This window comes from Henckelia pumila, chromosome 1, assembly GCF_033568475.1.
Source record: "Henckelia pumila isolate YLH828 chromosome 1, ASM3356847v2, whole genome shotgun sequence".
Lineage (NCBI taxonomy): Eukaryota > Viridiplantae > Streptophyta > Magnoliopsida > Lamiales > Gesneriaceae > Henckelia > Henckelia pumila.
In genome coordinates, this window is record NC_133120.1 from 64693598 (window position 1) to 64837776 (window position 144179).

At 35.7% G+C, this 144179-nt stretch overlaps 5 protein-coding genes and 1 long non-coding RNA gene across 9 annotated transcripts; 2 read left to right on the plus strand and 4 right to left on the minus strand.

The window, feature by feature from the left end:
- Positions 1-14936: 14936 nt before the first annotated feature.
- On the minus strand, positions 14937-15839 carry LOC140863822 (uncharacterized). The gene has a single exon (XM_073267539.1). It carries the CDS (start codon positions 15837-15839, stop codon positions 14937-14939), a length of 903 nt encoding a protein of 300 aa, XP_073123640.1.
- A 23450-nt stretch (positions 15840-39289) lies between these two features.
- On the minus strand, positions 39290-43551 carry LOC140881773 (auxin response factor 6-like). The gene is made up of 12 exons (XM_073287344.1): positions 43399-43551; positions 41945-42578; positions 41573-41685; positions 41135-41233; positions 40989-41045; positions 40725-40883; positions 40534-40618; positions 40351-40441; positions 40028-40192; positions 39788-39910; positions 39583-39658; positions 39290-39417 (listed from the first exon to the last, which is right to left on the minus strand). Exons 2-12 carry the CDS (start codon positions 41985-41987, stop codon positions 39364-39366), a joined length of 1065 nt encoding a protein of 354 aa, XP_073143445.1. The 5' UTR covers positions 41988-42578; positions 43399-43551; the 3' UTR covers positions 39290-39363.
- A 6347-nt stretch (positions 43552-49898) lies between these two features.
- LOC140876113 (uncharacterized) lies at positions 49899-53673 on the plus strand. Of its 3 annotated transcripts, XR_012148676.1 has the most exons (11): positions 49899-50074; positions 50353-50432; positions 50976-51069; positions 51129-51236; positions 51319-51565; positions 51687-51887; positions 51987-52094; positions 52177-52246; positions 52316-52423; positions 52536-52622; positions 53454-53673. It is a non-coding gene; the product is annotated as an uncharacterized lncRNA (long non-coding RNA). The 3 variants fall into 3 exon arrangements; XR_012148675.1 differs by having other exon boundaries at positions 50976-51236; XR_012148677.1 differs by lacking the exon at positions 52177-52246 and having other exon boundaries at positions 50976-51236.
- A 7330-nt stretch (positions 53674-61003) lies between these two features.
- On the minus strand, positions 61004-71893 carry LOC140863828 (novel plant SNARE 12-like). The gene is made up of 7 exons (XM_073267553.1): positions 71741-71893; positions 71327-71381; positions 69620-69699; positions 69495-69551; positions 69321-69409; positions 68925-69015; positions 61004-61063 (listed from the first exon to the last, which is right to left on the minus strand). The coding sequence occupies exons 1-7, from the start codon at positions 71891-71893 to the stop codon at positions 61004-61006; spliced, it is 585 nt and encodes a 194-aa protein (XP_073123654.1).
- Positions 71894-73166: 1273 nt separating this feature from the next.
- On the plus strand, positions 73167-76569 carry LOC140863842 (uncharacterized). The gene is made up of 7 exons (XM_073267577.1): positions 73167-73238; positions 73376-73512; positions 73620-73869; positions 73937-74004; positions 75741-75874; positions 76146-76324; positions 76423-76569. Exons 1-7 carry the CDS (start codon positions 73167-73169, stop codon positions 76567-76569), a joined length of 987 nt encoding a protein of 328 aa, XP_073123678.1.
- Positions 76570-78681: 2112 nt separating this feature from the next.
- Positions 78682-119416, minus strand: LOC140891712 (cellulose synthase-like protein G2). 2 transcript variants are annotated; one of them, XM_073300326.1, is made up of 8 exons: positions 118732-119416; positions 116502-116588; positions 92831-92959; positions 82220-82429; positions 81501-81603; positions 81209-81390; positions 80592-80942; positions 78682-79380 (listed from the first exon to the last, which is right to left on the minus strand). In XM_073300326.1, the coding sequence occupies exons 1-8, from the start codon at positions 119407-119409 to the stop codon at positions 78808-78810; spliced, it is 2313 nt and encodes a 770-aa protein (XP_073156427.1). In that variant the 5' UTR covers positions 119410-119416; the 3' UTR covers positions 78682-78807. The 2 variants fall into 2 exon arrangements, with proteins under 2 accessions (XP_073156427.1, XP_073156436.1); XM_073300335.1 differs by lacking the exon at positions 92831-92959.
- Positions 119417-144179: the final 24763 nt, after the last annotated feature.

Below are 144179 nucleotides of genomic sequence, written 5' to 3' on the forward strand. Positions count from 1 at the left end.
TCTGGTCTAATCTTAAACAAAAAATTATGTTTTTTGAATCGATATCAAATTTTCAGTCCAGTTTTTTTATTATTAATTTAATTTTCGGAATTAAAAATATATATATATAACTCGAAATTTGAATTTTCGAATTAGGGTTTCAGGGCCGCCGGATTAAGGCCAATCGATCAATCTTCAGGCCGTCTCCGGTGGCGTATGATGAGGCATTTTGTTGTCCATGACCAGACGCCTCACACAGTATATTTTATTGGTCGGGTTTTGTCACATATCCACCGGATTTCAAGCCAAAGTATCGACCGTCATGGTCGCGAGCTTCGGAAATTTTGGGGGCTCTTTTCTGGCCGATCAAGGGATAATCGGGACCGGTGATGGTGCAGTTGTGGTCGCCACCCTGTGGTCTGTCATCGGTCAGTGGTGATTGACCGAAGGAAGGGCGGCGACGACAATAAGGATGAGAAAGATGATGGGTTAGGTTTTTTTTATTTTTGTCAATTTTCGAAAATTCAAAAATTTATGAAAAAAAAATCAGATTTTGGTAAATTTTTCTTACCCATCACATATTTTTTGGATAAGTTTAATTTGGTTATAAACCCAATATTTTTATTTTGGGTTTAAATTTTAAATATTCAATTTATTCAAATAATAAATATTATATTTTATATATTTTAAAGTGAATTAATTGAAACATCATGTCGCCAAAATGACATCTCTTGTGGATGTTAATTTATGTTAAAATATAAAATTTTCGTATATGTAATTTTATGAGTATTAATCGTCCCAAAGAAAGATTAATATTTAATATAATTACTTATGTATTTTAGAAGCGTAAAAAGTGATAGTTATTATATTTTCATGTGAATAATAATCGACCGAAAGAAAGATTATTACTTGACATGTTATTTACTATCAGTGTGCGGTATCCCTTATGAGATTTGCATTATTTGAATTAATTGATTATTTTATATGGATTAAGTTTATCGGGTCAATATACATGGGTCAATTAATTTTGAATAAACCGGCATTCAACCCGAAAAGATCACCCATGACCAGTTAATTTCCTGATTTGCCCACCAGACATCATTGACCGTACGGTCAATGGTTAAATAATTGAATTGATCAAAATACTTAAAATATCTTTTTTAAGAAAAAGGTCAATTTTTTTTTATATTAAATTTGAATAAAGGAATAGTTAAGGTATATATATTTTGGAATAAATGGATTGAAGCAACATATCACTAAAGTGACCTCTCTTGTGGAGATCAATTTGTTTTGAAATATAAAAGGTTTTGTACATGTAACTTATGTGAATAATTAATCGACACAAAAGAAGATTGTTATTTAACAGAAATATGTGTGCAATTGTGGTAATAAATATGTGATTATTATTCGGGTTTACATATGAATAATAAATCGGTCCAAAGGAAGATTTATTATTTGATATTTTGTTATGATCTGTATTTGATTACTACACCAAGATATCATTTACAATTTAATATTTTGTCCAAAGATGGAATATTAATGGAGTGTCCGGTATCTTGAGTTGGGGATTACCTTTATTTTAATTTATTATTGATTATTTGGATTCTATTTTTGTGAGCATATTTAATTTATTGATAATTTTATGTTCAGTTATTATTTGAATATTTCTGTTAGTTTTACTGTCCATATGAACAATTTATTCTTACTTTCAAAGATGGTCGTTATTTCAAGTTATGGAAAATTTAACATCTTGTTAGTTTTTGGAATAATGATCAAAGATATTGCAATAAAGATTGATTCAAGTACACCTTTATGGACTAGAGTACCTCTTCTGCAAGGAGGGAGATGAAAAGATAGGAGAAATTAAATTGCATATCTGATGATCATTAAGATAAGTCATTCAAGAATCCATAGGGCAATATGTCGAAAATACATAACTATAGTTAAGAGTCACATGAGAATATTTTGAAACTGAGGTTTGTCAAGAATGAAAGGGTAAATTTTGTATGTTCTTGACAACTTCACTTTCAATGAGTTGTAAAGATAAAATATTATAAATAAAGTACGCTGAAGATATTGCACTTCAAAAGGAACAACAAAAGAAACCGAGTAAATCGAAAAGTAATAGTTGTTTCTTATGTGGAGCTAAATGACTCATGAAAATAAAGTTACTAAATTTGGTTTGTTTAAGGTTAATTTATCTTTGATGTCTAGACACATGTGGTGGATAGATCTTGGTGCTACCATCAGTGTGTCAATGCGGAGATATTATTATTGCTAAAGTTCAAATGATGATGAAAGATTCATCGGTGTACAGTGACAAAACAGTTAAAGTTGAAATAATTAAAAATTTTAGATTATTTTTAAGGCCTGAGTTTTATTTGAATCTGAATGAAACATTTATTATACCGACTTTTAGGCGGAATAATTTTTATTTCTATTTTGGGCAAATTCGGTTTCTTTTGGTCATTTGAAAATAAAAATTTAGGTTGTTTCATGATTCAAAATTGGTTGGCTCTGGATCTTCATCTCGTTACAATAATATTTCTTTAGTTGATACAATTGTTTCATTTAATGAGTCCCTACAATTAAGTTTACAAGACCAAAAGATAAAATTCAAGTAAATAAGAATTCAGTCGTCGTGACATAATATATTATGTTATATCTCCGGATGAGGGATAAATAAACTTATGTACGACTTTAACATATTTGATATATGTGTTAATTGTATAAAGGGAAAACAAACAAATTAAAACAGATTTGAAGTCAACAAGAATTTGGATGTTTATGAACTTATAAATATGGATATTTGCAGGTCTTTCATATGGTTTTTTGGAATGATCAACAATAATTTATATTGTTCATAGATGATTATTTTAAATATGATTTCTTATATCTCATTTATGAAAAAAAGTAATGACTGCAGCATATATCCTTCACAAAATTTGATTAAAGTGATTCTTAAAGATATAAGGGATAAAATTTTTATGGTCCCACAATTTGATTCTCAGTCAGAAAAATGCTTGATTTTTGAGGATGTCGAGTTTGTGGGGGGAAAGATAAAATCATGAAATTTGTCTTTAAGGAAGAATATTTTAATATTCTCACAGGTGTTATTGGCATTGATCAAAATTCTATTTTTGACTTTGTTCAAAACCCAATACGGCAAGACAATTTAGAAAGTAAGTATCTTGTTTTATGATTTCTGTTTTTTTTTTTCTTTTTTGTTGTTGTTACTTTTACTTTAGCTACTATTTCTGATACGAACTTCATTGAAATATGAGAAAAAACCCAAAATATGCAAAGATTACTTCAATAAAAATTCAAATATGACGAGTTAAATGATTAATCAAAACGTTACAATTTAAGGACTAAATCGTAATGTTAACTCAAATAAGATTTTTATTCATTCGTGCTTTACTGGACATCGAACTTAAATTTTGTATTTCAAACTATTTAACTCAATTACTAAAGTGGCATTCACGAGGACCCTCATCACAGATCAATTAAACAATTAATAAACAAATCTAAGCTACTTTGTCATAATTTTCCATCATTAAAGTCCAATGAAATGGTCTCATTGGCACGGGCGGAGGCAGTTGGCCCGGGTGGCCCAATTTTTTTAATTTTTTTTTATGTAGTTTAATTATTTTTTAAAACAAATTAAGTAGTATTTTGGGTTAGTGTTATATTAGCCCGGGTGATCCAATTAAAAAAATCAAATAACCCACATTTTACTTTTCAAAATCAGTCCAAAAACAAAACAAAAAAAAAACAAAAATTGCATATATATTGATAAATATTTAATTCTTTGTGTTTAATTTTGATGACAATTTTTTTGGGGGGGATTTTTAAGCAAATTTTAAAGTTTTTTTCTGCAAAAATATGAGTTTTAGCTTCTATAGTTTTCGAGTTTTTTGAAAAATGTTTTTAGCCCGGACGGAGTTGAAATCCTGGCTCCGCCATTGCCCATTGTGTTCAATTATTGCAAGAGTCCCCATTAATTTAACGTTTAGTAATGGCCTATTTGTGGGAAAAATGCATTTTTAGTTTTTATACTTAAATATCAAAACATTTTTGGTCCCTAAACATTTCAACACAACACTTTTAGTCCTTAAACTTTAAACATTGTAACAAAATTAGTCCTTGCCATTTATTTTATAGTTAAATATATTTGTGAGGACTAATTTATGATATTATTAAATTTCAGGAACTAAAACTGAATAAAATTAATAATAAAATGTTGTGAAAAGATAAAACATAAAAATAGTAAATGAAACTCTATTTTTTTAAAAATATTTTATGTTTTATCTTTTATTTCAAATTTAAAAAAAATTAAAAACTAAAATTAAAATTAGAGTTTCAAGATTACTTTTTATACCATATGTATTTTTTATTTTTTTTAATTTATTATTGATGTTTAATATTTACAAACATAATTATATATATTAAATATTTATATTTGATATTTTAAGAAAATTAAAATTTATCTAGTTTTTATCTTATTATTAAATAAAAATAAATAATTAATCAGATTTAATATCAAATCAATTATTTAGTATCAAAGATATTATATAAATTTTATTTTAAAAAATTATTAGAAAACACATTAAGAAATATGCTTATTAAAATATTTATAAGATATTTTAATTTTAAAAACATATTCGATTATTTTTATGAAAAAACTACATATTCTAAAGTAGATATTTTATGCTTATATAATATAATCATAATAAATTTTATTTACATATAATAACATCATAAAAAATAATAAATATGTTAATCAAAATAATGTTTGTGTTGTAGATATATTATTGTTAGGATCGGTTGAAAGTTTACAGGGGGGGGGTGAATATACTTTCAAGCAGTTTCGTAAGAATGTTTGAACTCGATCGGTTTAGTGACTAAGTTCGAGGCTTATCTTAATGTCAGATGTAATTTGGCAAACAAAATATGTGCGGAAATATGCCAAATTACAGATTTGAAACACTGAGTGAGTATCAGTTTAGGTTGGGTGGTGATGGTGAGTAAACTGAAATAACACAAGCAATTTTTTATGGATGTTCGGAGATTTCAAACACTCCTACGTCACCCTTTCTTGCACCTCGGAATGATATTACTAGAAGACTTTTAATTTTACAAGCAATTTGCAAAACCTCGATCCAGTTTAGGACTTAGACACTGTCTAAAAAAGAACTCCTAGTACAACACATTAGTTTCAGTCCTAGACTGATGATAGAACAGAGTGAATACAACTCGAAATCTTTAGCCCAAAAATTGATCCTACAGTGATTAGAATAACACTTCGGCGTTTGTGCTTCGAGTTCCTTGATCAAATCTTGAGCTTGTAAAGCTTTGAGTATTCTCGTAAAATAGCAGAGCGTTTTTCGCGTGAGTTGCATACTTTGATCGATCAAGATCTCTATTTATATATTTTGGATTGCCAACAGTCATAAATTCAAATTATTCTTCAGATAGGGTTTAAATTATTCCTGTTGGATTTGTCACTATCACCAACGAATTCTGGAGCTGACATTTCCCTTGGTATTGCGGCACTTCCTTCTGCAGAGTGTGTCAGAGTACGGATGATCTTATCCAAAAATGGCAAGGTAGTAGACTGATGCGGATAAACTGATGCAGTCAGTTTAGCGAGGGTAAACTGATGGAGTCAGTTTAGCATCTCTTGGCCAGTTGAGCGCGGTCGTTTAGTGCTTCTTAGTTGCTCAATTAGTGTGACTTTCTTCTAAACTTTGTAAATACCAAAACTAAATTTTTCAACAATTTCTCCCTTTTTGGTGCTTATCAAAACTTTGAGATTTTTCGTGATAAACTGATATTCAATATAAACTGATCTTTGGAAAAGATATTCAGTTTCAAGTTCTTGTAAATCTTTCCCCTTTTTGATAAACTAATAATAAAGATCCGAAAGTGGAGATACAAGTAGTGTAGATAACATAATAATCTTGAAACAATACAAAGTAGATTATCTTCAATCGGAACAAGATATGTGCAATGATGAACTGCGATATTGGTTGATGAGCTACTGAAGTATGACGATTTGGGGCTTGAGCTTCATGTTGAGTGCACAAAATATTCTGAGATAAGCTTGCCAAGGTATTGAGTTGCCAAGAAAGTGCTTGAAAATTTGATTGTACTGATGTGTGAAAGGATTGAACAAATCCATTCAAGTGGTCAACTTTTGTCTCCAAAGACTGATGAAAATTTTTCAGTTGAGACAATGAGCTTATCAGCTGACTTGCATCCAATAGGAATTTGTCCAATAGTGCAAGTTTTTCTTGAAGTTTAACTAGGTCTGCACTCATTGACTGTTTCAAAAAAGAGATGTTGCTGTTGGTTGCTTGTTGATTTTCCTTGAGACCAGTGACAGTCTTAGATATAGCATAGACTGAAGTTTCAATCTGAGAGATCAACTGATAATCATCATCCTAAGTTGATGTGGGAGATGGAACTCATTTACCACTGGATGAAAGATTTTCCTTGATAAAGCCTGTCTTTTGTCCTTTAGGAGGAGATGAAGGTGTAGTTAATATCATCTCAATTTTTTCTTTTCCTTTGTTCTGATGAGACGATGATCCAGGGGCCGAATTAACAACCATGGTTAGATTTTGAGACAAAGTCTCACTCTCAATAGCTTTATCATCAATAGATGAATTTTTGGTGATTTGTACATGCGTTGGTGATTCATGTACTGATTCTTGTAGCTTGTCATCAGTGATAAGAGATGGTGTGACTGATGGATCATCAGTTGGATTGGATGACTGAGGTACTTCTCCTCTAAGATAATTTGATGGAGCAGGAATGTCATCAATTTGAGATGGAGTCTCCAAAGTTACTGAGACTTCCCTTGATTCTTTCAGAGCTTGTTCAGTAGGAGTTGGAGAAAGTAACTCATCTATTTGAGAAGTTTGCTGTTCTGTAGATTCCATATGAGACAAAAGTTAATGTCTCATCTTCATTGTCAATAGTTGGAGAAGGTGGTGCTTCCATAGTAATTGGTTGAGGTTCTTCAGGTTCTTCTTGAAGAGTGAGTGAAGTCACAACTGCTCCTATAGATGTGTCTGTTACGAGAGGAAGTTGTTGATTATCATCTTCAATATGAGAAATTACTTCATCAATGTGCATTAATTGCAATTCAGGCAGTGTGGTTTCTGCGCCTAAAATGTGAATTTGCTGCTCCATAGATGTATCTATTGTATTGTGAGCAACTGAAGTTTCTTTTTGAAGTTCTTCAAACACCTGATCAATTGAATGATTGGAATATTCAGTAGTAGAGTGACACTTTTTGCTTTTTTTGTGTTTGGATCGAGACTTAGAATGAGATTTTTGTTTCTTCCAAACAAAGGGTTCTGGAATTTCCAAAGATTGATCAGTCTCCCAAAACTTTACTTCCATTTGTATATTGATGAGATCAGTTTGAAGTTGAGTGAAAATGGATCGACCTTCATAAGAGGTTCTGGCACGTGGATCATAGTTCCTTTGAAAGTCATCAACAAATTCACTCAGTTTCTTGATCCTCAAAAGATCATAGAAGTATTTTCTTCTTGACAAGGCTTCTTGAATGTTGGCAGTCTTGACTATCCTCAGCACAATTTCTTCAATTTTGACAAATTTAGACATCTCATTCTTTTTGGTAAGATGTCTGGCCAATGTAGTGGACCTGTATGTATGCCAAGTATCAACAATTTCAGCAGTGCGCTTCTCAGCATATTCAAGTACCTCATCCATGGTCAAGTCAATTTGAAGTTGAATGACATTGGATGGCCTGTCAGGATTTGAGGAAGATGCAATTTGAGAGCTTCTTGTTGCCAAGTCCAGGCCTGAATGAGTGTATTCAACAAGTTGTTTTGAAGATAAACCACCGATTGGTATAACTTGAGGCAAAATTATTATCGGTGAGATAAATTGCAAAGGAGCCTTCTGAGTTTTATCAAATGTTTCCAATTCTTCATTTTATGGAGTTTCTTGAGAAGGTTGGAGACTCTGAATTAGTTCAATCATCATGTGTTGTTTTCTCTTGAAATCAGTTTTGGCTTTTAGCTCTTTAACTGTTTCATCAAGGGAATGTGTGTCTTCAGTTGAGGCCACATCCATCAGTTTAGGAATCACAGAGATGATCAGTTTAGATGGAGATGAGATAGCCTTTGTTTGTAAAGTTCTTGTCCGCTTGGTTTGGGGCTTCTTCACAACTTCTTCACTATCAGTTTCCTCACTGTCATATATAACAAGATTTCTCTTCTTTTTGGTTGATTTCTTGACTGGTGTTTTGTGTACTTTTGCAATGACTAAATCAGTTGATTCCCTGGAGTGAAAGTTGGTCAGATATTCAACTTTTAGGACTCGAAGCTTGTGAAGTTGAGAAGATTCTTGAAGAGTAACTCCTAGAGTTTCAAGGAGTTGACTGGCTTGCAATATATATCCAGGGGATTGCTTCGTAGGAGTCATCATTTGAACAAAGATATTGAATAGAATGTTACTCCAGTTGATATTTACACCTTTCATGATAGCAGTCATCACTTTGAATTTGCCGACAGTTAATTTGGCAAAGAACCCTCCTTTTGCCAAAATACTCTTAGCAACAATATCAACTAGCATTTGATATTCAGGATTCAAGTTTCTTTTTAATCCAGACAGATATATCGGTTGAATTGGGCAAGAAATTGTACTTTGCATTTCAGTGATATAAGTAGTTAATATAGCATTGAAGTCAGTAGTACTTGAAGTAGGTAAAATAAAAGTGTTGGCAAAGAATTATTCACTGATTTGGATAGTATGTCCTCTGAGAGAAAGTAAGAGTATGCCATCATCTTTGAGCGTACAGTTGTGATATAACAACACCAAGTCCGTTTGATAGATATTCAGAGTTTTGATATCCAAAAAGGATCGAAGCCCAGATTGTTCAAGAGCTGTGCAGATCTCGATTATGCCTGGTTTATTCATCCCATGTAGAGATTCAAAGTCGACGGCGAGAGCAGTGAGAATGTAAACTGCAGATGAAGTAGACATTGAAGTCGTCCCTGTGGATCAATAGAGAAATTCAAATGAAATTAGTATAGGCTTAGGGTTTACGATAAACTGAAATGGTGTATAATATGTGACTTGGTCAATACGACAAGTGAGTGACGTGACACACATAAAAGTTCGAATTTCAAAATGAATAGTACATTAAAACGGGAGATAGTACACATATTTCCCTCTAAAAATACTACTAATTTCGATTATAAATAATGAGCTACAGTATGATAACCAATTCCATAATTTAGTTGTGCAAAAAAAAAAAAAAGAGTAACAACACTCCCTTATTCGGCTTTGGTCAAAGTCCATATGTGGCATGCGAAGCATGCCGAGAGAGTGACTTTGAGGCTGAAAAGAAGAAGATATAGGAGAGGGTGTATGAAAAAGTGATGAAGGTTTGTTTGAAGATAGAAGAACTCCACATGTATCATCATGCTCAGTTTCCTCCAAGGATATTTGAAGATGCGAAGGAGATAGCTCAGAGGAAAATGTTCTACATAATAGTACTAGACACATTTGAACCCAGAGACATTTTTAAGCATAAAAATGTTCTCTATATGATGATCAGCAAAGAGTACATCACACTGGTTTGCCTTGCGTCAGATGAGCTTATGGATCCTTCAGTTGCTCCTCTACGAGCATGGGTGATGAACTGGAGTTTTGAGATTTTTCTCAAGATGAGGGAAATTAGGCGTGTGTGATTGTTGCTCTTAATTTTCTATAATCAATAGAAGAAGGTTTTATAAAACTAATTTTGATCATAAACTGTTTACCTAAACTGTTTCAGTCCAACTGCTTAGTTTATAAAGGGAAACTACAATACATAATAATAAGCGTGAATAACGAAGTTATCAGATAATTATTACATGCAATCTATTTTCAAAGATTTTTTGTCATAAACAGTGCCTTATTTCGTGAAAGTATACGTAAGTGACTCTACATATTCTTAATAAATTGAATAAAATAAATGTGTGAGACTCTTCGATGTCTGAACTTAAAGACTATAAAAAGAGTTAGGGCATTCATTCAGTTATCAAATAATCAAGACAAGCATAAAAGGATATGGATAATTAAAGAATCGCCCATGAAAAACTCGTGCGGATGCAGTTCAGAGGGTTGGATGCCCTTAGTCCTAACGAGGGTCGACGCCTCGAGAAGTATAAAAAAGTTCTCGGTATCAACAACTCTGCTTATGTCCTCTGCCGAGAGGGCATAAAGCTGCTACTCCTGAAGAAGGAGTTGAGGGTGGTGACTCTTCTCCATGGCTTGGAGGAGCTGGTGGATGGTCCACTGGAGGAGCATCTGTTCCTCTGGAAACTAGCTGTGGAGTGTGAAATAGATATTGTAAAGGGCGTTTATAATTATTAAAATATGCTTCTTTTGTTTTATATTGTGTTATATGATATCAGTAATGCGTCTTAGAGGTAAAATGCAAAAAAAAAAAAACAATATTCCTCCTTAATATATGCTTAAACTGAATTTAAACATATAAAGAATGTTTAAATCAACGTGGATATATATAATGAAATATCTCGGATGAAATAAAAAATAACAGTTTAATGGTTTGAGAAAAAATAAGTTTAGGTCAAGCTAAACTGTTAGAAAATTTGCAAAGAATAAACTGATCGATGTAAATTTAAGTCAATTCAATTAGCCCTAAAATATTTCGAAAGTAAGAAAACTTAGACTCTGGGAGTGGTTTGGTGAAGATGTCAGCAGTTTGTTGCTCCGTTGATATATGCTCCAGTCGAATATTCTTCTTGAGTGCATGATCACGGATAAAATGATGCCTAACTTCGATATGCTTTGTTCTTGAATGAAGAATGGGGTTGTAAGTGATTGCAATGGTACTGGTGTTATCACAATATATAGGTGATTCATGTTTTTCAATTCCATAATCCCTTAATTGTTGTTGAATCCAGAGCAGTTGAGCACAACAACTACCTGCAGCTAGGTACTCAGCTTCAGTTGTAGAAGTAACAATGGATGTTTGTTTCTTGCTAAACCATGAGATCAGTCTATCCCCAAGGAATTGACATGATCCACTTGTACTTTTTCTATCCAGCTTACATCCAGCATAGTCATCATCTGAGTATCCAACTAGATTGAAGGAGTTATGCTTAGCATACCATAGACCAACATTCTGAGTTCCTTTAAGATACTTTAGTATCCTCTTGGCAGCTATGAAGTGAGATTGCTTTGGATTAGACTGAAATCTAGTACATAAGCAAACTGCAAAAACAATGTCAGGTCTACCTGGCTGTTAAATAAAACAATGACCCTATTAGACCTCGATACATTATTGCATCAACTGATTTTCCCCTTCATCTTTGTCAAGCTTAATTGATGCACCCATGTGAGTTGTTGCAACTGTGCAGTTTTTCATTCCAAACTTTTTGATTAGTTCTTTGGTGTACTTAGTTTGGCTTATGAATGTCCCATTTTCCATTTGTCGAACTTGCAACCCAAGAAAGAAATTCAGTTCACCCATCATGCTCATCTTGAATTTTTCCTGCATTAGCTTAGAAAATCTTGTGCACAGTTTGGGGTTAGTTGACCCAAAGATAATATCATCAACATATATTTGAACTAATAATGTGTGATCACCTTTTGTGAATTTAAATAAAGTCTTATCAACTGTGCCTATTGTAAACTCATGTTCAAGAAGAAATTTGGTTAAGGTGTCATACCAAGCTCTAGGAGCCTGTTTCAGTCCATATAGATCTTTGTTTAGATGGTATACATGGTCTGGAAACTGATGATTTGTGAATCAAGGTGGTTGTTCAACAAATACCTCCTCTTGAAGTTTGTCATTTAAGAAAGCACTTTTGACGTCCATTTGATAAACTTTGAAGTCTTTAAAGGATGCATACGCAAGGAATATTCTTATGGATTCCAGTCTAGCTAATGGTGCATAAGTCTCATCATAGTCAATTTCTTCCTCTTGCCTATATCCTTGAGCTACTAGTCTTGCTTTATTTATGACTACAGTTCCTTCTTCATTGAGTTTGTTTCTAAAGACCCATCGAGTGCCTTTAACTGATCGATGTGATGGACTTGGAACAAGATCCCAGACCGAGTTTCTAGTAAAATGATTTAATTATTCTTGCATAGCCTCTATCCAACAGCTCTCAGCTAGTGCATCACAATTTTCTTTGGCTCTTCTTGGGATATAAAGGCTGCATGAAGAAATTCTTTAATCATTTTTCCTCGAGTCCTTAGTGGTGCTATAGGATTATCTATCACCGAACTTAGTGGATGCTTCTTGAATCATTTGAGTCTAGAATTAGGTTGATTCTCATTGTTCACATGTGCCTCTAGATCTTGATTAGTCATGTTATCTTGGTCAAGCTCTGTGCCTTCAATGTGTGTGTGATGTTCTTGAGTCTCACGTTGATGTTCTTCATTATTCACAACTGGGTGAGTTTGGTGAATATCAACTGATTGATTAATGTTATGACCTTCGACTGCTAGTTCAGGTTCAGGAGTTTGAAGTGTTCTGATGGGTGGTGAAAAGTCATCTTCATTTTCATCTTCAATGTCATTGTCCAATTGAATTTCCTGAAATAGATCTGAGATTTGATGAGCATTAGTTGGAACGTCAGTAATTAAATCCTCATCAAATATGATATGAACTGATTCTTTAACATTTAAAGTTCTTTTGTTGAAAACACTATACGCTTTGCTAATTGAAGAGTATCCCAGAAATATACCCTCATCTGACTTTGCATCAAATGCAGTCAGATGACTTTTACCATTGTTGTGGATGTAGCATTTACTCCCAAAAATCTTGAAGAATGATACATTAGGTTGTCTGCCATTCCAGATCTCATATGTAGTTTTAAAAAATTTCTTGCATATCATTGATCTGTTCTGAGTGTAGCAAGCAGTGTTCACAGCTTCTGCCCAAAACCTTTGAGAGACTTTGGAATCGACTAACATGGTTCTCGCAGCTTCTTTAAGAGTACGGTTTATCCTTTCTGCAACACCATTTTGCTGTGGCATTCTAGATGCTGAGAATTCATGTTTGATTCCATAATGCGCTAAAAATGAAGACAAAGTTTGATTGACAAATTTAGTTCCCCTGTCATTCCTGATTTTGTCAATCTTACTGGATTTTTCGTTAAAGAGTCTTTTAAAAATCTTGATCAGTTGAGAAGCAGTTTGGTCTTTTGATTTTAAGAAAATGACTCAGGTAAAACGTGAGAAATCATCAATGATGACAAGAGTATACCTCATTCCCCCTAAAATTGTTACTGGTATTGGACCAAATAAATCCATGTGCAATAGTTTCAAGTATCGGGAAGATCAGTTATAACCCTTGTTTTTAAAAGATGACCTAACTTGCTTTCCAAATTGACAAGCTGAGCATACTTTGTCTTTGGAAAATTCAATTTTAGGCAGTCTTGTTACTAGCTCGAGCTTACTCAGACTGGCAATTGACTTGAAGTTAAGGTGATTCAGTAGCTTGTGCCAAATCCAGTTGCGCTTAGAGTTGGAAGCTACGAGACAAACTGGTTTGCTAGACTGAATGTTCCAGCATACTTTATATGTGTTTCCACTTCTGTTTCCTGTCAAAATAGTGTTACCAGAGGCATTTTTAACAAGCCAAGTTAGCTTTTGAAATTCAACAGAGTACCCATAGTCACACATTTGACTAATGTTGATTAGGTTATATTTCAAAGTCTCAACTAGTAAAACATCTTGAATGATTATGTTGTCGTGGATAATCTTACCCTTACCCACGGTCTTAACCTGTGAGTTTTCACCAAATGTGATAGTTGGACCATGGCATTTAATGAGTTCACACAATAGTTTATCATTTCCAGTCATGTGTCTTGAACATCCACTGTCTAAATACCATGATTCATCCATTCTTTCTTTAGTAACTGTTACGTGCATTCATAAAGTTGAATAAATTTTGGTACCCACATCTATTTGGGTCAACGAGAGATTAATCCTTTAGGAACCCAAACCTGAAATACTTTAACTAGTTTACCAGTTTCAGTGTTCCTATAAGTGCATACTAAATTATGTGCCCTAGATTGTGGAGTGTGATGTGCTTGTGATACCATATGCTGTTTTCCTTTTCCAGTATCCTTGAAATTCCTATATCGCTTTTGAACTGGACGTTGATTGTGATATTGACCTCGATTTCCTCTCATAGGATTAGGTTGATATGCGTTAGTCCGTTTAGGACTTTTATTAGTTTCTACCTTAGTTTCCTGAGGAATGAAGCCAATACCAAATCTCTTTCCATTCATCTGCTTTATTTGCTGCCAAGTCATTAGGATAGGTTTATCATTTTCATTTTCCCTAACTACTCGTACAAAATTTATATACTTGCCTTTGCACATATTCAGTTTGGGTAGAGTGCTTGATTCACCAGTTTTAACCGTTTTATCATACCCTAGACCAGTTTTATCATTCAGAGGTTTTTGTAAATCATGCATTTCTGTCAGCGTGCTCGAGGATCTATTCCATGAACTTACTAGATCATCTATCCTTTGTTTTTCTATCGTAATATTCATGATATTGATCTTGAGTTTCTCATTCTCAGTTTTAAGCTTAGCAATATCTGTCTCAAGACAATTTTCCTCAACTGATTGTTCCCATTGGGATTCAGTTGAGATATTTTGCAGGTCCTCTTGCTTTGCTTTAACTTCATCAAATGCGAGGGACAGTTTTTGATACTCATTTGCCATGTCATGAAGTGCTGTGATTAGTTCCTCTCTAGTGAACTCTTCAGAACTAAAGTCGAATACCTGTTCACTGGTGGAAGCTTGCTCATGGTCATTTGCCATTAGACATTTGACCTCTTCTTCATCATCACGGGAACTGGAGGAATAGTTGGATCCTTCTAAATCACTATCTGTTTCCGCCCATTTGGCTTTGCTATCTTTTGCAACTAGTGCTTCATGTTTCTATCTCGAAGTGTGTCTGTCATCCCTTGAGCTTTTCCTTTTGTCAAAGTTCTTCGGTTTGAGACAGTCAGCTATTAAGTGTCCTGTTTTCCCACAATTGAAGCAACTTCTTGGTTCTTCGACTGCATCTTTATTTTTGAAGTTTTTTTTGTAAGATCCTTCCTGATTTCTTCTGATGAACTTGCCGAACTTCTTCACAAATAAGGACATAGCATCATTGCTTAGTTGTTCTGCTGATTTTTCTGATTGAGCTGGTGATTCTATCTTGACTGCAGTCAAGGCCTTGGTCAGTTGAGAGGTAGAATGATCTTTCTCTCGAGTTTGCAACTCAAATTCATAGGCCTTCAAATCTGCAAACAGATCGTGCAGCTCCAGTTTGTTCAAGTCCTTTGATTCCCTCATAGTCATTGTCTTTACATCCCATTCTTTGGGAAGACCTCGAATAACTTTGAGAATGACTTTCCTGTTGGTATATGTCTTTCCCAATCCATTAAGCTCAATAACAATGCTGCTTACTCTCTCATAAAATTCTGTCATTGATTCACCAGGTTTCATCCTGATGTTTTCAAACTTTTGAGTAGCAACAGACAATTTTTTTTCTTTAGTCTGTTTATTTCCTTCACAGATTTGAATCAGTTTCTCCCAAATTTCTTTCCCAGTTTTGCATGTCTTGTTCTTGCTGAAAGTGTTCTTTTCAAGAGTTTTATACAAGATGTCTTTAGCCACATTATCAAGATTCGCCTTCTTTTTATCTTCATCAGCCCACTCAATTCTTGGTTTCTCAATGTACTGTGGACCACCGCCAGAAAGAGCTATAGAAGTATTAATTTTGGTGATCGCAAGAGATCCATCAGTGATGAAAAACAACATGTCATCATCTAATGCTGATAGATGTGCTTGCATACGAATCTTCCAATCATCAAAATCTTATTTGGAGAACATAGGAATCTTGCTAAATGAGGTCATTTTGATACAGTGTTCAGGAATAAGATAAGAACCTCTCTGATACCACTTATTAGGATCGGTTGAAAGTTTAGAGGGGGGGGGTGAATATACTTTCAAGAAGTTTAGTAAGAATGTTTTAACTCGATCGGTTTAGTGACTGAGCTCGAGGCTTATCTTAATGTCAGATGTAATTTGGCAAACAAAATATGTGAGAAAATATGTCAAATTACAGATTTATAACACTGAGTGAGTATCAGTTTAGGTTGGGTGGTGATGGTGAGTAAACTGAAATAACACAAGAAATTGTTTATGAATGTTCGAAGATTTCAAATACTCCTACGTCACCCCTTCTTCCACCTCGGAAGGATATTACTAGAAGACTTTGAATTTTACAAGAAATTTGCAAAACCCCGATCCAGTTTAGGACTTAGACACTGCCTAAATAAGAACTCCTAGTACAAAACCTTAGTTTCAGTCCTAGACTGATGATAGAACATAGTGAATACAACTCGAAATCTTTAGCGCAAAAATTGATCCTACAGTGATCAGAATAACACTTCGGCGTTTGTGCTTCGAGTTCCTTGATAAAATCTTGAGCTTGTAAAGCTTTTAGTATTCTCATAAAATAGTAGAGCATTTTTCGCGTGAGTTGCATACTTTGATCGATCAAGATCTCTATTTATACCCTTTGGATTGCCAACGCTCATAAATTCAAATTGTTGTTCATATAGGGTTTAAATTATTTCCGTTGGATTTGTCACTATCACCAACGAATTCTGGAGCCAACATTGCCCTTGGTATCACGGCACTTCCTTCTGCAGAGTGTGTCAGAGTACGGATGATCTTATCCAGAAATGGCAAGGTAGTAGACTGATGCGGGTAAACTGATGCAGTTAGTTTAGCGAGGGTAAACTGATGGAGTCAGTTTAGCATCTCTTGGCCAGTTGAGCGCGGTCGTTGATCGTGATGTAGTTTAGTTCCAAATATCAGTTTAGCACTTCTTAGTTGCTCAATTAGTTTGGCTTTCTTCTAAACTTTGTAAATACCAAAACTAAATTTCCCAACAGTTATTATTTATGATCTTTATTTTTCATGTTTTTTTAATTTATTTAGGTTCCTATAATTTAAAAATATAATAAATTAGTCCCCAAAAATATATTTAACAACAAAAAACTATAAGGACTAATTGTTTGGAAATTTGTAAAGTTTAAGGACTAAAAGTATTTTTTTGAAATGTTTAAGGACCAAAAATATTTTGATGTGAAAGAGGACCAAAACTGTACTTTTCCCGCATATTTGTCTATCTACCAAGTACATATTATTTAGTCCTGGTATTTTGAAAATATTAGCAGGTGATGCACAAAAAAATTTCTTAAAATATAAAATTATTATTGATCAATATCAGGATTTGAATCTTTTGGTAAAAAAAAAAATTGATTTGTAATAAGATTCAGATTGCAAAATATACAATATTATTATGCGAAAAGATATTTTTTCATTAATTTTTCTTATTTTGTGTTTTACTTCAATAATTTTTTAACGTTTGGTTTTGGTGTACTAATATGATTTTTTTTTTAAATTTTAGTTCTATTTTTTCAGAGTACAGACGTGATACCAGAAAATACTGACATGAAATCGAAAAATACAGACGTGACTTATCTGATATCACAACAGAAATTTGACCAACATAACTGAGAATTAAAAGTAACTGTACTAAAACCAAACTTTAAAAATTTAGTAGAGTTAGCCAAACCTAAAATTGGATAACTTAATGTATCAACAAAATTATTTTTCATATTTTATAATTTATAAATATATAAATCCTTTTGGACAATTATTATAAAATTTATAATTATTTTTAAAAAATTATGAAAATTTGATTTAAGAATAAGAATGTGTTTTGGCTACTGTTCCAAAAAAATATTTTTTCATTAAAAAATAGTATGCTTTGTTTGGTTCTATAAGTTTTGACGATGTGCTTCAAAATTCATTTACAAAAAACCCGTAGAAAGTCAATCTATGAAAAACATCAGAAGAATATCTTTGTTGTAAATCAACAGATTAGTTAAAAGATAACAAAAAAACAGAAGTAGTAGTCTTAGTCATCTATGCTGATAGTATCAACTTCCAATAGACTAGTATGCGGAAATAAGTAAATATTTCTTCATGGACAACAATGTGCACAAAAATTTCAGCAGAACGCACTTATTCAATCAATATTACTATTTTTAGAAGAAAGACCGTTGTAACCCGAGTTCAATTTTACGTAATTAAATGATAAAGCATTATTAAAGAGTCAATAACTAAGTTAACCAAGTAATTAAGCATTTCATAAAATAAGAATTAGGTATCGGAAACTCCAAAGAGTTCGGAACTTACAATGCACAAATAGAAAGCACCAAACTGAGTAGTAATATGATCATAATCAAATGAAAAGTTCAGACCATCTGAACCCAAGATCGCACGTTCCGAAGAAGAGTTAGGTCATGCAGTTTGTGAGATATCAAGAGTGCACCAACACGTAGAATATTTGAACTTTTAAAAGTGAATGCAGACCTTTCGAACGAAGCTGTTCACCGCGGTGTCAAAACGTTGTTGATACATCACTGCATGTAGGAGTTCGGACCTTCCAAAGTCAGGATGGGACCTTCCAGTAGACTAGTATGCGGAAATAAGTAAATATTTCTTCATGGACAACAATGTGCACAAAAATTTCAGCAGAACGCACTTATCCGATCAATATTACTATTTTTAGAAGAAAGACCGTTGTAACCCGAGTTCAGTTTTACGTAATTAAATGATAAAGCATTATTAAAGAGTCAATAACTAATTTAACCAAGTAATTAAGCATTTCATAAAATAAGAATTAGGTATCGGAAACTCCAAAGAGTTCGGAACTTACAATGCACAAATTGAAAGCACCAAATTAAGTGGTAATATGATCAGAATCAAATGAAAAGTTCAGACCATCTGAACCCAAGATCGCACGTTCCGAAGAAGAGTTAGGTCATGCAGTTTGTGAGATATCAAGAGTGCACCGACACGTGGAATATTTGAACTTTTAAAGGTGAATGCAGACCTTTCGAACGAAGCTGTTCACCACGGTGTCAAAACGCTGTTGATACATCACTGCATGTAGGAGTTCGGACCTTCCAAAGTCAGGATGGGACCTTCCAGTAGATTAGTATGCGGAAATAAGTAAATATTTCTTCATGGACAACAATGTGCACAAAAATTTCAGCAGAACGCACTTATCCGATCAATATTACTATTTTTAGAAGAAAGACCGTTGTAACCCGAGTTCAGTTTTACGTAATTAAATGATAACGCATTATTAAAGAGTCAATAACTAAGTTAACCAAGTAATTAAGCATTTCATAAAATAAGAATTAGGTATCGGAAACTCCAAAGAGTTCGGAACTTACAATGCACAAATTGAAAGCACCAAACTGAGTGGTAATATGATCAGAATCAAATGAAAAGTTCAGACCATCTGAACCCAAGATCACACGTTCTGAAGAAGAGTTAGGTCATGCAGTTTGTGAGATATCAAGAGTGCACCGACACGTGGAATATTTGAACTTTTAAAGGTGAATGCAGACCTTTCGAATGAAGCTGTTCATTGCGGTGTCAAAACGCTGTTGATACATCACTGCATGTAGGAGTTCGGACCTTCCAAAGTTAAGATGGGACCTTCCGGTCGTGCTATATATATAAAGCTCGAATTTCTCATGAATTAGTGTGTGCTTGAGGTGAAAATTATGAGTTAGTGTCTATATTGAGTGTTTCTATTGATATTCTCGAGGGTCAGGCACTATTTGGAGGCTACTGGGCTTGTAGTAGAGATGTGCTCAAGTTGTGGGATCTCGACATCAGCGGCTGACAAAAAACAAGGTATATACTTGGATACCTAGTAGTTATTAGAAGTAGCTATTAGTCTAGTTGTGTCTTTTAGATAAGATGAAGTGATATGACATTCACTTGACTTGTAGGTTTTGACAGTATACACTTGTACTGCTAGACCATTAAGTTGAGGAATGAAAGTATAGACTAAGATAGCAAGCTAAGTATGCATGTTTATGTGCTGCATTATTACTTGTCATATGATGCATTTATACTGTTCATGTTTATATATGCGGCATTGACATAACATGTTGAGCGTGTTATCCTTTTGAGATAGGCAGTTGTTTATAGGGTCGCTCAACATTATTTTTTATTTGCACGATCGGGTAACTTGTGAATCCCACTGGACCAATGGGGTAGCATGTGCTGTTTTTTTAGGACGATGATAGTACAGGATCAGGTTATATATGAGGAATCTACTAAATCTTTAGAGCAGCATGCACATACTGGTAGCACATATTCTCTGAGCATCATATTCCAGAGCTTGATCCCTGCTTACCAGATCATTCATGTTTATGCATTCATATATTTCATAAACCTGTATACTCATATGTACGTACTAGAAGTTAGCACTAATGTCTCTGCTTTTATCTTGGACACTCCATTCGACATGGTAGTTTGCAGGTTGACCAGAAGTTAGATTAGTGTTTGATAGGTGACCAGGGCCTAGGATCAGAGGCTACTGGTGGCTTAATTCAAGTTTGTTTATGGTATTTGTTTATTTTTGATTGGGTTGTATAATTGTTGTTTAAGTTTTCACAGTTTACATTTATTGTGGTTATCTGTTATTTTAATTGCATGCCTATGTATTAAGCTTGTAAGTGATCGGGGACGGGTCATTACATTTATGGTATCAGAGCATGCAATAAAATCTTTGGGACATAGTTGTTGCAATTCGGGTTAATGTTTGTGATTTCTTTTAGATGGCCTGTCGCGACGATAAGAGACATAAAATTGTTGGTTGGTGGTGAGATGAGGATGCCCAGACACATTCCTAAGGACACCACCATCATCGATTTGAGATGCACCGGTTCCCTCAGATGGGACCAAAGATTTTAGTTAGAGGCGAGAATCCTGAGGATGAAGAAATTTGGATTGAGCGGATGGAGAGCTGTTTACATGCCTTTGAAAGTTCTGATGAGCAGAGGATGGAGGCCACTGATATTTTTTCTAGAGGGACGAGCACGGAAATGTTGGAAGTCCATGTCAGCACATTTGTTGCATGAGCACGAACATTATTATTGGGCCTATTTCTGTAAAGATCCTAAGGATTTGCATTTTTTTTTCAGCACTCCATCAGGCTAAAGCAATGGAATTTAAGTTTAAAACAAGGGGACATGTCTATTGATGAGTATCGGAATAAGTTTATATATTTGTTAGAATTTTGTCCCCACATTTATGAAAGTTTGGCATCAAAGTATGATCATTTCCTACAAGGGTTAAATCATGGGATTTTTGACAGAATGTATGTTTTTCATTCTTCCTATATGGTTTAGTGAATTGGAGTAGGCAAGCTGAGATAATTATTTTAAGGAGGAAGGCTTTGCAGGTTGGTAGGACTTCGAGTGTTTTGGCACCGAAAGGATAGTCGTTCAAGAAGTCAGGATCTTCTTCATCTTCTCGTTATGTGGAATTGTATTCAACTGGAAATAAAAGCTTCAGTGTGACCAATTTGAGAGATATAATCGTACAGAGAAGTGTCGTGCTGTTTTTAGAGCTTGTTTCAGTTGTGGCAACGTGGAAAGAGGGATTGTTCCAAGAGAAGTGGACAAGGTAGAAAACAGTCTCGAGTTCATATCGGTCGTATGCATTTCATTGAGATCGACGCAAACTAGGATTATTGAAGAGCTCAGGATGATTTTAGTGCTGATTTTGATGTTTAATCTTGTACTGGTGTAGTAACCCGAACACCGTTTTAAGTCTATTAAATATTAAACATGATTAAGAGATTATTATATAAGTAAATTAAGTGTTTAATAAAGTTTAGAACGAAGAATCAAGGCTTCAGACCCATCGAAGGGTTCGGAAGGTCTTAAATATGGTTCGAAAGCACCAAAGTGTTAGTGTTAAATTTTGGATGAAGAGGTAAATTTCGGAAGGTCCGAACATAGATCTGAAGGTCCGATCAACAATTAGGAAATGCAGATTATGAGGTGTCAACAATACATGAACATATGAAAGATTGGAAGCACCAATCTAGGGTTCAAAAGGTTCGAACTTAGCCATACACTTAGGTGTAAAGACTAAATTGACACGTCAATAAATGCATGCGATCTGAAGATCTAAAGAGTGATATCGGAGCTTTCGATGTCAGCAGCTCAGAACGTGGCATGCATGAATAGTTTGGAGCGTCCGAAATCTTAATATATATAGGCCAACCAATGATCACTTTTGAATTTCCAATTCAATTGTTTCCCCTCCATTTCAGTCAATACTGAGATTTTTTTAGCCGATTCCTCGAGGTCCAGGCTTTAGCGGGGTGCTTACGAATTAGCAACAAAGCAGTGACAAAGATTCAATGGCTTTCGACATCAAAGAGGTGAATATGGATGCATGTATAGTCCGAGATCCCTATCAAATATTGGGACTATCTGTTAGATTAGTTAAGACTTTTAGATCAGTATTAATAATATGTTAATCAGTTGACTGTAGGCTTGGGAGTTTAGACCCTGATAGTACTCGACATGTTTGATAGACGTATATAAGTACTGAATGTGATTCCAGCAAGTATGCATGCTTATATGTGGTATTTTATGTGTCATGATACATGTTTTACTGCTTTATACACATGATGCATGTGTATATTCATTTTGAGCATGTATCTCCTTCGAGATAACCATTCTAGTAGAGTTTCTTAGACCCATGTTCTTATATACAATCTGACAATGGGAGCTACCATGATAACGGAGATTGAGACCACGATGATTTAGAAGAGTGTGTGAGCTACCCAGCGGAGTAGAACCTTGAAGGTACTACTCACTCTTTGGCGCCTAGTCCTGAGCAGGATTTGATATTTGACCAGTCACCTTGTCACATTACTTGCATGCATCATATCAGTTTGTATACTCATAATCTACGTACCTGGGTTAGTCACCCATGTACTTGGTTTTATCTTGGAAAACTCATTCGATGGGGTGGGTCTCAGGTTGGACGAGGCAGGGTTAGGTGCAAGGCCAGTGACCGCTTGGAGTTTTTCTTCTGTTTTCTATTGAGTTCAGATATAGAGGTTTTTTGATATGGTGTATAACTTTATTATGGGTTTTAGTTTCCGTTATATTCCGCCGGTTTGCATTGTACACTTGGTTTATGTTTCCACCTCTTCATTGCTTTGATTAAGTTATCCTTTTAAGTTAATTTTATGTCTAAGAATTACGCGAGTAGGTGATTCGGGTAGGATCACTACAACTAGTGTATTTGGTTTGTTTTTGTCTTGGAATTGTAATAAGATTTATAATGAATTTGGTTCTTCGTTTATTGATTTCAGTGTTTTATTTTTTTAGATTAGTGTTCAACTATTGTTACTCTTGGATTATTTGGGGTAATATGATTCGATGAGTTGTAAGTACTTTCCAAACGAAAAGTTTTAGGTGATTTTCCTAGAGTAGTTGGTTAACTATGCGATCTTGATGATTATTGCCAAGGATGACTAGTTGTATCAGGGACACAGATTTCGACAATATACAAAGTTTTGTGGACTATGATGGCATATGATTTGATGTTTGATGAAGCGTGACCTATGCCAGTGTTTTGTTTTAAAAGCATACCGTGCTTGATAGATTTGTACATAGAAGGATACCTCAGTCTTGACGGTTTACACAGTCATAGAAGGTATAGATATCCATGAACATTTCAACGGTGAATAGGTTCCGTGGTTGATATTTTAGAATTTTCTCAAATGGTGAGATTAAGTTTAGTACTGAGTTTAGTTCCCAGAGTAACACGTGTATCTATCTTCTGAAATAATCAGAGATAAATGATGTGAACATATGGATGCAATATCTTTTTGATGAAGAGTTTCTTAAGAAAGGTAATTCCTTGATGAGCATCATAATTGGGTTTTTTTTTCAGTACAATTTTGTATTGAGATTGGAGTAGAATGGAGTACTATCTAGGGTAGACAAGATCTCACGGGAAATGTCCTTAGTAGCAATCGATATTTTTTGTACTTCAGATCAATGTTGTTTAGTACTACTATTCAAGGATGTTTTTTGATGGGATTCAATTCCAGAAACAAGAAAGATATTATTTTTTTTAATGTATTATCTGAGTTAGTTTTTTGAATGATTCTGAGACTTATAAGTTGGTACGATTAGACAAAAAAGATGATATAGATTGTTTTCGCTATCAGTCTTTGATCCTTGAGTTTATCTGGGCGAGTTTTAGCTCCAGAGGATGATACCTTGAGGTATGTATCGTAGTATTTAGCAGGATTTCAACAAGTAATAGTTGAGCGTCGATGTAACGCCCCATTTTTATCTTAATTGAACTTATTGAGATATTCCGTGATTTCAGAATTAGAGAGCCGAACTTTTACTTATCAAGGACTATTTTGCAATTTTTGGAATTTTCAGGGACTGAAATGCAAAAATTGAGTTTGTAATAATGTCTAAGGATTGACTAAGTCTTTTAATCATTCCTTGTCTTCCTCATCACCCTCTCAACCGTGTTCCTCCATTTTAGGCGATCAAAAAGCTTCCATGCTTTTGTGATTTCGATTCTAGCTCAATCCGTCCGATAGACTTGAATTTTGACTTGATATCTATGATCACAGCTTCGAGTGCTCCGTTTGGATGTAAGTTTATCTTAATTCTGAGAGGTTTGAATTTTTGGATGTTGTTAGAATTAATTTATATTCAGAGACGATGATTATTAGATAGCTTTGACAGTATATCTAAGACGGTTCGAAGATCTAGCGACGATCAGATTTGATATGAATTTTCTTATTATTTTCGAAAATATGAATTTGGAGATGTGTTGGTTTTGTGCTGGAATTGATGTTTGAGGATTGGAATGAGTTTATTGAGTTGTTGTTTTGCTGTCTGCATTTCCGGTTTGATCAGTTATAGCCGTTATGCCATCAGTTTGAGATTGGATATCGGTTTGATGTTTTGAATTTTACCGAGTTTGATATGAGTTTTGTTATCGATTTTGATCACTATGACTTCTTCTGATAGATTGATTTAAAGTCCTGGAAGTTGAGAGCCTTACAACTTTGATCAGTTGGAAGAGTTGAGCCGGTATAGTATCGATGTTATTCTTTATTTATCGATGAATTTGGATAGATTTTGATTGAAGGAACTTTGATTGAGAATTGTTGTTTTTCAGATCGACGACAGAGAACGACACGAAGAAGAGGTATAAGATGAATTTGAAATGGGATAGGACGATTAACTCGAATCCGGATTGATTTGAGTGTCCTAGAAAAAATCACATATTGCATGTTTATGTGCTTATTTGAATATATGTCTGAATTGTTATTTTAATGCACTAGATTCATATGCATTCATATTGAGCCGAATTGATTATTCATTTTGAATTAGACGATCTAGAGATTGTAGTCGAGTGACTTGGTAGGCGATTTACTACTTCGTTGTTTACTTCACTATAATGCTCTGGAGTCTAGAGTATTAAAATATGCCTCATCCACCTCGAGAGGGAAGTCGGTGTGATTGTAGGATGTTTTAACCTCGGGATCCCAAACCGAAGAAAGAAAGAAAGAAAGAAAGAAGAATTCCATTTGATTATCTGAGTCTGATAATCCAAATGTTTTCAAGACATGCATATCATTTTAATTCAGTACTTGAATGGATTAATTGATTATATGAGGAACGAATTCATGTCATGACTTGATATGTTTATTTGATTGCATGTCAGTCTCTTTTACTGGGAATATTATTTTCACCGGATTATCCGGCTGTTGTCTTTGTTTGTATGTGTACTTGGCAACAAATGGGGCAGGATCAAGCCAGAGACATCATGGATAGGTGGATGAGAGAGTAGAAGTGAGGCCCTTGGTTTTAAGAGTTGAATTGAATTCAAAACTCAATATGTATTTTGGTATTGTAAACCTAGAATTGAAGCATGTTCTAGTAGTTTGGATGAATGTATAACTCTAGAACTACTTTGTATGGATTATGCATTTGGAATAAGTTTATGTATATTGTTGGGTTGTGTTTTGATTGAGTTGGGATTTGAAATTTTGAAAGAAAACCAAAATAATTTTCTGGTACAGAGCATCTCGCTCGATCGGTAAGATCTTACCGATCGAGCGAGCACCCCTATACTAAGGCAGAGAACGAGAAATTTTATGGCCGCTCGATCGGTAAGATTTTACCGATCGAGCGGGGGTCCTAAATTCTGGGCAGTGATTGGGTTTATTTTTGGCCTCTCGATCGGTAAGATCTTACCGATCGAGCGATCACCCCTTTTAAAAAAAAAAAATTTCTTGTGCCTTAATCCTTATTGTTTAATTGAGTTAATCAATTCCTTTACCTGAGATTATATGATTAGAATCTAGGCCTCACAGTCGATGACCTGGCGGGTTATCTCATAATCTTTAGATTCCTGATTGGAGCGAAAACATGTTTCAATGGGCTTCGTGATCCATTTTCCTTTGTCTTCAAGATTTTATGATACTATCGGACTTGTAGTAGATCGACTCATCGAGTCAACACTGTTCCTTTAGTGTGATCCGGATTTCCGATATCTTGAGAATTTTTGGGGTTTTAGCATACAATTTGGTTTGTTCGATAGTAATGTTTCACGTATCTTTGCTGAGCTATATGTGACAGATAAGTCTTATATCTGTTCGAAGCACAATTTGATGTTTATTAATTTTCATATGTGGATAGATATATTCGTATCACAAATCGGGAAGTTCAGGTATTAAAGAATAAGATTGCTCTCTTGTTTTAGCCTAGTAACAGAGTTGAGTCATTGAAGATGCTAATTGAGAACTTGAGTCTGTTTGCACTTCAAATTAGCTTGATTTTTGAGTGAAATTCAGTTCGGATGAGATTAACGTGGTTACATTATCAGGTATGACCTAGAGTTGAGTCATTGAAAGAAGCTAATCGAGAGCTTGAGTCTGTTTGCAATTAAAATTGGCTTGAGTTTTGAGCGAACATAATTTCTAATGTGATTAACGTGGTTACATTATTAGGTATGACCTAGAACTAATTTAAAGGACGAAATCTCCTAAAAGTGGGGAAAGTGTAGTAACCCAAGTTCTGTTTTACGTAATTAAATAGTAAAACATGATTAAAAAGTCATTACCTAAGTTACAAAATAATTAAACAGTTCAGAAAATAATAATTAAGCATCGTAACCTACGAAGAGCTCAAACCTTCCGAAGAACATATCAGAAGCACCAAACTGAGTGGTAAATTGATCGGAAGCAGGGAAAGAGCTCGGACCATCCGAACCAAAGATCGGAAGTTCCGAAGAAGATTTAGGCCTTGCTGTTTGTAAGGTGTCAAGAGTGCACCGACACGTGGGAGATCGGAGCTTCCAAACTCATCTTTCCACAAAGGTGTCAAAATGCTATCGAGACATCACTTCATGCAGGAGTTTGGACCTTCTGATCATGCTCCATACATAGTGCTAGAATTTCTCATAATTCAGTGTGTTTATGAGGTGAAAATTGTGAGTTGGTGTATATATTGAGTTTTTATGGCTATATTCTCGAGGTTCGGGCACTAGAAGTAGGCTAGTGGGCTTGTAGCAGAGTTATGCTCTAGTTGTGATCTCTTGACATCAGTGGGCTGATGACGGACGTAGGTTTAGACTTAGATCCCTAGAAGTTTTTAGGAGTAGCTATTAGTGTAGTTAAAGATTTTAGAGTCTAGTTAAAGACTTTAGATAAGTCATAGTGATATGGTATTCAATTGACTTGCATGCTTGGACTGAAGACAGTTGTATTGTTAGACCAGTAAGTTGAGGTACGTAAGTATAGACTGAGATAATCAATTGAGTATGCATGTTTATATGTTGTATTATTACTTTTCATATGATGCATGTTATATTGCTTATGTATGTGTCATTGTCATACCATGATGAGCCTATTATATTTTTGAGATAGTTATTTTTGACTAGGTTCGCTCAACCCTAGTTTTTTCTTGTACGAACGGGTACCGTGTGACACACACTGGGCTGTCGAGGTAGCATGTGTAGTTTATCAACTAAAGTATATGTGGAACCTAATGAATCTTTGAAGCAACGTGCACGTACTGGTGGCACATACGTTATGAGTATGATATTCCAGAGCTTGATCCCTGTTTACGAGATCATTCATGTTTCATGATTGCATGCATTTTATAAACCTGTATACTCATATTTACGTACTGGGCGGTCGGTGACCACGGTCTGGGAGCAGAGGTTACCAGTGGCATAGTTTAATTTTGTTTTCGGTATTTGTTTATTTTTGATTGCGTTGTATAATTGTTTTTTATGTTTCAAAAATTTTACTCTGATTATGGTTATTTGTTATGTTAATTTCATGCTTAAGTATTAAGGTAGTAGGTGATCCAAGGTGGGTCATTATAAAGACCCTCTGTTAGGATCGAAAATATTTGAGAGAGGTGAATAAACACTTTTAAACTTTTTCGGACTGGTGACAATTAAGCCGAGTTACCAACTCATTAATAATTGTTTTTTACTTGACAGATTTCTTTGTGCAATAACTGAACTTATCAGTGCGAAAATTTCTTTCAACAAAAACTGAGTTGATTACTAATAAAAATGAATGTGGTAAAGAATAACATAGAAAGATGTTTATGGAATTTCGAAGTCTAAGCTTCTACTTATTTCCTTTTTCTGTTTCCAAAAGTATGTCCAATAGAAGTTTTTAATTTATACAATCTTTTGTGCAAATCCAATCCAACCATTGTCATAGTGTTGATTGGACTCCTAACAACTCAGTCTAATCAACTTTTCTAATCAGAACAATTTTCTTATAGAATTACGTACAATAATAAAATAATCCTTTATAAAAGCTCTGTTGGGCTAGAGAGAAACATAGTTGATCAGATATCTGTATGATGTGTGCAGTCAGCTTGAAATTTTGAGTTGGATTCTTTCGAAGAGTCATTAATATTTTAGGATGGTTTTTTGCAAAAAATTCTTGATTATCCTATGAAATTCTTAAGCTCCAAGTATTTATATACAAGTATCCAACGTCCATAAAAATATCTGATGCAAGTTTGTCCCAAAATATCCGACATTGAAGCAGATTGTGTCACATGTCTTTGTCTTCTTTCGAAAAAATATTACAATGGCGCGGGGGCTATTTGTACTGTAGTAGAAAATGAAATCCAATGTTTCTTTTAATCTTTTGTACTTAGTGAGAACATCTTCAATTCTTGAGTGTATCAAATAAAAAATCAAACGGATTATTCATCTGTTCTGCTTAGTCTTTTGCAAAAGTTGGTCTGGTCCGGATAGATTTTCTAGTATACTTGTCTTGGTCAGATTAGTTCAATTGTCTAAAAATCAATTTTATTTTTCTCGGATCATTACTTAGCGTTATCTCCCTATTACTTTTAAGATAAGTTCTTATTAAATTAGTTTTTTTTTTTTAGATATCAGTCAAGTTTAACTTATCCCATTGATTTGTCATCACCAAATCTAATATTATTTTTTTTATCAACCGCTTTTATGTGGTTGTTCTGTACAATATTACACTTTATTTATTAGACTGTACTAAACCATTTATTGCTCGTTTGAATAAGTACTAATAAAAAAAATTATATTTATTAAAGTTTTTTTTTTCAAAATAAATTTGTAAAAAAAATTTTAAATTTTTTTAGGAATTAGAATGTGTTTTGAAAAGAATTGTATGAAAATATTTTATCGTTAAAAATTAGTATGTTTTTTTAGGCTCTATAAGTTTGATGATGTGCTGCAAAATTCATTTAGGGAAAACCAATAGAAAGTTGATATATGAGAAATTACAACATAAGAATCTCCTCGTTTTAAATCAGCAAAACCTTATTTAAAAGATAACCGAAAACAAAATGAATAGTCTTAGTGCTCTATGCTGATAGTATCAACTTCCAGAAGAATATTACGCTGCAATATTTTTTAAGTAGACATCAATGTACACAAAAGTTTCAGCAGAACGCACTTATCCGATCAATAGTACTATTTTCAAATAATGTTCCTTATTTATGTGGCCGTTCTGTACAATGCTACTCTTCATTTAGTAGACCGTACTAAACCATTTATTTCATGTCACCATTTTTCTATTTTTTTTTTGTTTTTACAGATACACTTAAGAAAATGAAAGAGCTGTTTTAAATTTGAACGTTGAAACTCATCTATAAAAAGCCTCTTGAGGAATTACGAAAACTCTATCTAAATTTCTGAAAATTAATAATACTGAAATATTATAAACAATATCTAGACAGCTGAAATTCTTAGAAAAACATACACGCTTAAAAGTTTATCATATCCAAACTATCATCTGTGCTGCTGCTCACACACATTCTTTGTACTTCTTATCTAGAAGTGTGAGTGATTGTAATCTATAGAAAGAGCACTCTTTCCTAAAATTCATGTATTTAGATATCATTTGGTACTATGGATGTGATGTACGATAGATGAATAAAAATATGATAAGATGTGGATAAGCAAGACATATATATGAATAATATATTGTTTTGTATGTTTTTTATTTTGTAGGATTATTGTGTTTGTTCTCTTAATTACCATTGTCAATTTCACTTATATGACACTCATCCTCCACTAATACCATGTGTTAAGAGGTATTTGTCATCAAGCCTACATCTAATGTTATGTCGGGCCATAAGATATCATTGAGTTAACAAAAAAATGAGAAAAAACATGAGATGAGTAAAAATTTGTGTCTCATCCCACTTTTATCTCATGTACCAAACGGTACCTTATAGTGTTAAGTTGTGATACTAGGAGTTTCACAGGCGTGAGTAAGACTTTCTGAAGTAGGTTTGTAGAAAATGTTGCATGTACTAATCAAAGTCTTCTAGTAATACTTTCTGGAAATAGAAGTAGGAGAGTTGTAGAAGAGTTTTTCTTTCAAACTTCTAGAAACAAGCCTTTTGTTATTTACCTGCCTAATGCTTTGTGTTTTACTATTAAGTGTTGTAGACTGTTTCCACTTTTTTTAGTAGTCTGCTGCACTTAATAAAAAATGAGATCAGCTTCTGACTGCTCAAAACTGTCAGAAGCATACTTATCAGAAGTATATATAAGAGATAAAAGTTGGTAGTGTTTATTTATCTCATCTAATTACGTACACAACCGATCCTAACATGTTTTGATTTCTATCATTGCACATTTAATTATAAAAACATAAAAACACATCTCAATTATTTTTTGAAAACTATACTTATAGAACAATTTTTATTGATTTTTTAGAAATATAAAAAAAATTTACAAAAATCTTGTCCAAACATATATATTTAATTTTTCACTTATAACTTTCTTAAATATTTGTCCAAGAAGACCCTAATTAATATCATATTTACATTAAATTAGAGAGTAACACTCCTATGAGAGAGGTCAACCATACTCATATTTATAATAATAAGTAATACTTTTGACATAAAATGTAATACTTTTTAATAAAAAAATAACTCATATAAGATACACGTCTCAAAAAATGACATTTAAAACCGTCTTATAGGATTTTTTGTCATAGATAGTTATAACCAATGCACACAAGAGTTTGATGTTTGTTACGATCACATGTTCCTTAGTTTGTAGCTTATAATATGGAAATGGGGCATAAAAATAAAAATTTCAAGCTAATCTAATTAAGAAATTCTTCTTGCAAAATTTAGTCGTGAGACAGTCTCACATGAGTTTTATGTATAGAGAAAATTAAAATTAACTATATAATCATCGTGTAATTAAAATTTGATATACTACATTCAAAAATTTTAAAAATTTAAATTATCACGTGCTTATATGACCTAATTATTTAAATATTATATATCTCTTAAAAAATTTAAAAAAAAACATTAACAGATTGGGAATGTGAGCTTTTTTCAAATGAGATTGTCATGAATAAAAACAGGTACGTACAATTTTTCGAATAGATTTCTTCTCGCTTTTGAGTGGATTCTCTCTAACGTTGATTCTCCTAGTGTTGCACACTACATTTGTTCATCCATCAAACCCTAGCTACGCAATATTCTTACCTTTTGAGAATTAAAAAAAAAAAAAGCAAATTGTAAAAGTTCACATCAACGTTAGAGAGAATCCACTATACTTGTAATTAATGAAATTAATTCGACCACCCATTAACGCCGAAATAATAATTATTGTGTTGCCAATTATTATACTATTAATTTGTGGGGACATGGTTCGAAATTATAATAGTATATGGTTGTGGGGGAATAGTTTCAAACATGACCCACAATTATTTTGGATTTTCCTCTCAAGTCCATGTGGTGTTAATAATTAATTGTTGCCATGCCTTTATCGTGGCGTACATGCTGCTCTCATATCCAATCAAACTTCCTAACTTTGCAAGCTGATCTGTCCATTTTTCAAATTTTATAATAAATTTCACTTGTGATGATATCATAGATCAATATTTTTTAATGTTAGCACTCGAAAAATTTAGGTAGATGTGAAAACTTCTTCCCGATGGATCTTCCCTTTCACCATAGTCTAGATGCAAGCATAGAGAAACGAATTCATGAATGCATGGGTGCTGAAAAAGTTTTCCGACATGGCCACTTCGATGTCTAAGTCAATATAGGACTTATAAGAGAAAAAAAGCTCCATGAGAGTATATGCAGTAAAGTGCAATACTTTATTGTGTGATAAGAATGAACCAAACCTGGGTAGTTATAGGCAAAACTTACGAGAGTGCTACCCGGCTGAGAAGATTTGTTTCTATTTGAATTTAAACTTTCATTCTTATTAAAGATTCTTTTTTATCTTGAGTGATACACAGATCTAGATAATGAAACAAGATCTCTGAATGATATCTCAATACAGACTTAACATTTATTGCCTCGGCCTCGGTGCCGTCGAGCCCAACACACTCCGTTTCCCCTAGGTTAGGTGCCATCCCTGACACCCGGGGGATTCTGATCCCGGGTCCTGGACATTGGGCTCACTGCCCACCTCCTGGTTATTACGCCTTTTTATTCCGGGCCCAACACCATAGAGGGCTCCGGTTCCCCTCCCTGCTTTTTACCAAGATATAATACGGCACTACCGAGTCAACTTAGGCCAACTTCAGCCCAACTCTTTTCGTCACATGACCATGGTCTATGTCCTCTTTCGGACCCTCAACCTGACCCTTAATCCCGTCATTTTCAACTATTACTAGTACTCTTGTCGATACACAGATGGGGTTTTCACCATAGGCTACCGCCCAAACTCCAAATTTATCACATCCCAACCTCCCACAAACATTGGAAGGAATACTATTTCTTCCTTCGCCACCCTACAGCCCCCAACTACCCCATAGCCTGGCTACTGGGTCTATTTCGGCAGCCCGCGTTACCTCTCTTCGACAAACAAACAGGGTTTGATCTTCGGACTCAAGAAGGGCTTGGTGGATGGGAATATGATTCCCCCACACTTCTTCATGAGGAATTCATCCGTAAATATGGGCTGAGTCCCCGGGGTGTTGATCCCACTCCAGAATCTGACGCGTCTGAGGGGTACATGGAGTCTGGGCGGCGAGAGACACCGGGGAATCATCCCGATTTGTACTTGTATTTATGTTCATCATCCATCTCTATCTCGTTCCCGTTAACCCTTCGTGATTTGTATTGTAGGTGAATATATGGAGTTCCGAGCCATCTAGTCTGCCCAAATTTCCAAGGACCAGTGAAAAACTTCTCGTCCTAAGGCTGTGGTTGTGGTGCATCCACCATCCCAACTGAAAAAACTCCCTCAAACATCGTGGACTACGACTCCTACCCCTTCCCTAGGTCTGCGGCCTTGCCCGCAAATTCTGCAGGCCTAGAGCACAGAACCCGGAGCCCAGACAGGGTCCTATTGCTAGGGTTACTGGAAGGGACCGATCCCTCATTCGCACGCCTCCGGCCCCTCCGACCTTCTTTATCCGAACTCACCACCCCCATTTCCCGCAGAGTATACTTGTAGCGACCCAAATCGGAATCACCTACTAAATAATACTTACGCATGTAATTAAATCTTAAATGACAATTATAAGGTAATTTAGCATAAAACAGAATACAATCCAAAATTGGAAATAATAGTCTAAAGTGATGCTTAGGTTACAACCAAATCGAATAATAGTGTTTATCAAACCAAACCAGAATAACAACCACTAAACCAGAAAGACGATAAACTCAACGGCACTATTGCTCGACTCGGGGCTCACTCTTGCCTGCATCATCCAACGTGAGACCTGCCCCATGGAATGAGATGTCCAAAATGAAAACACAGGGGCGTGCGCGCTAACAACTAGTACAAATAAATGCGAGTATACAAACCCATATGTGCATGCAAAGTGATGTGGACCGGGTAACTGGATCAACAAGAAACTCATGCTCAGAATGAAGGTACCAAGGAGTCTAGTGTCACTCGAAAATACACCTATGGACCACTAGCAAAAAAACGGAATATGGATTGGGAAATACCCTGAAAACATCACAGCCCTCTGTGCCCATCGGCCAAGTGACTCATGACGTGCAATTGTCCACAATATAGGGCTGAGCGGCCCAACTAACTATGGCTATCTCAAAAGAGATACGTCTCAACGTGATAAATGATCATGTGGTATATGAAAAGTAAATACATGCATATCATGGCAGATAAAATGCAGCACAAAAGAATGCATACTCAGCTGTATATCTCAGTCAGTAATTACGTACCCTTCTAGGTCAAGTTTAGGTGAACAGCCTAGTATCCAAGCCTATAATTAAATGTATACCCTATCACTTATACCATTCCACAAGCCTTAACTAGACTAATAGCTAATCGTTGAAGATAATCAGACTCTAGCAATATATCTGCGTCCGTAGCTTGCCCTTTGATGAAGATTGCCCTAAACTCTAGGCAGAACACTCCTACGCTCCTGGTAGCGCTTTATCACCGCTTGGTACTCTTCAAACACGACGCTTGAAAACCCTAAAAACTAGCTAGAGACAAGAGGGAAACTTTAGAAATAAGTGAGAAAAATGGCTGCCTCGAGCTCCTATTTATAGACCACGATCGGATCGTCCAATCTCTCATTCGGTGCTCCCGAACCCACTTTAGAACTTCTGATCGTTCTTGAAAACTCCCTTCGTCAAATGCGTGTCTCTGATTGGACAACACATTATTGCCGACACAGTTCTGATCTTCCTATCCTTAGTTCGGAGCTTCCGAACTTAGTCAAGTCTAATCTTCAATCAAAACCCATGCCTTGTATGACTACAAGTAGATTTGGAGCTTCCGATCTACTCTTCGGAGCTTCCGAACTGTCCTAGCACAAGAACCCTTGGAAACATTTTTTATCGTTCTGAATCCGATTTTCAACTTCTTAAACTCATTGAGGATTCCTTAATCATGTATTATCCCTGTAAACATGTTTAGTCCGTCGATTAGCTTTAACCAAAATCGAGTTACTACATTCTCTCACCTAAGAGATTTCGTCCACAAAATCAGGGTAATAGAATAAGAAACATATTTATTGCAGTAGTACAAATTCCAAATGAAACTGAAATGAAATTACAAAGCACGCTTTTTCAACTCAGAATAGTTTAGGTTGTTCAGTTTGCATGCGACTTTCTAGCTCCCATGTGGCTTTCTTGGTGCCTCGGTGCTACCACTGGACTAGAACAACAAGAATAGTCTTGTTGTGAAAAATTTGGATTTTCGGTCTAAAATGCGAATCCCTTTCTCAACATAAGTCATATCCTCACTGAGCCGAAATTCAGATGGGTGCAAGAAGTGAGACTCATCAGCCACATACTGTCTCAACAAGGACATATGAAATACATTGTGTATATAAGACACATATGGCAAAAACGCTAATCTATAAGCCAACTCTCTAATGCTTTCCAGAATCTCAAATGGGCCAATGAATCTAGGAGATAGCTTACCTTTGAGACCAACTCTCAAAATCCGCCGAAACGGGAAAACTTTCAGAAATACCTTTCCCTTGGCTGAAACTGTAAAGTTTTACGCTTGGTGTTAGCGTATCTAGCCTGTCGCTCATGTGCAGTTTTTATTCGCTTCTTGATCTGATTGACAATATCCACAGCCTGCTGGATTAGCTCTGGTCCTTCCACATGTTGTTCTCCATCTTCCTCCCAGAACAACGGTGTATGACATCATCGTCCGTAAATTTCTTCAAAAGGTGCCATACCTATACTTCTGTGATAGCTGTTATTGTACGCAAACTCAACTAGTGGCTAATGACTTTTCCAAGCTGGACCAAAACCCATGGTGCATGCTCTCAACATATCCTCAAGGGTGCGAATGATCTCTCCGACTGACCATCCATCTCCGAGTGATAGGCAGTACTAAGGCTCAGATCAGTGCCTAATGCCTTCTGGGAACTGCCCCAAAACCTAGAAATAATCCAGGGATCTCTATCACAGACAATGCTCGCAGGTACGCCATGCAATTGTACTATCTCTTCGATGTACAATCTCTCCATCGTGATATGCTCCCATTTCCATTCAAGAATCGATAGACTATTAAGCAAACCGCCTGGTTTTTGTTATTCAGCTTTGAATTTCTGACACACCAAACACCTGGACATGAACTAATATACATCGTGCTTCATGCATTTCCACCAAAATCGAGTTCTCATATTCCTGTACATTTTCATGCTTCCCAGGTGGACACTTAGCTTGCTATGGTGAGCCTGGGGTTAAAATCTCATTCCTCAAATCGATGTCTTCTGGTACAACCACTCTTCCTGACAGGCATAGGCTACCATGTTCCTAAAATGCAAATCCTGACATGTTGTTTTCGTTAGCTAGCCTAGCTAACTTCTATACCTTCGGGTTAGAAAACTGAGCTTCTTTGATCTTGGTGTACAACGCTGGTTTGAATAAGAGGATAGAGATCCGAACACTTTTCCTCCCTTTCTTACGACAGAAATGAAATCTCAACGAGCAAAATGGTATTCGCCACTACACTGGTTTGTAGAGCAGAAATACTTACCTTGAGACTAAGAGCATCCGCTGTAAGATTTGCTGATCCCGGATGGTACTTGATTCTCAATCATAGTCTTTCAGCAGATCTATCCATCTCCTTTTGCGCATGTTCAATTCTTCCTGAGTACAGATATATTTCAAGCTCTTGTGAACTGTAAGGATCTCAAATCTCTCTCCGTAGAGATAATGCCGCCAAATCTTTAAGGCAAACACGATTTCTACCAGTTCCAGACCGTGGGCTGGATAATTCTCCTCGTTTTTATTCAAATTTCTATATGCATAAGAAATTACATGACCATTTTACATCATAACACTTCCTAATCCCAGCTTGCATGCATCGGTGTAAACAACATATCCTTCGGATCCTAAAGGTAGAGCTAGCACTGGTGCAAAAGTCATACGCCTACGAAGCTCCAAGAAACTCTCTTCACAGTAAAAATGACCATTCAAATAGTGCATCTTTCTGAGTAATTTTTCTTAAAAGTCTAACCAACTGAAAGAAGTTTGCGATAAATAACCTATAATAACCCATTAGACCAAGGAAACTACGGATTTCAGCCATTGATGATGGGCGTAACAAATTAAATACAACATCTATCTTGCTCGAATCGACAGAAATTCCTTCTATGGATATCATGTGACCAAGGAATACCACTTGATCAATCATGAACTCACACTTATTTAGTTTTGCATAGAGATGGTTCTCCCTCAGAGTTTGTTGGATAATAATCAAGTGTATCGCGTGATCATCCATAATGTTAGAATATCAGGTACCGTCTATAAAGACCGCAACGAATTTATCCAAGAATTCTTGAATCACACGGTTCATCAAATCAATGACTACCACTGGTGCATTAGTCAACCCAAATGACAATATTAGGAACTCATAATGCCCATATCTGGTGCGAAACTCCCGAATTAGGAATGTCTGGTTTCTGAATCCACATCTACACTACAAGAAAAACGGCTAAAGACAACGTTTTTTCCGCGTTGTTAATGTCCCCAAAAAAGCGTTGTCGTAGCCAGTGTTGTAAAAGACCACGCTCAAAGACAACGCGAAAAAAGCATTGTCTTATCTAAAAAAGACAACGCTTAAAAAGCATTGTCGTTTATAAAAAAACGTTGTCGTTTCTGGAAAAGACAACGCTTTTTAAGCGTCGTTGTATCTGGAAAAGACAACGCTTAAAAAAAGTGTTGTATTTGTTCAAATAAAAAACAAAAAAAAATTAATTCACAAATTTTCAATATTATAAATCACTAAAAATTCAAAAATTTGTAAAATAAAATTTAATATAGAGTATTCCAATATTAAAAATCATTCAAATATAAAAATAATCGAATTCTAAATTAATGAACACTAGTAAAAAAATCAAAAAACTATGCATTAATCTCGAAAAACTTTGATTCCTTCCTTCAGCACATGTTAGCGTCCCAAGCTTTCATAAAAACCGCAACAATCTCTTTTCCTTTAATTTGTATCTCCATACTGCAAATTATTAAAAATAAAAACAAACATAAAACAAATATGAATAGATTAAAATGGAAAGTACTAAACTTAAACAATTATTTATCAGTAAAAGAACATGAATTTAAAAAAATTATGTTGTTGGATTGTTCCCAGAAGTGATAAAGAATCTGAAATATGATATCATGTTTATGTACTAAACTTGGAATCAAGTAAAAAAAATCAGAAGAAAGAATACACTGATGAAAATGAACCCGGCAACTGATGATGATGATTGCCTTCTAATATTTCGAGCCTCTTGGTTGGATGATCAACTTCTGGAATGGTTAATCTCCTGTTGCTACCCCTTCCCTGATATTAATCCTTCACGAACATTAATCAGAAGACTCATTGTCCCTGCTACGTGTATGATCGTAGGACGAAAAAAAAAGAGATGGAGAAATATACTAAATTGCATGAACCATGTCCGGGTAAGATTAGTGAACCTTCTTCAACCATATACATGAAATAAAAGAGCACCCTGAAAATGGGAGAATAACTAGCATAATGTGATGTCGAGTTGACAAAAGTATCTACAACATCACAAATATTTTGAATCATATATCATACTAGCAGAGTATCTTTTGACAGATAAACTAGAGGCAATCCAAACATTAGGTTCTTCCGAGGACCCTTTGGTACCACCCATTCCCCTCACAAGTGTCAAAGGTCCCAACAACAATAGCTTTGCGAGACATTACTCAAGATCAGCTAATCAAATGTTCAAACTTTCATGATACAGAAAACTAAGCAAGAAAACTAATTCAACTAAATGGGCCAGTCATTCTTCAATTTACAGATTATCTAGTTTGAAACCACGCTATCCTTGACAAATTCTTTAAAGACAAACATAAATTCAACCGCTGAAAGAGGGGAGCCTTGGTGGCCATGGTCGCTTTAGTCTCAGAGAAAATGGTGATGGATACATTGGGAATGTTGTTAAAGGTTCAATTTCTCACAAAGACACTCTTGGCTGCCTCTCCCCAGCAGTAGATTCGTCCCAGCCAACCTCCATTAAACAAGTTAACATTCAATTTCACGACAAGAATTAAAAATGAATAAATTATGTTCGATATCTTTGGATTCAGACCAACCAAGAAGAACAAAAAAAACACAACACTCTAAACTTTTGTGATATATGAAATCAATGGGCAGGAACATTGTATGTGTTCACCTTAACTGAACGCCAGTGTGAATTTGGCCATCTGGTAGGATCTAAATCACCTATCCCGGTTATTGTGCCCATGTAACTGAATCAAGAAGAGGTCAGAAATCTCACAAAATTATGCAACTTGAACATCTATCAACACCACAGGGAACTCACCATACACAAACAAAGGAGGATGGACAGAAAATAGAATTGAGAAAAATAAACATACCGTCGAACACTAGATTCTTCGGTTTCAAACAGCATCCGGAAAAGCATGCCCACAGACACTCGAGTGTGATAAACAGCTTTTACATATTTGGCCAGAGGTATGACAAATTCGGATGGACTAGCTCTGAAATTTTTTAAGTTAGTATAATCATGAGATATTGCATACTCTCCTAGGTTGGTAGAATCATGCGATAAAGGCAGCACATGCACACCTTGGTAGTGTTGGAAAGAACAAAGTTACTTGGGATTATAAAATATGGTGAAACGGCTAATTGTTGCAGCTGCATAAGCAGCAGCAGCAAGAAGGCCGAGATGCATACTATCACTTGATAAAACTGATGAAGGCATCACAGTTTGTGGTCGATTAGCACGCCTTATACCGAGAGGCAACTGATTCTTCTCATTCCTGATAAATGCCCAAAAAGCATCGCATGGTTCAGTACTGATCAGACGTAGCACTTGAGGAAAAAGAAACTCATCACTTTTTTCAATGTTTGACCAGGCCTATTCAATGAAATTTATTAGGGGACCCGCAACGATATTCCAGTTAAATAAAATGCCTACCATATAAAGAGAACCGAATCACCAGCAATCAGTCTTTTTGCACTCACAAAAACACTCCATCCTGTTGTGAGAAGATGCCTCTTGGGCTGGCCTGATATAAGAACCATATAAATCATATTATGAATCTGTAGAAGTAGTTGTTGCAACTTGATTCCTCAAGTGAAATACATGTCTAAAATAGACCTCTAAAAATATGTCTGAACTTCCACTCATTATTATGCAGATCCCTTGCGACCAATTCTTGAGCAGGAGGTTGTAGGGAAAAGTCCTATAAATTGGGTGGTTCCAACCAAGATGCATTAGAGGCACATAATTGAAAAAAAACAGGCACATTTTTTTACTTGGGTCTTGGAAGCACCTGAAATGACATTTACCAGTGGCGAAAATATTTTTTCTGCCGCACGGTGAGGAACTGAAAATCCACCATGAGTACTGGTGTCACAGGCAGTCAAAGTTTTGCAAAAGTAATTTGTTGGCTGTTTACTGGGGGTTCCTAAATCTGCCGGAAGAAATGAAATCTCTTTCTGCTCTTGCTGCAAAAACAGTAATAAAAGAATAAAAATAAACCAGAAAAAAAAAAAAAGAAAGTCGACTTAGAAAAGAGGAAGAAAAAGTTGATGAAGATTTAGAGAACATACTGGGCTCAGCGGTTGCAAGGTCATTTGGGCGTAAACCTCGTCTGTCTCTAAATCAGCCTACTTGAATAAAACATTAAGATTCTACAAGAGAACTCCAATAACTGCAATAGGAACACAACAAAACTTGAAAGAAAAAAAAAACGTACATGCATTGTCACGTTATGAAGCTGGCAAATGAGTTGCGGAGGCAAGCTAGGGTAATTAGGTATCTGTGCATCAACTTCCTTGTTGGTAGATACAGCAACCTGTGCAGTAGCCAGTATGTATCAAGAAACAATGACATTCAACAGAACTTTTGCGTGTAGAATATATCAATCTCCTCATTACTGAACCAGAGTGCTCGAAGTGAATGATTGAATTCGAATCTCCATACAAAATACCGGGGATTTAACAATTGCAAATCATGAAGAGAGAAATTAAACGCTCTCAAAATTGGATGTGGTAAGATAAGCTGTTTCTTCTTTTGTAGATACAGTCATAAAAACAATATACCTCCCAATTCATTGTCAAAAAATAAGAAAAATAAGAAAAATAGTTTGTTATTTACACAAACTACAATTGAAATACACAAGCAAGAATCAAACCTGTTCACTGTGACCCTGAGGAAAATACACTACATGGCTTCCCATACCAGGCAAAGAAACAAGAGGACCCGCACAGGCATGCCAAAGTTCAGAATTTAGGCAGTTCTTGTCTCCTGCTAATCAAATTTGAACAAAACTATTTAGTTCGTGTTAAAACAGTGCTAAAGACGTGAGAATTAACCTTAATTCCAGTTTCTCAATTGCCAGAATGAGGCCTAACCACTTTTCCAAATCACGAGGTGTATAGTCAAGAATGGCAATATAACATACTCTTTCAAGAAAATGACTTGCTGGCACTTACAAATGGTTAATATTCAACTTATACGCCCAAAAACATACTTAAATTCAAGAAAAGAAATAATGTAAGTTTACCTTCAGGAGATTGCTGGTTTAGACCAACTGCGGAGAGTTTCATTTTTCAGATTCGATAAGAAAAAGGTTTGAGCAAAAAAATTACAGCCAACAACTACACATTTGCATCACAAAATCCCCAACCTAAGATTCCCAAAAGCAAAGCTGCTCCATTTACCTCAATTCTACCCCCAAAATAGCACAATATCCACACCCTGTACTCTTGAGTAACCCACTAAAATCTAAAGCCTGAGCTGGATTTCCGTGCTATCCAAATCCCTTTATCAACTCAACAACTACGGGGTTAGAAACTTGGAGAAATAATGAAAATTGAAGTATTCATAGAGGGTACCGAAGCTAAAGGACCCTAAGATTTTTACAAAAGCGTTGTTTTTAATTGTTGTGTTTTATCATATTTGTTGTATTGTGATATCCCACACATTAATCAAATACACCGTAACAAAGAGCGCAAAGAAGGATCACACACTTGCGCAAGCGCTAGCTGTGGCAGCGCACAAACTGTTGCAGCAAGTGAACCAGCAAGAATCCAGCAACCTACTAAGAAAGCATCGTCAAAGTGAATTTTTTCTTGATGCAAACAAGCTGCTCGAACACGGTGACCAGATTCTTGATGAGGCTAGCACTTAGCGGTGGCCTACAGAAAAACAAAAGAGATCAATATGCCAATGTATCCTGAGTAATAATAATACTATATTTTAATATCAAAATTGGACATTGTGGAAAGTGTAAAAAAAATTAAAAAAGAGGTACAACTCCAAATTTCACCTATTGCGAAATCTACTTGGCAAATTAATAAGCAGTAATTGCATAAATAATTTTTATTCTTAATACTGAAATAGAAATCAATTATTATGCAAAATCACTGCAAGGAAATAATCCTCTTAAATTGACAAAAAAAGTCAAATTCAACACAAAAAATTATATTCTTACCACAGAAGGAAGCTACATCTTTACAACAATTTGGAAAACTCAAAGTGATCGATATGGAGACTCGATCAAACCATGATGTTCATTTACAACAATTTGGAAGAATCTCTCTCGTCCTCTCTGGTTGCAAGCTACAGTCAGGATACGTGGTTTCAGCAAGAGGGTGATGGTGGCGACCAGGTCCCATCCAACGAAAACTTTAAATTGTATATGTAAATTTTTTAAAGAAAATGCAAGTTTCATCCCAAATATGTAGTTGGTTTACACTCCTAGCCTTGTCTTAACCACTTTTTGGATCCACCCCTACTATGATTATACTTCTATAAAACCTGGAGCCCATTTTTTCATTATTTAATAGTATGCAACATATTTTAGAACCTCCTATTGAACAGGGAACTGTCGAAGAAAGCCCAGAAAGAAAACAAACTTTAGTGGCGTTTGAGTGGATTGCTTTGAGACAATAATCACTTATTTATTATGAAGGTAAAAATAAACGCAGCTGGATTTTTCAGAAAATTCAATTATACTTGACAAAGAGGCTCAAGCCAGAGAAACGAACCCAGAATATCTTGCGCATATCGTAGCTTATGCCTGCGAAGATTTAATTGTGCTAAACTCTGAACACCAGCAGCTGTGCTAGCCCGAATCCAACATCAAAACGACTCAAAATCAGGAAATAGATGCTCCAAGAACAAAGCCCAAACCCCTACAGATGATTCAAAACAGCCGCCCTGCTCCAATCATACCCTAGCAACTCACGACAGATGGGAAATCCATGAAGCAGCAAGTTGAGCGTGGAGCAGATGCGAAATCCGTGAAGCAAAAATCTATCTATGAAGCTAGGAAAATCAGCAAGAATCGAAAGATAATAGGAAAAGGCAGAGGAAGAAAGGGATTCGAAAATTTTTTAGAAAGTGTAATCTGGAAAGTATGCAAAAAACAACCAAAAATAGCTCAAAGTCAAGAAAGAACAAGAACCCGCTCAGCTCCAGTCGCGAACGAGGCGTGACAATTTGAGCTTTGGTCCGAGATTCCTCAATATTTTGGTATTAAATTGAAGCCAAGTACGAACGCTTACCTTTTCTAGCTTCAATTGATAGCTTTCCGGCGGCTAGGGCGGCGAATCGACGGCATGATGAGGCTGCTAGGGTTTGGGGAAAAAGGGGATCGCGAGAGCCGAGAATGGCTTTGGGAAGGAGAGAGAAGCATCGTTTCCTTTTTTTTTTTCCTTGTAGTCATTTTAATTTTTATTTAATTTTTTTTAAAAAAAAAGTTTATCTACAACTCTTTTTAAAAAGTGTTGTAGTACATATAAAAAATAACGCTCAAAGACAACGCTTTTTTAAAGCGTTGTCTTTAGACCTAAAAAAAACGCTTAAAGACAACGCTTTTTAAACAAAGCGTTGTCTTTTATGAATTTAAAAAAAATAACGACAACGCTTTTCTGTAAAAGCGTTGTAATTTTTAAAAAGACAACAACGCTTTTTCTTAAAAGCGTTGTAATTTTAAAAAAGACAACGCTTGTTACCAAAAGCGTTGTCTTTTAAGTGTTGTGTTTGAGCATTTTTGTTGTAGTGCTAGTGCTAACTGGATCTTAAATCAATCTTTGAATAAACCTAAGTACTCTGCAACTAGTCAAACAGATCCTCAATACAAGATAAAGGGTACTTATTCTTTATGGTTACACGATTCAGCTGTCGGTAATCAATTCACAAACACATAGAACCATCCTTCTTCTTGACAAACATAACTGGTGCTCCTATGGGGACACACTAGGACAGATATAACCTTTACCCAAAAGATCTAGCAGTTGCTATTTCAACTTACGCATCTCTGATGGTGCTAGACAATATGGGTCTCTAGAGATTGAGGTAGTCCCTGGCATAAGCTCGACCCCGAATTCCATCTCTCGATTCAGAGGAAATTAAACCTGGAATCTCTTCAGGAACACATCCAGAAATTCACTAACAACTGATATGCTCTCAAATCTAACATATAGTTGTATCTACTGCATAGATTAGGTAGTCTTTCCCTCTAGACTTCTAATAATGACAGGCAGGCTCTCAGAGTTGATACCAATGGCATTGGGGGTCGTTCTATCTTTCCATAGAAAAACCAACTGTCACAACCCTCCGGATGGAAGTGCACAAGTTTTTGGTAGCAATCAACTATCGCTCGATAAACGGTCAAAAAATATATACCCAAGATGCAATTGAAATCTTCCATGGATAAGATCATCATATTTTTTGTCACAACATTACCCTCAAATTCCAACGGACAACCCACTACAAGTCGTTTAGCTAATGCTAAATGACCTGTCGGTGTGGAAATAGAAAGTACTACGTCTAGGGGAATATTGGGCAATTGGTGACTCTTAACAAAGCTGTGGGGAATGAAAGAATGTGATGCACCAGTATCAATAAGTACAAATACAGGTATGCCACATAGATAAAATGTACCTACAATGATCGTCTCATTCCCAGCCAGATCCTGATTGTGTCGGAGTGTAAACACTTGGCTCGGTACACGGGACTGACGACTAGATCCTCCCACCAATGGCGCAGACTGCCTCTACTGCACTATAGACTGGAAACCATCACCAGATGGTTGTCCTCCGCCTGCCTGTGGGAAGTATTTCTAGAGATGTCCGACCTCCCCACAATAAAAACAAGCTCCGACAACTTTGCGACACTTTTCAGTCGGGTGATTCTTCCCACAATGGTTGCACTGCCCTTTATTCTAACCAATCGATGAACTACTTCTGACCCAGAAAAACCATGTTACCAGAATACCGAGTGGGTTTCAAATTCTTACCTCGCTGCAGGCTGATCTTATCTTGTCGGCAACAATTCGCCAGGTTCTCATAGGACTTTGGATTGTCACAGACTCAAACCCGATAAAAAATCTCCTTGTTTAAGCCTTGCAGGAAATGATCATACTTTGCTATGGAACTGGAGTGAATGTGAGGACAATACAGTAAAAGCTCAAAGAACTGTTGTTGGTACTCATCCACCGTCATGCCCCTTTGTTTTAGCAACAGGAGCTCTATGTATTTAGCCTGGCGAAGAGATGGAGGAAAATAAAACTTTGCAAATGCAACATGGAAGTCATCCCAAGTAACCGTACCTTGCGCCTGCAGTAGTGGAGTATAAACATATTTTCACCATTTCTGAACACGACCCTCTAGAAGGAAATTCACCGAATCCATGCGTTGCTCCTCAGTGGTATCGAACACACTAACACAACCCTCCATGCTTTCTAACCAATCCTCTACCACCTCAGCTGACTCTTTGCCCACCAGTGTCTTGGGACAAATCTATAGGAACATATGCATGTCGAAACAACGACGACCCTCGTGGTGATGGTGGCGACGTTCTCGACGATGATTGCGGCCCTCATCATAGTCTCCCCATGAATGCTCTCGTCATCGTGTCCTGCCATCTACAAAGCAAAACGAAGTTCAAACCCTTATAGGAAGGTCATATGTCCCATAGTATTATTGCATTCTTTGATATCATAAATGTAGCAAATCACATCGGAATCACCTACTAAACAATACTTACGCATGAAATTAAATCTTAAATGACAATTATCGGGTAGTACAGCGGAAAACAGAGTACAATCCCAAGTTTGAAATAACAGTCTAAAGTGCTTCTTAGGTTACAACCAAATCGAATAATAGTATTTATCAAACCAAACCAGAATAACAACCACTAAACCAGATAGGAGATAAACTCAATGGTGCTGCTGCTCGATTTGGGGCTCACTCCTGCCCGCATTATCCAATCTGAGGCCTGTCTCACGAAATGGGTTGTCCAAGATGAAAGAACAGGGAGGTGAGTGCTAACGCCCATTAAAAATAAATACGAGTATACAAAACTATATGTGCATGCAAAATGACGTGGACCGGGTTACTGGATCAACAAAAAACTCATGCTTAGACTGAAGGCACCAAGGAGTCTAGTGTCACTCAAAAGTACCCCTCTAGAACACTAGAAAAACAAATGGAAGTGGATTGCGAAATATCCTGGAAACATCACAGCCCTCCGTGCCCAACAACCATGTGACTCATGAAGTCCAATCGTTCACAATATAGGGCTGAGCGACCCAACTAACTATGGATATATCGAAGGAGATATGGCTCAATGTGATAAATGATCATGCGACATATGAACAATAAATACATGCATATCATGGAAGATAAAGTGCAGCACATAAGAATGCATACTCAACTAGATATCTCAGTCAGTACTTACGTACCTTTCTAGGTCAAATTTAGGTGAACAACCTAGTATCCAAGCCTACAATCAAATATATACCATATCACTTATACCATTCTAAAAGTCTTAACTAGACTAATATCAACTCGCTGAAGCTAATCAAATTCTAGAAATATACCTGTATCTGTAGCCTGCCCTTTGATGATGATTGTCCTAAACTCAAGTCACAACACTGCTTCGCTCCCGGTAGCGCTTTATAACCACTTGGCCTTCAAATACGACGCCCAAAAACCTTCAAAAGTACCTAGAAATGAGAGGGAAACTTGAGAAATGAGTAAGGGAAATGGCTGCCTTGAGCCCCTATTTATAGACCACGATCGAAACGTTCGATCTCTCGTTCGGTGCTTTCGAACCCACTTTGGGACTCCCTCTGCGAACGCGTGTTTCTGATTGAAAAACACATTGTTGCTGACACAATTCGGAGCTTCCGAACATAGTCAATTTTAATCACCAATCAAAACTCATGCCCTGTATGACTGCAAGTAGATTCGGAGCTTCAGAACTGCTCGGTAAGCCGATCACCAACTCTGGCTTCCGAACCAGTTTGGTGCTTTCGAAATACTCTTTGGAGCTTCCGAACGGTCCCAGCACAAGAACCCTTGGAACTATTTTTTTATCGTTCTGAATCAGATTTTCAACTCTTTAAACTCAATTTAGGATTCTTTAATCATTTTTTAATACAGTAAACATGTTTTTCAGTTGATTAGCTTAAACCAAAATTGGGCTACTACAATACCGTTATAGCCAACCTATTTTTTAAGGCCCTGGCCGACCTTGGGTATCATATTCTTCATTCCTTGGGTTTGACCACGGAAAATAGCTTCTGTCCTCCCTCGGCCTCAAGCCCTTCATCATGGAAGACAGTGCGGACATCGTTCGGGTGAGTAGAGTTAGGTACTAGTGATCACAATTCACGTCCCTCTACCTGTCTTAACTCTCGACTATCATGTATGGACTCATGAAGATAATTAATAGACTTGACGAGAGTGTGTTTCTTTGTCGTGAGGAAAAATATAGGTTATGCAAGTGCAAGGCCAAGTAAAGGCCCTGAGGCGGGTTCTTGCAGAGTTCCAAGATGGGGAAAAAGCTACCTTGGAATCTTTGAAATTGGAGTTTGATTGAGTCCAGGTCAAAGCGGAGGACCGTAAGAAAGATTTGGAGGTGGCTGAGGTGGAGGCACGGTGGACCATAGTGAGCTAGCCACCTACCTCATGGCAGAGGAGATGTGTCTGGAGTCCTTCATCCAGACCTAGAAATTTCAAATGATTTTGGGACTGAAAGCCTTCAACTTCCTGAAGGTTAGCTTTTATTGGTGCCATGCCTAGTTCGAAGAGTGCAAAACATCCTGGAAATATCCTAAACACTAGACTGAAGGTGCCAAAGAGTCTATTGTCACTCAAAAGTACCCCTCTGGACCACTAGCCAAACAACCGGACGTGGATTGGAAAATATCCTGTAAATATCACAGCCCTCCGTGCTCATCGGCCATGTGACTCATTACGTCCAATCGTCCTCAATATAGGGCTGAGCGACCCTACTAACTATGTCTATCTCGAAGGAGTTTCGACTCAAGGTGATAAATGATCATGCAGTATATGGACATCAAATACATTCATATCATGACAGATAAAATGCAGCATATAAGAATGCATACTCAGCTGGATATCTCAGTCAGTACTTACGTACCTTTCTAGGTAAAGTTTAGATGAACAACCTAGTATCCAATCCTATAATCAAGTGTCACTACAAGAAAAATGCACATCAACAACACTCAATAGACAACGGTTTTATGTAAAAACCGTTGTCTTGCACTTTATAACAACGGTTTTAGTTATAACCGTTGTGTTTTACTGTTGTGTCAATAAAAAAGACAACATTTTATTTAAAACTGTTGTCGTTTAATGGTATAAGACAACAGTTTTAAAGAACTGTTGTCTATGAGCGTGTATTTTGGGCCTACGACAACAGTTTTAAAGGTCTGTTGTCTATAAGCGTGTATTTTGGGCCTACGACAACAGTTTTAAAGGACTGTTGTCTATGAGCGTTTTTTATTGACAAAAGACAACAGTTTAAAACATTGTTGTCTTTGTGCTTCTTTCTAATTTATTATGTCATTTTTTATTAAATTTTAAAATTAAAATAATACCTAAAATCGGCTTTGCAACTCACGCCTTTGGAAAGTGATATATTTTTTACATAGAATTTGAAATTGGATTTGGATTTGGAATTGAAATTCATGGAATTCAAATTCCGTTTTGGTGTTTGGAAAAAAGTTAAATTACATATTGGAATTTGTTGGCATAAATATTTGAAAAGTGATATTTTTTTTAAAAATGTTTGTGCAACTTAAATTTATAAATAAAGTTTATAAATTTATTATTAGAAATAATTTTATTATTTTTATAAACTCAAATCCCATGAAATCTCATGAAATAATCCGACCAATTTTATAAGGATTTCACTTAGTTAATTAATGAAATCCCATGAAGTTCCATTAAATACCAATCCCGTTTTAAAATTCAATTTTTCCAAACACGAAAACAGTATTTGCAAATTCAAATCCCATCCAAATCATGTCTACCAAACACACTTTAATTTTCTTACTTTGGATTTTATTTCTAATTTATTATGTCATTTTTAATTTTTATTTTTTTTAAAAAAAACCTGTAAACGTGTTTGCAACTCACGCCTTTAATTTTCTCACTCCCACACTTAACCTTTTCATTCACCCAAGGCCTCACTCACGCTCAGCTCTCGATCTCAAGGCCGATGGCAAAATCTGGGCTTTCACTGAGCCGCAACTCCAATCTCTTCCTTCTCCGATGATTTTTCTCCATTGTTTGCGTGGATTCATCTCGTTTCTGGCCATCTGCTCCACCGTACGTTCAACTCTGCCGTGACAATAAGCCCTAAATCAAAAATTGTAAGTTTTCAGAAGTCACCCAAATCGGTTCGTGAAATTTCAAGATTGTGAGCTTTTCATGAATCTTGATGAATGTAATCATTTTTACGGCAAGAGCTTTATTACCTCTTCTCCCATTCTTCTCTTCTCATTTCCTGCTACAATTCCCCTGATTCGTTTTTTTTTTCTTCCGGCTCTGCTTCCCTCCCTTTGCTTCGATTTTTTATGTGTTGTTTTGCTTGCACTCAGATATGTTGTTTTATTGTTTAGGTTAATATATCTGCTGTTTTATTGTTTAGGTTACAGCACATCATTGCTTCAGACTTTCTCCACCTTTCGATCTGCGTATTGCTGGATTTTAGGCTCTTCAAATCGCTAGGTTTGTTGTTGTTATTTTGTTCTGCTATTCTTTATGTTTTAAATTTACTGTGTTTTTCGGGCATTCTTTGTTTTATTCCCTTCGTGTTTAGACATTTTCTTGACGTAATCTTGCTCGTGTATGGATATGCTGATTGTTTCCGTTTTGATCCTTCTGCATATTCTCTCTCGTGCTTAAAAAGTGCTTATTGACGTGCCAAGGCTAAGAACTAAGACCTCTAAGCTAGATAGACGTTAGAGGATGTCCTTGTGTAGTCTGGATACATTATATACGGTCTTTCGGAAGCATTAAACAATAAATAAGAGTAAAATTGGTTCTCTAACTTCAGCAATGTTCAGTTGTAATTATTTACCGAAAATCACATTCAAACTGGAATGACTATCTAATTTTCCCATTCATCTACTGCTGCTGCCTAATTGGTTGTTATTTGAGAGATCGAGTGATGTATTGGTCTGACAATAGCTAGGCCACAATTTTTGAGATATGAAAAAGTTAGAAATTTAAAATTTATCTTATGTATTGTTACCATTTTATCGTTTACAGAAATCTTTGCTTATTGCCTTGCGAGTTTGATCTGCCGCTCCATTATTCTCTCCTACTCTTGCAAAGCAAAGCCCGCTGCTTCTGGATTTCTAAGGTAATTGATTTCTGGATTTCTAAGCTAATTGATTTCTGATCTATATTTATGTAATGCAGAAATCAGCACGTTTTCCATTTCCAATTCCCAATGAATGTGAAATTCTTGGTGATGCTGTTGGAACACATGTTGCTTGGCCAGAACATTTGGTAACGCTACGACACGAGGTAAAAGAAATTTATTTAATTTCTAAGTACATATGCATTTAATTTTTGGTATTGCACATATGTTTACATTTTCAATTATTAGAAGCATCAAAGGAAGATAACTGGCCATGCAAAAAAAAAAATCAGACTTTGTCGTCAAATGTGCCAAGATCGGTGCGATCGTTGTATTGCTATTGTAAGCAAGCTTTTGATAACGGAAAGAAATTGTCAATTCATTTGGATGAGGGGGTATTTGGAGATAACTATGAACTAAACTTGCACCTTGAGGACATCAGTCCTTTGTATCTGTTGGAGCCAATTTCAGCAAATTGTATGGTTGCTTACATATGGTAAGTCTTAAAATTGCCTTACACTTTGTTTGTTGTTTTATTAAATATAATAATCACATGCTTTATTAGTAAGCTATGTATTATTAATTTAATTCTGATTTTATTCTCTTCAAAATTGTAGGCATCTTTATAAGAAGTTGGTCAAGGAAAACAATATTGGTAAATTCAAATTTGTAAATCCACACAACATCTCGAATTTTCAAAGAACCACAAATGACAAAATAGGTAAAACTGAACGTTTGAACCAGAGGGCAAGCTTTTTATCAGACCAAATGATTGGTGCATTAGTTAATCAATTGGTTTTGGTGCCAAGTAGCAGCGGGTAACTAACATCCATAGTATCATTTTCAATTTATTTTCTTAGATAATCAAAATGATCGATTTCATGTTTGTGTGTAATTATGATCTTGTGTTTGTGTAGTTTCCATTGGAATCTCACTATCATTGAACCTCGCAAAGAAATGGTTTACCTGTTGGATTCTGCAAGTCACCGAATTCGCGATTAGGAATGGAAATATGTCGTGGAAATGTGAGTTCATAATTAATTTTAATTATTAATTTATTTTATTACAGAAACTCATAAATCATATATTTTTTATGTATATATGAAGGGCATTAAAATTGTTCAATTCAAACAAAGGAAAGAAAGGAAGAAAGCATGTCCAATGGGAAGTAATCAACGTATGTGTACTTCTATTTCAATCTAAAATATTGTGTATACTAGCCATTAAAATTTTAACATTTTTACAGGCTCCTAGACAACCAGATATGAAGCAATGCGGTTATTATGTGATGAGATATATGAGGCAAATTACTGAAAAAGTTGAAACTATCGAGGGAGATGCACTACGATCGATTGTAATATCATCTTTGTCAATATCTCAAATATTTGGAAGTTATCTACTTATCAATTTTTAAATTATTTTAGTTTTGTTTTCAAGCTCATATACATTTTTGTTTGTGTTCACAGTTCACAAAAGCAGAGTACTCTCAAGACGAAATTGATGAAGTGCGCTCTGAGGTAGCCGAATGCATACAAGATGATATCTATGAATAGGTATGTACATGATTTCGTCATATTGAGTTTGAATAGGGCTGTTTTGAGCTGAATTTTGAGAATGTGTTTGGATTCTACTTTGGGTTGTATTGGTGGTTATTTTGTGGCTGTTTTGGAGGCTGTTTTGGGTTGGTTTTAAAGCTTGTTTGGAGTGGCTTTGAGAGGTGATGGGGCTGTTTTGGATTGATTTTGGAGGGTGTTTGGATTTTATTTTGGGGATGTTTGGAGGTTGTTCTGGGGCTGTTTGGAGGATATTTTGGAGTATACTTTGGGTTGTATTGGTGGTTGTTTGTGTCTATTTTGGAGGCTGTTTTGAGTTGGTTTTAAAGCTTGTTTGGAGTGGCTTTGAGAGGTGATGGGGCTGTTTTGGATTGATTTTGGAGGGTGTTTGGAGTCTATTTTGGGGCTGTTGGGAGGCTGTTCTAGGGCTTTTTGGAGGTTATTTTGGAGTATACTTTGGGTTGTATTGGTGGTTGTTTGTGTCTATTTTGGAGGCTGTTTTGGGTTGGTTTCAAAGCTTGTTTGGAGTGTCTTTGAGAGGTGATTGGCTTGTTTTGAACTGATTTTGGAAGGTGTTTGGAGTCTATTTTGGGGCTGTTGGGAGGCTGTTCTGGGTCTTTTTGGAGCGGTTTTGGGAAGTGCTGAGGGCTGTTTCTTTTGTGGAGAATGTTTGTCTCTTTCTTGAGAATATCCTGTTCCTTATCAAATTTTCTTGCAAATATTTATTCAACTCATTGCAGACTTGGTATTTTGTGGAGTTGTTTGGAGATTTTTTTTGAGATGTTTTGGGACTATTGTGACTTCATTAACTTTATTTATTCTTCTCTACAGGAATGCATGGAATCATATCTTAGAAGATGCACAAGTGGAGAAAGTTTATCAACAAAGCAAGATATTTTGGGTTTGATATGCACGATATATTATCTATTTTTTGGGGTGTTTTTTCGTTTTGTAAACTTGGTTCAAAAATTTTTGGCATATTTTATGTTTCGTTTAGTTATTGGTAGATTGTGAATCTTTTGATAAATCGTCTATTGTAAGTATTTTCTTAATTAATGCTATTTTGGTGATGTTTGGTTTTATTTTATATAAACTGGTTTAATTACTTCAAAGTTTTGTTTGTTAATTATAAAATAATTTAAGTATTAAATATAAATCAAAAGTATGTATAATTCCATTATTATTCAAAAAATACAATATTTTTGCCTAAAAGACGACGGTTATTTCAAGTTGCCAAAGTGTTGTCAATCTCAAGTAATAACAACGGTTTTTATTTGTTGTCAAACTGTTGTTTATTGAACCCAAAGACAACGGTTAAAAAATGTTGTTAAACTGTTGTCAAATATAGAAAACCACAACAGTGACAAACCGTTGCACAACTGTTGTCGTATATCAAACGACAACAGTTTTTAACTGTTGTCTATGAGCGGCCCTTTCAACAACAGTGCTTTTAACAACAGTTCAATGGGGCCTACTACAACAGTTATTAACTGTTGTTAATGAACGTTTTTCTTGTAGTGTGTATATGATAAGTGCAATTTTTTCACTTATATTTTATATGATTTAACTTGACTTTTGTTATGTATCGGGTGATATTATGCGTATTTTCTTGTTTGTGTAATTTGCAGGAATCTAGGTGACAATCAATTTTTGGTGTAAAAAATAAGTGAAAAATATGAAATGAGAGAAGAAAATAAAATCGAAGCAAAAAGGGAGTGCGGATATCAAAGTTGAAGCAAGAAAATAAATGTCATACAGGACGCACCCGCGCCCTACCATTAGTGCACCCGCGTTAGGCGGGAGCATTTCCGAAGAAAAAGTGACGCCGATCAGCACACCCGCGCCCAAAAGACAGCGCACCCATGCTCTAGAAAAAAATTTGCGGCGCCCTTGTGCCTTGCATGTCACAGCGCACCCGTGCTCTAGATGGGAAAAAAGAGAGCGCACTTTCGCTCACTTGACAGTGCACCCACGCCCACTTCGTCGTATTTTTGGAAACTTTTCTCTCTCGGATTTTAAAGGAGATTTCTTGGCTTATTTGAGGATTATCGAGGGTTTAGCGGCAAGAAGGACGAATGAGAGACTAGGAAGCGCACAAGAGCTTAAGATTTTGGTACGAAGACAGAAGACGACGACATCTGGGGGACAGAGAAGCTTTTTCTATCTTCGTTTTTACTACACTTTATTTTTACATATTTTTGCGATGGATTGTTGGAAGGACATGTTTTGTTTGATTTTTAAATTTGTCATGAACTAATATTTTAGTTTAGAGGGTAGACGGATCTTGACTTAAACCCATGCTTTTGATATTTTGATTTATATATTTGAATTCTTCGCGTAGTTTATTGTGTTTTCCTGTTCTTAATGTTGGAAAACGGTGTTCAGATCAATTAAGAATTGATACCCGGTGCAGGAAGTTTAAAAATTTTATTTTATTGTATGGAACGATTCCATATCATGGGTATCAAAACTTCTACGATTAAATTGTGCAAGTAAAAATAAAATCACAATTTAATTTTTACCTCGTTAAGAAAAGGCTTGATTGTGGACTCCAACAAAATTTAATCCGCTCTTCTTGTAAATCCCGGGAACCGATGACTGTCACGATCTATCTCCGGAATCAGGTCCACGAACGAAAAACAGAAACCCTCTGATTGATTGCACTAGAAATCAATCAAAAGTTTTACGTAGAGAATAAATAGATATGATCTGTTAATTCGAATTGTAATTTTTCACAAAAATCACAGTCCGAATTTTTCTCAAAAAGGATAGAGGATTTCGAAAATCCCCTTGAAAATTCTAGAGTGTATTTTCGAAAATTGCAATATACAATGCCTCGAATTTTGGAACCCAACACCTCTATTTATAGATAATTTCTAGACTAGATCAAGTTATAATTGTATTAGGACTCTAACTCCTTAGGGCCCACAATCCATAACTTAAGCCCAACAAGCCAAGCCCGTTGTTATAGAAATTAATATAAAATTCATCGTGACTCCGATTGATAAACTGATTTTACCAATGTGCACAGAAATCATTTTTGCATCTTTTAAAGTCAATATAATTTTTCTGAATCAGAATTCAGTGATTTCCAAAAATGTCCATCCCTATGTCATTTTAGGAAATCTCACTCCCTTTAGTTAAGAAGTCCAACTTCTCTTTCATTAAATTTAACTCTTTAAATTTAACTATCTCAATGGGGTTTAGTAATCCATTACTTGTGTGACCCTCAATGGTTCAGGGATACATCTAGCCATGGGCTCACAACTCCTTGTGACTCGGAACAACAATTTCCGACTTGCCCAACGAATCATGGTAAGAGCATCTAGCAACATCGCCCCATGATTCCCTAGGTATCACTGATAGTGCCTGCAAGAACCAGTAGATTTTGGTTAGCGTACAGTACGGTCCCTTCATCCATATATCCCGATCGAATCAACAACCATTGGTGCATCGAGAGTCGTTCGAGATTCGATAACTATGCATTACATCTTGGAGATCAAATAGTGACATCGCATGTGTTACTAGGAAAACCGAGTAACCTAAAACACATCATGTACTCTGGCCAGAGATTCGTCACACTAATATCTCCTCAGATCGCATAGGATATCCACACTCGCAAGTATGTGGTGAATCCTTGACAACAAAGCATCGACTCCTATATGTGTCATAACTGTACCCAATCCCGGCACCTGATGACCCCAATAGATTCGGTAAATGAGTCAAAGTACAGTACTAGCATATAGAGTCTCAATGATGTTTCAAGTAGTAAGGACTAATGGTGTACAACTAAAACCGCGGACTTTATCCACTCGATAAGTGATAACCACTTGGAAAGTCCGAATAGGGTAGTTCAATCATTCATCATATGAATATCCATTTGCATGCTTTGAACATCTCCATGTCCATTACCAATGAAACGTGGTACTTGGCATCACAAATGCTAGTCTCAATCTCGAGCGATCCTTATCCTTATTAGCGGACGGCTCAATTGACTAGAAACTGTTTAGAATATACAGTGACTATAAGATGTGTTTCATAATAGTGATCTCTCTTTATTCACTATCTCATCTTACTTACACTATAGTATATTCAAGGTCTTTATCAAAACATCAATAGTATATCACAATATAACAATATGAAAAAAGACAAAGAAAATGCCATTAATAAATGTAAATTATATTAAACAAAGATTGTTTATACGTAGAGTCACAAAAGCCCTTAGCCACAAGTTGGCTAACCGGGCACCCACTCTTTAAATCTCCCACTTGCCCTAAAGCCAACTAGTCACACTACGCAATCCCATTGCTTCGCGATGTTTGTCAAACAATGGTCCTGGCAAGGGCTTAGTAAGTGGATCAGCGATATTGTCTGTAGAGGCCACTCTCTCGACAGTGATGTCTCCTCTTTCCACAATCTCCCGGATAATGTGGTATTTCCTCAGTACTTGTTTGGATCTTTGATGAGACCTTGGTTCCTTTGCCTGAGCAACGGCACCAGTGTTGTCGCAGTATACCGGAACTGGACCAACAGCTTTAGGAATTACGCCCAACTCTTGGACGAAATTCCTCATCCAAACGGCCTCTTTAGCAGCAGCTGATGCTGTAATGTATTCTGCCTCAGTGGTGGAATCCGCTGTGGTGTCTTGCTTGGAACTCTTTCAAGAGACAGCACCGCCATTGAGCATGAATACAAATCCAGAGGTTGACTTCGAGTCATCCACGTCACTTTGGAAGCTAGAGTCGGTATATCCTTCCAATTTCAATTCTCTTCCTCCATAAACCATGAATATATTCTTAGTCCTTCTCAAGTACTTAAGAATATCCTTCACAGCTTTCCAATGCATTTGACCGGGGTTGGCCTGATATCTGCTCGTGACACTCAGAGCAAAGGCTACATCCGATCTGGTAGATATCATCCCATACATAATACTACCTATGGCTGACGCATATGGTTTGTGTGTCATTTTCTCTATCTCTTCGTCAGTCTTGGGACACATATACTTGGATAGAGAAACTCCATGACACATAGGTAGATGTCCTCTCTTGGACTCATCCATAGAAAACCTTTTCAATATGGTGTCGATGTAGGTTGCTTGAGTGAGTCCTATCATTCTTTTAGATCTATCTCTATAGATCTGTATCCCTAGAATATAGGATGCCTCACCCAAATCCTTCATCGAGAATCTACCTGATAACCATATCTTTGTTGACTGCAACATCTCTACGTCATTCCCAATGAGTAGGATGTCATCAACATAAAGCTCTAAGAACGTCACCGCATCCTTAACTACTTTCTTGTACACGCACGGTTCCTTCGGGTTTTTGATGAAACCAAAGTTCTTTATTGTTTCATCAAATTTTTGGTTCCAACTTCTTGATGCTTGTTTGAGACCATAAATTGATCTATGAAGCTTACATACCTTATGCTCGCTTCCCATGGATGTGAATCCCTCGGGCTGCATCATATAGATTTTTTCCTTAATGTTTCCATTAAGAAATGCAGTCTTCACATCCATTTGCCATATCTCATAGTCATAACATGCTGCTATGGCAATAAGGATTCTTACCTTACCATCAGGCCCAAGTTTTCTCTTGTAGATCCATTTACACCCTATTGGAACAATTCCATCGGGAGGATCTACTAAAGACCAAAATTGGTTTGTATGCATCGAGTCTATTTCCGACTGCATAGCTTCAAGCCATAAATTAGAATCCGCATCAGAAATTGCTTTCTTGAAGTTTCTTGGATCACATCCAATATTGGGTTCACTTTGATCCCCTTCAAGAAGAAGACCATATCGAATAGGAGGTCTAGAAGTCCTCTCGGATCTCCTAGATATAGGCGTGTCCGTTGAAGGTTCTTGAGGTGTGTGGTCATTATTTTGTATCTCGGGTTCTTCTCGAATTTCTTCAAGTTCCATCATCTTGCCTTTCTTATCTAATAAGAACTCCTTCTCCATGAAGGTGACATTCCTCGAAACAAACACTTTTGTCTCATAAGGATGATAGAAATAATATCCGATTGAATTCTTCGGATATCCTACAAAATAACATAAGGTGGATTGACTATCCAACTTATCTCCCACTGTCTGCTTCATGTAAGCAGGACATCCCCAAATCCTTAAGTACGAATACTTAGGAGCTTTGTCATTCCATAACTCGTATGGAGTTTTATCAACTGCTTTAGTGTGGACATTGTTCAACAAAAATACCGCCGTTTCAAGTGCATAGCCCCAAAATGAAGGAGGGAGCTCAGTGAAGCTCATCATACATCGAACCATGTCCAACAAAGTTCGATTGCGATGCTCCGAGACACCATTTAGCTGAGGTGTCATAGGAGGAGTCCACTGAGAGAGAATCCCATTCTCTTTTAGATAGCTCAAAAACTCGGTACTTAAGTATTCTCCACCTCGATCCGATCGAAGTGCTTTAATACTTCTACCTTGTTTGTTTTCTACTTCAGCCTTGAATTCTTTGAACTTTTCAAATGATTCAGACTTATATTTTATTAAATATAAATACCCATACCTCGAATAATCATCAGTAAAGGTAATGACATAGGTGTGTCCAAATTTAGTACCGATACTAAATGGTCCACAGACATCTGTATGGATCAAATCCAACAGGTTTTGAATACGCTCAGGCTTCCCTTTGAAAGGAGATTTAGTCATTTTTTCTTTTAGGCAGGACTCACAAGTAGGTAGAGAGTTAATATCATACATATCAAACATGCCCTCTCCCACTAGCTTGTTCATCCTCCTTGAGGAAATATGACCTAGCCTAGCATGCCAAAGGTTTGTCGGGTTTTGACTATCGTTTTTCCTTTTATTTTTTGTTACCGGTTTATCAACATAATTAATTGGAACGTCTTTTAATTTTAAGTTATATAGATCATTTTCAAGTTGTCCATTTCCAATCAAACATTCATTCTTGTAAATATTGCAAATCTCATTCACAAAATTACAAGAAAACCCATCTCTATCATGCATAGAAATAGAAATAATGTTTTTAATCGAATCTGGCACAAATAAAACGTCTCTCAAAAAATAACTTAAAATCGTTCTGCAAAACTAAATAAATGTCTCCTATAGCTTGGGCTTCAACTCTAGAACCATTTCCGAGTCTTAGCTGGGTCTCACCATTCCTAAGCTTATTACTTCTTGTCATCATTTGCAACTCATTGCAAATGTGAGATCTACATCTGGTATCCAATACCCAAGAAATAGTATTAAGTGAAATATTTATAAAATATATCCTTTGTAGTTCGTAACTACTCGATATACATTCTTTGCAGTTGCGCTTCCAGTAACCGGGTTTCTTGCAGTGATGGCAAACTTATTTAGACTTTTTCATCTTTGCATGTAACATTTGGCCTTGAGATCATGGTCCTACCATTTCTCTAGTTCGGCCAACCTTTCCGAAGTTACATCAGCCGGGGCTGTTTTTCGGAGGAGCCTTTTCTAACACTTAGAAAATCTTTTTCGAACTCAGGACAATCTTAACTTATTGAACCATTCCGTATAGTTGCGCCAGAAAGTTTGTTTTGTTCGAGAATTGAAACATGTGGATTACGAAGATTCATCATAATGATATACTGAGATGAAACAGACAATAATCGATGATTGTTTAATTAATTTACTAAGACATAAAATATGGCGAATTTTAATTTTATGAATTACACTCCCACTATTTTAACGATTTCACTACCCTCTAGTGAAAACGGTAAACTCCTTTCCTTAGTGGGAACATGGAGTCCAATTGACAAATCATAGTCCCGAATAATATCAGCCAACCATAATTTTCAAAAGGTAGAGCCCAATTACTTCCAAAGTAACCCCCATGTTTTTACCTCATGTTCAATAAGGGCCCAATAATATGACGCCGTTTATTGTGACATGTCAAGATAACCCATCAATATTAAGTTGTGATGGACGGTCGCCATGTGGATCCCCCAATAATATGAGCCAATCCCATGGGAGTTCCACCCAACTTACAACATGTGTCGATCAAATGTACAACTTTCCGACGAACGGGCCCCCCCAATAATATGAGCCGGACCGTATCCGCGGGTAGCATCTCATACATTGATTGTTGATGGAAGGCAGGAACATTTAAACAATATTTAAATTCCCTTTTATAAATCTTGATATCAATTTTAAATCATATTTAAAATGAGGGATTTTAATTTATGAAAATTTGTCTCATCATGCAATTTATGTATGCTTGCGGGATTTATACAATTTAGTCTAAACATGCATACATCAATAATATCATATATTATTTAAGGATGATCGATCCCATTATCTAATCGACCCGTGGTTGCCAATCACGAGTCTAAGTCCAATCCTAGGTGATATGCAAGTATGCAATGCAATCCTATTACATTGAACTTCCATTTACATTTCTTCGGTCTTTATCGTCTGCTGGGCCCACAATTGTCTTCAAATCTTTATCTCCCACTAAGTCTAACAAATTTACAATAAATTTCGATGACAAGTAGGGGATACATATTTAAGGGGTGGGAACGGGCCATAAACCAAGCCCACTTTTTATTATAAATGACAATTCAAATTGGGCTATAAACCAAGCCCATTAATAAAACCCAACAACAATAAAACCAAATGTAAATTACCTAACATACACCTAAAACATTGGTCATGGCAATCGATCATCCTCTTATCCAATAATTAAAACATTGGATAACATGCAATGACATCATAATTTAAAAGATAAAATCATATTTTATCCAATACTTTCATAAGATCATATCTTATCATCAATTGTACCAAAATAATTAATTTTATAAAATCTAATTTAACGGATAAAATTTATAAATTTTTCAAAAATTCAAATTTATCCAAAAATCAATTTTAAAAATTTCGGACTCGAACAATTCGATCCGATGCCTCGTTAATCAATCAAAAACAATTTTCGATCGGACCAAAAACTAAAATTCCAAAATATTAAAATTTTAATTAAAAATTAATTTTAATTTTTCCCGGGCTACCCGGGACAATCCCGGGCAGCCCGCGCCCCAAAATGGGCCCGGGCTGGGCAGCCCGTCGCTGCCCTGGGCAGCGATCAAATCGCTGGCCATGGGCAGCACCGTGCGCTGCCCTGGGCAGCGACGATCGCTGCCCTTGGGCAACTACGTTCGCTGCCCCGGGCAGCGACAATCGCTGCCCCGAGCAGCGACGATCGCTGCCCGATGTGCCCATTAAATTTTAATTTAAAATTTTGTTTTTGTTTCAAAACCCGAGGCCAAAAATTTTGTACAATTGATTAATTTAATCGTTTGATCGGAGCAACCTGGCTCTGATACCACTGTTGGAAAACGGTGTTCAGATCAATTAAGAATTGATACCCGGTGCAGCGAAAGTTTAAAAATTTTATTTTATTGTATGGAACGATTCCATATCATGGGTATCAAAACTTCTACGATTAAATTGTGCAAGTAAAAATAAAATCACAATTTAATTTTTACCTCGTCAAGCAAAGGCTTGATTGTGGACTCCAACAGAATTTAATCTTCTCTTCTTATAAATCCCGGGAACCGATTACTGTCACGATCTATCTCCGGAATCAGGTCCACGAACGAAAAAAAGAAACCCTCTGATTGATTGCACTAGAAATCAATCAGAAGTTTTACGTAGAGAATAAACAGATATGATCTATTAATTCGGATTGTAATTTTTCACAAAAATCACAGTCTGAATTTTTCTCAAAAAGGATAGAGGATTTCGAAAATCCATTTGAAAATTCTAGAGTGTATTTTCGAAAATTGCAATATACAATGCCTCGAATTTTCGAACCCAACACCTCTATTTATAGATAATTTCTAGACTAGATCAAGTTATAATTGTATTAGGACTCTAACTCCTTAGGGCCCACAATCCATAACTGCCCAACAAGCCAAACCCGTTGTTATAGAAATTAATATAAAATTCATCGTGACTCCGATGGATAAACTGATTTTACCAATGTGCACAGAAACCATTTCTGCATCTTTTAAAGTCAAGATAATTTTTCTGAATCAGAATTCAGTGATTTCCAAAAATGTCCATCCCTATGTCATTTTAGGAAATCCCACTCCCTTTAGTTAAGAAGTCCAACTTCTCTTTCATTAAATTTAACTATCTCTACGGGGTTTAATAATCCATTACTTGTGTGACCCTCAATGGTTCAGGGATACAGCTAGCTGTGGGCTCACAACTCCTTGTGACTCGGAACAACAATTTCCGACTTGCCCAACGAATCATGGTAAGAGCGTCTAGCAACATCGCCCCATGATTCCCTAGGTATCACTGATAGTGCCTGCAAGAACCAGTAGATTTTGGTTAGCGTACAGTACGGTCCCTTCATCCATATATCCCGATCGAATCAACAACCATTGGTGCATCGAGAGTCGTTCGAGATTCGATAACTATGCATTACATCTTGAAGATTAAATAGTGACATCGCAAGTGTTACTAGGAAAACCGAGTAACCTAAAACACATCATGTACTCTGGCCAAAGATTCGTCACACTAATATCTCCTCAGATTGCATAGGATATCCACACTGCAAGTATGTGGTGAATCCTTGACAACAAAGCATCGTTTCCTATATGTGTCGTAACTGTACCCAATCCCGACACCTGATGACCCCAATAGAGTCGGTAAACGAGTCAAAGTACAGTACTAGCATATAGAGTCTCAATGATGTTTCAAGTAGTAAGGACTAATGGTGTACAACCAAAACCGCGGACTTTATCCACTCGATAAGTGATAACCACTTGGAAAGTCCGAATAGGGTAGTTCGATCATTCATCATATGAATATCCATTTGCATGCTTTGAACATCTCCATGTCCATTACCAATGAAACATGGTACTTGGCATCACAAATGCTAGTCTCAATCTCGAGCGATCCTTATCCTTATTAGCGGACGGCTCAATTGACTAGGAACTGTTTAGAATATACAGTGACTATAAGATGTGTTTCATAATAGTGATCTCTCTTTATTCACTATCTCATCTTACTTACACTATAGTATATTCAAGGTCTTTATCAAAACATCAGTAGTATATCACAATATAACGATATGATGAAAGACAAAGAAAATTCCATTAATGAATGTAAATTATATTAAACAAAGATTGTTTATACGTAGAGTCACAAAAGCCCTTAGCCACAAGTTGGCTAATCGGGCACCCACTCTTTCACTTAATGCTTTCAATTTATTGGTCATAGATTGAATGATTTATTATTTAAAATTCATCACTCGGGAGAGGGGATTTTGAATATGATATAGAAAAATACATTGTCGGTTTTTATATTGTTCGAAAGGCATTTAAATCCAGTAAATCCATTGTAATAATTTTTGTGCTATTTATCCGATTTGATATCTAAACTTTGAGTGGAATATTGAGTTTGATATTAGATATGAACTTATACTATAAATTGAGAAAGGGAGTAGAAAATAATTGGATTCTTGACTAATAAACTAGAAGATTTTATAATGAAGAAATAATTAGGAATTAATCATGGTAGATAGTCAAATGAAGTTGAACCTCTAGAATTCGTCTCTCATTGAATTTACGTCTTCCGAAATCATTGTTGGTTAATTTAATTCATTGCAATTTTTAGTTAATCAAATTAAAACCATAATCGTACCTCAAAATAGGATTAAAATTTTATTAGTTACAAATATTTAATATAATATAATTTTATTCATTATTTGTGGGTTTGACGTGGACTACGCTTGCGAGCAAAAATACAGCTTGGGAGCGCTACAAAGAATTACTATGAAAGTGCCTAAACCATAATTTTGCAGATTGGGAACAAATTGAATTATTTTATAATGGTTTGAATGAGCCAACTCAAATTTCTATGGATGCTGTTGTTGGATGATCAATATTTTCTAAATTTCTTGTGGAGTCTTATGAGATGCTTGAGCAGATGACGATTAATAGCTGTCAATGGCCGAGTGAGAGTTCTGTGATAAGAAAACCTGCTGGAATTCATGAAGTTTATGCATTCACGAATTTGACTGCTCAAATGGCTGCTATATCTACACAGTTGGCTGCGCTGAGAAAATGGAATCAAGATTCAACTGAGTCGGCACAGTCGGCTACTGCATTTAATTCTATTGATGGATTTTAAAGTGTGGAGCAAGTTCAATATGTGAACAACCAAAATTTTAATAGCTATTAAGGTAATCCTGTACCCAATCAATATCATCCTAATTTGCGCTATCATGAGAATTTTTCATATGAAAATAATAAAAAATGTGTTGAATCCTCCATCGAAATTCAATACTCAAAAGGGTGAGGGTAAACCATTTTTGGAAGAATTGGTGAGTAATTTTATTTCATAGTCATCCACAAGATTTCAAAAGAATGAGAATAGGCTTGATAATATGGAGACGCACTTGACCAATGTGGGCGCTTCTATGAAAAATCTTGAAACACTAATTGGTCAACTGGTGAAAGCATTGAATAATCAGTAGAGAGGGGCGTTTCCTAATAATACTAAGGTAAATCCAAGGGAGCAGTGTAAAACCATCATGCTGAGAATTGAGAAAGAAGTTGGGGTCGATGTCTCAAAGGCAGTGGATGATGATGAAGTTGAAGAGATTGAGATTAAATTAGAAAAATCTGACAGTAAAATTTCTAGTAAGTCTACGGTTGTGTCTGAGAAACCGCCTGTGTCAAAATTTGTTCTGCCATATCCACAACGGTTCAAGAAAAAAGCGTTGGATGAGTAATTTTCTTATTTTCTTGATATCTTCAAGAAAATTCATATAAAAATTCCATTCATTGATGCTTTGGAGAAAATGTCACACTATGCAAAATTCATGAAGGATGTGATGTCAACGAAGAGAAAGCTCGAATAATTTGAGACGGTAAATTTGACTGAAGAGTGCAGTGCCATCATGCAAAAGAAATTACCAAAAAAATTAAAAGATCCAAGAAGTTTCACTATTCCTTATATTATTGGTGATGCAACTGTTAATAGAGTATTAAGTGATTTAGGTGCAAGTACTAATTTAATGTCTTTGTCTATTTTTAAGGCCTTGGAGCTTGGCGAGGTAAAGCCGACGACGATCAATTTGCAGTTGGTTGATTGTTATCTTACTTATCCTAGTGGAATCATTGAGAATGTACTGGTAAAAGCAGATAAATTTATTTTTCCTACTGACTTTGTAGTGCTTGACATGGAAGAAGATCAAGATGTCCCTCTAATTTTTGGTAGACCATTCTTGGCAACTCCAAGAGATTTAATAGATGTGCAGGAGGGTGAATTAACTCTACGAATGGGTGGTGAAGCGGTCCCTTTTAATATTTATAATAACTTGAATTACAAAGATGAGGTACATTCTTGTAATCGCATTGATTTATTTGATTCCTATGTGAATAATTTTGGTGTAAGAATGGAGTTGGAGGATGCATTGGCAAGATTCTTAATTAATTCTGTAACTCAATTGAGTGGTGATGATTGGGAACTTAGAGAGCAACTTATTTCTCTTGAAAGTTTTCCAAAGGAAAAAGAATTTCAAGGAAAACATGAAGATTTGCTTGCAAAGCCCATCAAAGAGGTACCGGTTTCTATTCCTAAATTGAAAGAATTTTCAAGTCATTTATGATATTCATTTTTTGGCAAAAATTTGACTTACCCAGTAATTATTTCATCATCTCTTAATCCTGATGAAAAAGATAAATTATTAAGAGTTTTGAGGAAATTTAAATCTGCTTTAGGTTGGTCAATTTCTGATATTAAGTGAATTAGTCCCAATATTTTGCATGCATAAAATTTTAATGGAGGAGTCATATAGTCCATATGTTGATCATCAAAGAAGGCTAAATCCTGCGATGAAAGAAGTGCTAAAAGCTGAGGTTTTGAAATTGTTGAATGCAGGCACTACAAGAAAAACGGCTAAAGACAACGCTTTTTCCGCGTTGTTAATGTCCCCAAAAAAGCGTTGTCGTAGCCAGTGTTGTAAAAGACCATGCTCAAAGACAACGCGGAAAAAGCGTTGTCATTTCTAAAAAAACAACGCTTTTTTAAGCGTTGTCGTATCTAAAAAAGACAACGCTTTTTAAGCGTTGTATTTTATAAAAAGCGTTGTCGTATCTGACAAAGACAACGCTTTTTAAGCGTCGTCGTATCTGGAAAAGACAACGCTTCAAAAAAGCGTTGTCTTTGTTCAAATAAAAAACAAAAAAAAAATTAATTAACAAATTTCAATATTATAAATCACTCAAAATTCAAAAATTTGTAGAATAAAATTTAATAGAGTCTTTCAATATTATAAATCATTCAAGTATAAAAATAATCAAATTCTAAATTAATGAACACTAGAAAAAAAAACTATGCATTAATCTCGAAAAACTTTGATTTCTTCCTTCAGCACATGTTAGCGTCCCAAACTTTCATAAAATCCGCAACAATCTCTTTTTCTTTAATTTGAATCTCTATACTGTAAATTATTTAAAAAAACAAACATAAAACAAATATGAATATATTAAAATGAAAAGTAAAACCAAAGACATATTTATCAGTACTAAAAGAACATGAACTACGAATGACGAAACTATCACTAAGAGATTACGCAATTATCACTAAGCGATTGGAATTATAAAGTTTTGATCCATTTAATTAAGGAATGCGGAAATAGCTTCTTTTCAGATACTAGATTTAACAATCATGACTTTGTTACCCAATTATTTAATGAGTGATAAAGTTTGTATACCTCCAGTAATAGCCATCAAGGTTCCTCCAGTTAATGCAGCAACACCGATGATACCTCCACGTTTCCATGCACTTAGCCCACGAGCTTTCTGGTGATCACGTTTATAATTTGGGATTCCTCCTCTTTCAGAGCAAACAAGAATTTTAATTTGGTTTTGACATCTACTTTTTCATTACATGACAGCAAAGGATACTTAATATGCTTGCCCATACCTTGAATGAGCTGATTCATTGCAGCAAATCTTTTAAGAAGTCCACCACACAATTGGAATCCGGGTCAAGAAAGAAAGCCACCTAATCATATCATAAACAACAAAATAATGAAAATTATATCGATAACATAAAAAAATTAAATACAATAGAAGAGTAAAATTAAACAGAGTAGTGATTCGATTCACGATCCCGTGTTTGTCCAGTTGGAACAAATGTTCCATCTTCAATGCCATATCCCTGCATAAGTGCCAAAAAGAGCCAATAAGATTTAAACTTTTCAAATTATACAGAATTTATAATTCATCGAATCTAGTTCCAATCCAGTTCCAAGAACCGTACTAAAGATTCCAATGTATATCACCATAGCATCGGAACTCCCAAATATTGAATATAAAACTCTAAAAATCAATATACACAATTTCATATAAGCTTAAATTGTCCGATAAATGATATTATAATTTGCTACAAACAACCAAAATCTGATTATTTATTTACCAAACTCTCTAATTAATTCAAATAAGCACGTAAAATAATCATATTGTTAGAATTAGAAATCACTGTGGTGCTTAATTAGCCGTGTAAATATTCAAGTTATTTGTTAAAAAAAGGAGGAAAAAGGATGAATCTCATTAACATGGAACATACTGCTATGGAAATCATTTTAACTCATCTCAATTTATGAACCCACCTAATTTCTATGGTACAAAGAATACTACTGGTTATGAAAACTAGAATGAAAATATATATCAACTGTTTGAAACCAAAGTTTAAGTTGGCAGCTAAATGACTGAACAACAATGCAATGATCACCTTGTAGTGATTGATTAAAAGCTGTCAGATTTGCAAAACGAGAAGCTGAAAAATGTTTTTAAATAAATATATGGTTTGATAAGTACTTGTTCTTGGTGACATATTCTCGAATGGAAGATGGCATCTCGTAAGTGTACATGTTGATATATTTCTTATGTAAGAAGGCAGCCTTTGAGAGAATCATACTGTATGTACCAGTCCACCAAACAGACCACCATCCATTGTAAATATAAGTGTCCTGATCACCTTTCTGTGACAAAGAGAAAGACCAGTTGAAAGTGCTGCTCAAAACACGATATGAAGCAATTCTTCAGACATTTTACCCCAACATTGGAGTAGAGCAATTTATATATCAATTTGAGCTCAGGTGAAAAAGGCTTACACAGATGCATTCTGATTCAAGAATTGTTAGCGTTCAGAGAAGCAAAAACATAATTTAAAATGGCCACGTGACACGGGTAGCATAAATGGAGACCTACTTGTATTGCTGGTGAAAAAATGAATATCATGTTCATGTCAAATTTAAAATGAAAAGATTAAAATACCTTCACGACGATTATGGCAATAACCCCACATACAATCAGAAATAGAAATAGCATGATGCATTTATCACTTGCCACCTGGAAAGCAAGTGAACTTGATATTAATAAAGTCAATAAAAATGAGAAATCTAATGAACTACGCATGTGAGAAAAACTAAAACTAGACCACCATATATTAAAAATTTCCAATCAGCATCTCAAAGTAATTTCAATTTTCTTAGATTTGACCAGAAAGTTTTGCACATATAGCAGCTACCCATAGACTCTCATGTGGACACAGGCCAACATGCAGCTTCATTTTGTATAAAATTTTCCAAAGTGTTACCATATAACGTCGTATAAAAGTGACATGGTCAAAGAAAAAAAGGTTTGATGATTCCAGCTATTGTACCTGCCTACCAATTAATCTCCTTAACTAGCTGGGATGCCTTTTTGATAAAGAACTGGATAGTGTCCAGTTCATTGACAATGCAACCCCTTTGTTCATTCTGCAAATATTCAACAAGATAGATATGATTTGGCAATGAAATACTTGAGGACAATAAAATAGAGAAAGCACAAAACTTCACTCACTTGGCCCTTCAAAGTAGTAGCAGTTTGTGTTCGCACTTTGATTGTTTGATGAACAACCTAAATAATCATAGAGTTTAGAGGAATTTCAACCCATATTTAAGAATTCTCCATGTACTTTCATCTACCTGTTTGGAGCGTTCAATGGCTTGGTCAGTTTCATCCATTCTCTGTGTGCCAGCATCGATAAGCTCCTGATTTGACATTTCTATATTAATTCATGAAAATGAAAGGTGAGATATCAGCAAGATACAAGGTGATTGAAAATCTTTTTTTTTGCATACTATCACATGCAGATTAGAGTTCAATTGCATCACATTCATATCAAATCAAGTAATCACCATAGCGTATTATATTAAGTAGAATGGCACTGTTATCTGCCTCTTTGTATTCAGTAATAAGAGTAACAATTAAGGTTCAACGTTGAATCGAGAAGCAATGGAAGACCAGAGACTAAGTGTTACTACCGTTCTCATTTACGAAGCATCAAATAAAGTTAAGATGAAGTATCTCAAGGACATGACACATAATATTTTAGGAAGAAGTGGTTAGATTCAACAAAAAATGAGCATGAAGTAAATAATAACGACATCCAAACAATGTATTTAAAATTTCGAAGAGCCCAAATGAGAGCACAAGGAGGTATTGTCATGGGGCAAAAAAAAGGAAAATAAGTAGGGCGGTAAGGTAAACTAGATTATAGCAAGCCGACAAAGGCTATGGATTTAAAAGCTTGCCATATGGAATCGGCAAGTTATAAAATTGTGAGACACAAGATCAATTAAAGCTAATCCAGGTTTTGAACTTAAAATGTTTTCTGAAGATAACAATTTCTCCAAAGAGAGGAATAAGATATCCCAATATTGCAGCGCTTTGTAGACGAGTTAACAAGAATTTTTTTTAAAAAAAGAAAAACAAAGATGAATTTATTTTAAAAGTCGTGTCTGTACATAAGTAAATCTATCTACAATAGTATAGCAGGCGCCATTCACCCTTTTTCTTGTAACCACATACATATGTGAATTGGATCGGAGTGTCCTTCAATACACACATGCAGCTCCCCCAATTTCAGTTTCTTATTTGGCTAGACAAATTTCGGTTATATACCAGCTCACCTTGGCAAATTTAGTAGCCAAACCATCCATATCAGATAATGATCCAAGTCTTGATCCCTGGGAAATGTAAATAAATTTCAATCAGTAGGCCAATCACTCCATGCAAATAACTGCCAGAACAAACTTATACATTAAAAGTTAAAACTCACTAAAACAAATATTAACAGTGAATATAGTTTCAATGCATACAAAAGCAACACATTGAGATGCTGAAAGGTTTGTAAGAGTCAAGAACCGAAGCCCATTATTGTATAATTAATGAGATGTGTGTGAGATCAATAACAAGGATTGAATGAATGTTTCATATGGTCTATAATTCTAGCAGCATGGAGAAATCCTGGGATAGTGAACACGAAAAAGAAGAAAAAAAACTGATCATGGACAGAAGGAAGATGATAGAGCATATGAAAACAAACAATAAAAAAGAAGGCGACCACTCGTAAAAGCAGAAGCCGACAGAGCCGTTAACCACTCATGAACAAGGCAGAACACATATTTAAGAAAATTTTAGGCTAACATAAACACAGATCTAAAAACAAAGAAACACCAGATTCACAGTAACCACCTATGGACAAAGGAAAACACATAAAAACAGAAATACATTGTATATCATGTATACGAACAAAAAGAAGAGAAGAGAAAGTGAGAAATGGAAGATTAACGATAAGTACCTATGGACACAAAATGAAAATCAGAAAAAAAAAATCGATGGAAATAAACCTGCACCGAGCTTTACAATCCCAATCAGAATCCTATCACGCGAGACGGCAAGCACCTATGGACACAAAAATTAAAATCAAATGAGAAGAAAAGGGAAAACAGATGTGTTAATCAAAATATGTAAACAGAAGAATATTGTAAATGTGTAGTTAAAGAGAAGAACCAAAAAAGTCCATGGAAACGAACCTGCACCAAAATTTGCATTCCAAAAGTGTAGGCGATCGGAAGATGGAAGAATGATACAAGAGAATACCATTGTATTTATATTTGTTATTGATGAATCGAGGATGTCCCGAGTTAGGGCTCAGGTCTCCTATTAAATTCTTGATTTACATCTACACAACACGAAAAAAAAAACCAGCAAGCAAGAAACGTTAAATAGCAGAAAACTAGGGGTTCACTTCCTCTACACACAGTAGAAATCCCATCCAAATAAGAATGATCGAAAGAGACACACACATAACCGCACAAAGTAGAGAAATGAAGTAGATACTCAAAGAAGTCAAAGCTACATATCGGGAGACTTATACTTCGTATTTCCTTCAATTCCTCGTCTCTTTTAGCCATCTTCACCACTGAAAAAGTAGGGGAATAAGAAACCCGAGCATAGAAGGCGCTGGACATGTGGGATGGGAACAAATGCGAAATCCGAATGCCATGGAAAGCGGAGGCAGAGGAGGAGGGTTTGGAGACGCAGGTAAAGCTCGAAGAAGCGGGAGGCAGATTTTTGTGGAATGATGAAGAGAATTTAAAAGGGCTTAGGGTTCAATCGTTTTCTTTGATTTCATCGGCGAAGGTAGAAGCGACGATTGATGGGGATTTTTGTTCTGAGAGATGAGGCTATAGAATTGAAAGAGTGAAAAATGAGAAATGGATCGGAGAAGAAAATCGAGGAGGAGTTTGGGGATTTTGGGGATCTGAGAAGCAAATAGTGTTATTAATTTTTATTATATTTTAAGTTTTATTTTAAATTTTAAATAAAAATAATAGTTATTCTACAACACTTTTTAAAAAAGTGTTGTAATATATAGGAAAAAAAACGGTAATAGACAACACTTTTAAAAGTGTTGTCTTTGACCCAAAAAAACGCTTATAGACAACGCTTTTTGTTAAAAAGCGTTGTCTTTGATTAATAAAAAATATATAACGACAACGCTTTTCCCTAAAAGCGTTGTCGTTTTTAAAAAGACAACACTTTTCACTAAAAGCGTTGTCTTTTAAGTGTTGTGTTTGTGCATTTTTGTTGTAGTGAGGTATCATTTACGCTATTTCTGATAGTTCTTGGGTGTCACTAGTACATGTTGTGCCTAAAAAAGAAGGTATGACTGTTGTTAAAAATGAGAAAAATGAGTTGATATCAACTCGTACTGTCACTGGTTGGAGTGTCTGCATTGATTATAGAATGTTGAATAAGGCCACTAGAAAAGATCATTTTCCTCTTCTTTTTATTGATCAAATGCTTGACAGGTTGGCTGGTTACCAACATTATTGATTTTTATATTGTTATTCTAGGTATAATCAAATTGCTATAGCTCCAGAAGATCAAGAGAAAACAACTTTTACTTTTTCTTATTGTACTTATGCTTTTAGGAGAATGTCATTTAGTTTGTGTAATGCACCGGCTACTTTTTTTCGATGCATGATGGCAATTTTTTCGGACATGGTGGAGGAAGCCATGGAAATTTTTATATATGGATGACTTTTCTTTGTTTGGGTTTTCTTTTCATAATTATTTTAACAATCTAGCCCATGTTTTGCAGCGCTGCCAAGAAAAGAATTTAATTCTTAATTGTGGAAAAATGTCACTTTATGGTTCAAGAGGGAATTTTACTTGGGCAAAATGTCATCTAATGTACTTGAGGTTGATCGAGCTAAAGTGGTTGCGGTTGAAAAACTTCCATCGCCAAATAATGTGAAAGCCATTAGAAGTTTCTTGGGACACGCCGGGTTTTATCGTTGCTTTATTAGAGATTTTTCTAAAATTACTAAGCCTTTATGTAATTTATTATAAAAAGATTCAACTTTTATTTTTGATAATCGTGCTTGCAGGCGTTCAAAAAGATCAAGGAAGCATTAATTTCTATGCCTATCATGATTGTGTCTGACTGGAAAGAGCCGTTTGAAGTCATGTGTGATGCTAGTGATTATTTCGTGGGAGCAGTTTTGGGCCAAAAAAGAGACAAGATGTTTGGACAATTTATTATGCCCGCCACACTCTTGATGAAGCACAAAAAATTTACACTACTACTGAAAAAGAGATGTTGGCTGTGGTGTTTTCGTTCGATAAATTCAGGTCTTATCTTATTGGCTTTAAAGTAATAGTTTATACTGACCATGCAGCAATTCGTTATCTTTTTGCTAAGAAGGATGCAAAGCCGAGACTGATTCGGTGGATACTCTTCTTACAAGAGTTTGATTTCGAAATTAGAGACAAGAATGAAAGTGAAAATTTAGTGGCGGATCATTTATCTCATTTGGATTTGGAAGGAAAAGATGAATATGAACTCATCAAGGAACAATTTTTGGATGAACATCTTTTTGAGGTAAATTCTTAACTTCCTTTGTTTGATGATATTGCTAATTTTCTTTCTTGTGGTGTTTTGCCTCCAGATCTTAATCATCACCAAAGGAATAAATTCTTTCATGATGCCAAGTTCTATCCATGGGATGATCCATTTGTATACAAGAAGTGTTCGGATCAAGTGATAAGGAGATGTGTGTCTGATGCTGAAGCAAGAGAAATTCTGGAACAATGCTATTTTGCACCATATGGTGGTCACTATGGATCATCAAAGACAGCTTCTAAAGTACTTCAATCTGGTTTTTATTGGCTAACTTTGTTTAAGAATAGCTATACCTTAGTGAAATCCTGTCATAGATGCCAAAGGATGGAAAATATATCTAGACGTCATGTATTACCCCTTACAAATATTTTAGAGGTTGAATTGCTTGATTTTTGGGGTATTGATTTTATGGGTCGTTTCTGTAGTAACCCAGATTCTGTTTTAAGATAATAATATGTTAAACATGATCAAGAGTTAGTAATTAACCAATTCAAGGGCTTAAACGGGCTGCAGAGTTAAGAATTGGGCTTCCTAAGTTTGGGCCAGATCGGACGAGCCGAAGTGACTTCGGACGTTCCGAACTCAGTAGATCGGGAGCTCCGAAGATGGGCTTGTTGACTTCGGAGTTAAGGGGCGATCGGACGGTCCGAACTCCTTCAGGCTAGCCAGGAAGGATTACTCAGCCATGGATTTTGACAAGTGTCAGACATAGAGCAGTTTGGACGGTCCGAACTCGCGATCGGACGATCCAAACTTGACGTGACTAACATGCAAGCTAGGAGCTGGATCGGATGATCCGAACTTGAGTTTGGAGGCTCCGAACTTGCCGAGTTTGAGGTCTATAAATAGGGCTCATTCGAATTCATTTTGAATTACAAATTCTGAGTTTCCTTCTTCAGTTATATATAAGTGTGAGTTATACACTTGAGGGTCCTATCGGTTATTAGAGAGTTTCTGGAATAACAAAGGTGTTGTTATAGTCATCCAGAACTAGCGACTTCAAAGGACTGACTACGGACGAAGGTATGGTCCGGGAATCATATTAAGTTTTAGGAGTACTTATTAGCTTAGTTAAGGCTTATAAAACTTGTGCAGTGATACGGTGAACTTTTGAATATAGACTTGGAACCTAGTCCTACTAAGACTTGAACTAGCCTAGAGGTACGTACACATTGACTGAGATTGCCAGCGAGTATACATGTTTATATGTTGCATTTTCTTGGCATTATTATGTGGCATGATATATGTTTTACCGCTTTTCATATTCATATGTCATGTGCACATACACGTTGAGCCTTTATCTTGATTATAGAGCCGCTCAGCTCTATACTTATAGTCTGTCATTGGGAGTACCGCGATGGAGGGGACAAGTATGTCTGATTACTACGGTGTATTAGACAAGTGTGGCTGTACCCAGAGGTTGATCCGCGAGGTTACAACACTCATGTGACGCCTATTCTGAGCATGACTTATCAGATGACCCATTACCAGTCATCACGATTGCATGCATTATATACATATGTTTACTCATGTTTATGTACTGGGCGTTAGTCGTCACGTCCTAGTTATTATCTTGGATACCCCATTACAGGAGGCAGGTCGCAGGATGAACGGAGCTGGGAGTTAGAGGCTGGACTAGGGAGTAGAAGCCATGGGTGGATCTTTTATACAATAGGACTCGTTATAACTATATAAATGTTTTAGATAGTTTACTTTGAAGATATTTCGATATGGTTGTATCACTACTGAATTAAGCCTTGAAACCTTTGTACTAAGCTGATATGTAAATTATGGGTTATGTTTTCGCACGTTTTACTCTGTTAAGTACTTATGCTTTCAATGCATGCTAGGGTGGTTGATTATGTTTTGAAATGGGTGGAAGCAATCGCCACCCCCACTAATGATGCTCGTGTAGTCGTGAAGTTTGTGCAAAAAAATATTTTCACGCCGTTTGGAACTCCACGGGCAATTATCTGTGATGAAGGTACATATTTTTGCAATAATATTTTTAATTCATTACTGAAAAAATATTGTGTTAGTCATAAAGTGGCATGTGCGTACCATCTGCAAACAAATGGTCAAACTGAAATATCGAACCGGAAAATCAAACAAATTCTGAAAAGACGATAAAGACTAACCGGAAGGATTGGACAATCAAGTTGGATGATGCACTATGGGCTTATAGGACTACGTTCAAATCTCCAATTGGCATGTCTTCGTATAGGTTGGTTTTTGGGAAGCATGTCATCTGCCAGTGGAGTTAGAACATCGAGATTATGGGGCTATGAAGGAATTGAATTTTGATCTGAAAGAATCTGGCGAAGAGCCGTTGTTGCAATTGAATGAGATGGATGAATTTCGTAACGATGCTTATGAAAATGACAAGATCTACAAAGAACAGACCAAGAAGTGGCATGACAAAAAAATTACTGAGGCGAGAATTCGATCCTGGACATCATGTACAACTATTTAATTCTAGTCTTAGATTATTTCCTGGTACGTTGAAATCGAGATGGTCTGGCCCATTCACAGTGGAAAAAGTGCATCTGTATGGCGTCATTGAGCTGCATGGGTTGTCATGATGGACGCAAATTTCAAGTTAATGTTCAGAGGGTGAAGCATTATTTTGGAGATGAAGTGCGGAACATAGAGAGTGTTTCATTGATAGAGCCTGTGTAAAGGAACCAGGAAAGTCGGGCTGATGACGTTAAACCAAGCGCTTTTTGGGAGGCAAACAAAAATTTTATTATCTCTCTTTAATTTAATATTTTTATGTCGTTTATTGGTAAAATTTTAAATTTAAAAGCATGTCTTCAAAATTAATTAAATTAGACATTTTCCCATGCCTACAGAACAGTTCACCCGCACCGTTTCATTACCGCAGCCGCACTTCAGCCTCATCATCGCGGCTCCCCTACTCTCTTGCATAGCGCACCCACAAGAGCTAGGCAATGTGCACTAGTGGTGTTTCGCCAGCGTTTTGACATGCAATCGCATGCATGAGATCGGAATGTCTGAATATGAGATCGGAGCTTTCGAATAGGATAGTTCAGAACGTGGCATGCATGCAGAGATCGGAGCATATGAATCAGGGATCGGAGCTTCCGATCGAGGTCTATAAATAAGGGCCAAAATTCTCACAAGTATTGTGTGTTTGGATGTTTTTGCATGTGCATCAGATTATATTTTTTCAGGGTTTTAGTCTTATACTCGAGGGTCGGGCAATAGCGAAGTGTTACGGGGCTTGTAGCGAAGATGTGCTTGAGTCAGGATCTTTGACATCAGTGGGCTGACAATAGACACAGGTGTAGTCCGAGACCCTTATAATTAGTATTAGGGAGTATCTATTAGATTAGATAAGGCTGGTAGACCAGTATTAGTGATATGACATTATCTTGACTTGTAGGCATGGACTGATACTTGTTCATCTAGGCCAGTGATTGAGGTACGTAAAGTATTGATTGAGATATCCAGCGAGTATGCATGCTTATGTGTTGTATATTATGTGTCGTGATACATGTTTTACTACTTTTATATATTATGTTTCGTGTACATATTCATGTTGAGCCAAGTCTCCTTCGAGATAGCCTTTGCAGTAGGGTTGCTCAGCCCTGGCCCCTATATGAGACGCCATTATGACGGGGACTAGCGCTATGGTGATCCTGACGAGTGTGTGGATGTACCCCGTATGTGGAGTTGACCCCAAATGGTACTACATGCTTATTGGTGCCTACACTGTGCAAAACTTGAGATCTACCTAGTACCTAGTGATATGCATACATCATAGTAGATTTGTATACTCGTGCTTTATATCATGAGCATATTTCGCTCACGTCCATGTTATTATGTTTCTTGGACACGCCATTCGACGGGGCAAATATAGGTGGACCAGAAGCGAGATCAGTGGTTAGTCGGTAATCAAGGCTTGGTAGCAGGGGTTGCCGGTGGTTTCTAGATTAAGCTTTTATTTGGTATTATAGCTATTCACTTTGGATAATATTTACTAGTTGTTTACGGTGTTGATTTATTTTTGGTTCTAACTCTGATTAAGTTTTCTGATTATTGTTATTGCATGTTTAAGACTCTGGTTAGTAGGTGATCCGGATAAAGTCACTATAATATTTTTTGAAGCGAAAGTTTTGATTAGGTTTATATAATCAATTTTATCAACCATTGTCTTTATAATCGATAACATACCCAAGCTATTTAGTCTTCCTTGTAAGATGGTTGATCGAAGATTAAGTTTTGAACACTTTACTTTAAAAAATTCATTTCGAAATATACAACTTAGATCACAAAAATTACACAATCAAGTGCCAGAAAGTCGCATAAAACAGATCGATAGATTAAAAAAAATTGAGTGCAGCGAGACTTCAAATTTTCATCGTGGGTCACTACCCATTAATTGTTGTTTATGGAATGAGCTGATGGGTTAACTATATTATACCTAAACTTCGCTAGTCAGGTAAATCACACCAGACAAGCTCTGTGTGACAGCCTAGTCCAAGAAGGTGTTGGCAGGGGGAATCGAACTCCTGACCTATGGCCAAGAGTTCACATACTCCACCAACTTGAACACCGCGTGTGGGCCAAAAAAAAAATTTAAAATTTTGGTGTTGTAGGCCGCTAGGCGCTTGCCTCAGATTTTATAGCACTAAAGGTCTGGACGTGGTCTCATCGTCAATTTATTTGACGAATATTTGATAATTTTGATCCGTAATCATGAATACATATTCATGAGAATATCTCAGAGACCTACTCAGATTTAAGCTTAAAAATATATTTATCATATATAGAAGTTTACATTTCATTTATTAATAAATTATAACAACCAATATTACATGCGTGATTCTTATAAATTCATTAATACAATGAAAGTATGAAACAAAGCCCAACGTTAACTGACAAATTTATCACTCAATAGAAACTGACCAGAAATGAACATGAAGACAAAAAGACGATACAAACAGCAATAGAAATGAGAGAAATAGAAGGCAAAACCCTACCCTTGTCTTTCCTCAACACCATTCCCTCAAGCAAAGGGTAGTTCAATGTCATCCCAAATAATGGAATAGAAGCTTGAATCAACATTTCTTCCCAACTTTGGTTCCGCGAAATCCTCACGATTCCGATGATAAAACAAGCTGCATTAAGTGTGTACAGGCTGCATAATGGAACCATGAATAGAGCAGATGTTTGGAAATCATAAATCCCTTGCTGGTAACGTTTAACTTGTTCATCATCGACGATTTTGTTCGTAGGTTGGAAACTATATTCCACGATACCAATTTTCTCTAAAATGGTGTTCAAAGTGCCATATAGGTAGCATATCAAAGATCTCATCATCCAAATTCTCTGTTCATTCCTCCATGTGCTGATCGAATGCCCGAATGAGTTGATCGAATGCCCGAATGAAATGATCTCTTGTAGATGTTTGATTTGGGATGATAGGAAAATGAACGGAAACACAAGGAAAAAAGGGCTTGAAACCTGGGAAAAATCAAGAAGAGATTACTCCATATTGTCTTAGAAACACAAACTAGGTAGTTAGCTATTTCCTGACCCACAAAGATGAGTGTCACATTTTGTATAGTTTTATAAATATTATTTTATGGAGATTTTAAAAAAAGTCTTCGGTATATTGGGGCAGGGAGATTTGATCCTTATATCTCTTTCTTAAGTAGGAGAGTCTATATCATCAAGTCAAGAAGCTTTCGACATATGAATATTCACATTGGAAAAATTAGCTCCTAGCTATAGCTATATATATTATATATATATATATAATTAATTTGCTTGTTTTGGCTTCTGTTCTTTCAAGTCATTAAATAATTTGTTAAAACGCAACGAGTTGATTTTGTCTTACTTTAATGTTTTGTATCGCCATGGTGTCATGTTGCTACGTACCCAGCATCATGCCAGTATTTTGAGAAAAAGACTAAATTAAAGTAAATATAATAATAATAATAATACAAATAGACTAACAACTTTTTGTACTAATAAGACCAAACCCTGATATATGATTTATAGGAGCAAAAATGGAAACAGAAAAAAACCAACTTAGGGACGTTTTTGCAACTTTCCTGTTTAAAATTTGTTGCAACTAACAACCTGACTCATAAAGTTTTCTTTTTAAAATAGGAAAATAAGATTTTTATCCACCAACCTGTCCAATTTTGGGTTTTTGTCAATTAACTTTTCAAGGTTAGTTTTGGTATATACATTAGTTTTTAATTTTCGACTATTTTGATCGATGGATTATGGCATCGGATATAAGTCATAAATTTCCGACACCAGATCAATATTATTTGATTTCATGCATGTCAGTATTTTCTGATGTCACATCAGTATTTTACAGTGTCATGTCAGCATTAAAACGAAATAAAATTGACGAAAAAAATTTAGTACACCAAAACTAAAAGTTTAAAACTTTGTGAATAGAGATCCAAACTAAGAGAAGTTAGTGGACCCCAAAATATTTGTCCTTTTTAAATGCATGAACAAACTTTACGTGCATGCTTATTACTAAGAGAATATGTGCCCACAAATCACAGCAATGAGAATTATATATATGGATGCATGAAGTATATGTTCTATATGCATGCATGATCGATATTGCACAGACAATTCATCTAAATCCATGAAAGAATACGTTGAAAAACAACAAGCAAAGAATAGGCAAATCGAGTTATGAGCCTCACCTTAGGATACAGAGGAATATCATAGATCAGACAGAGCTGAGGAACGATCGCGAAACAGTAGAGGGACACAAAAATGATGGAGAGATAGGCAACATCTGCATAACACATGCTTTGCAAAACTGACATTTCTTTCTTGACCGCTAACAGAAGTGGAGAAAACCTTGACAGCGCGACCTGCATCAACCCAACGAACCATCGTGTGTTTTGAACCAAACAATCGTTCAAGCATATGGGCGATGCGCCTAGGAAACATGGCCTAACCGGATCCATATACACAGAAATCCAGCCCTCGCGGTGGAGACTTAAGCTGGTAAAGTAGTCTTCCACCAAAGAAATATATCTGAATCCCACCTACAATTTAAACATACAAGTGAAACATAACAAAATGTTTCCACTATGTAAGTAAGTTGGAAATTTATTTCACTTTTGGGCCTTTTTTGGTAGTGCATGCATTAACACGGGATTGAATACTGATGATCTGCGACATAATTAATTAATAATTTTTTTTAATTTCGATCAATGGATTAGAATATAACAGTCAAATACAGCATAGGGACATGCCCTGTGTCATGACATCATAAACATAAGATTTGGTTTTAACACAGAATGCTGCTTACCTCTTGCCCCCATAGTGTGTCATTGCCATACGTACAAGAGAGGAGAAGCTGCATCTCTTTCAGCATTAATGCACTAGAAAACTTACCCTCCTTTGAGAAATTCGGTCGGTAACTCGAATACATAGATTTGATGAACTCATTGGATGAACCAAATGATTTCTGAAGCTGCACCAGTTCAACACCTGCCTCAAATTAAACCCAAAATATGCTACACCAGATCATGATTTTGACCAAGAAATTAAATATAATATTTCATGAATCAATTCATATCATCTTAGCTATATATAATTACCTTCTTGTATTTTGTTAGTTCCATAAAGTGCTTTTCTATTTATGTAAAACCCTGTGCCGGATAGCACAGGCCCCTGTAGTCCATCTAAACCTTCCCATTTTTGCTGAAATATTATTCAAAGAGTAGCTAAATTAATCTATAGTATACAAAATTCAATTAATCGCAATAGAAACAGTAGTATAGATATTTTGTCACCCGAAGTGCCCAAGGCTAGGTGCACAAGCGCAACTGCATATATAATAAACTCATGTAGTACGTACTGGTTACGAAGCTACTTCGTAGCCATCATCGATCTATAAAGTTCGTTAACTTGAGTTACATGCAATAAGAGAGTCATTAATTAATATGGTTATAGAACATTTTGAAATATCTTTTTTAACTCATGTGTTTGGGGCATAGGGGATGTTACACAATTAGATTTTGAAGGGGGCGACCATATATCCTCATTTTCTAAGTAACACCCTGGCTTCAACAACATAAACGCAGCACACAAGTAGCACGTACATAAACAAATTAAAGCCATTGATCAACTCTTAGGCCCGAGGGTGATAGAGATTCGACGTAAAGTTCACAAGTCAATAATCATTTTTAAGCTCGAAAGACTCTCTTATATATCAAATGCATTATCCGTTCGTGTTTGATCTAAGCTCAGGTTGATTATTACCATCACATGATCCTAGTAAATTGCATCATCGATATATAAGATTGTAAAGAATTACCCAGATATATCTGATACTTCCATCAAGGATATCATTCTCGCTAATATTGTGAAATTTCTGTGGGAATTGAACAAAAGCTAGGTTTTGGGATATCTTAGAGTCGAGATAGAAGCACATTGCTTGGCGAGCAGAAGTTGGATCGTTGCAATACATGTCGCCATCCAACACCAAAATGTATGGAGAATTGCTGATCATAGCAGATGCTCGAAGCTGCAAATTCAAAAAATTTCATTCAATGATCAAAATTTAAGGCAAAAAAGCAATAACATTGACAATTAATGGTTGCACATACGTACAGGACAAGTAGGAGTTCAAATCTAACATATGCTAAAAACTAATGTTAAAAGTATTGTCGTATTTCAGGTATGTAGATGCATGTTTCATGTTTGAAGGGACGGATGCAGGATTTTGGTTGAGTGGTGATTGGTTATGGGGAATCAAAATCATAATTGCTTAGAAGAAAAATACACATAAAATTTTAATCTGTGCATGGTCCGCCGTTGGTTACATGCATGGTTTGAGGACACGAAAATGCTGCTCACATACAAGCATTGAACAATTCGAATTTAGCAAGACCAGGTCATGGTTCCCAATAAATTTGAAATGACGAAAAATGAAGCAGTCATAAACAACTCAAGTAGATTCTACAAATTCGAAGTGCCAGACTCTACACAAGTTCGAGGGTTCAAAATCCTTGTGTTCAACCACTTCAGCAACTTCCAAACAAGTTTTATTTCAAGAAGAGGGAGTAAGAGGGCTTATATATATGTTTTAAAATAACGATGTTCCTATTTCTGAAAACTCGATCGTAGAATACTCGTTCATTCTCATCGATTTCGTATATTTTGTTTTGTATGATTCCTTGTTATGCCATGAAATCTTGAAATGCACTAGGATTCGAATTAAGAAATGGTAAGGAAATTTCCAAAAACATGATAAATTATGATATGACCCTGATTCAGCAGTGCGTTATAATAACCGATATAAGGTCGTCCTCTTAGAGGAGTAACAATTAGAGACTGATCAATATATCATGGATAATGAGATGAATAATAGTGTCTTGTATAAGTCTATGCTTAGGCTATGATATGTTTGATGCCATGTTTGGAATTCTATATGATCCATGTATTGACTCATGTCCCAACATGTTCTACAACATGTTACCTTTAATTTGAACTCATATTATATGTATATTTCGATATTCGTATGTACGATTGACTTCGCACTTGGTGAGTGTTTCTGTCACACCCCGAAACTGGGGTTGGTTGACACCGGTGTTATTCTCCAACATTTATTTGAAAACAACAAGCTTCAGTTTTCATAAAATCCAAGACCAGTCTATTCATTCATCTACTGAAATGTATTGTCATTCATAAACTGAATTACAGTGATCTTTAGCTTAAACAAATAACAGGATTCGATTTTTTAATCATAAAATAAACAAATAACAGAGTCTTAACGAAGTGGACAGAAAAGTGAATCAACTCAGTCTTTTTCTTCTTCACCAGCCTCAAAACTGAATTTGCTCATTATCTTCTAATTTTTCTTCAGTCTTATCTGAAATGGTTTTTGGTAGATGAGTGATATGAGTGTCAGTCAGTAAATGGGTGAAATCAGCCCAGCTTTTAAACCATTTTAAATAGAAATCTCATATATATAAACATATCAGAACATAACAGAAATTCGTTATTTAACTATAATAACATAAATTGGATTTATGCACTAAACTGACTTATTACGTTAGTGACTAACTGATATCAGTCCCTTATATGATAACCCACTAAAGGGTGCGACCAGTAATCAGTAATCAGAATTCAGTAGTGTTCAAAATATATATTCCTACCATTAGTTCACAAAATTCAGTGCATCGAAAACAAAAAAAATCAGTAATTCAGTTTCACAAATCAGGATTTTGAAAACAATATCATGCTTGAAATCGGTTTTAAATCAAATGTTCAGTTTTAAATCAAAAAGCACACTTACCAATAGTTTGCTAAATAGATTTTGGTTTTCCTTGATCAGAAATTCTGCATTTGCCACAAAACAAATCACTCACTGGTCGCTTAATTGAACACTCAACTGAACAATTGACAGACTACTTCTTTCTCGATTTATACTGTGTTTTTTGCTTAGAGTTTGTGTAACCCTTAATCTGAAATTCAAGTGTTATTTATAGGCAAAAATTTTGATTGTTACATGCCCATTAATGCCATGTGTTTGCCTTGATTCAAGTTATTCCGTCTGTTACAAAATCTCAAACGATCAGTTATCTGTTACGAAATGGTGACTAGATTCTCAACTCTGGTCAGTCGACTGGTATTCGTTTACTAAAATTTCAGTCCTCAACTGAATTTTGGGACCTCTACTGAACTTGATCCTTTTTCATGGTCAGGTTTCTTATAGTTTCAGTTTTCTTCCTCAAATGATGTTCCCTGGTCAGTTTCAGTTCTAGATTCATCAATTTCAGTTTCCTCAACTGGTCCGGTTTCCTTTAGTTCAAGTGACCAATTTTCTTTTAGTTTTCTCAACTGCTCTAGTTCTTGTGAACTAAATTTTTGGGTTCTCACATCCCTCCCTCCTTATGAAAATTTTCGTCCTCGAAATTTGATTCTTCCCGTTATTTGAAGAGATAGGGATATCGCTTCCACATATTTTCTTCTAATTCCCATGTTGCTTCATGTTGCATATGATTGGACCATTGGACTTTGACATAAAGTATAGTTCTCTGTCTCAACACCTGGATTATTATTCTATTCTAAGAATTACATCGAATTCTACTACGTTCAGCTGGATTAGGTCAACCTTAAATTCTTGCATTTCTATACAGATGCTAACTTCCCAATATAGATTATTAGTTTCTAATGTTTGGATTTCAGGAGTTGCTACTCTATATGGCTCTTCTAGGTTATCAGGATTATCTTTCAATTCCTTATCATATCTCATAGTCATAAATGAGCTTGTAGCACCACAATCAAATATTACTTAAGCAGGCATCTTATTGATTAGAATGATTCCTGCTACCTCATCATTGGAGTTGTCGATCGCCTCTTGAGTCAGGGCATAGACTCGTGTATTTTGATTGTTCTCCTTTGGATTGTCTGGAGTTGTGTCTACTATTGGACCATTCCTTGGATATGTAAAAGGGCACTGAGCAATGTTGGTCCTAGTTTTCCACAACGAAAATAGGCTCCAATGTCTTTGGGGCATTCACCAATGTGACTAAACCCACAATTTTGGCACTTTGGTCTTTCTTGGTTCGACTTTGCAAGCTGATTTCCCTTGGTTTGGCTACTGGTGGCCGGATAGTTGTAACACTTTGGTTTCTTTAACTTATGATATTTTGGTTGTTGTGGACTAAGCATGGGACGCTTGAGATTATTCTCACTCTCACGTATTTTTATGTCATTCTCAGTCCTGATGGCAGCTCCCATTAACTTATCAAAGCTGTCGGGGTCAATAACAACAAGGATGATTTGGAATCAGCTGTTCAATCCCTTCTTGAAGTGATGCATCTTCAAAGCTTCATCTACCATGATGGTTGGCGAGTAAGCTCCCAAAGCATGGAAATTGGAGGACTATTCCACTACGGACATATATGATGAGTAACAATTAGGGACTTATCAGTATATCATGGATAATGAGATGAATAACAGTGCCTTGTATAAGTCTATGCTAGGGCTATAATATGTTAGATGCCAGGTTTTGAATTCTATCTGATCCATGTCTCGAATCATGTCCCAACATTTTCTACATCATGTCACCTTTGAACTCATATTATATGTATATTATGATATTCTTATGTATGATTGGCCCTCCACTAACTGAACGTTTATCCAAACACTCACTCTCTTACTTCCCGTCCAGATAAAGGAGACGATCAGTTAGAAGAGGATTAACAACACATGTTTTGGTGTTGGTGATCAAGTTCGAGACATGAAGACTCAAGAATCTTGTTGGAAATGGTTTAGGTGTTGAAAAACAATATGGGCAAAATATCAAGATAAACTGAATTTGTCCAATAGCCAAACTGAAGACGTAAACTGGACAATATTAAGATCCAAACCGAAGTGCTACCTAAACTGATTTGAATTTGACCAGAGCCAATTGAAGTCATCAATTGGTCAAGACAACCAGACCGAGTTTATCAAGTAATTGCACTCAGTTTAGTGGACTAAACTAAATAAGTCTTCCACGAGCCAAACTATTCCAGCGAGCCAAACTGAATTACCAAGACTGAACTATCCAAGAATGAATAACCAAGACTGAATTCCCAATATCAGTCCACCTATTGCGGATAGATTTTCCCGTACACAAGCTGACGCCAAAAAATTGCATAGGGACAGTGTACCTTAATAACGGTGTAGTACTATGTTGCAGTACGGATACAATTTGAATTTAAGAGACGTTGCAATTCATTCCTATATAAAGGAGATAAAGATCATTAATAGATACGGGTGTGAGATGCATGATACAAGAGATATACACGTGATACAAGTGTGACACACAACGAACTTACATCTGAATTCAAGAAGTCTCAACTGAAGTTAACTGATCAGGAACTTACATATTTTTATATTTGATCAAGTTTAGGATCACTTTGTGCAAAGCTTATCGAGTTGTAAACATTTTAATAGATTAGTTTAGTAAACTTTCAAAAACTATTGTTGTAACAAGGATCAGACGAGGGCTGATTTCTTGAGATTGAGTCTTGGAGTTCTGAGACAGGCAGTTGGGTAAGCCCTAGTCTTGGATCGAGCTGCAAAGTGTTGTAATAGTCAAGTATTCTAGAGTGAATCTTTCCGAGGTGAAAGAAGGGCCGACGTTGGAGATTTAGCTCCGAATATCCATAAACAAACACTTGCGTTCTTACTTTCTAGTTTCACTCATATTTCAGTCGAGAACACTCACTCACTCACTCACAAATTTAGTCTAGTCATTTGAATTAGTTCTAATTTGTTAGTTGGCATATATCCGCACATAGTATTTGTTTGCCAATTAATATCGACACACGAGAAAGGAAGAGTACAGTTGACCAACCTCAACTGACTCATTCAGGGGTCAACTGCTACAGTACATACAATTTAAGAAGTTCACGCATTCACCCCAAACCGATCCCCAAACACATCTATTTCAGTTTTATTTCCTATCACGTTATCGCTTCCGCACTTGTATTTTTCATTGTAAAAATAGTCATACTTTATGTAATAGACTGATTTTTGGTAGTTTTATGTACTACGTGACTTGTTATTTCATGATTTTTGAATTTTTTAACAACGCATATTTTGCATCTCGGTATCAGGACGTGATATTTAAGTGGTATAGGAGCTGCCAGGTTCATAACTCGGCTAAGATCCTTCCAAAAAATTTTGACATTTTTCCATAATGGGGAAAAAGCCCAATGCATTCCTCTCCGAAATGATCACACGATCAATAATCATCGTGAAGTCCTCTTTGCAATGAGGAAAGTCTTATTTCAGCCAAATTCCATCGTTTAGGTTTCCAAAATCACAAAATTTTCCGTTTTAGGAAAGGTTTGAAATACTTATAACTTTTCTTAGAAAATTTGAAATCCAATTTCGTCGAATACCCCGTGATTCTCACAAAAAACTTTTCAATTTTTGAAATTCTCACGAAAAATCTCATCCTAATCGTACTTTATGTAGAAATTATTTAAACTATCTATTTGATATTGTTTATTTTTCTCTTACTAATGTTATTTCATTGTCATAAGACTGTACATTGGTTTATTTCAGGAAATGGATCCCTATGACCCCCGTACTCATTCTCAGGAAGCCCTTTGCATGCGATGGATTGTTATTGAGAGTAAAAACATAAGATAACTCGACGAAGTTCTAGGATTTCCAACGAGCAATGCGAGAAACATGAGTGGGAGAAAAGGAAAATCAATTTCTCTATAAACTGGAAAAAGTTAAGGGCGACAACATATACCTCCGAGATGACACCAACCTTAACCATTTCTGAGAGGAGGCATTACATTGCGACGTCCAGCATTTTGCCAACCATCTGAATGAGCCAAAAAAGGAGCACAACAAAACTAAAGAAAGAGTAGAGGTATCGCAGAATACTATTGCGGAACTTGCATATGTTAGTAGCCAATTGACAAAGTAAGTTCAGAATGAGAAGCATATGATGCATAAAATTGTCGTCAAACGTGCACAATGTTGGCAACATATGTGGGATTTCATCCAATAGCTAGAGGCTCAAATCCAAAAGTTGCAGAATTCGGTGTAGACTTTGAGTGATGAGAACACTAGTCTGCTCCATACTATTCAGGAGCTGCAAGAAGAGGAACCCGAGGAGTTAGAGTTTGAGAATGATCTTGTTGAGGTAGTAGGAGGCGTCAAGATCATATATTAGGATAGCATGGATGTTCTAGCTTCTGAATTAATTCATCTGATTGTTCTTTGATTATGTTATTTGCTTACTTTTGATTCCGAAGTTGCTTTTTTATTCCCTTGTATTCCAAAAAAAAATATCATGTGTAATTTTTGAAGTAAACAAACGATATTTTCTTAACCATGCATTCAATTTATTAATTAATGCTCTTGATTTATAGATCAATTATAATCTTAGAAACTTGTACATTGTAGGACATGGACGGAACACCGGTACAAATCAATTTTAACCCACGCTAGAGAATCACAACAACAAGGATCCACCTCCGCCGCCACCACCACTAGAATGGGGCCTGTCAAGCTGACTTTATGGCCATAGCCACCATTTTGGAAACCACAATCCAAAAGTTGGGAAATCCAAATGCCAATGGTAATCCGCCACCGCCACCGAGACCTCAAACACATGGGGTTAAGTACCGCTATGAGTCTCTTCGAAATAGTCAATCCCAACATTCAATGGAAACTCCGACCTTGAATTTGGCCAAAAATATATCGAGACTCAACTCTGCTTACTCAAGATCACTGACTAATTTAAAGTGAATATGGTGACACCATTTTTAGAAGAAATGGCAGCCAAATGGTGGAGACAGTTTCACTAGCTATGACAACAACTAGAGCAATTACATGGAAACAGTTTCAAGAGGTGTTCTTGAAATAGTACTACCCGGCTCAAGTGAAACTACAGAAGTTGAGTGAGTTCGAAAATTTCGCCCAAACTCCGGATATTTTTGTGGTGGAATACACTTCGTATTTCAAATCCCTTGGCACTTATGCTCCCACTTTATGGCTGACGATACCGTGAAGATGAATAGCTTTAAACGTGTTCGAAGCAGTCGTATCCAGTCAACCTTTGCAGTTTACCAACCTACAAGATTTTCTGATCTCGTGGGGGCAGAAATATGAGTCAATAAACAATATCAAGTGTCGTGAGGATGAGAACAAACACAAACGACCACTCACTAGCTAGTCCCTTCAAGAGGGATGAAATTTCAAGCGACCAAAACAATCAGGTGGTCCACCGGAAGGATCCCCACCTGGTTCAACCAATCAAGTAATAAAAACATGTCCTTCATGTGGGTTTTGACACCCTGGAGAATGTCGTAGATAAAGTGGAGCTTCTTTCAAATGTGGAAATACAAGGCACCACATTGCTGACTGTCCAGAAAACAAGGACAAAAGAACCGGGTCAAGCATCGATACTTCTCAAAATAAACCAAAGTAGAATAAACCCAACGCTCGAGTTTTTGCCATAACTCAAGAGGAGGATGAAGATGCACACAATATGGTAGTAGGAACCATTCCAATAAAAAACATTATCTGCATATGTGTTGTTTGATTGTGGTGCTACGCATTTCTTTATATCCAAGACATTCGCTAAGAAGTTATGGCTCAAACCTACAATTCTAGTGGAACCCTTTAGAGTGTCAACACCTACTAGTAAGCTTATCGAAATCTACGAGTTATATCCAGATTTTTGGGTGATTATCAATGCACATACATTTAGTGCCAACTTGATTCAACTTAATATGGTGGATTTCGATGCTATTTTTGGAATGGATTCATTAGCCAATAACCATGAAATAGTAGCTGCCAGGGTAATTAATTCCAACTCCGAACCCCGAGCAAAGAGGAAATCACATACATGGCAAAGCCAAGGAACGAAAAACACTCATTTCTTTCCTAGATATGGAAAGCTATCTAATCTAGTGAAGATGTCTACGTAGCAGTGTAAACGAAGTAAAAGAAGGATTCGTACTCATGTTTGAAGATATTTCAGTGGTACAATAATTTCCATATATCTTTTCGGAAGAACTACCTGGTATATTTTCCGACCGTAAAGTGGAGTTCGAGATTACTTTGGTACCTAGCAATGAACGGATTTCAAATGCACCATACGGAATGGCACTAGCAAAACTCAAGGAATTAAAGGAACAAATTCAAGAGCTGCTAGATAAGAGGCTAATCAGACCCAGTGCTCCCCCTTGGGGAGCTCTAGTCTTATTTGTCAAGAAGAAACATGGGAGCATGAGATTGTGTATTGACTATGGGGAACTCAATAAAATCACAATCAAGAATAAGTATCCACTTCCAAGGATAGATTACTTTTCGATCAACCTAAGGGATCCACAAATCTTTTCAAAATTAGACCTAAGTTCAGGTTATCAACAACTGAAATTCAAGGCATAAGAAATTCCAAAAAAGGTCTTCCAAGCGAGATATGGACACTATGAGTTCACAGTAATGCCATTTGGATTAACCAATGTTCCAGCGACATTCATGGACCTCATGAATAGAGTATTCAAGTCTTTCCTTGAAAAATTTGTAGTTGTGTTTCTTGACGATATTTTTGTATATTCACAAAGTGAAGAAGAACAAAAAAACATCCCCAACTTATTCTCCATACGCTGAGGGAGAAGGAACTCTAAGCCAAATTCAAGAAGAGTGAATTCTGGCTGAAAAGAGTTAGATGTGTCAAAAATTAACTCAACCCGCCAACCCAACACGAGTCGATCCGAAAAATATTGGGTTAGGTTTGGGAGTTTTTGTATTCGGGTTAACCCGAAAGTTAACCCGAAAAAATTAATAAGGTTCGGGTCAACCCAGATTGACCCGAGATGACCCAAAATTTTTTTTATCTTTTTATATAAAATTAAGAAAAATTTGCTACATTTTTATATGTTGTATGTTTGAAAAACATTTATTATATATTGATATAATATATTTTCTTCATTTAATGTTTATTTTGTACAATTTTGATTTTTTTAAAATAAATTTTTTTTTTGTAGTAAATATACTTTAAATTTTTCTACATCTAGACTTTCAAATTTAAATTATATATAAGTTTAGATTTTGTTATTATGTTTTTAAATTAAATATTACTATTATTATTGTGTGTTTTGAATTTTAATTAATTTAATTTTTTTTAAAATAATTTAAAAATTAAAAAATAAAATCGGGTTGGTTCGGGTTGATCGGGTTAGTCGGGTTCGAGTTCGGGTTCGGTTAGCTATTTTCGGGTTGATTCGGGTTTGGGTTGAGAATCGTTTTTACAAATTTTTGCAAACCGAACCCGAACCCATCCTAATTGACACCCCTAAAAAGAGTCACCTTTTTGGGTCATATAATATCCAATGACGAAATATCTGTGGATCTCTAGAAAGTGGAAGTTGTCATGGACTCTCCAAGACCAAAAACTATGAAAGAGATTCGAAGTTTTTTAGGGTTGGCGGGCTATTACCAAAATTCGTGGAGGATCAATAGCCATATCTCTCACCAAGCTCACACAAAAGAACTCTAAATTCAAATAGAATGAAGAGTGCAAGAAGTGCTTCGAAACCTTGAAGAAAAAGCTAGCATCCACACCATTATTGATACTGCCAAGTGAAGACAAAATTTTTAGCATTTGTAGTGATGCGTCAAAAAAAGGACTAGGATGCATGATCATGCAAGAAGAAAGGGTAATTTCTTATATATGTATCAAGACAACTAAAGCCATATGAGCAAAACTACGCCACACATGAACTTGAACTAGCCGCAGTGGTCTTTGTACTAAAGATCTGGAGGCAGTACCTTATCGGTAAATTAAGAGTGAAATATTTACCGATCATCAAAGTCTCAAGTACTTGTTTACCCAAAAAAAATGAATATGATATAGAGAATATGGACCGATTTATAAATATATCGACTTGACGATAAGATACCTCCCCGATAAATCAAACAAGGTAGCTGACGTTTTAAATCGTAAAAACATGAGAATGGTAATCCTAGTCTCACTCTCAACACAACCATGCCTACAAGAAACCGTCAAGATAAATAAAGACCGAGACACTTCTATAAAAAAACTTAAGGAGCAAGTAAAAGAAGGAAAGACACTGGATCCCTAAATAGATTGAGATGGAGTCCTATGGATGAGAGGATGATTGTGTGTACCCGACATCGACAACCTTCGACAAACTCATATTAATTAGCTATATACCAAACTCAATTTTATTGGTCCAAATATTTATTACCATTAACACAAAAAAAAAGAGATTAAAAGTGAAAAATATAGAAGACCAAAATCTCAAAAAACAATCTCATAGTAGCAAAATTGCTGTTTTTTCCTTTTTAAAAAAAAATTATTTCATTTCCTGTTCATATTTGAATCATTTTTTCTTAATTGAACACAAGTTGTGTAAGTTTACAGAAAACTTACCAGAATGTTTAAAGCGCCGGCTTTGAAATGGTGGGGATGAGAAGGACTTTTCTCTCTAGCTACATAAGCAAGAAGCGGCATATCTTCTTGATTTGCATCCTTCCAACTTGAATTTATGTCTTGCATCACCTGTTAATATAAAAAGAAAATAGAATCTTTTCAAAATTATTTTCCTTCAAATTATAAATTATTTCTATAATATTTTGTTTTTGTCTAACTAGAGGAACAAAATCCAAATCGTGCTGATTTATATGACTAGTTTGTTAATTTTCCTTATTAATTATAATACGAATTTCAACAATCACAAATCTAATGTATTTGTATTCTCTACATTAGGTATTTATATTGCCCTATTTCACATGCTAACAATGAAATTTGTGGAGATAAAGTTATTGATTTTTATTATTTTACTGCTACTATATGTAAATTGAATCAGAATTTAAATTTCATCCTATATAAAATATTTTTAGAACTATACATGATCTTAATTGAAACATGTTAATTTTAATGTTCATTATCTTGTTTTGATCTTTTTGCACTATTCATATTCTAATATCTTAAGATGTTGGTATTTTGATATGGTTGTTAATTTAAATCTAGTGTTCTCTTTTAGTTGGTTTTGGAGATATTTTATGCTTGATTTTGAGATATTTCCAGTTCTTAATTTTAGGATTGATAAGGCTTATCTTGATTCATCTATATTTGATATTTATTGACTAGTGATGAACAAATATTGAATAGGTGTTTAATTAGGCCCGTGTTACTAATTTTCTAAACTCTATAATTGACAATGATAAAATGAAATCAAGATTTTTTTTAATTGGTGATGAAGATTTCTTAAAGATACATGCATGTTAATTCCTATATTATTCTGATAAGATACCAGTTGTGAGACGTGAACTTGAAGAATAAAACATCAACTGTTTAGTTTTTCTTGTGACAACTACTACATAAGCTATTATTTCTGTGTTTGAGATTTCAATTTCTAGTGGTGCAAACACATTCAAAATTTTGTGAATTCATTCATTGGGAGAGGAAGCTGACATTCACATGAGAGAACAATCTTCAATATCGAAGGGAGTTCGATCGAAGCGGAGTTGAAGATGAGTGGTGCTTGCTAGGTTAAGTCTACTGAACGTGTTCGTCATATATTTTTCATTAGAAAAGATGGAGTTTTTTTAAGTTTGATTAACTCCTTGTATGAGTGTAACATTTTTTATGTTTGGCGGATTTTCTTGATATCTGGGCATTACTCTATAGAATAGATATGTTGACTAAACTATGTTAAAATCCTTGTGTCATCTTGTTCTTTATTTTATTGTTCATTAACACAATAAATAAACATAAAGAACAAATCCATAATACTGCAAGATAACGTATTTTTATTATCAAAGAGGTTCACTATTTTATTTCTTATTGGAATCCTGGATTTTTTTAATTATTTTTAGGCATGGATCTTGGAGGAGAAAGTAGTCATATCACCAAGCCCACACTTTTGGATGACACTGACTACTTGTATTGGAAGGCTAGGATGAGAGCGTTCATTAAATCAATTTATGAAGAAACCTCGCGATCAATGTGACTTGCTGGACACCCCCAATGAAAAAGCATGAGGAAGGAAAATAGACGTCTCATAAAACTGACAAATATAGCACCGAAGAATAACACTGGGGATTCGCAAATGCATCATTGAATTCCACATTCACTACAGTGGATGCAAATCAGTTCAAGATTATTTCCATTTCTGAATCAGAAAGAAATGCTCGAAAATATCCTAGAAACAACTTATGACGGCATTGTGAAAGTCAAATTTTTGAAACCGCAAATTTTGGCCACTCAGTTTGAGGATCTCAAGATAAAAGAATATTAGACCATGAAGGGATTCAATACCTAAAATGTGACAGTACAAACCAAACATTTACTTTAGGTAAAAAAAAATCATATGCTAAACTTGTACAGAAGATGTTACGCTCACTCCCAAGATGAATTGATGTAAAGTGGTTGTCATGGAAGAAGCAGTGGACATAGATGCGATGAGGCTAGATGAACTGATGGGATCATTATTCAGTTACAAATTGAATTTTGAGCAAAAAAAAAAAAAGAAAAGGCATGAAAATTTCTCCGAAATTCAACACATAATCACCGCGAAAGTAATATGCCAAAAAATGATGACAAATTGGTTGAATACTTTTCTTTAATTTCTAAGAATTATTCGAAAGTCATGATAATGATGAAATATCAAGGTAATCTTCAAATTTCTCTAGTACTAAATAGTCTTCTAACTTTCAGAATTTCTGAAAGACAAGGAGGATAGAGTTGTAGGTGAAGGACAGAACAATCCAAAAATAATACCAGTTTTCGAGGCTTGATCGAATGTGCACAGTATTCAGAGATTTCCTAAAGTCTCATTGAGATTCAATCGACAATTTTGGGTTCAAAAAATGCCTTTGTTCCAGTGGACTCTAGCAAGATTGAATGATGATTAACTAATTTTGTTCAAACATTATAAGTTGAGACCTATGGTGTTTTTGGGTTAGGAAAGTTATCATTACAAAATTTCTCATATTTATTCGATATATCATTCTCGTGAGTAATTCGACAGAATTGTAGACAGTAGCATCGCAGATTGCGGAAGAGTTAGGAAGACTTTGCAGGTATCTTATCCTTTTTACTAGTGTGGACAGAACTTGGAAAGTTAAGAATTTGACAGAATCAGTATTTCCTATGAGTAAATGTTACTAGTATTCTTGATTGAATCCGTAGACAATAATCTAACATTGGAAGTTAGATGACATCAGCTGATTTCGATTTTTAGTACCAGACTTTGTACTAATAGAATTGTGATTCCAGTAGTTGAGACGAAATGTTTTAGCCATTATAAGGGCCTGTGTTTTTTAACTCATTATCAGGTGAATCTTGTAAGATGTTACAGCATTAGTGTAGTTGCTAAGGTTTGGTACTTCCGATGAAGGATGTAGCACTCAAGTTAGATAGACTCCACAGGCAGTGACTATCATTGCAAGGAGAGACTTTTGTATTACTTTTCAGTATTGTAGATAACACTACTCAAATATTTCAATTGATAAAGATCAATTACATGAACAAGGGAGTGATACTTGTTGAGTGCTAGGATAATTCCATTACTCAGATTTGTCAGGAAACAGATGTTAGATTTCCTAATTCAGTTATTTGCATGGTTGATCACAGATTATGGGTACAATTAGTTTTGATCCAGTGTGATATTCAATACTAGAATTAGTGGTAGTTCCGTCTATGCAGCAACAACAAGTACAATTCGAATTGGATATCAATTTGATAGAATGGTAGTCCCTATCACAGCTTTTAGCCACAATTGATGGTCAGATGTTTATAACCTCAGTGATTGGTTGCAGTACGGTATTGATGTGTTGATATTGTCTTATATTTATTTGAGTTAATTTGTATTATTAGGAGAATTTACATTGATTAAATGCATTGTATAGTTCATAATTATTGTTTTTGGTTTGATTTAGGAGAAGAAGGAGAATGAGCAAAAGGTAGATGAATTTGAGAGGAAAAGATGGAAAAGCTATTGCGCAAAAATGAATTACGGAGCAACAATGATAAAAAATTTTTATTGTTCATGTTTGAGAGATCCTAACCCGATCTCCACCGTTCAAAATGAAGATAAAGATATTTTGAAGCTTTTGTCCAAATTTCAACTTGATCCGATGGCTAGATCTTGATTTATGAATTTTTCAAAAACGCTGCGCGCTGAGAGGGAGTATAAACGGACCCATTAACGGAGGTGGCCCGAGGTCCGGACATGTCACGAGAAAAAAAATTTTTGAGGCAGAGAAACTCTCGCTCGATCGGTAGTTTCTTACCGATCGAGCGAGATGAAAATTCGGCGAATTATACTTTAATTAGGAAACTTTTTTGGGAAGGACTCTATACTTTAAATATCATCTAGAACCTGAATTTAATGATTTTTTGACGGCTGAAGAGTAGAGAATAGGTCTTGGCGGTTAGGTTTTATCTTTCTTGTTCTTAGATTTAATTTCTTCTTCAATTCTTCTAAGTTCTAATTTTTGGTAGAGGAAGACAAACCCTTTGAAGTTTATTTATTTTGTGAGATTTTGATTTTCATTGTTTGATTTTTATTTGAGTATCAAGAGTTGTTTGGAATTGATTGTCATGCTTGTGTGTTTGATTATTGGATTGATCACCTGATGATTTTTCATACAATCTAAAGCTAAATTAAATATCAAATCCGTAATTGTTTGATCCCCCTAATTTGCGAAGCAACTGCGATTAATAATTTTCGCTAGTGAATTTGTTAATTCGTGGGAACATCTCTTGACTAAATTAAATACAACCGTTTGTGTTTTTTTTGTTTAGTTTCATCAATTTCAATAGTTTGAATGCTACCTTGAATTTAAATCTCAATCGCTTGTATTTTGGTTAATTCATTGGTAATGGTTAATTTAGAACGCTTGTATCTAATTAACTAAAATTAAGGTGATATAGAAATTAAATTTCCAATGATGAATATTCAACGAGAGTTAATTATTTTTAGGGAGCCGATGATCGAGTGAATAACTTCAAGGGTGTAATCGACCGATACCAAGACTTGTTTTAATTAATTGTTCGTTATTATTTTATTGCATGCTAGTGATAAAATTTATTTTATTTGCTTTTAATTTTAGTTAGTTAATTCCAAAGTCCAAAAATCCCCTCTTATTTATTTTTAGTACTTTTTAAGAACACAAATAAATTTTACTTTTCTCGTGGGAACGATCCCTACTCTCGCTACTGCATGTTTATTAAGTTAATATGAGTTGGGTTAATTTGGGCGTGACACGACTAAGCGCTACCAAATTTTGGCGCCATTGCCGGAGAAGGCGTTTAATTTATTTGTGTTTTTTTTTATTTTATTCACCATTTTCTAATCTGTTTGTGCAAGAATTCTTATGGTGTAATACTTCGAGATGTCAAATCGACAAGTGTTCACAAGTTTTATACAGCAATACGGAGAGTCATTCTACGCAGCATGCGATAGATTCAATGATTTGGCAACCATCTTCCGGTATCATAATTTTTCTAATTATTCTCTCCTTACATTTTTTTCTTGATGTTTTGGATGCAGTAACAAGAAGATGGGTAATTGATGGAGCCTTCCCAACTGGTAGTTCACTATTTTGTCGAGATGATGATAGTATGATACATCTGTTGGATGATATGGCAGAATTTGACTATTATCGGTATTGAGATCTTACACCACAGTTATGGAGCCACCAATACCCACGAGATATTCAATACCCGGATTTTACAGACAAAACCATTCGAGCTTCAAAAAGAGGAGGGAAGTTGTTCTCAATTGATCTTACATCCGCTAGGGGATATAATGAACAAGTTTGTGGCATCGACTAAGGCAGCTATAGAAGATCTAATCAATTCTGGATGCCACCTTGTGGAGAAAATAGAGAATATCAAGAGATCAATCCTCCATAAATACCAAGAACAGGAAGTGAAGAAAGATGCTCAAGCAGTGACCAACCCAATTTGGTTCAATGATGATGACTCAGAGAACCAGGATTGGGAGCGCGAATCAAATCCTATTGAAGATTTAGAGGTGTTTGAGTCTTCTCTTCTTATTGAACCTCAGTTGGAAGATGTTCTGGAAGAAATAGTGTATAATGAAAATATGTTGCCACTCAAGTTTGAGGATGACGGAGTTCAAGAGTCTATCGATTTGAGCTCATCGATAGTTTATCATATACACATTTCCAATATCCTTTCCTTCTATCAATACCAGTTTCAAAATATGTTGGCTTCCGAGAGCCCACAGAGATGTTCTCTTCCCATGTTTACTAGCTACTATGGAGTGTTGTTGAGGTGACGAGCTTAAACTTTATACATCCAGCCAAGCTTGAGGGTACGTGGAACAAAGACCCATTTGTGGTGTCATATGACACTTATTTTGGGCGTCAGCCGCTCTTTGAGGAGTGTTTCTGAGGGTCAAGCTGAAGACTGAAAATCAGGCGCTGCTTGGGAGGCAACCCAAGGGGAGTATTTTCTTCCATATCTTTTATTTTATTTGTTTTTTTTTTTACTTTTTATTTAGTGTTATTTTTACTTACATTGGGGAAAATGTAAGATCTTAAGTATGGGGGAGAGGACTTAGCCATTAATTGAGAGGATGAGGCGATTTTAGACAAAAAAAAATTTTTTGTGCTCATAGTTAAGGATGAATATGACTGTTGAAATTCACTAGCCTATGATGATGAACTTTTGTTAAAAAATTGTTTTTGTGAAAATTTTTCATCTTGATTGGACATGAGAACCATAGGTTGAATTGTGAATAATCTTAAGCACACATGTTAGACCAGTGAAATGTAGCAAAATAATTGATGATGTTTGTATCTGTTGGACCATTGCACGACAATATGTGTTTGTTGAACTTGATAGTGTCTTTTGAGTTCTAATGATTTTTATGACATTGCATGTATGATCTTGGGCGCACCTGCTAATACTTTTTAATGAAAATTTTAGAGAAAAATAAAGTTGGCTCCATCCGGGTTATGAACAAGAGATTGAAATCCTAGTCGCCTTGTTCTTGACTAAGTATGCGGAATCAATGGGGTTAAAATTTAAAATTTTTGGAAATCAATAACAATTTCATCCGGGCCTGGAAAGCTATTGAAATTCTTATCACTTTTCCATGGCTAAGTTTGCGGGTTCAATGGGATTGATGCTCCATTTGGGCTATAGACGAGGGGATTGAAATTCTAATCCTATCACAGTTATAGCCAAGTTTGCGGGTAATTATTGGGGCTTAAGAAAACCGGGTGAAAAATCCGAAGGTGCGTAATAAATCTCAAGAAAGTCGTGTTTTTGTTTAGGGATTGTTGGGAGGAAGGAGCCCTTGATTGTGATACTCACACTGATTTTTCATAGGTCGTTAAGCAGTCGTAAAACAGATTCTTTTGAAGTTGCATGTAATTGGAATAACATGACACGCACACATGTTCACACTTGACTGATGGTGTATTATGGGAAATCGAGAGTGTTTGTAATTTTGTTTTGTATGTTGGAACTTCTCTGAGGCTGTTATGTCCATAATTCATCCTTGCTCATGTTTTTTTGTGTTCATATTGTTTTTATATGTCTTTCTTGAGGGCAAGTAAGGTTTAAATACTATAGGGGAGTTTGATGTGGAAATATTGTATTATATTTATTTGAGTTAATTTGCATGATTAGGAGAATTTAGATTGATTAAATGCATTGTATAGTTCATAATTATTGTTTTTGATTTGATTTAGGAGAAGAAGGAGAATGAGCAAAAGGTAGATGAATTTGAGAGGAAAAGATAGAAAAGATATTGCGCAAGAATGAATTATGAAGCAGCAATGATAAAAAAATTATTTTTGATGTTTGAGAGATCCAATTCCGATCTCCACCGTTCAAAATGAATTCAAGATGTTTTGAAGTTTCTGTCCAAATTTCAGCTTCATTCGATGGCTAGATCTTGAGATATGAAATTTTCAAAAATGTTGCGCGCTGAGAGGAAGTATGCACGGACCCATGCATGGAGGAGGCCCGGGGTCCATACATGTCGCGAGAAAAATTTATTTTTGAGGCAGAGAAACTCTCGCTCGATCGGTAGTTTCTTACCGATCGAGCGAGATGAAAATTCGGAGAATTATATTTTAATTATAAAACTTTCTTAGGAAGGACTCTATACTTTAAATATCATCTAAAACCCGAATTTAATGATCTTTTGACGGCGGAAGAGTAAAGAATAGGTCTTGGCTATTTTATCTTCATTGTTCTTAGATTTAATTTCTTCTTCAATTGTTCTTAGTTTTAATTCTTGGTAGAGGAAGACAAACCCTTTGAATTTTATTTATTTCGTGAGATTTTGATTTTCATTGTTTGTTTTTTATTTGGGTATCAAGATTTGTTTGGAATTTATTGTCATGCTTGTGTGTTTGATTATTGGATTGATCACCTGATGATTTTTCATACAATCTAAAGCTAAATTAAATATCAAATCCGTAATTGTTTGATCCCTCTAATTTGCAAAGAAACTGCGATTAATAATTTCCGCTTGTGAATTTGTTAATTCGTAGGAACATCTCTTGACTAGATTAAATACAACCGCTTGTGTTTGTGTTGTTTAGTTTCATCAATTTCACTAGTTTGAATGCTACCTTGAATTTAAATCTCAATCACTTGTATTTTGGTTAATTCATTGGTAAGAGTTAATTTAGAACGCTTGTGTCTAATTAACTAAAATTAAGGTGATATAGAAATTAAATTTCCAATGATGAATATTCAATGAGAGTTAATTATTTTTAGGGAGTCGATGATCGAGTGAATAACATTAAGGGTGACGTGGACCGATACCAAGACTTGTTTTAATTAATTGTTTCGTTATTATTTTAATATTGCATGCTACGATAAAATTTATTTTATTTGCTTTTAATTTTAGTTAGTTAATTCCAAAATCCAAAAATTCCCTTTTATTTATTTTCAGTACTTTTTAAGAACACAAATAAATTTCACTTTTTTTGTGGGATTGATCCCTACTCTTGTTACTGCATGTTTGTTAAGTTAATCTGAGTTGGGTTAATTTGGGCGTGACACGACTAAGCGCTACCAAATTTTGGCGCCATGTCGGGGAAGGCGTTTAATTTATTTGTGTTTTTGTTTTTATTTTATTCACCGTTTCTAATCTGTTTGTGCAAGAATTCTTAGGGTGTAATACTTCGAGATGTCAAATCGACAAGTGTTCACAAGTTTTATCCAGAAAACGGAGAGCCATTCTACGCAGCATGGGATAGATTCAATGATTTGGCAACCAGCTTCCGGTATCATGATTTTTCTAACTATTCTCTCCTTACATTTGTTCTTGATGGTTTGGATGCAGTAACAAGAATATGGGTAATTGATGGAGCTTTCCTAACTGGAAGTCCACTATTTTGTCGAGATGATGATAATATGATACATCTGTTCGATGATATGGCAGAATTTGACTATTATCGGTATTTGGATCTTACTCCACAGTTATGGAGCCACCAATACCCACGAGATATTCAATACCCGAATTTTACATACCAACCATTCGAGCTTCAAAAATAGGAGAGAAGTTGTTCTCAATTGATCTTACATCCGCTAGAGGATATAATGAGCATGTTTGGGGCATCGACTAAGGCAGCTATAGAAGATCTAATCAATTCTAGATGCCACCTTGTGGAGAAAATATAGAATATCAAGAGATCAATCCTTCATGAACACCAAGAATAGGAAGTGAGGTAAGATACTCAATCAGTGACCAACCCAATTTGGTTCGATGATGATGACTTAGAGAACCAGGATTGGGAGTGCGAATCAAATCCTGCTGAATATTTAGAGGTGTTTGAGTCTTTTCTTCTTATTGAACCTCAGTCGGAAGATGTTTTGGAAGAAATAGTGTATAATGGAAATATGTTGTCACTCAAGTTTGAGGATGACGGAGTTCAAGAGTACATCGATTTGAGCTCATCGATAGTATTATCATACACACATTCCCAAGATCCTTTCCTTCTATCAATACCAGTTTCAAAACATGTTGGCTTCCGAGAGCCCACAGAGATGTTATCTTCCCATGTTTGCCAGCTACTATGGAGTGTTGTTGAGGTGACGAGCTTAAACTTTATACATCCAGCCAAGCTTGAGGGTACATGGAACAAAGACCCATTTGTGGTGTCATATCACACTTATTTTGGGCGTCAGCAGCTCTTTGAGGAGTGCTTCTGAGGGTCAAGCTAAAGACTGAAAAATCAGGCGCTGCTTTGGAGGCAACCCAAGGGGAGTATTTTCTTCCATATCTTTTATTTTATTTGTTTCTTTTTACTTTTTATTTAGTGTTATTTTTACTTACATTGGGGAAAATTTAAGATCTTAAGTATTAGGGAGAGGACTTAGCCAGTCATTGAGAGGATGTAGCCGGTTTTAGAGAAAAAAAAATTTTTAGAGCTCATAGTTAGCGATGAATATGACTGTTGAAATTCACTAGCCTATGATGATGAAGTTTTGTTAAAAAATTGTTTTTGTGATAATTTTTCCTCTTGATTGGACATGAGAACCGTAGGTTGAATTGTGAATAATCTTAAGCACACATGTTAGACCAGTGAAATGTAGCGAAATAATTGATGATGTTTGTATCTGTTGGACCATTGCATGAAAATAGGTGTTTTTTGATCTTGATAGTGTCTTTTGAGTTCTAATGATTTTTATGACCTTGCATGTACGATCTTGGGCACACCTGTTAAAACTTTTTAATGAAAAGTTTTGAGAAAAATAAATTTGGCTCCATCCGGGTTATGAACAAGGGATTGAAATCCTAGTCGCCTTGTTCTTGACTAATTATACGAAATCAATGGGGCTAAAATTTAAAATTTTTAGAAATCAATAACAATTCCATCCGGGCCTGGAAATCTATTGAAATTCTAATCACTTTTTCATGGCTATGTTTTCGGGTTCAATGGGATTGATGCTCCATCCGGGCTATAGAAGAGAGGATTGAAATTCTAATCCTATCACAGTTATATCTAAGTTTGCGGGTAATTATTGGGGCTTAAGAAAATCGGGTGCAAAATCCGGAGGTGAATAATAAATCTCTAGAAAGTCGTGTTTTTGTTTAGGGATTGTTGGGAGGAAGGAGCCCTTGATTGTGATACTCACACTGATTTGTCATAGGTCGTTAAGCAGTTGTAAAACACATTCTTTTGAAGTTGCTTGTAATTGGAATAACATGACACACACACACACATTCACGCTTGACTGATGGTGTATTATGGAAAATCGAGAGTGTTAGTAATTTTGTTTTGTATGTTGGAACTTCTCTGAGGCTGTTATGTCTATAATTCATCCTTGCTCATGTTTTTTTGTGTTCATATTGTTTTTATATGTCTTTCTTGATGGCAAGTAAGGTTTAAATACAATAGGGGAGTTTGATGTGGTGATATTGTATTATATTTATTTGAGTTAATTTGCATGATTAGGAGAATTTACATTGATTAAATGCATTGTATAGTTCATAATTATTGTTTTTGTTTGATTTAGGAGAAGAAGGAGAATGAGCAAAAGGTAGATGAATTTGAGAGGAAGAAAAGCTATTGCGCAAGAATGAATTACGGAGCAGCAATGAAAAAAAAAATTATTTTTGATGTTTTAGAGATCCAAATCCGATCTCCATCATTCAAAATGAATTCAAGATGTTTTTAAGATGTTGTCCAAATTTCAGCTCAATCCGATGGATAGATATTGAGATATGAATTTTTCAAAAACGCTGCGCGCTGAGAGGAAGTATGCACGGACCCATGCACATAGGTGGCCCGGGGTCTGAACTTGTCGCGAGATAAATTTATTTTTGAGACAGAGAAACTCTCGCTCGATCGGTAGTTTCTTACCGATCGAGCGAGATGAAAATTTGGCGAATTATATTTTAATTAGGAAATTTTTTTGGGAAGGACTCTATACTTTAAATATCATGTAGAACCCAAATTTAATGATCTTTTGACGGCTGAAGAGTAGAAAATAGGTCTTGGCGGCTAGGTTTTATCTTCCTTAGATTTAATTTTTTCTTCAATTCTTCTAAGTTTTAATTCTTGGTAGAGGAAGACAAACTCTTTGAAGTTTATTTATTTCGTGAGTTTTTGATTTTCATTGTTTGATTTTTATTTGAGTATCAAGATTTGTTTGGAATTGATTGTCATGTTTGTATGTTTGATTATTGGATTGATCACCTGATGATTTTTCATACAATCTAAAACTAAATTAAATATCAAATCCGTAATTATTTGATCCCTCTATTTTGAGAAGCAACTGCGATTAATAATTTCCGCTTGTGAATTTGTTAATTTGTAGGAATATCTCTTGACTAGATTAAATACAACTGCTTGCGTTTGTGTTGTTTAGTTTCATCAATTTCACTGGTTTGAATGCTACCTTGAATTTAAATCTCAATCGCTTGTATTTTGGTTAATTCATTGGTAAGGGTTAATTTAGAACGCTTGTGTCTAATTAACTAAAATTAAGGTGATATAGAAATTAAATTTCCAATAATGAATATTCAATGAGAGTTAATTATTTTTAGGGAGTTGATGATCGAGTGAATAACTTCAAGGGTGTAGTCGACCGATACTAAGGCTTGTTTTAATTAATTGTTTCGTTATTATTTTAATATTGCATGCTAGTGATAAAATTTATTTTATTTGCTTTTAATTTTAGTTAGTTAATTCCAAAATCCAAAAATTCCCTTTTATTTATTTTCAGTACTTTTTAAGAACACAAATAAATTTCATTTTCCTCGTGGGAACGATCCCTACTCTCGCTACTGCATGTTTATTATGTTAATCTGAGTTGGGTTAATTTGGGCGTGACACGACTAAGCGCTACTAGGTATCTAGAGTGATAAAATTGGCTGGTTTTGGTCCAGATATTAGACATGTTGTTATGGATCTCAGTATTAGATTGATGACATGTAAGAGTTATTTTTTCTTAGTAGCTCGATAGTATGTCCAGGTAAGACCTAGACCGTATTTCGAAGACAAAATCCTTTTAAGGTGGGGAAAATGTAGTAACCCGAATCTCATTTTATGAGTTTAAATGATTTAAAGTGATTAAGAGATTTTAATACGATTAATCGGACCAATAAATCGACTCCTGGATGTTAGAAAATGGTCCAAGAGTTAAAGTTGGCTCGGGTAGTTCGAAAGGTTCGAACATGGACTAGTGTGAGATCAGAAGGTTTGAAGATATCGGTTCAAGCGATTCAATTCATAAGCTAAGCGTGACATCAGAACCACCGAACGTAAGATTGAAATTTTTGAAGAGTTAGGTCATGCGCACTAGTGACGTGCCGCCAGCATTTTGACAAGACATCACATGCATGAGCTCGAAACGTCCGAAGGGTAGGATCGGAGCTTCCAAAAAGGGAAGTTCAGCACATGGAAGACAAACCAAGGATCGGAGCTTCCGAACCCTTGCCTATAAATAGGCGACGAGATTCTCATATTTGGTATGTGTTTGGAGGTGTTTCAAAATATTTTAGTTTATATTCTTAGGGTTTTAGCCTTATACTCGAGGGTCTGAACCTTCAAAATCATAGGGCTGACGACGGACCCAGGTATAGTTCGAGATCTATATTAGTATTAGAGAGTATTTATTAGCTTAGTTAAGACTTATAGACCAGTATTAGTGATATGATATTATCATGACTTGTATGCTTGGACTGTGATACTTGTACATCTAGGCCAGTTGATTGAGGTATGTAAGTACTGACTGAGATACCCAGCGAGTATGCATGCTTATATATTACATATTATGTGTCATGATACATGTTTTATTGTTTTGATATATATTATGCTACACATGCATATTCATGTTGAGCCGAGACTCTTTTGAGATAGCCTTTGTAGTAGGGACGCTCAGCCCTGTATTTGTTATTGTCCGACACCAGGAAACGCCGTGTTGATGGGGACTGATACTACGGTGGTTTGATGAGTGTGTGGATTTACCCAGCAGAGTTGACCCCAGATGATATTACATACTCATTGGCGCCTAGACTGAGCAGATATTGTAAACACCTGTACTCAATCATTTGCATGCATCATACTAGATTTGTATACTCGTGTTTTATGTTCTGAGTGTAGTTTCTCACCACCATGTTGTTGTATTTGTTGGACACCCACTCGCCGGGGCAGGTATGCAAGAGGTCCAAGAGCAACAGTAGTGGTTAGTCGGTGATAAGGGCCTAGTAGCAGGGGTCGTCGTTGGTTTCTAAGTTAAGCTTTTATTTGGTATATAATTTTATTCCAGTTGTTTTCTTCTTAGTTGCTAGTAACTCTGATTAAGTTTTTTGATTATTATTACTGCATGTTTAAGAATCTGGTTAGTAAGTGATCCACGTAGGGTCACTACATGTTCTACTTGGCAGACTAGGTTGATCTTCACCCAGTTGTGAGAGTCCAGTCGAGTAATGTCCCGTTGAGAACTCATCCAGTTCAGTTGCTCAAGATCAGTTGAGTAATTCTGTTCAGTATGGTTTTTGAATTCAGGTATTTTGTTTAACACCAAACTAAATAATTGATTTCCCAACACAACTTGTGTCTCTATAGAGAAGGCGTGCATAGATTTCTGGTAGGGCTTTGAGAATGAAATAAGGTTCATGAACTATACATGGGATTTCCTCTGTCAACTGAAATGCCAAGGAGGGATTGGGTTCGAAAAACTGGAAATTTTTAATCAGGCCATATTAGCAAGCAGGTTTCGAGAATTATCCAAAATCCAACATCATTGGTGGCGAGAGTATTAAAGCTCGATATTTCATGCATATGTATATTATGAAAGCGTTCCTTGGAATTAAACCCTAGTATATTTGGCAATCTTTATTTTGGAGTGAGGAACTGGTGGAGGAGGGGTTGTTTTGGCATAATGGTGATGGAGCAACATTGGACATATTTCGTGATAGATGGGTTCTTTTTTGCGTGGCAAACTTGGTGATTGGGGTGTGAAACTGCTTGAAGGTACACAATTTAGCTCAATTTAGCTTTATCATTCATAATCATTAGTGGAACGCACATTTAATTTGAGGGGCTTGTTTGTCTTGTATAACACAGGAAATTCTAAAGATCCCATTGTCTAATGCTGCTATTGGAAATATTTGCTTCTGGAAACATTAACCAAAGGGCCGATACTCAGTGAGAAGTGTGTGCAGAATTGGTATCGGACTCTGTTATCCTCGTGCACATCAATCGAATTCTGAAGTGACACAAAATTGGTGGAAGTTCTTATGGTCATTGGCTATCCCTCTGAAGATTCGTGTTCTAGTGGTGCCTCTTTCACAACATTATTCCCATTGAAACAAACCTTCGTAAGCACCATGTGCCGGTCTTTGAGCGGTTCCTGTTATGTAATAACTTATAGGATTCAACTTTTCATGCTTTATTCGATTTCCCGGTGATGAAAATTTTTTGGAAAAATAATGAAGTGTGGAAAGAACTGAAGCAATATAGAGTCCATGACTCGACAAAACTGTATTATGCTTTAAATGCATATAAATCTCGAGTAGTAAGATTAATGTTTTAATGAATTAATTACATATCTCAAAAATTGTGTTTGATGATAACAACACTCAGTTCATTGTTATTAAAGTTTTAAATTGAAAAAATTCAGATTTTATGATTTCTGCCTGGTTTATTTTGGAAATATGAAGTACGTTCGGAAGGTCCGAACAATTCACATTGAAGTCCAGACAAGACATTCGGAGGCAACGAAGTGCGTGAGTTTGGAAGTTTCGATGGGAGATAAGAAGCTCTGAATCATTCCAACCAGAAACAATTATCTCATAAGTATTGAAATTCAAAATTTAAGAACGAGAAGGATCGGAAGCACCCAAGTTGGGATCGGAAGCTCTGATGATTGGTTTAAATATTTGTAGAAAGAAAGATGCTGAAGAAGCTGTTCGGAAGCACCGAAGGAGTTCGGCGGCTCCGAACTTGAAGTATGTGGCCGGTTTTGAAAGTTAGAATCTGGGTGGGAAAGTGCAGTTCGGAAGAACCAAAGTGGATCGGATGTTCCGATCTCTCACTTGCAGAACTCGGAAGATGGTTGCATAGGATCGGAAGTTCCGAACAGGGTTCGGAAGGGCCGAATGAAATCGTTTTTCACGACTATAAGTAGGCCATTCTAGAGTCATTGAAGACACATGATCTTCTTTCAAAGCGTTGTCTCTTGTGTCTATCAATATGTTCTTGTAAATGCAATCAATAACAGGTGATCTTGAAAGTTGTAACTCTGAAAGTTATGCTGATTTTTGTGGCTATCCTTGGTGCCCTCAAAACCAAGTAGACATGGCGAGTGCGTTGTGTAAAGACTAACTTGGAGACGTCAATGCCAAGATGATCTAATGATATCTTGGTTACTCGTTCTTAACCGAGAAGGATATACGTATATCAATCACTTTTACTGAATTTGTTTATTTATTGCACTTCTTATCTAATTTATTTTTACTATTATTTGATTGTCCACAAGTCTTCCACGTACTTTTTTATTTTACAAATTTTTCAAATTCATTTCAAAATTGCTAAAGGAGTCATAAAGCTTAATTTATTCCTGTCAAGTTCTAACAAATTAACTATGCTTGATTCTCCTACAAGGGATGATATATATGTCTATCTTGGACCTATTAACTATCGCAGTACTATCGATAATTGTAACGCCCCGTTTTTATCTTAAATGAGTTTATTTGAGTTAATCGGAGATTCCGGAGTTCAAGAGCCGACTTGATTTTGATCAGGATTTTTTTTGCAAATTTTGGATTTTTCAGGGACTAAAATGCAAATATGGAGTTTTTTAGATATTTATAGCTTGTTTTGACTTTTTATTCACTTCATCATCTTCCCTTCCATCGGTTCCTCCATTGGAGAAGAAAGAAACGACATCTCAAGCTTTCAGATTTGAGTTTCCGGTTGATCCGTCCATTGGAATTTAATTCTGAAGGCAGATTAGCTAGATCACAGCTGAGAGAGCTCTGTTATACCGTAAGTTTTTCTCCGATCAGATACGTTCTAGTTTTGGGATGTCGTTAGAATCGTTTGAGATTCGAGTATGTTGTTCTTGGCGGAGTTCTAGTCGTTTATTATTTGTCGGTTTTGAATTAGAACGTCATTCGGATTTATTATGATTTTTGGAAAATTATTCGAAAATGTGGATTTTTAGATTTTTTGGAATTGAATTGGATTGAGTAAATGATGATTGTTATGAGTTGTTTGGATTGTTATTATGCTGTCTGCGTTTCCGGTTTGATCAGATTATAGCCGTTATGCCGCCGGTTTGAATTTTGGGCTATAGTTTGGTTTGAATTGAATCGAACCGTTTTCAGTCGAGTTGGATTGTCGATATTGATATCGAGCCTTTATTACTTCTTTTACAGATTCGTTTGCAGTCCGTTGAGTTTCGAGATTTCAAGAGTTGTATCGCTTTGAAGATTGTAGCCGGTATAGTATCGACTTGCTTATTATCGTTGAATGTTAGAATGAATCTTGTTTGAGGAATCATTGTTGTTTTCAGGATTGGAGCATCGACGTTGTTGAAAAGAGGTATAAGATGACTTGGAATGAAATGGAACGAATAACTCGAATCCGACTTGATTCGAGTGTTCCGAAGAATCACATACTTGCATGTTATTTGCTTTTACTTGATTTTAGTTGATTGAGTTATGTTTGCATTGCATTCATCTTGAGTCAGAATCCTTGATTTGAACAGCGGGCAGGACGGCCTTTTTTCCTTTGATAGACGTTTTGGGGATTATATTGTGAGTGGCCTGGGTGTAGCCGTTTCACCTAGTGCTAGCATACTCCTTATAGTCGCACCAAAGTCTAGAGGATGGAGATACATAGCACCAACTTGATCGGGAGAGTCGGTGAGTTGTTTACGTGATCTCATCCTCGGGATCCCAAAAGCAAAAGCAGCAATGTTTTGATTATCCGACTAGATAATCCCAGAGTTTTAAAGACATGCATTTTATTTGGATTTGTTTTGGAATTGCATGGTTGATATATGAATATTTGGAAGTTGATGTATTTCGTTTTGAGATACTTATTTGATATTGCATGTTGTCTCTTTTACTGGGAATATTATTCTCACCGGATTATCCAGCTGTTGTCTTTGTTTGTATGTGTACTTGGCAACAGGTGGGGCAGGACCGAGTCAGAGATCGCATGGCTAGGTGGTCGAGTTGATAGAGTGAGGCCTTGTGGTTATAGAAGTCGAATATGTAATCGAACGTAGATTTTATTCGAACTCATTTTGTATCGGTTATGGAACTTAGATTGATGCATGTTCTATTAGTTTGAGATTGTATAACTCTAGAACTACCTTGTAATGTATTATGCATTTTTAGATGTGTTAGAACATGTTTAGTTATCGAACTTCGTGTTTATGTTGTATTGATTATGCGAGCCTTGTCGACATGTTATCATCACATATTCTATATTTGGAGCGGTTGTATAACTCCAGTACTTCATGCATTAATTGGAGAGTTTGGGATTGTAATGCATGATTATATTTTGTTGATATCGGACTCAAGTTTCTAACATGAAATTCTGCTGTTTTTGGCTCTGTTTCTGTCGCCGCTCGATCGGCAATATGTTGCGGATCGAGCGAGGGCAAGCTGTTCTGTCCTCTGTTTCTTTTTTTTGTGGCTCGCTCGATCTGCAAGATCTTGCGGATCGAGCGAGGGCTGCGTTTTCCGGGCAGTAACTTTGGCAAAAGTTGCTCGCTCGATCCGCAAGATCATGCGGATCGAGCGAGGCACTATTTTAAAAAAAAATTCTTTTAATTTCTTTAACCTTTGGTTATTGTTTGTTTTAGTGCTGTTTAATCTCAAGATTAGATGTTTAGAATCGAGGTCTCACATTAAGTGGTATCAGAGCGATAAGATTCTTGGACTGAATTTAGAAGTGAGCGGGGTAGATCGAGTCCGCATGAATTGATTCTCGCATGTGTTTGAGTTATTTAAATTTATTTATTTAAATACCATGCAAGCATGCTTTATTGTTGAGAATTATTTGAGTTACATGATTTTGTGATTTGAATTATAAAGCATGAATTATTTGAGATATGAACTGTATTTCACCTGTATCCGAAATTCTGAGAGGTTGCAAGGGCACCGAATTGCAGCGATTGAGATATCTTGTGTCCTAACCTTTGATTATCAGATGGGTCCTCGACGAGTTATTAATAGGAATCCACCGCCAGTTATTCCTACAACTGAGCAAGCTAGTACTGAAACGGCTGAGATGGATGCTACAGCAACGCCTATGGAAACCTTGCTGAAGAGGTTTCAGTCGTTCAATCCGCCGTTGCTGATGGGTTCAGAAAATCCAGTTGACTGTGAGAGTTGGTTGGATGATATCGATCAGTTGTTCGATTCCATCGATTACACAGATGATCATCGAATCAGGTTAGTCATTCATCAGCTTCGTGGGGTTGCTAAGAGCTGGTGGATCATGTCAAAGAAAGCAATGGAGAATAGAGGTACGAAAGTTACTTGGACTCTTTTCTAATCTAAATTTTATAAGCGGTTTTTCCCTATCTCGTACCGTAAGGATAAGGGAGCTGAGTTTGCCAATCTGAGGCAAGGGAATCTGAACATCGAAGAGTACGTAGCCAAGTTTGATAGTCTGTTGCATTTTGCACCGCTAATTGCCGGTGATGAGGAAGCTAAAGCCGACCATTTCATTAATGGCTTGAACCCTAACATCTTCACGCTGGTAAACACTGCTAGGACAGATAATTTTGCGGATGCCATGAATCACGCAAAAGGAGCAGAAGCAGGTTTGTGGAGACAGAGTGGAGGTCAGTTTGTGCCGCAGCAACAGCAAGGATAGTTTCAGGCACAACCGTTCCAATACCAGAACCAACCATCTCAGTTTCAGAATCAACCACCGAGTTCTGAAGGTGATAGCAGTGGAGGTAATAAGAAGGATTACTATCATCCGAAAGGAAAGCAGTTTAAGAAGCACGGAACCAGTTCTTCGAGCTATAGTGGTTCGAGGCAGTATGGATCGGGACAGAGTTCGGGACAGTCAGGCATGTCTTGTGCCAACTGCGGAGGTCGTCACTCCAGTGATCAGAGGTATTTTTGGAAGCTGTCATATTTGTAACCAGGCGGGGCATTTTGCGAGAACGTGTCCTCAGCGTGTTCCTCAGCAAGCTCATAGTGGAAGTTTTTTGAGACAGACAGCTCAGCCTCAGCAGCAAGCATCTACTGTTTACTCTTTCCAACCTCAGCAGCAAAATAGACAGAAAGGTAATCAGTATGCAAGCCAGCCTCCCAGACAGCAGGCACAAGTTTTTGCTCTGTCTGAGGATCCGCAGACTCAGGCTACACCCAATAATGATAGATCATGTAACGTTCGATATTGAGTTTCCCTATTCTTATTGGAATGTTAGTTACTGGCGAGTCTCTTGCCTTCTTATTGAAGAATCTGTTTATGTTTAACGTGCCTCTTTTAAATTGTTGAATCGTTCGAATTGATGAATGCTTCAGTAGTGTTGTTAACTTCTATTAACCGGATCTTTTAGAAGAATTAGTTGAGACTAGGAATTCTTATTGTTGATATCTTATCTTTTTGGAATGAGAATTGTACTGATTTTTCTGAGCTTTTGAGAATCGTATAGCAGATGTTTGTGCCGAGCAGTTGTATGTTTTTCTTCGATGTCTGAATTCTTTTGGATCGAATGGTCTTCTTCGATTGTATGATTTTATGATGGAATTTATGCCGAACAGCGATCTTTTCTTATCGAGATTTTGAGAAAGTATTCTTATTAAGTGGAATTGCGCTATAGTCTAGACGTCGAGATAGTTGAAGACGCTCAAGACTCAATGTTTGAATCTGGACTTTGAGCTCGCAGCGATCTTATTGATTAGAAGATCTGTTTTCTATTGTCTTATGAGGAAATTCGCGTGATCTGTTCTAATCTTAAGAGTTGGGGTAATTATTTTAGCAGACGGAACTGATTTGAAAGCAGAGAAGAGGATTAGATTGTATGAGATTTTGACTACGAATCTTTTCTGAGGAAATGTATGCAACAGCTGATGCTCTGAGCCGAAATATATGTTCTTATTTTATCTACTATCGGTATTTTCTTTGATCGATGATTGTTACACTTCTGTTTAGAGTTTGAAACAGATAGGAGGCCTATCAGGAAATTTGATTTTGAGCCAAATCAGAATGGGATAGAGATTATGTTCGAGGGATACATTGCGAGAGTTCTGTGATCTATTTGAGTTGAGTTATTATCTGTGTATGATTGACGATTATTAAGCTTCTATTGTTTTCCCTACGGATTGGTTCTTAGACATAATCAGATGATGGATATTCTGTCAGAATTTTGTCAGATTGTTTTGACTGTCGGATTTGGTCATTTCAGACAGAGATCTTTGTTATTCCTTTTCTTCTGGATTAGTCTCCGTAGAGGTTTTGTTATTCCAGTACATCTAAGTTCAGTTGATATCCTCAGAACGAAGAACAATCAAATCAGACGAGGCGAACCTTAGAGGAGATGCCATGAGTTGTAGTGCTCGACTTAGCACTAGTTGGCAGAATTTTTGTTTCTTGTGAAGACTTTGTACAATGTCAACTATTTGATGAGTTATTGGAGGCACTTTGCAAGACTTGTACGAGAAGAAATGAATATCTCTGTGTTTTCGAGATAATTCATGTGTCATTTGTTCTGGAACCAGAGATGAGTCGAATTGTGACTGAGCATAGAAGGATTTTCTATCGAATAGGTGTCGACTTTTGACTGACGTACTTGAAGGAGTGAGTTGAAAGACACAGTTCGTGTTGGAACCGTGTTTGATTTCGAGGACGAAATCTTTTCTTAGAGGAAGAGAATTGTAACGCCCCGTTTTTATCTTAAATGAGTTTATTTGAGTTAATCGGAGATTCCAGAGTTCAAGAGCCGATTTGATTTTGATCAGGGTCCTTTTTGCAAATTTCGGATTTTTCAGGGACTAAAATGCAAATATGGAGTTTGTTAGATATTTATAGCTTGTTTTGACTTTTTATTCACTTCATCATCTTCCCTTCCATCGGTTCCTCCATTGGAGAAGAAAGAAACGACATCTCAAGCTTTCAGATTTGAGTTTTCGGTCGATCCGTCCGTTGGAATTTAATTCTGAAAGCAAATTAGCGATCACAGCTGAGAGAGCTCTGTTATACCATAAGTTTTTCTCCGATCAGATACGTTCTAGTTTTGGGATGTCGTTAGAATCGTTTGAGATTCGAGTATGTTGTTCTTGGCGGAGTTCTAGTCGTTTATTCTCTGTCGGTTTTGAATTAGAGCGTCATTCGGATTTATTATGATTTTTGGAAAATTATTCAAAAATGTGGATTTTTAGATTTTTTGGAATTGAATTGGATTGAGTAAAGGATGATTGGTATGAGTTGTTTGGATTGTTATTATGCTGTCTGCGTTTCCGGTTTGATCAGATTATAGCCGTTATGCCGCCGGTTTGAATTTTGGGCTATAGTTTGGTTTGAATTGAATCGAACCGTTTTCAGTCGAGTTGAATTGTCGATATTGATATCGAGCCTTTATTACTTCTTTTACAGATTCGTTTGCAGTCCGTTGAGTTTTGAGATTTCAAGAGTTGTATCGGTTTGAAGATTGTAGCCGGTATAGTATCGACTTGCTTATTATCGTTGAATGTTAGAATGAATCTTGTTTGAGGAATCGTTGTTGTTTCCAGGATTGGAGCATCGACGTTGTTGAAAAGAGGTATAAGATGACTTGGAATGGAATGGAACGAATAACTCGAATCCGACTTGATTCGAATGTTCCGAAGAATCACATACTTGCATGTTATTTGCTTTTACTTGATTTTAGTTGATTGAGTTATGTTTGCATTGCATTCATCTTGAGTCAGAATCCTTGATTTGAACAGCGGGAAAGATGGCCTTTTTTCCTTTGATAGACATTTTGGGGATTATATTGTAAGTGGCCTGGGTGTAGCCGTTTCACCTAGTGCTAGCATACTCCTTATAGTCGCACCAAAGTCTAGAGGATGGAGATACGTAGCACCACCTCGATCGGGAGAGTCGGTGAATTGTTTACGTGATCTCATCCTCGGGATCCCAAAAGCAAAAGCAGCAATGTTTTGATTATCCGACTAGATAATCCTAGAGTTTTAAAGACATGCATTTCATTTGGATTTGTTTTGGAATCGCATGGTTGATATATGAATATTTGAAAGTTGATGTATTTCGTTTTGAGATACTTATTTGATATTGCATGTTGTCTCTTTTACTGGGAATATTATTCTCACCGGATTATCCAGCTGTTGTCTTTATTTGTATGTGTACTTGGCAACAGGTGGGGCAGGACCGAGTCAGAGATCGCATGGCTAGGTGGACGAGTTGATAGAGTGAGGCCTTGTGGTTGTAGAAGTCGAATATGTAATCGAACGTAGATTTTATTCGAACTCATTTTGTATCGTTTATGGAACTTAGATTGATGCATGTTCTATTAGTTTGAGATTGTATAACTCTAGAATTACCTTGTAATGTATTATGCATTTTTAGATGTGTTAGAACATGTTTAGTTATCGAACTTCGTGTTTATGTTGTATTGATTATGCGAGCCTTGTCGACATGTTATCATCACATATTCTATATTTGGAGCGGTTGTATAACTCCAGTACTTCATGCATTAATTGGAGAGTTTGGGATTGTAATGCATGATTATATTTTGTTGATATTGGACTCAAGTTTCTAACATGAAATTCTGCTGTTTTTTGCTCTGTTTCTGTTGCCGCTCGATCGACAATATGTTGCGGATCGATCGAGGGCAAGCTGTTCTGTCCTCTGTTTATTTTTTTTTGTGGCTCGCTCGATCTGCAAGATCTTGCGGATCGAGTGAGGGCTGAGTTTTCCGGGCAGTAACTTTGGCAAAAGTTGCTCGCTCGATCCGCAAGATCATGCGGATCGAGCGAGGCACTATTTTAAAAAAAAAAATTTCTTTTAATTGCTTTAACCTTTGGTTATTGTTTGTTTTAGTGCTGTTTAATCCCAAGATTAGATGTTTAGAATCGAAGTCTCACAATAATAAATTCTATATATGCATGCTTTACCTCGATTATGGGTGGATGTTGTCTGCTGGCAGAGGCGGCATTTTCTGCCATTTTCATCAAACAGACCTTCAATTTTCTGTACCCTTTCTGCACAAATAAAATTATATATAAAAAATTAATAATAAAATTACTTCAAAACACTACTAATAAAAAATAATTTGAAAAAAAATACCAAAATGGAAAATTTAATCGAATATAAAAATTACTGTAAAATATATACAAATCAAATTTTTTCCCAAGCCATTGCCACCTCTCGCCTAACAATAACTATATCCCCCTCCGAAACCTTAAAAAAATCCTTATTTACTCATTTGGATGGAAAATTTTAATTGGAATTTTCCAACTAAAATTTGTATATAATATATATATATATATAGATATATATAAACATACACACACACACAAAAATTTACTATTTATGAATTGAGTAGGTCTGCTGACGATTTTACAGATATATATCAGTGAGACAATTCGACATATATTTAAAATATGGACCGAATCGAATATGAGATTCAAAATCTCATAATATTAACCTATGAGATCATCTCACAAGGGCGTTTGTGTAATAAATTTAAATAAAAATTAATTAAAAGTTTCATTGGAATCTATAACTAAATTAAAAAATAAATCAAAAAATTTCCGTCAACTTCATCACCTCAACTAATAACTATGTGCTGGAAGAGAAAATTAATATAATTTGAATAATTTTGAGTAGATTAGTAGTGAACATTTAACATAGAAATTAAATTCACAAAATACTTATACTCATCCGAGAAAAAAAGCAAGAACTTCCTAAAAGTTTTAACGTTTACAGTTTCATAATGACGTTGTATAAAAAACTTTAAAATAGTTAGAAATTATTAGCATTAATTAGTTCTTATTAGAGAAATTAAAAATATTTTATATGGAAATAATTAATGCAATAGATAAATTAATATATATAATTATACATCACAAAAAATCTTTTGAAACCGTCTCATGAGTTAATTTTGTGATATAAATCTCTAATTCCACCTGAATAATATATGAAAAATACTACTTTATATATCAAAAGTATTATTTTTCACTAAAAATATAGATCGGATTTGATCATCTCACAATATAGATATGTGAAAGAGTCTTACAAAAAACCTACTACTTATATATACCCATCAACTTATGAACTTGAGATGCTCTTGAGTCTTGATCTCAATGTCAAATCTTTAAAAACTAACCGAATGGTTTCATCCTAAACAACCGGCTGGACGTAATTTCATGTTTAAAATTGGGGAAAATTACTTCCTCTTCGCAAAATTTTTGTGTTTTGTCCTTTATCGGTCAATTCATATTTTAAGTTCATTATCTAGTTTTTTTTATTAATTAAATTTTAGTGATCGTTTTAACTACTACTGACGTTGTATCCTACCCATCAATAAAATGTATCTCTATGTTATATGTAGCGACATACCGTAATTTTTCGGCTCTAAAATACTCAGAAACAAATTAAATTTAAAAATGTAGATTAATAACGTCAGTATATTAATGGATAACAGGACCAAAATACAAACAAAACATACAAAGCATAGAAACAAAAATATAATTTTCCCATAAATTTGTCACATGTTCCCTTTTCGTTAGATTCTAATTAACATTGTAAAAACGAATAAATTTCATAGACCGAATGAGCTTTGTTATGACTTATGAATGATAACTTTAAGTTCATACTCAAAAAAAAAAAAAAAAACTTTAAGTTCATTTAATACCAAAATCCAAAGTTTGAAACGACATCACGATCTCTAGACTTAACTACAATAAATATCTCTATCAGTTTAAAGACAACAAGAACACGTAACATATAAGGGTCTGAGTGACTAAAGTCATGATTTTAGACCAAAAAAATTTAATTTTTTTGTAAAAACAAAACGTTATTATCCATGACTAATACAATACACATTTCGAAATATATATATATATATATATATATATATATATATATATATATATATAGTTTTACTATGCTGCCCTCCAATCGTGTCAACCTCTGTGCCCACCATGTGCAATAGTTGAGTGTTTTATACATGGTGGGCACAAATGTTGGCACGGTTGGTGGGCAGCATAGCAAAATTGTATATATATATATATATGGGAGTTGATATTTACACTATATTTTGTGTTATTTACACTTCATTTCATGTATAAAGTGGAATGAAAATTTATTCACAAATGGAGTGCAAATAACAATTATACGTACCTCCATGTCCCGCCTTTCAACGTCAAACTCACGGCTACCACAAGATGAGCCATCACCATTTTCTTCAGCCGAGAAGTAAGCCCCCGGGCACCTATCCTTAATGTCGTACTTACGACAAAAAGGAATCCAAAGCCGGCAAAATTCCCAAGTCTCCCGCAGAGCACCAAGCGTAGCAGAAGATCCAGCGTCATCCGACAGATAGACGTGAAGCTTATCAGAGGAGTAATCCATAGCCATAGCTGACATGACAGTGTTCATAACCTGAACGATCGGTTCCTTCTCCGGGTCCGCGGTGCACACGAACACGTCGATGGAGGGAAAAAGCTCTTCGTTTCTGGGCAATCTCTCGGGGTAGACGGTCCGAGTCATCGGTCTCCATTTAGGAGCCTGGGAAAGAAGCCAGATGAATGCGAGGATAAGTTCGGACATGGAGAGGACAAAATAGGGTACAAAGGGTGTGTTGTTCTTTCCTATGGTGATATGAAAAAGGTTTTCGATTCGGTGGTAAAACAAGGCCAAGAGAGCAAATCCATGGAGGAAAGTGTGGAGCCTGTTGAATATTAGGTCTTTTCTTTTGACAAGGAACTCATTCAGCGGGAATGAATTACTCTGCATTGCTTGTTTTCTTTTTCTTATTGGGAAGACGATGGAATGAGAGGAGTCTTGGTGTCCATTCATGTTTTATAACTTCAAAAACTCATACAACATCATCTAATAAGTCAATTTTATGAGATAACTCTTTAACTTAAACGGCTCAAGAAAAAATTCTTTTTTTCTAACTTCGAAAGTATTACTTAAATCGACTCGGCTCGTCTCATAGATAGAGATCTATCACGAGGTCTATTCATTTGTTTAGATGAAATGTGTTGATTATTAAATAAATAATATCTTAAATAATAGCATTGTTTTGGCTAAACTTATGTTACCGAGTAATACATATGGTTATTTCGTACCCATTCTCATCATGATTTCAATTGATAATAAGATTGTTAGTCTATGACATTCATATATTATAGTACATAATTTATAGATGTGTTTAAAAAATATTTTTTGGTTTGCGGTTTTTGAATGTAATTACATGTGTACGGTTCTTGTCGGTTTTGGATAATGTAGTGACTCGACCCTTGTTGTACAATTAAATGGTAAAATATGAGTACAAAGTCATTATTTGTTTAATTAAAATAATTTGAAAATCAACTCTAGGCTTGGAGGACATGAATAGTACTTCCGAGCCAGCCAAACTGGTTTGGAGGCAAAGGGTCAGTTCGGACCTTTCGAATAGTCTGGAACTTTCTAACTCTAGCAAACACGTGCTCAAGTGAGGTGGCAAAAGGAGATTGACAAGTGGCGAGATCGGACCATCCAAAGAGGATCGGATCGTCCGAACTACAACTGCTAGCGAGGTGTACGTCACTACAACAAATTTGGGTATCAACAACACAAAAAAGACAACGGTTTTTTAACAAAATCGTTGTCTTATGGTCTTTAACAACGGTTTTTACGAAAACCGTTGTTGTTGACAATATTTTAATAAACAAAGACAACGGTTATATGTCAAAGACAACGGTTTTTAAAAATTGTTGTCTATTAGCGGGTTTTTTATGATCTACGACAACGGTTTTTTAAAACCGTTGTCTATGAGGATGTTTTTTATAGCCTACGACAACGGTTTTATTAAAGCCATTGTCTTTGCTATTTTTATTTTTAAAAAAAATTAAATATACATTATTTTGCTTGACTTGCACGTGCACCGTCTTATTTCATTTCCATATTCTTCAAGTCTGTGTCGTGATTCCTTTCTCGTATCTCAACCCTAGCCGCCAACTCTTGCCGTCGAATCACCGTATTTTTCTCCTGAATCATAAAAATTGTTTTGTTGTTTTGTTCCCCAAAATATATTCTTCATTTTGAGCCAAAGATCAACTGATTTGAGCTCTTTTTTCGTGCGATCGAAGTGTTTCCGCGATTTTCTTCTATGCGCTTCTTCTCCGGTGAGTTTGAACGCCAATTTTTGGTCGATTCTTGGTGTTCTAGCATGGATTCAAGTTTTTGTTAAACTCCTTGTATTTGGCTCCCGATCGACTTTGGTTTCTTGGTTTTTTTTTTTGTTTGTTCTTGTGAGTTTTGGATTTCTAGTAGAATAAAGAAAAATCATTGGGGGATTGATGAATTTGAATACTCCATCATCTAGTGTCGGGCCTGGATTGGCCGATTCCACCGGGCCTAGAAGAAATACCAAGCGCCCGATGTTTATTTTTCTATAACCCATCTTTTAGAACTTTTGAAGTCTCTGTTTTGGTAATTTTTTTTCTTGTGCAGATGGAAGTTATTCTGGGAATTTATGTGCTGGATTATGTAATCTGTTCTTGTTTGTCTGCTTTGTATTTGATCTGTGTTTTAATGATTTTTGGGATGTTTTTGCGACCAGCTGGGTATGTAACTTTAGATGTATCATGAATCTGGATTTAGTTGTTGTTTTGTTATATACTTGGTTGGGATAAAATAAAAGGAAAAAATATTAGCACCGATACTAATTACAGTGAACTTGCATGAAACCTTATTAACTTATTGTGTTGTACATGCATGAAACTCGTTATTCTCGCCTTGCTAACTGGGAGGGTATAAAAAAGGTTAGTTTTCTGCAGTTTTGTGTACTTATCGAGAAAGTATCTGTAGTTTTTTTATTTTTGTGTTGTTTTACTAAAAATTGGTACATCATGTGGTTTTCTTAAAAATTTTGTTAGATTTTAAATGCCCCTGATTGGATCTGTAACTCAATCTGTGCTGGCGAGTTGATTTTTTTTAGGGCAAATGGCATGGGACTGATTTCAATCTGCTCATTGTGTTGAAATTAGGAATCATCTTGAACTGGTTAGATTATTTCGAGGTGCAGTCAAACTTTGGCTTGGGTATTCGAAATGAAACCTTTTTTCATTATAATCTATATGTTACCTTTTTAAAGCTCTCACGTCACCCACTTAGATTCTTGATCGAATGCTTCACGCCATTTAATGAACTTTGATTCATATGTTCTGATTTATTTTATTCGTTAATTTTGTGGTAAGTCCATTGAATTTCTTCTCATCCAGTTCAATATATATATATATATATATATATATATATATATATATATATATAATACTAGTTATATTCTTTTTTTGTTTTGAATTGGGATATAATCGATAATATGTGAATTGGGTTCAATATAATATTACTTGATTTACTTTTGTTTGAAAACGAATAATATATGCATTTCATTTACAAGTCTGCATTCTCCTTGAGACCGACATGATCTTCTGATATATAACACTTTCTCCGATGTCTGCTGAAGATAGTTAGTACTTCACCCTGCTATTTGAACATCCCTGTAGGTTCATTCTTTCTTCATCTCCGTTGTTTCTACTGAATGGCTAAGCGCGTGTACGAAGTTTGGAAGGGGAATAACGTGAGATTGTTGTTTCTGCGCTTTTATATTTTTTGGGTACTTTTACTGTTTGTTCATACTTCCACCTTTGAGGTTGCAGTTTGGAGTTGGACTTGAGCAGTGAGTTAGCCGCAATATCAAATGCCACAATTGATCTGAAAATCGAGGAACAGGTACATTATAATTTTAGGATTCCTTTATATATGTTACTAGTCAATGTTTTCATAGCATACTATCTGTTGTTAAATGATATTTAGGTTGTTACAAGTGTTGGTCGTAGATGGAAAGCAACTCCTACATGTCATGAGCATATAAGAGATATTTAGATTGATCTTGAATTTTCATTCTTTTCCCAGGGGAGTGACAGAATTTACAGGTGAAAACTTTGTTTTTTTTCCTGTCCTTTTTGTTCTCTCTTTTTCATGGGTTGAGATTTTTTATTCCGATATTTTTTCTGTTCCCACTTGGTTTGTACTTTGTCTATCTATATGCGCTGGGTTTAGGCCATGGGAAGTAGGATTTTGGTTTTCTTGCCGGGTTTTGTTTCTTGGATCTGTTTTGGATTTTGGTTCTGGTTTTTTGTTTTCTTCAAGAATTATTACAATTATACTCTTTTCGCTAATATAGGTCGAATAATCAAGAATAAATAACAATGTGGTTTTGAATATCTAGTTTTCGAGGTGTGTTTTTTTTTTTGTGTCTCTTGTTTCTAGGCTTTGTTTGTTTGTTGATTTTCATCGTATATTTCGTTTTTTTGATCCAACAATTTGGTTGGTGATTGAAGGTGTTGGAGTTGACTGGAAATGCTGCGTGTGATAGCAAGAACAGAATAATCCTGAGGCGCTTGCTGTTGGCCATGAGGAACAATGAGGAGTTCGGGAAATTGCTGCAAGTTGTATATTTTATATTTGGGTGTTCCGATTTGTATTAAATTAGAATTCTAATTTCTAGTGATTTGTAATACTAAAAAATTGTATATTAAATTTTATTTTTGAAATTTTAAATTTTGGTTTATTTATAATATTGAAATTTGTATATTATTTTTTTTGTTTTTTATATGAAAAATGACAACGGATAAAATCCGTTGTTGTAGGGGTATAAAATCCGTTGTCGTTTCTTTTAAAGACAACGGATTCGTGACTATGACAATGGATAAAATCCGTTGTCTTTGAGAGACACGACAACGGATAAAATCCGTTGTCGTTTCTCTCAAAGACAACGGATTTTATCCGTTGTCGTAGGGGGTACTTTTGACAACGCCATCAGTTACAACGGTTTTTAACCACCTATGACAACGGATAAAATCCGTTGTCGTTTTGCATTTTCTTGTAGTATGTCATCAATTTGTTGTTGACACGTGGGATGCATGTGAGATTAAACGTCCGAAGAATATGATCGGATTTTCCTAAGAACAACGAAACGTTCGAAGCTAAGATCGGAGCTTCCGAAAACAAATGTCCAAAGACGTGCAAGATCGGATCGTCCAAACTCTAATCGAACCTTCCAAACTCTGCCTATAAAGGCCATCGGATTTCACATTTTGAAGTGTGAAAAGTATGTCTCGGTTTCTGCAGTGACCCAACCCGGATCACTTACTAACCAGAGTTTTTTAAGCATGCAATAACAATAATAAAAAATCTTAATCAGAGTTACTACGAAAATAAATAAAAACCAAAAAACAACTGGTAAATATAATCCAAAGCGAAAGAATCATACTGTAGGCCCTTCTTGGTCACCAACTAACTCAGGTCCAAGTTAAAATACCTACAACTGTCACATCAAATGGGGTGTCCAAGAAACACAATAACATGGACATGAGCAAACTATGCTAAAAAATTAAACTACGTGTATACAAACCTAATATGATGCATGCATATGACTGGTTACGGGGTAGATCTCAAGTCTTGTTCATTCTATGCTCCAATAAGTATGTAGTAACATCTGGGATCAACTCTGTTGTGTACATCACAAACTTATCAGGATCACCTTAGTGTCATTCTCCATCATCATGGAGTCTCTCGGTATTCGACAATATAACAAGAAATATATGGCTGAGAAACCCTACTACAAAGGCTATCTTGAAGGAGATTCAGCTCAACATGAATGTGCACGTGCAACGTAATATATAAAACAATAAAATATGGATCATGGCACATAATATTCAACACATAAGCATGCATACTCGCTGGATATCTCAGTCAGTATTTTACGTACCTCAATAGCTGACCTAGATGTACAAGTAACTACACTCGCCTACAAGCCAAGATAATACCATATCACTAACACTGGTCTACAAACCTTAACTAATCTAGTAGATACTCCGTAATACAAATAGAGATCTTGGATTATACCTGTGCCCGTCATCAGCCCACTAATATCGAAGGTCCTGACCCAAGCATAGCTCCGCTACAAGCCCCGTAGAACCTCGCTAATGTCTGACCCTCGAGTATAACGCTAAAAACCTAAGAATATATATTGATACACTCTCAAACATATCCAAACACACACACTAATTGTGAGGATTTCGGCCCATATTTATATACCTCGATCGGAAGCTCAAATCCCTAGTTCGAAAGCTCCGGTCTATGCTTGAATTCCACATTCCGAACTTCTCTGATCGGAAGCGCCGATCTTTTGCATATGATTGCGTGTCAAAACACTGGTGACACGTCAATTAGTGCGCATGGAAAAACCTTTGTATGTTCTGATATCATGCTCTCCAATCTGCTTCCGAACTCCTTCGCTGGGTTCAAACACTTCCGACCTTCTGAACTAACACTAGTCCATGTTCGGACCTTCCGAACTACCCGAGTAAATAGTCTGCTGGACTATTTTTTGACATCCTGGAGTCGATTCCTTGGTTCAATTGGTCATAATAAAATCCCTTAGTCATGTCTAACCATTTAAGCTCGTAAAATGGGATACAGTTACTACATTCTTCCCACCTTAAAAGGATTTGGTCTTCGAAATCAGGTCTAGGTCTTACCTGAAAATGCTATTGAATTACTGCGCAAAATCACTCTTACATGTCATCAATCTAACACTGAGAAACATAACATGCCCACTCCTGGATCAAGACCAACAAAATTGAAACACTCTAAGCAACCGTACTACGACCAATCACTGAGGTCATTTCACGAAATTCACTGCGCACAGATACTATTGCAGTTCTAAATCTTGTCAATCATGGTCATAAGTCACTGTACTGGCTATTATCATAGTGCTTAAGATAAGAACGGTCTATCTCATATGGCTATCAATGTATTCTACCAACTATCCTCAAGCACTGAGTACTTATCTGCTGCACATAATCACAACCCGAAAGCACAAACCATCTTTCAGTAGAACTGAAAAATATGCTTACATTGAGAAAATAGTGTCATCCTGAAGGATTGACTAACTGCAATTCCTATTGCATTGGAACTTTTATTGAGATAATAAAAATGAGTCTTTCCTTACTAACAATTGATTACTAATCCAACTAGGATTGAAGATATTGAGACCATCCTCTAAGTCATCGACGTCTGATCATCAACTGTGGATAAAAAGATGTGATAAGAAATTCCACTTAATCTAATATTGAAGCTCAAACTGAATCAAACTAACTGTATTCATAATCTGCGATAAACCGTGCAAATTTACTGAATTAGGAAATCTAGCATCTGTTTCCTGACAAACCTAAGCAATAGAGAACTCCTAGCGCTCAACAAGAATTGCTTCCTTGTTCCCTTAATTGAACTCCATCAATTGAAATATCCGAGTAATGCTACCTATAACATCGAAAGGTAATACATAAGTCTCTCAAAGATAAACACTGCCTGTGGAATCTGTCTAACATGGGTGTTACATCTTTCCTAGGAATTACCAAGCCTTAACAAACGTTCCGATGTCATAAACTCATGCCCTTAAATGGCAAACAATGTCGTCTCAAATACTGTAATCATAAATCTATTAGTACGAAGTTTGGTACTACTAGTCGTAACCAAATTATGTCATCTATCTCTTGGTGTTAGATTATTTCTTACGAATTCAATCAGGAATACTAGTAACCTCTACTCATATAGGCTACATTGAGTTTGTCAAATTCCTGACTTACCAAGTTCTATCCACACTAGTAACAAAAAGATAAGATACCTACGAAGTCGTCCCAAATCTTCCGTAATATGTGTTGCTATTGCATTAAACTATGTTGAATTAATCACATTAATGATCTATCGTATAACCACGAGAGATTTGGTAACAACAACCTCGCTAGACCCGGAAACACCATATGAAACGATCCGATACTATTACTGAAATATTTTTTTAAAATACTTTACTTTAAAATATTGATGATATATATACGCTCATAAATATATGTATTTATACTCAGGGACGGAGTTAGGATTTTTATGTGAGGGGAGCGAATTTAGTATTATATAATTATTGATTATTAAAAAATTTAAAATATATATAATACATAATAATATAAATAAATAATTTTTTACTCGTATCATTGAGAAAAAGTTAAATTTTGCCAAAAAAAATTGAATTTCTTATAATGAAATTTAAAATAAAAAATTAAACATGTGGTTTCATATTAAATTATGTAAAAGTTAAAAACAGCTATTTTAAAGTTTTTCAATATTAGCTTCAAAAAAAAAGTTTTTCAATATTTAAAATACAAATATTAAAATTTTCATCACTGCAAAGAAAATATTTAACATATAGATTAAAAATTTAAATAATATATAATTTTTTTTTATTTACATGTAGTCATGTATATTATATTTGATAAATTATTATACTCGATTTTTTTATACAATTTCAAACTAAGTAGTGATTAAATTTATTATGAAATTTTGAACAAAATATGCATAAGTGAAATATCAATGAATAGATGTCAAAACATAAATCTTCTAATTCATTTAATAAACTCATGTTTAATTACAATTTTAACACCTAAAAATCCACAATCTATAAAAACTGAAATAGTTAAATTAATCTAATTAAAATATCCACGACATACTAACACATTATTTTTCAGTTTTTTAGAATAGTAATTATAATTTTAGTAGCTTGATACATTCAAAATTTGATGATTGTACAAAAAGACAAATTAAAAAATATAAATGTTTATTTATATGTAATTGTTTTTTATTTGTTAAATCATCAAATACATTTAATTTGTTTCAATATTTTTGAAATTAAATGTAATTCATATTATATGAATTTTTGTATCAAAGTTTGTTTTAGCGGCATTAATGAAAAATATACATTTATCTAACAAATATAAAGAAATCTCATTTTTAATTGTTGTTTATTTAATTAATTATATCATGATATATATATTCAAAAACAAATTTGAAAATACATAATAACTTTAAAATATTTATACTTAAAATAGTTTCTCATAAAATATAATATATAATATATGTTTGCATGCAATTCAATTAAATTCTTAAACATAATTAAAATCCATGTATGAAAGTCTCATAACAAAAATACTTAAATAATATTTCCTCGTCAAATCCATGCATACATAAAAATCCTAAAAGCATGCAAATCAATAAAGATAAATAATATTCATGTGCGGAATAAATAATAATAAAGTATTAAAAATCCCTTAATAAATATCATATCATAAGCGTGCGATGGTCACGAGTAAGCTAGCTGTACTAGATACTCAGAGGTCCTCACCGCCAGTAGAGACCACATTCTCATTTATAAACTCATGCTCACCTGAACCATTTAAATCTAGTGAGCTTAGATACTCAACATGTTATATCCATATATAACAACATGAAATCACATACAAGCACTAATCTTATAAAATATCATAAATATAACTTATACATGCATGATCTTAAAAACGTTAATATTCTGCTGAAACATAACATTATCATCATACTTGATCATAAACTTTATACTTAATACATCTCATAATATGACATGTCTTAAATTCTTTAAATATTATATGTTGTATCCATGTCGGCGGCCTTAAATTTTAACGATTGATCAATCATAAAAACCAATGTACGTGGCGGTGGGGTCTCCACCTCTTTACTGTCACTTCACCAGCCCTTACCGCTAGATCCAATAAGCTCATTATAACATTAACAGGAAGGTCATCGGTCCAGATATCCTAGCCTACAACCACATCATTTTCCATCTTCACTTCAACTTCCTTAGAACTTTATTTTTTCTTAACACGCCCTTAAACTTAAATTAAAAATTCTTGTATGATGCATGAACTTAAAAATCATCATTATTTCTTTATTTCATAAAATTGCCCGTAAATATATATTTAATTTATTTTTTAAAAAAATCATACTTATATATCATAAAAATACATGCATGAATTAAATATATAGTTACAGATCACTTATTTTCTCCAAGAACGTGTTCGAGCTGCTGACCCCTTAACTTAAGCCCATAAATTTCTAGACTAGCCCAATAATTTCCATGGACCACTAGGCCCATGAAAAACTAATGGGCTCACTTAAATCATTAATCTAAGCCTAATTATGCATTAAAACAAACCAAGCTCGTGATCCATTAATTAATCACTTAAACAACAAATTAAATTATCCGAGCCCGAAATAAAATAACCCGGACCCGTGCCCATATAACTTGACCCTGAAACATCCTAACCCAACTCAGAAACACCCTTCCCGAGCCGCCTAACCCAACTTTCCGACCTGCCCAAAACTTATAACCCTAACTCTCCTAACTCCAAATCTGCGCAGCCCAACGTTCAGCATTCGTTCTCCCTGCTCCGGCCACCACCGGCCAGAGCCTTGCCGTCCAGACCATACCAGGGTCCAGACGGTCTGTAACGCCCCGTTCTTATCTTAATTGATGTTATTTCAGATAATCAGAGATTTTTGAAGACGAGGGCCGATTCGATTTGGATCAGGGACTAGAATGCAATTTTTATAATTTTTCAGGGACTAAAACGCAAATATGGGAATTGTTAGATATTTAAGAGGCTTTGACTCTTGCTTTTCACTCCATGTTCTCCCTTCACAATGCCTCCACCATTGATGAATCGCCCCATTTCATTCCAAGCTTTCAGATTTCCATTCTAGTTCAATCCGTCCGATAGAATTGAATTCTGACTTGATATATGCGATCACAGCGTCGAGTGCTCCGTTTGGAAGTAAGTTTCTCTTATTTCTACGAGGTTTGAATTTTTGGATGTCTTTAGAATTTATTGATATTCGGAGATGATGATTATGAGATAGCTGTGATAGTATATCTAAGACGGTTCGAAGATCTAACGACGATCGGAATTTTTATGATTTTCTTGTGATTTTCGAAATCTTTGAATATGAGATGTGTTGGGATTGGATTGGAAATGATATGTATTGATTGAAACGAGTTTATTGGATTGTTGAATTGCTGTCTGCATTTCCGGTTTGATCAGTTTATAGCCATTATGCCGTCAGTTTGAGTTTTGGATATCGTTTTTATGTTTTGATCGTATCGAGTTTGAGTGAGATTTTGATGTCGATATTGATCCTTATGACTCCTTCTGATAGATTGAATTGAAGTCAGCAGAGTTGCGAGATAGCAGCTTTGGACAATTTGGAAGATTGAAGTCGGTACAGTATCGATTTTCTTATTTATCGATCGAAGAAGTGTAATTGAGTTTTGAATGAATTTGATTGGATATTGATTATTATCCTTATTATTGATTTTTCAGATTGAAGTACCTTCAAAGCGAATAAGGTAAAAGATTACTTAGACTTGAATGGAATGATTAACTCGAATCCGAATTTATTCGAGTGTTCCGAAGAAATTCACATACTTGCATGATTGAATGCTTATTTGAAATCATGATTGAATGTTTATTTGAATTGATGATTGAAAATGTGATTGAATGCATGAGATGACATATGCATTCATGTTGAGCCGAATGATTATTTGTTTTGAATTAGACGATCTGGAGATTATTGTTGAGTGGCCTTGGTAGGCGAATTACTACAAGTGTCGATTAACTCTCTATAATGCTCTGGAGTCTAGAGGATTAAAATATACCTCGTCCACCTCGAAAGGGGAGTTCGGTGTGATTGTTGGATATTTTAACCTCGGGATCCCAAACCAAAGAAAGAAAGAAAGAAAGAAGAATTCCATTTGATTATCTGAGTCTGAAAATCCAGAAGTTTTAAAGACATGCATATCATTTTAATTCAGTACTTGAATGGATTAATTGATTATATGAGGAATGAATTCATATCATGACTTGATATGTTTATTTGATTGCATGTCAGTCTCTTTTACTGGGAATATTATTCTCACTGGATTATCCGGCTGTTGTCTTTGTTTGTATGTGTACTTGGCAACAGGTGGGGCAGGATCGAGTTAGAGATGATGGGATAGAACGAGAATGAAGAATAGAAGTGGGACTTCCAGTTAGAATTGGAAATGCATGCCAATCTAGAAGTGCAACAATCATCAATCAACTGAGAAACACCGATAGTACAAATAGATAAAGAACAAAGCTTTTGGCTCAAGGCATCTGCAACTGCATTCGACTTTTCCGGGTAATATTTGATTTCACAGTCGAAATCCTTCAACAGATCTAACCATCTTCTATGTTTCATATTCAGTTTTGCCTGTGAAAACAAATACTTAAGAGTCTTATGATTAGAAAAGATTTCGAAAGACTCACCATAAAGATAGTGACTCTTGATCTTCAAAGAAAATACGATCGCAGCGAGTTCAAGATCATGAACCGGATAACGAGTCTCATGCGGCTTCACCTGCCTCGATGCATACGCTATCACGTGCTTATGCTACATAAGAACACATCCCAAGCCTCGGTTAGAAGCATCGCAATAAACGGTAAAACCTCCAGTACCTAATGGAATAGATAGAATCGGAGCACTGGTCAGTCTCCTTTTCAGGTCTAAAAAACTAGCCTCACAATTTGCATTCCAGATAAAAGGCGCATTCTTCTGAGTCAGCTGGGTAATCGGCTTTCCAATAGCTGAGAATCCCTCGATGAATCGGCAATAATAACCAGCTAAACCCATAAAGCTTCGGATCTCAGGCATTGATGTCGGTCTAGGACAATTCATAACCGCTTCGATCTTGTTGGGATCAACAGAAATCTCATCTCCTGAAATAATATGACCGAGAAAGACAACTCGATCCAACCAGAACTCACACTTAGACAGTTCGGCAAAAAACTGCTCAACCCGCAAAATCTGCAAGACGATCCTCCAATGCTCTGCATGGTCAGTATGGTTATTCGAATAGATAAGAATATCATCGATGAATATAATAACAAACTCATCCAAATAACGCTGAAAGATACGGTCCATAAAACCCATAAAAACCACTGGAGCGTTAGTCAAACCGAACGGCATGACTATAAACTCGAAATGACCATACCTTGTTCTGAATGCGGTCTTAGGAATAACTTCCTCTTGCACTCTCAGCTGATGATATCCTAACCTCAGTTCAATCTTCTAATAGACAGAAGAACCCTGCAGTTGATCAAAAAGGTCACCTATTCGGGGTAAAGGATACCGGTTCTTTACCGTTGCTTGATTAAGTTGACGATAATCAATACAAAGCCGCATACAACCATCCTTCTTCCGAACAAAGAGGACAGGAGCACTCCAAGGCAACACACTACGTCTGATGTATCCCTTGGCAATCAAATCCTCAAGTTGTTCTTTCAATTCTCTCAACTTAATCGGTGCCATACGATAAAGAGCTTTAGAAATGGGTTGAGAACCTGACAATAAATCAATGTTGAATTCGATCTCATGAATAGGCGGCAATCCAGGAATCTCATCTAGAAAAACGTCAGCAAAATCTCTAACCACTGGCATATCAACTAATTTTGGTCTAGATTTCAGTACGCCAACTTCATAAACCAAAAATCCCTCTGCACCTCTTTGTAACAAACGAGTCATCGATAACACAGAAATCAAAGGAATTCTAGATCGAGAACCCTTACCAAAGAATTTCCACTCGTCTGCCATTTTGGGTCTAAATCTGACAACCTTCTGAAAACAATCGACGGTTGCCCTGTACTTGGTTAAAGCATATATACCAACAATACAGTCAAAATCTGACAGCTCAAGTACAATATAGTCTAATTCTAACAAATTCCCCTTAAATCGAAGTTCACAGTTCCTGACTAATCTGGCAGAAACAAATCCTCCACCCAAAGGTAAAGTAACAACTACTATAGTAGGCAAAAGCTCAGTAGGCAAAGCATGCATCAACACAAATTTTTCAGAGATAAAGGAATGAGAAGCACCTGTATCTATCAATACATGAGCAGAATAACCGAAAATCGAACAGTTACCTACGATAACATCGGCAGGTGCTGCCTGAGCCTGATCCTCTGTCACAGCAAAGACTCGTGTTTGCTGCCTCGGAGGCTGGTTCGCACTCGGGTTACCTCCTTGTCTATACTATTGCTGAGGCTGGAAGGAGTGAACCGCAGAAGTCTGTGTAACGCCCTCAACCGATGAAGATGTTACAAAACTAACATGACCTTAAAACTGATACGGAAAAGAAACTTTTTGAAAAAAGTATGCATACATCAAACCTTATTAAAACATTTCAGAATAGTTTACAAATCAAATCCAAACCTTAAAATTTATAAAACTTGTTTACAACCTTAAAATACATAATAAAGTTGCAAATAACTCTAGATAGCACACTCAACACATAACACACTCATGCATTGCCCGCCGGTCCGACTCCTTTCTTTTCTTCATGCCCGACATTGAACTCGTTGACATATGCATAAATGTCATCCTCATTACCTGCACCATTCAAGTATAGCGAGTCTAAAGACTCAGCAAGTGTATGCAGTAAAAATCATGATATTTCAATTATCATTTAGACGTAACGTAACATAACATAACATAACATAATATAAACTTATCATTTGGTGATGAATTATGCGAAATTGTGGCAACCGTCATAATGGGCACATTCATCTTTTTTTGTTGATCAACAAGCATTTCTTTCTTTTCGGAGGCCCCTCCGGAGCTCATCCCGGAGTACCTAACCCATACATTGAGCCATATGGCATTACGCCTCATAACATTCGTTCATTCATTTTCGAAGGCCCCTCCGGAGCTCATCCCGGAGTACCTAACCCGTACATTGAGCCGTATTTGGAAAGGTCCCTTCGGAGCCCAAACCGGAGTACCAGTCCCGTATTTCCATCACAAAGACACATAAAAAATCAAAATATTTTCATGCATCAACATATTATATCTTCATACTTCATCATAACATTATTCATTCATGCTTCATCATTTTTCATTTCATCATCATATCATTTCATCCATCATGAAGCACATTGAAACATCATAATTTCCATCTTAACTTTTTTTTCATGAACATAAAACTTTACTCGATAACTTTATGCATGTAATAAATGATAAAAATAATACTTTCATATTGAACATAGGTTTCATGAAAGAAACTTAGACATGTACATGCATCACATAACGTAATCGGTCCACGTAAGTCGTCTCTTGTGTTCTTGGTTTCAAAATTTGAAAATATTTTCATAAAATGCCTTAAACATAATTAAAACATTATAAAAGATCATAAACATAAATCTAGGACTTAAAATAACATGCATGGAAAAGTTTTGGACAGAAGTATAACCCGCTCAAGTAATAATGGTCCACTCGAGTGTAACCCAGGACTACAACAGCCTATTGCATGCGCTAAAACTCTAATTTTTTTTTGAATTTGGAAAAGTGGTAAACATAAAAATTGTAGCTCTATGGCTTGGCTTTAAAATGGAGGTAATTTCAACTCATTTGGAGGTCTCAGTAAAAGTTTATGTCTATTCTACATAAATGTGTCAGTGCAGAAAATTGTTAAAATTAACAAAGACCACCACACGGACCCTTAGCCGGACCCACACACGGACCCCAATACAGACACTGGACAGATCCGTGCCTAGGTCTGGACATTAAAATTTCGAAAGCCAAAGTTTCACGGACCCTAGCACGGACCTTGGAACGGGGCCTGTGCCCAGCACAAAACTGAGAATTTGCAGAATTTCATACCAAACTCAAACCAAACTCATTTTAAATCATTCTAAACTCCATCAAACTCACTAGACTTTGGAAAAACACCTCAAAACATTCATATTAACAATAATATATAGGATTATACTTCAAAAAACATACCCAAAACTCCAAATCTTAAACAAAACAAAGTGGACTTAAACTTCTTGACAATCTTTGAAAGACACAATTATACTTATATGATCTTCAATAAAACTTACCTCAAGAACATTATGAACATAACTTAACTTCAAAAGATGCAACTACACATTTCATAAGCCAAGAACGTATCATGAACGATTTAGTTTCATGATTACATAGCATCAAACTGCATGTTCTTCAAAACCTTTGGATCATGGAGATAAACACATCGCATACATCTCAACATAAATATTTTCATATCAAAATAGATATATTCTTGAATGGTGGTTTAAAATCTTTTAAAAACATGACTTGAATGGAGGAGGAGTTGATCCGGAACTTTGGAGACGAGCTAAACCTTGGACGAACTAAAAACTGGTACCAAAAACTCACTTGAATCTTGAAGGATTTGATAAATAGTGAGGGGAGGAGAAAAATGTGTAAGGGAAAGGAGGAAAATGGAGAAATCTGATAGAATATGGCAAGGGAATCACTAACATGTACGGTATAAGGTTGTTAAGTGTACTTTTCAAAATTAATTCACATCGTGTGTTGATTGCTTAAAATGCAGTCAAAAAAACACATCTCGACTCGTCTGATAAAAATTCTATCTTTTGACTCGTTTATCTAAAACGTAACAATATCATACTTAAAATACTCGTAAAAATGTACTCTATCATCTCGTTCATAGGTTAGCCTCGTCCCGCGAGTCCAGAATCAAACTTTACCTGGAATCATTTACTTAATTGAAATTGTTAAACGTAAGATAAACATAATCATTAAATCATAACTTAAACAATTTAAGACATAAAATCATTAAAAATTTATTTTTAAATCATCGTGAGCGAGTTTAGTGGATTTGGACCTTACAGTCTGCCTCTCAGGCTGAGCTGTAGGTCTAGAAGAACTCCCACACCGAGCTCTATCCTTACCTCGCCAACCTTAGAAAAGTGACCTGGCTGTTTACAGATATTTCAGTTCCCGAAGACTCCTACACACTGCTCTTGGGAATGTCTACCTCCACACTTGTTACAGAATGAAGATGAAAATCCAGAACTCTGTCCTGAACCGAACTTCTTGGAACCACTGCAACTAGAAGAACGGTTCCCCTGCTTCTTGAACTGTTTCCCTTTTGCTCTGAAATGATCCTTTCTATAACCCCCACTGCTTCCTCCTTCAGACCTCTTTGGTTGGTTCTGATACTGCGATGGCTGATTATGATACAGAGATGGTTGGTTCTGAGACTGTCTAGGATGCTGAGGCACAAATTGAGCTTCTCTCTGTCTCCAAAAACCTGCTTCAGCTCCCTTTGCATGATTCATGGCATCCGCAAAGTTATCAGGCCTAGTAGTGTTTACCAACATAAAGTTGTCTGGGTCCAAACCATTAATGAACTGGTCGACTTTTGCTTCTTCATTGTCGGCAATGTGCGGTGCAAACCTCAGCATATTATCAAACTTGGCTACATACTCCTCGATATTCAATTTTCCATTGTCTCAGATTTTCAAACTTGGCTCCCTTATCCTTTCGGTATGAAATCGGGAAAAACCGCTTATAAAACTCAGATTTGAAAAGAGTCCAAGTAATGACTGTACCTTGATTCTCCATGGCTCTCTTTGTCGTGATCCACCAGTTCTTAGCAATACCACGAAGCTGATGAATGAATAACCTGGTTCGGCGGTCATCTGTATAATCAATGGAATCGAACAACTGATCAATATCGTCCAATCAACTCTCACATTCAACTGGATTCTCTGTACCCTGCAAGAGTGGAGGGTTAAACGACTGAAACCTCTTTAGTAAGGTTTCCATAGGCGTTGTAGTGGGATCCATCGGATCAGTTTCGGTACTAGCTTGCTCGTTCGGAGGAGTAACTGACGGAGGGTTTTTGTTAATTACTCGATGAGGACTCATCTGATAATCAAAGGTTAGGACACAAGATATCTCATTTGCCACAATCGGTGCCCTTTCAACCTCTCAGAATTTCGGATACAAGTCGATAAACAAAACAGTAATATCTCAAGTAGTCCATGATTTATAAATTAAATCACATAATCATGTAATTCAATAATTCTCAAATAATAAAGCATGCTCGCATGGAATTAAAATAAATAATTAAATAACTCAATCACATGCGAGGAGCCAATTCAAGCGGACTCGATCTACCCCGCTCACTTCTAGTTCAACCAAGAACTTATCGCTCTGATACCACTTAATGTGAGACCTCGGTTCTTAACATCTAATTTCAGATTAAACAATAATTAAGCATAAAAGCAGTAAAAGAATTTTTTTTTGAAATGAACAGTGCCTCGCTCGATCGGTAGAACTCAACCGATCGAGCGAGCCAAGTTTCAAAACTTACTGCCCGGATGAAAACAACAGCTCCGCTTGATCAATAAAGTTCAACCGATCGAGCGGGCCAAGTTTTTTACAAAAACAGAGAAAAGGTTGCAGCTTCCTCGCTCGATCGGTTAAACTCCACCGATCGAACGGCCAACTCTGAACAGAAAACCTAGAAAAATAGCATGCCAAATTCAACTACAATATCCATTCAATACATAATGAGGTACAAAATACATGAAACAACAGCATAAAAACCTCAATACTCGCATAAACGATGCAACAGACAATAAGAAGTTCGAGTTCTAAACATGTTCCAACATTAACTAGATTGACATGCTGAAACGACTTTTTAGCAGAGTCCCACTTCTATCTCTCAATCTTGATGCTAACCAAGTCTTCGCTGACTCGATCTTGCTCCACCTGTTGCCAAGTACACATACAAAACAAAGCAACAACCGGATAACTCCGGTGAGAATGATATTCCCAGATAAATCAACATAACATGCAATAACAAGTAATATCTCAAAACATGAAATATCGACAACATAATCAATGCTGATACGAATGAAATGCATGTCTTTAAAATTGGGATATCAACTTTGATAAACAAGGGATTGCTGCTATGCTTTTGGATCCCGAAGATGAGATCACGTAACTACTCACTGACTCTCCCAATCGAGGTGGTGCCACGTATCCCAATCCCCTAAACTTTGGTGCGACAATAAGGAGTATGCTGAAACTAGGTGAACTTCTACAACCCAGGCCACTCTCAGTATAGCCCCCAAAACGTCTAAACAAAAAGGGCATATAGCCCGCTGAAATCAAAGATTTAGGAACGAGATGAATGCATAAGAAAAACATAGAGCATTAAGCCATATAACAAAAGCTCAAACAACAAAATGCAAGTTCCCCATTCTAGAACAAGTATTGATGCAAGTATGTGATTTAAGGAAAACTCAAGAACCAACTGTCCCGAGTCTGCTATCCCGCTAAAACGATGACTGCTTGTACCTTTCAATGCAATAGCTCCAACTCTGGATACGCTACAAAAGAGGTTATATCAAAAACTATACAACCTAACAACAACAACCGCTCAAGGTAAACTCTTTACCGATCTTTGTCCAACTCTTCGACGATCGACATCTGCTAACTCTGTGCTCGACAAACTTCAAACGAATCTGTACAGAGGCAAAAGATGATCAACAACGACGAACAAACCCAATTGCCAAAGTTCTACAATTCAAACGGTTCAAAAATCCCAAACTCAAACCGGCGGCATAACTGCTATAAACTGATCAAACCGGAAACGCAGACAGCAGTACATCATTGAAAACAACTCAAAGCAATGCTAAAACAACAACAACAAATCAAATCCAACACATCACAAAATCTCCATTTTTGAATTATGCTTCCAAAAATCATAACAAATTCGAACGACGCTCTATTTCAAAACCGACTGAGAATAATCGATAAGAACTAGCTTGAGAACAACATAACCAAAACTGCTAATCTGCCTTCAGAAATAAATTCTAATGGACGGATCAACCGGAAACCGGAAACACAAAGCTTGAAGAAGCTATGGGGCATCTTCAATGGTGAAGAGGCGAGTTGGGGGAGGAGGATGGAGTGAAGAGACTAATTCAAAGAATCCAGATATTATAACAAACTCCATAATTATGTTTTAGTCCCTGAAATTTCTGAAATTTGCAAAATAGATCCTGATCAAAAACAAATCGATTCTTGAATTCTGTAATCTCCGATTATCTAAAATAAACTCAATTAAGTTTTGGTTATGTTGTTCTCGAGGTTGTTATTATCGATTATTCTCAGTCGGTTTTGAAATAGAGCGTTGTTTGGATTTGATATGATTTTTGGAAGCATAATTCGAAAATGGGGGTTTTGTGATTTGTTGGATTCGGATTGTTACTGTTGTTTTAGCATTGCTTTGATTTTTTTTCAATGCTGTACTGTTGTATATGTTTCCAGTTTGATCAGTTTATAGTCGTTATGCCGCCGGTTTGAGTTTTGGGATTTTGAACCGTTTGAGTTGTCGAACCTTTAGCATTTGGTTTTGTTCGTCATTGTTGATCATCTTTTTCCTTAGAACAGAATCTTTTGAATTTTGTCGAACCCAGAGTTAGCAGAAGTCGATCGTTGAAGAGTTGGACGAAGATCGGTAAAGAGTTTACCTTGAGAGTTTGTTGTTGTTAGGTTGTATAGTTTTTTATATAACCTCTTTTGTAGCGTATCCAGAGTTGGAGCTATTCGAGTCGAAAGGTACAAGCAGACATCGTTTTAGCGGGATAGCACACTCGAGACAGTTGTTTCTTGAGTTTCCCTTAAATCACATACTTGCATCAATACTTGTTCTAGAATGGGAAATTTTTATTTTGTTGTTTGAACTTTGTTATTATGACTTAATTCTTTATGTTTTTCTTATGCATTCATCTCGAGCCTAAATCTTTGATTTCAGCGGGCTGTACGCCCTTTTTTTAGATGATTTGGGGGCTATAATCGAGTGGCCTGGGTGTAGCCGTTCAACTAGTGTCAGCATACTCCTTGTAGTCGCACCAAAGTCTAGAGGATGGAGATACGTGACACCACCTCGATCGCGAGAGTCGGTGGGTTGTTTACGTGATCTCATCCTCGGGAACCCAAAATCATAGCAGCAATCCCTTGTTTATCAGAGTTGAAATCCCGATATTAAAGACATGCATTTCATTTGTATTAGCATTGAATATGTTGTTGGTATTTCATGTTATTGAGATATTACTTGTTATTGCATGTTATGCTGCTTTTACTGGGAATATCATTCTCACCGGAGTTATCCGACTGTTGCTTTGTTTTGTATGTGCGCTTGGCAACAGATGGGGCAGCGTCGAGTCAGTGAAGACTTGGTTAGCATCAAGATTGAGAGATAGAAGTGGGACATGGTTTAGAAGTCGAATCAGCATGTCAATCTAGTTTAAGTTGGAACATGTTTAGAACTCGAACTTCGTTGTTTTTGTTTTATCGAATATGCGATTATTGAGGTTTTTATGTTGTTGTTACATTTTTTTTGTACCTCATTATGTATTGAATGGATATATTAGTTGAAGTTGGTAAGTTATTTTCTGAGTTTTTCTTCAGAGCTGTCATCGCTCGATCGGTTGAACTTTACCGATCGAGCGGCGCAGCTAGTTTATCCGGGCAGTAAGTTTTGGAAACCTTGCTCGCTCGATCGGTTGACTTCTATCGATCGAGCGAGGCATTATTCATTTCAAAAAAAAAATTATTTTATTGCTTTTAATCATGGATCTTGTATGCTTAATTATTGTTTAATCTGAGATTAGATGTTTAGAACCGAGGTCTCACATTAAGTGGTATCAGAGCGATGAGTTCTTGGTTGAATTAGAAATAAGCGGGGTAGATCAAGTCCGCTTGAATTGGCTCCTCGCATGTGATTGAGTTATTTAATTGTTTATTTTAATTCCATGCGAGCATGCTTTATTATTTGAGAATTATTTGAATTACATGATTATGTGATTTAATTTATAAATCATGGACTACTTGAGATATTACTGTTTTTGTTTATCGACTTGTATCCGAAATTTTGAGAGGTTGAAAGGGCACCGATTGTAGAAATTGAGATATCTTGTGTTCTAACCTTCGATTATCATATGGGTCCTTGCCGAGTAATTAACAGAAACCCACCGCCAGTTACTCCTCCGAATGAGCAAGCTAGTACCAAAACTGATCAGATGGATACCACAGCGACGCCAATGGAAACCTTACTGAAGAGGTTTCAGTTGTTTAACCCGCCACTCTAGCAGGATACAGAGAATCCAGTTGACTGTGAGAGTTGGTTGGACGACATTGATCAGTTGTTCGATTCCATTGATTATTCAGATGACCGCCGAACGAGGTTAGTCATTCATCAGCTTCGTGGTGTTGCTAATAACTGGTGGATCACGACAAAGAGAGCCATGGAGAATTGAGGTACAATCATTACTAGGAACTTGTTCAAAACTGAGTTTTATAAGCGGTTTTTCCCAGTTTCATTCCGAAAGGATAAAGGAGCCGAGTTTGCCAATCAGAGACAAGGAAACTTGAATATCGAGGAGTATGTTGCTGTAATACCCCAAAAATTATCTTATTAAGATTATTATTGATATTTTGTGATTATGAAATTTGAGGGATAAATTGATATTTGAACAAGGACTGAATTGCAAGTTTTAAAGAATTCAGAGACTAAAGTGCAATTTACCTATTTTGAATAAGACTTGCACTTGATATTTATTGATGAGTGGGTTATCTTATTAAAATCATCTCTCTCTTCTTCCCCAATGAGATATACTCCATGGCCGCCTCTTTGAGCTTTTGATTTCTTTGACCTGCACGATCCGACCGATAGAAATTCGATTTGAATATATATTTGCGATCGCGAATTCAAGGGCTTAGTTTTACCGTAAGTATTTCTTCGATCGGTTATACTTAATTTTTTGGATGTCGATGGATTTTAATTATCTTTAGATATAACGTGTTTGAGCTAGCATATATCGTTTATTCGAAGTCGAATCGGAAAAATAACGACGTACGGATTTGTTATGAATTTTTGAGTTATTTTTGAAATAGCGGCTGTTGGTCTTTATTGATATTTAATTGATTAGATTGAATTGATTTTGATATGGATTGAGTTTGAAGATTATGGAATTGTTGTTGATTTTCCGTTAGCCGATTTCTAGCCGTTATGCCGTTGATTCAAGTTTTGAAATATCGATTGGTTTGGTTTGATAAATCCGTATTCGATTAAGTTTATTTGATTGATATTGATTATGAAATATCTTCGTACAGATTTGATTGAAGATTTTTTAAATCGGATTATCAGAATTCAAAGCGATAGACGAGTTGATCGAGTTGGTAATGAGTTTTGCCTTGAATATTTGTTTTGAGATTGAAATAGATTTTGATTGAATATTTGATGTTGATTTCCAGATTTGGAGCATGAAACGAATCGAGAAAAGGTATGAGTTGACATCGAATCGAATAGGGATGAATACTCAAATCTGAGTTGATTTTCGAGTTCCCTGAAATCACATACTTGAATGTTATATGATTACTTGAATTATGTGTTTTAAATGCCTTTCTATTTACATATGCATTCATACCGAATTAAATGATTTTATTGCATATCGAATTAGACGATTTGGGAACTATAATCGAGTGGCCTTGGATTCGAGTTTTTTCAAGAGCTAGAATGCTCCTTATAGTTGCTCCAAAATCTAGAGGATCGAGATATACAATCTTTCATCACGAATGAGAGAGTAGGTGAGTTGTTGTGATATGTTGACCTTGGGATCCCAACTGACGAAACGGAGAAATGACAAAATGAATTGATAATCTGATTTAGATAATCACGATTTGAAAGACATACATTGCATTTTATTCATTTTGAATATGTTGTTATATATATCATGATTTTGATATATTATCTGATATTGCATGTTATGTTACTTTTACTGGGAATATTATTCTCACCGGAGTTATCCGGCTGTTGTCTTGTTTTGTATGTGTACTTGGCAACATGTGGGGTAGGATCGATCCAAAGGCAGCGTGGCTAGATCGAGATTGTTAGAAATAGAAGTGAGGGCTTGGTTTAGAGTCGATTATGTATTCGAACTCGATTTGTACTTTGTATTGTAACAATTAGAACCAATGCATATTCTACCTTTCGAATACGCGAACAACTTTAGACCTATCATGTATTGTATTACGCGAGTTGATTGTACTAATGCATGTTAAAATTTAGATTTTAGGTGGTTATTTCGAGTTTTGTCAAGTTTGAGTCGAAGAGCCAAAGAGAATGAATTTTTTTGCCTTTTTTTAGTGCATCCGCGCTGTCTGGGCGCACCTGCGCTATGGGAGTAAAATGTTTCTGCCAAGTTGGGTGCACCCGCGCTGTCCTGGGCGCACCCACGCTCTGGGCGTGGAAATGTTTCTGCCCAGTTGGGTGCACCCGCGCTGTAAAAAAAAATTCTCGGAATTTGATTCTTTTTAAAAGATTTATTCTCGATTAGTTGATTTGAACCGAGTTTCATATTAAGTGGTATCAAAGAGACAAGATCTTGTATTGAACTAGAAGTGAGCGGGGTAGATCGAGTCCGCTTGAATTTTAATTCCTCACATGCGATTGAATTCGTTATTTGATTATTTTGGAATTCTATGCTTGTATGCTTTATTATTTGATAATTATTTGAATTGCATGATTTTGTGATTTAAATTGTAAAGCATGAGGTACTTGAGATACAAATTGTGAATGATTTTCAATTTGAATTCGAATTCTCTCGAGGTGAATGAGTAAGCCAAACAGAGATTGTTGGACACCGAATTTGTGATTATGAGATCTATGTGTCCTAATCTTTTGAATATCAGATATGGAAACTCGACGAGTTTTGAACAGAAATCCACCACCAGTCATAACTCCTCCGAATGATCAGGGTAGTACCGAAACTGATCAGATGGATGTCACGGCGACACCGATGGAAACCTTGCTGAAGAGGTTTCAGTCTTTTAAACCACCTACATTGAAGGGTACCAAAAATGTAGTCGACTGTGAGAGTTGTTTGGAATACATCGGTCATTTATTTGATTCTCTGGATTATGCAGATGACCACCGAATCAGGTTACTTGTTCATCAACTTCATGGTGTTGCAAAGAATTGGTGAATCACGACGAAGAAAGCGATTGAGAATCGAGGTACGATTATCAATTGAAATCTTTTTAAGACTGAATTTAATAAGCGGTTTTTTCTAGTTTCGTACAGAAAGGATAAAGGGGCTGATTTTGCTACCTTGAAACAAGGGAATTTGAATATAGAGGAATATGTTACCAAATTTGATAGTCTGTTGAAGTTTGCGCCTCATATTGCCGATAACGAGGAAGCTTAAAGCTGACCAGTTCATAAATGGTTTGAATTCCGATATCTTTGTTTTGGTGAATACTGGTAGGCCTGATAATTTTTTTGATGCTATGAATCAAGCCAAAGGAGCCGAAGCAGGTCTGATGAGACAGAGAGGAAATCAGTTTGTACCGCAGCAACAGAGACAGTTTCAGAATCAGTAACAGAAGTATAAGGGAGGAAGCAGTAGAAATTATAGAAGAGATAATTTTCGATCGAAGGGGAAACAGTTCAAGAGGTCTGGAAACAGTGGTTTTAATTTCAGTGGCTCGAGACAATTTAGTACAGGACAGAGTTCTGGCTCTTCAGGTATGACTTGTAACAAATGTGGAGGTCGACACCCCAGTGATAAGTGTCGTGGAGTTTTTGGAGTTTGTAATATCTGCCAGCAACCAGGACATTTTGCTAGATTTTTTCCTTAGCGTGGTACTGAACAATCACAGGGTGGAAGTTATTTTAGACAGTCAGCTCAGCCTGAGAGGCAAGCTTCTGCAGTTCACTCTTTTCAGCCACCGCAACAGAATAGATAAGGAGGTAATCAAAACACAAATCAACCTCC

Coding starts and splice junctions, on each gene's coding strand:
- LOC140863822 (XM_073267539.1), bottom strand. CDS start 15,839: ATGCAAGCACATCTATCAGCATTAGATGATGACATGTTGTTTTTCATC.
- LOC140881773 (XM_073287344.1), bottom strand. CDS start 41,987: ATGAAACTCTCCGCAGTTGGTCTAAACCAGCAATCTCCTGAAG. Junction 40,884..40,988: donor CCTTGCAACCGCTGAGCCCA/GTATGTTCTCTA, acceptor CTGTTTTTGCAG/CAAGAGCAGAAAGAGATTTC. Junction 40,442..40,533: donor GTTCAGACATATTTTTAGAG/GTCTATTTTAGA, acceptor TTCTTATATCAG/GCCAGCCCAAGAGGCATCTT.
- LOC140863828 (XM_073267553.1), bottom strand. CDS start 71,893: ATGGCTAAAAGAGACGAGGAATTGAAGGAAATACGAAGTATAAGTCTC. Junction 69,016..69,320: donor CTAGTTAAGGAGATTAATTG/GTAGGCAGGTAC, acceptor ATTAATATCAAG/TTCACTTGCTTTCCAGGTGG. Junction 61,064..68,924: donor TTGCCATAATCGTCGTGAAG/GTATTTTAATCT, acceptor AAAGATTTGAAG/ACAATTGTGGGCCCAGCAGA.
- LOC140863842 (XM_073267577.1), top strand. CDS start 73,167: ATGTCATCTAATGTACTTGAGGTTGATCGAGCTAAAGTGGTTGCGGTT. Junction 73,239..73,375: donor AACTTCCATCGCCAAATAAT/GTGAAAGCCATT, acceptor TCGTGCTTGCAG/GCGTTCAAAAAGATCAAGGA. Junction 73,513..73,619: donor GGCCAAAAAAGAGACAAGAT/GTTTGGACAATT, acceptor CGATAAATTCAG/GTCTTATCTTATTGGCTTTA.
- LOC140891712 (XM_073300326.1), bottom strand. CDS start 119,409: ATGAATGGACACCAAGACTCCTCTCATTCCATCGTCTTCCCAATAAGA. Junction 81,391..81,500: donor AACTAACAAAATACAAGAAG/GTAATTATATAT, acceptor AATTTGAGGCAG/GTGTTGAACTGGTGCAGCTT. Junction 80,943..81,208: donor ACACACTATGGGGGCAAGAG/GTAAGCAGCATT, acceptor TTTAAATTGTAG/GTGGGATTCAGATATATTTC.